This window comes from Sebastes umbrosus, chromosome 3 (genome assembly GCF_015220745.1).
Source record: "Sebastes umbrosus isolate fSebUmb1 chromosome 3, fSebUmb1.pri, whole genome shotgun sequence".
NCBI lineage: Eukaryota > Metazoa > Chordata > Actinopteri > Perciformes > Sebastidae > Sebastes > Sebastes umbrosus.
The window spans coordinates 34197723-34341901 of NC_051271.1; the positions used below are offsets into that span (position 1 = coordinate 34197723).

Genomic DNA, 144179 nt, shown 5'->3' on the forward strand with positions numbered 1-144179 from the left:
TTAAAACTGTTCCAAGAAAGTATCTTATAAGAAAATATGAGGAGCCAATGCCCATTAAATGAGCATACGTATGTGTGTATGCACTGTCCCCAGAGTGTCCATGGCCTGGCATTAGACGCTGATGTGCTGCAATAACTGCTGCTTTTCATACAGGAATGCTATTGTTACCCACACACATTACCACAGTGTTTACTCCCAGTGCACGGTGCCGCGACGGTCTGAAACCTCTGGCTGGGAGACGAGGGTTGGTGACCGCACTCGCCGTGAAGGCTACAGAGGAGAATCATATTGTTTTCTGCTGGATCAGCTGTTTCAGAAGAGTAAGAGGCAAAACAGACAGGATATGAGTTTGAAACCAGACTTCCACTGAAGGGACAAAGATATTTTCTTATTGTTACTGTTGGTTATTTTACAGTAAAAGAAACAGGCATAATTTTGAGGTGGTGGAAGGAAAAGAAAAGAGGTATGAATGAAGAAAAAAAACAAGTGTGAGAAAAGTAAGACGGAGAACGTGGGGGTGGACTGTTAATGATAATAAAAAGGCACAGAAAAATAATCTCCCCTGTAAACAATACACACACACCGTTATACGCACACCCACATGTGCGTGTCATGATCACAAAGGATGCTGGGTAATTATGCTAATGACGCCATAATGAGATGCATGTGCCCTCTCTCATTAAGGAACGACATCTTCTTTCCTTTCAAAATATGTTAATTTCTTAAGTACCATGCACACGCTACTGAGACGTACAAGGAGACACACACACACAGAGACACACACAATTATGACTGACACACATTTTAACCCTGTATATACAGTATACAAAAAAGCACACACACACACACAAAAGCACACACACACACACACACAGATATAAACACGAGGCACTATTTGCATATGAGACTGATATACTGATGGACCCGTGCAAACGATGGGGACTACACGACTGCCATAAACAATACTGTGACATCGGATTTTATGGAAAACAAACACACTCACGCACACCTGCACATGTGCCAACACATTCTGACTCCCAACTCATTAAATACCGCCGCCTGTTAGTTCCACTCGGCATCGGAGGCCGATGCACAGGGTACCCCTCTCGCATTACTTTTGGACGGACCAGGGACAGCGTGTCAATATACGCTCGTTACATGTATAGTGTCCTTTCAAAATAAACTTCCATTTTCACAGGAAGTTAGGTTTAGGCAACACAACCACTTAGGCAAGGTTAGGAAACGGTCGTGGTTGACGTTAACTTCACTGACTCATGGGACTGACAATACCAACAAGTCACGTGACTAACAATGTACGTGACAAAATAAGTCAACGTTACTTTTAGTTTCACACGGCACACGAACGCCGGCCTTCTGGTTGAAAGTCTTGTGTTTGTTTGACCCATCCACCACCACCCCTCCTGCCCGCCCTGAACGGACTCTCACGCTATTAATACTTCGTCGCAAGCTCCGAATGTCGAATAACGCCGTGGGTGGGTTTACAGTTCGGAGTTAGTTGAAAGCCCGGCTCGTCACATACAGTTGCTAAAGGGTGCCTCCGTGTGTCGGTTTCCGATGCCTAGCGGCGACAAGTTGGGAGTGAGACCGGGTTGCATTTTCATATATGCTGAACACAACATGTCCTCCTCCAACGGTTCATATGATGTCTTACGAAAAGTTATTCTTCATGCATTCTCCTACGCAAGTCCAGCAACATGAGAATCTGTCCGCCTGCAGTTGGGCCTGCAGTTAGGTCGGCAGTTAGGCAACAAAACTACTTGGTTAGGTTTAGGAAAAGATTGTGGTTTGGGCTAAAATAAGTACGTTTACTAAGTAAAGTAACTATGTTTGTTACGTAACATATGTAGGTGGCGTTAGTTCAGTACATAAGTTACGAAACAAAAGTAAGTTAAAATGAGTCAACGTTGACTTTTGGTTTCACATGGACACAAACAGTGGTCTCCTGGGTGAAAGTCCTGTGTCAGTTTGACCCGTCCATCCATCCCGACCTCCTCCCTATGCAGACGTTGTCGCTCTACTACGTCACCTGACTTCCTTAGCAGCAGCCCTGCACGTCCTGGCTCACGATCACGTGAGTTATGTACGAATTACAGTGTATAACTTATCGTAGGTAGAAGTACGAACAGTGGATGAGAACGGCCTGCTGTACAAGACTGATCGAACACACACAATCGGTAGACCTCAAAACTTAAAAGATGAAAGATGAATTGATAACTGTTTGATCAAACCAAGTCTGTTTTGAAACAATCATTCATGTCAGTATCAAAACAAGAAGAATTTAAGACACAGACACAGACACACTTAACACACTGACACATAACAATGTGACAGCCAGACTTCTAAATTTAGATCATAATATGTGTTCATGACTTCATGGGCGCGTTTATGACTTCATGACACCACCAAGACATTCCGTGTCCACACAGGTCAGCTGGAGAAGCACCACCACTAACTGATGTCAATAACTCCACCACACACACACCCACACACACATGCACACACACAGATACACACACACTGACTCATAGCCCTTAATGATTGTTATTTGGCACTTTCTCGCCATGTCATGGTGACGCAAGGCAAGAAGAACAATTAAATACGACTGTTTTGTCTATGCAAAAACAGAAAAACAAGGTGGCCCCGACTCTGCACCTCTGATGCTAAAATCAATCATTTGTCAAGATTTCTTTTTGCCCAAAACTTTTGATTTGAAAGACAAATCTTCACAGTGTTGTAGCTCACATTTTTAAGCACAAAACCAAACTAATTGGCATTCACAGGCTACTGCAAAATGTTTAGGAAGGTCATCACAAAGAGGAGATCTTTTAGCCATTGACATGAACGGTAGCGACGGTAGCATGCAGCAAAGGGAGGACATTGCCAATCCCTTCTGCCTGGTAAAATTTTTTTAAAAAAAAAGCAGTTATAATCAATAGATTTATAATAACAATGGATCAAAGGACTATGTTTAACTGTTGTTAATGATTGTCTGCAGTTCCCTTCAGCTCTACGGAGCGTCTTTCAGTTCATTGTTCTGATTCATTCTCACAGCTCTCATCAGCGGTGGAATGTAATTAAGTACTTTTACTCAAGCACTGTATTTAAGTACCATTTTGAGGCATTTGTAATTTACTTGAGTATTTCCATTTAATGCTACGTTATACTTCTACTGTTCTACATTTCAGAGTGAAATATTGCACTTTTTACTACAGCACATTTCTTTGACAGATGTAGTTACTAGTTACAAAAAACAAACATTTGATCAGTTTATAAAATATAATTTGGTGGTTGCTCTAGTTTGCCACCCCCAACCCCCCGCACCCCTTCCAAATTTTTTCAAATAGTTTCATTTAAATGACTGTTTGAATCCCAAAGAGATCACATTTTCCAACATTTCACTAAAAATCAAAGATTGGAGAAAAGTCCAAAATATGAATAGAAATTTGTGTAGCAGAACTTTTCTACCCAATAAATCATCTCACAACCCCTCAGATTTATTTTTTGACCCTGTGGAGTCTGACCCCAGGGGTGGGAGCCACTGAACTAAACTACTGATATAATATCAATATAATAATGTATAATTCACAAAACAATTGTTTTATACCTTTGATACTTTAAGTACATTTTGATTATAATAATTCTATATTTTTAGCTTTTAATTGTAATGGAGCACTTATACATCGTGGTATTGGTACTTTTACTTAAGTAAAAAATATGAGTACTTCTTCCACCACTGGCTCTCATCAGCATCATCTGCTGCAGTATGCAGCTGTTTTCAACAGAAAATCTGTAAAAACACACTGTACACTACCTGCAGCAGTCAGACAAAGTTTGCAACTAGCTAGTGAACAGAGTTGAACGTTAAGCAGATAAGGGGACAGATATTTCTGTGGTGGAGACCAAAAGCAGAGCTAAAAGTAGAGTGAATAATGGACTTGCATTCATCATACGCCTCCATGCTAATGTTTCTCTGTATTTGCTTGATGTAAAATAAGCAACTGTTCACTAACAAATTCACTTTATCAAATTAAAAGGTGATGATGTGTCAATGTTGTGTTCACAGCTAGGGCTGTCGCAATAACCGCAATATTGCAATACCACACTTTTAACGAATAAACTGCAGGGGATGGCAACCAACCGCCACAACCACTATGTTCATATTTTTTCTTTTTTGAATTCTTTGTAATGGGAGCGCCACTGCAGCAGTGTAACAAGGTATTCCACACTGGACACTGCACGTTTAGTGTTTTTTTCTGGTCGCCGTGAGTTGAAAAAGGTTTAACTTTTGATAAAACGCTGCGCTCATCAGTTTCACTTTTTACCCAGACGCCCAATCACTATGGAGTAGGGGCAGGACGAATACAACGATGACCAACCGTCACATCCTTCATGTAGGCTACAAGTGCTGGACAACATTGACAATGGAGGAGAAATTAATAGACCGGCTGGTCCATCCTCTTGCCCAACATGTATCAGCCTTCCCCTTCATCCAGAGCAACTGCTCTACCTTGTACTGACATTTTTACCTCTGTGGATATTCCGTATCATAGCAACCAACCAAACCAACCAAAGCGCCTCAGCTGAAAAAACGCTGCTCCCCATTGCCCTGCTGTGTTCTGCTTTTAACAATAAACAAGTATTAATTACTATCTTTGTTATTTAAAAAGCAACAATATAACTAATAATAGCTTAACAATAAAGCTTATTTATATAGCACTAAAATCAGGATAAATTAAGTAATTTTGCAAAATTGCAATATTACCTCATATCGCACTGTTGAGCCAATCTTTATCACCGCAGGGGAAATTCCTTCACTGTGACAGCCCTATTCACAGCTTATTTTCATTGCCCCCAAGTGGCCAAAAATGATCAATAATTGCATGTTTAAAGCCTCCGTGTGAATAATGTTGATATGATTATAGCATTCTGCAATATGGGTGTGTATGAGTGTGTCTCATTCAAATCCATGGGTGAGTCAGAAGTTTTGAAATCCAATACGTAGGGGCTTTAAATCATTGAGTGAGCCACTAAAAGACATTTCAACTGGCTTTGGATTTGTTTGTTTGCAGAAACGATGGAAATGTCACTCACTTAAGGATTCTTCTGGAGTGTGCATGTGTCTCTCTGTACAGTTATATGTGTGCATGTTCATCTGCTTGTGTGTTTATGTATATTTGTGTGTACGCATGTTGGTGTGTCTCTCTGTCTGAGCACTTTGCATGTTGCTAAAAAGTGAAGGTACTTTTACAGGTTTGTAGACAGAACTGTATTGGTTCAGTTACGCCAGGAGGTAATCTGTTATTTGGTTGAAGTCAGTATGCAGCTAATGGTGGTGGGTGGATTAAGCCTCGGGCCCCCTGACTCACAGGGGGCCCTTAATGCATCAGTTGTCTCTGTGTTATTCAAAACTTTGTACTTTCAAAATGCCACCTTTTCAAGTAATGAAATAGACAAACCTGGTTTTTTAGCTCATCAAACATGTCTTATTAAGTGTATCCTTGGCTTCTGAGGGAAGTCAATGAGCCAGTGTTATTAAAAAATAGGTTGGATCCAAAAGAGGACCCTGCACATCCTTCCATCAAAGTAAAAATATGAAAATAACCAAAAATCAGATTTAGGTTTAGAATGAGAAATACTGTGATTGATGCTGCAGTTGACAGAGAGATGGTGTTGGTTACTCTGTGTTTGATAGTGCTGTTGAGAAAACCTCATGTACTGTATTGTACACACTACACATCAAAATAAGTTTAATTGTCATGGGGCGTCAGCCTATGAAAACAGTCGTAGAATATCTTCTGTGGCTCTGAGGGAAACTTTCTAAAGTCCCCAATGGTGTCATCAGCTCAGACTTGGAGACTACAAGGCCTTTGATACAAACTGGGTATGTGGTAAAAAAAAAAAGAGACACTGTCAAGTTGCATTATGGGAAATGTAGGATCCATGTTTTTCGGAGCTTGACCCTCATGGACTAACGCTGCGTTCACAGCAATGGGCAACCTCCGGGTCTGAAAAGTGAAGCCAATGCTCAAGTGCTTTAAACTTGCATTCTTTCTAACAGCCAGCAGGGGGCGACCCCACATTAACAAATACTTATTATAGTATATGAAATAATAATAATGTGTGCAACAATAAAGTGTTAATAAATAGTTTACTAATGTAATCACAATGTAATGTTTTCGTCCCTCATCAGCTATGATACAATATATAATTTATAAACTAATTATTTCATATGACACAAACTAATGAAAAAATAACATAATAAATTACTAAGTCAACATGATTAATTATAATTTTGTTGTTTGTTAACAGTAAAATAACTATTAACTAAGTTCAATTAACTATCAATATACCATTTATAAATTATGGTTATTAATAATTGTTACCGTCTCAAAAATGATAACAACATCTGTCACTTGCAAACCCACTGTATTGACAAAGATGCACCATGGTCATATATTAATGTTATATGGATAAACAGTATATATTGTACACGCGGTTAACTGGAAGGCAAATGAATACAACCTGCTGCTGTAGCAGTCTGAAAGTTATATCTATTGTATACTTTCAATGTCTTTTCCCATGTCACAATAAAACTTGCCTAAAACATGCGGTGCTGCGTGGTTGATCCACAGTGTCAGTGTGTTTTTGTGGTAGACGGTGGATCAGGTGAGGCTGATGACTGCTACAATCCTCCTCCTCCTCCTCTACTGCTGATGAATCTACAGCTCTCTGCTCTGTCCTGTGGTTTCAGGCAGGCAGAGAGTCTAAAGAAATGGCAGTTCAGAGTGCAGGCAACTCTCCTCACTCAAGTATTCTTACAGGAGTGTGTGTGCAAGTGTGAGTGTGTGCTCCCCCCAAGAGTATGTGTGAGTGGGATGAGATTGAGGCAGGAAGAATAGAGTGAGGGAGAAGGGAGGGAGGGGGGACATGTAGGGGAAGATCGTAAACTAACACTGTAGGCTTTCATGGCTGCCTGCAAATCCTGGTGTGGACTCACTGGAACAGGACGGACAGAGGGATATATAGATGAATGAATGAATGAATGAAGGAGAGAGAGAGAGAGAAGGAGAGAGAGGATGAGACAAAACTGATCCTCATTCAAATGCCTTGTTGCCCGCAAGCTGCTGAATATTTTAGAGCAATTCAATTAGTCAATGGATAAAGCTACAAGCCGACACACACACACACACACACATACACGCACACACAGTGTGGATAGAGGATCTTTTTTTTTTTTTAGGTAAATCCACTTCCCAGTACGAACACTTAAATAACCCTCATTTAAAGCATTATGTATTAAAAGTTGTAAAATTAACTAATAGCTGAATCCAGAGTTTTTTTCCTCGTCATAATGAACGTGCATCAGACCCACGGGACTGCACCGCCCTGCACGCTCATATGACATATCCGGTTCTGCCAGCTTCCTGCTAGCTGTAATAATAGATATATTGGCTGTAATTCATCACTTTTATTATCTTATAATACACCTATGGGCTGTATGCTGTAAGACTGTACCGTGGTGGATGTTTTAACGTCTCTGTTCCCAAACAACCGGCTATCGGCCAGTAGCTAGTAGCGCTAATAGCATGACATGAACAGAATTTAATGTAGTTGTAGGCTCTTTACTAACACGCAGGGCATATGCACAGGATACAACCTCTTATACACATCCATGGTCTGTGGTATATTGGACATTCATTTTGGAGGTCCTTGACATGAAAAAAATTGAGATTGCTCTCAAAATCTGGATTTTTCTAACTTCCATTTATGTCCATTGCTCACTTTATGATCCTCTGGGAAGCGGCTGGGCAAAAAAGTTCAATAAATAAATAAGTAAGTAAATAGTTATAGTATACATATTTATAATATTTCATTGTTCAACAAAGGCCATTTTGGTAGAGACATTAAATATGACAGTAGAATAGAAATAATTTTTTTTTACTTTTGTACGGCACTTTGTAGGCGGATTTTTTACTGCCGTCCGGTAGTCGCTTTCAGTCCAAAGTGGCGGAAGCGACAGTAGCTCTGCTGCTGGGCGCTGATGTTGCAATGGAACGAACGACTGACTTTCACTTCTTAGCAATATACATTCTTTTTTCTTACACCATTGCACCTCTCTTTCCCTCTGTATGGTCTTTCTCACTTTACGATCAATAAGAAACAGAAGAGAAAGGAATGAAAACATCAACACACGGCAGTTTTTGGCATGGCTCGTAATCCCTCCCTATAAAAAGGGGAACGACTGTTTCAAATACGGCGGCAAATTAATGACTAGAGGAACAAAAACAATTTAGATTTCTTGTTCTGATAACAATGAACACAGACTGTAAATAAATATAATCAATATCCAAAGTATGAATCTATTTCTCTTGATCCATTTACAAGTGAAGTCTCAAAATCAACATTTGTATTTTCTTTGTAACCGTGTTTCTTGTATGTGCATCTCACCAGAAATAGCAGAACTTTAACTTAATTTTAAAACACAGAGCTGGGATGGTATATGCTAAAATCACACACAATTAAAACGTCTAAGCCAACATCTTCTTTACCTGCAGACTTTATTTAGACAGTGTGCTTTGGGATAAAATGCCAAGTTATGTGTTAGACTACAAATCTTGAAAATTGTGGTTTGGCTGCATGGTGGAGAGAGAACACCACTTCCGGCTGGTTATGGTGAGGTTGTGAAAAAACTATATATAGAATTTAAAATAAATAAATAAATAAACTTCAAAACAACACAAGGAAAGTCATCAGTCAGGAGCTTCTACCCCACAGATATAAAACAGCAGATGCGACATTACGTCACAACCAACGGCATAACCGTCCGCAATCTTACCTGGGTATTGTTTACAATTGCCACCTATGGGCAGCAACTGGATGTTCAGCACCGAACTGCTTTACCAAAAGGACCAAAGAGACCAGGGAGGCTGGCATCACGTTCCACATGTCAGTATAAAGTAGATGAGAGATAACTTTACCGTTAGCTACCGAGCAACCGACCAGCTGAGTTGTAAGTCAAAGTTAATGCTGATTGCTAGTTCAACAGCATTGATTCATTAACTAAACAGATGTAGTTTTAATGTTAGCTACGCTATCTTAACTCAAAGGTAACATTTAGTAACGTTAACGTTATAACAAAGTTATTAATATTACCCTAACATGTGACGGCTAAGCAGCTGATTCCATGCCAATCGAGTGTAAAGTAAACAACATGTTCGCTCATCCTAAATAGCATTTCAGAATATTTCAAGACAAATCCAACAAGTCTGCTACGTTGCAGTCTACACAAAAAGTGAAGCCCAGGCAAATCAACACCGCAGTAACTTTAACCACATACATGCCAGCAACTGGGAACACTAACCAACCACACAATCAGACAACATATTGTTATTCAAGGCCAGGGGGGGTCGCACTTAACGATGTTTCACCACATGTAACCCAAAATGATCTGTCTTGAATTCTCAGTCATCATACTGTATATTAACATCACTTGTTGTCAGCTTACCTCATGCCTTTATACGATTTTCCTTTCAGTAAAGCAAATAAAAAGTAATCCATGTCTTGATCAGGTAGGTTTAAGTAATCCATTTGGAAAAAGGAGATTTGTACTAAAATTCTCGCAATTTCTCTGCATTATCATCATAAAGTTAATGTCCATAACGTCACCTTGCGATGAAAATGAAAGACAACTGAGACGAGTCCATCAGGAGTTCTGCTACAGGCATTAACCCTTCCAAACAATACTTGCACTAAAACAACTCCTCATTTACAGTTAGCAAGGCTGAAGCAAACTCTTCTCTCAGCATCAAAAAAAACCCCACGGCTGTTGAGCGGACCAGAGGGTGGGTGCTACGCCTTGGCAACGGCGCCGTTGGTCAGGATGGCGTTATCAGCTGTAACCACTGTACGAGAGCAGTGCAGAGCGGCGGCCGTGAGATAGCCAATGGGGCACGCTCACATGCATGTGTGGCCGGCCCGACTATGTCAACAAAGCACAGAGAAGCTTGGATTACAACACACTCAGCGGGAGAGAGACTTCATTCTCTGCTCAGGTAGACATTACTCCTCTATATCTTTACATAGCTTATAGTTGTTGGATGCTATATTAATGCTCTGAATACCATTTAGATCAGTGGTTCCCAAACTATTTTCATTGAAGCCCCCCCTACTTGTATCTAAGAAAAGCTGAGCCCACTCCCCTCATATTTTTGGACATCATCACCCTAAAAAAATTACAAATCCTTGAACAAAATCCTCAATTTGAATAAAGTGATTCAGTGGATTTAATCTTTTTTTAAATTAAATCAACTTTATGACTCATCAGTTTTGTCAACATAAATAAAGTGATTGACAGATTTGCCAAGCAAATGCAGGTACATAATATGATTTTTTTTGTAACAACCTAATTAATTTACAGTAATAGTCTCAGACACTAAATAGATTTTTTGTTATTGTGGTTAAATAATTGTAATTTATGATACTGTTAGGTTGCCGCTAGACCGCCATGTTAATACAGGTGCTGCCTCCCTTTGTGTGTGTCAAGTGGAAGAGCAAATAGGTTTTTGAACGCTGTGGAAATGTTGTTTTTGAAAGGCTAAACGCCAACAAATATGGATTGGAACAGGATATTTCATTAGATTTTGCTAGTAAGTTACAACAAAATATACTGTATCTTTTTAAGTAGTTTTTTGTATACAGACTCTTGTATAAATTATCCAGTAAGTATGTTATTATGATTTTAGTCATACATGAGAAAACCTAAGTTTGACAACCTCAGAGCAGACAAATCCTGGCAAACCCCCTGTGATCTTTGGCGCCCCCCTAAGGTGGGTCTGGACCACATGTTAGGAAACACTGGTATAGAGCACCTTTAATGCAGTAAATTTTACATATTTTTGTAAAAACAAACAGAAACAAAAATAAAAAATTCAAATAAAAACAATTGAAAATATCCCAAATTATGGTTATTTTCAAACAACAAGCATGTGAGTTTGTGTATGATTGGAGCTTCAAACTATCAGTTTATGAGGTTAAACTGCAGGTTTTATTGCATCTAAAAATTGTGTAATTTTGTAAATTTTAATTCATGATCTCTGAATTTTAGAAAACTCGAGGAAACTGTTTTTTATTTTTCCACAGGGCTGAATTTAGCTTCCCAATCTGCAGAGATTCACTGTTGGACTCGTTCATAGACACGCTCACACACACAACGCTGAGAACACTGTAGGGAGACACAAACATGCTGATGTGCTCAGTACCAGTTTAGCCGGGAGATGGACAGATGGACGAGTGCTCTTTTTACAGCCTCTCCTCCTCCCTGTGTGTGCGTGTATGCACATATATGTGTGTGTGTGTGTGTGTGTGAGTGTGTGTATGCCCCATGCCTAGCATAACACTGGCAGAGTGTTGGTGCCAAAGTGGGCATCTGGTCTGTGGACTATCACAGGGGAGAGAACAGTAACACCAATATAAACCCTCCTCGCTCTCTAGTTGTGGATTCAGTTAACCCTGCTACAGATCATGTTCTGGTTCTTGGATGTTGCTGCTTAGCAATAATTTAAGTACACACAGACACAAAGAAAAGAAGAGAAAGAGCACACTGGTTGAAGATTTTGACAGCAAACAGTTGTGCATTCAATAGACCCTTTTACACCCGACATCATGATCACATCACGGTGTTAGCTGTAGGCAAAACTAAGGAAAGACTGGAGGCAAACATGAAGCAGCTCAGAGTAGTGGGCTAAAATATCGGTGAAGCGTTTCAGAGAGGGAGATAAAATGTTACTAATGGTTTAACCCTCTGCTAACCGCAGCCAATGGCTCATGGCGGTGGTTAGCATAGGGTGACCATATTTTCAAACCCCCAAACCGGGACACTTAAGTGTACCGCGCGTTCATGCACGCGCTAATATGCACGCACCGTAGGCGTTTTCATCAGGATGGCTAACTTGCCGCAACTGTGGCGCATTTGAGCATGGAGTGGGATCAGAAAGAAGGCATTATTATAGGGGGGTGCATTAGAGGCTGTGAGTGACAATCATGACTTATCACATTCACTACTTTCTCCACCTTTAATCACAGGACTATCCCCCTCATGATGCACTGACAGTTTGGGAGACCTGTAGAGAGTTTCCCTCAGAGGAAACATATTGCTGTCGGGGCCTACGTACATTATTTTTCAACTTGTTTCGTCTAAGGCTATTATAATTAAATTGTGGAGCTCAGACGACATCTTGTCCAGGATGGAGACATAGGGTGAAAGATGGAACGGACGGTCCTGAGGGAGTTATAGGTGGAGCGAAATGCCAGATGATGCGCAGAAAGAACTGTGTAGAATAATTAATCAAAATGACATGTTTGATGTGCATATAAGCACGGAGGGATCTGAGGTTCAAAACTACACTAAATGTAACCAGCAGATCTTCCGTGTCCGTCATGCGTACAAATTAATTAATGAGTGGAACATGATAAACGTATATGTAAGTATAATGTCATTATTTCAATTGTGGTGAAAAGCGGGACATTTGAGTGTTTTACATATACTGTATGTGTTGGGACTCGGGACACGTCAGCTTGATACCGGGACAGTCCCGGACAAACCGGGATGTCTGGTCAACGTAGGTTGGCAGAAGGCTAAACTATTAGCAACATTTTCTCTTCATCTCTGAAACACTTCGCTGATATTGTACGACTCTTTTTCACTGACTTCACTGAAGGATGGTTAGTAATCCATAGATTTATACACCCTCAATTTGTCTTTACAGCGCTGCCGCTGGCCAGTGCCCACTGGCCACGAGCCTGCTGGTCGGACGGCTGGCTACTTAGCTAGCTTGTTAATTCCACCATGCTTTCATGCAATACTGGTTACAGAAAATGAGCCCAGCAGCGCTCCCTCTGCCATAGTTAAAAAAACAAGCCAACAAAACTTGCTAGCCAGCGTTAACTGACGTGTTATTCTGCCTCCACTTAACGCTCTGCCCACAAAATATGTCATCATGTTTATATACAATATACAAATACAGAGACACACACACACACACACACACACACACACACACACACACACACACACACAAACACAGGAAGGGGCCAGAATAAAGGTCACACACACTCCGTCTCTCACAGTAGCTTCATTTTCTGTCCTAATCAAGTTGGGGTGTGTATTTCAGTGGACTGCTTCCAGGTTGCGTAGGGGTCAAACTGTCTCTGGGGCCCCGAGTATCGCAGGTGTTACAACCTAACGCTGGCCACTAACCATTACACACACATACACACACACGCACTAATAAATACAAACCTATCTCTTTCACCCAAAACTTCTAAAGGGTGAAACATCATCCCCCAGCAGCCTGTAAGCTTTGAACCTTTGTTCTCCTCTCGCCTTTGAGCGTTATCAAGTGTTTTGGGTGGAACCGCTGCTTTAGTGTCACCGGCCAAGTTTAGTTGGCGGTGTCGTTCCTTATGCTGTGTGAGTGATAAAGCTGATCTGTGATCAGCAGCGGGGCTCACAGAGAGCCGATCAGGCTGCAGTTTGAAGGTAAGGTTTGGATTATCAGCGAACTGTTGCGTGTTAACGGCCATCCCTTCTCCGTGAAATTGTTCCCATAAATGTCAGTTCTTTCCCGGCTTTATGAGGCGGCTGAATCCTCTGCAAACACACATGCTGTGTGAACACACACACACACACACACACACACACAACAGAATAAAGCGAGTACAAGACACTGAATTATGATCATGAACAGAAAAGGGTATAGATACACCAAAGCACCTACAGATGTGAGCATGGGCAGAACTCCACACATACATAATACAAACATAACATAACACACACACACACACACACACACACACGCACGCACACACACGCACGCACGCACGCACACACACACAAACAGAGAAAAATGCAGATGCAAACACATTGTCTTTCAGCCAACAAAACCACATGCTGCTGTAATTCATGCTATCTGCACAGAGTATGTAAGTAGTTATTTTCAGCTGGCTAGACTTAAATACCTGACCTGACTTGCCTGCTAGAGTGTCCCTCTCTTGTTTGTATTATTATGTTACATTACATAGTATTTCCAGTCCATCACACTATTATCAGCACAAAATCTTTAAGCTGCAGTTGTCTTCTCTAGCATCGCCATTCATCACTATTATTCAGTAAATGGCCTTTTGACAAAATGGTAACAAAGTAGAAAAAAAAAACTTGTTTTAATGTTTAAATGAAGTCGGTAACTTTGAGCAAATTTTTTGATAAACAAGGCTTTATAGCTGGACTGTTAATGGTCAATCAGTGGTCATATCTATAATGTTAAATCCAGCAGTACATGTCCACCAGGTCCAGCGAGGACACTATAGGGCAAAGAACGTATATTGCCAAGTAGTGAAAGTCAATTGGTTGTTCCATTGCAACATCAGCGCCCAGCAGCAAATCTTGACGCCAGTAAAACGCCCGCCTACAAAGTGTCATACAAAAGTTCTATTCTATTGTCATATTCTACCTAAATGACCTGTGTTGAACAATAAAATACTATACATATAATGAACGTTTTCAGTCTAAAACGGTGGCAGCGTCTGTTGTCAAAATCACCAGAGTGTTATCTCTTTCCTTCTGTACTCTTTAACTAGGGGACGCGCTGCTCCACTCAACTGGCCGTTCAAGCGGTGACGTATCCTATTGTTGAATGCACCTGATTGGTCCCTGGTTTTCTGCTTGCCGTTTCAAACAGGAAACAACATGGCGGCCTGCTCGTAAACTTTTTATTATTCTGTTTTAACAATCCACCAAAATCTACTTCTTAAAACACTGTAAGCGAGAAATAATCTATGCCACTGCTGAATCTGATTTCATTTTAGAACTAGATCGCCTAGTTTGACAGCTTGGTTCAAGTTTTGTGAGCCAGACGCGACGCGCTGGACGGGCTCATTTGCATAATGCCTTTTTCTCGCCTCAAATGTTTTCAGAAACATCTTGTAGTGTACTGTTTAACTGTAAGATAAGAAAGTTTACTCTGGCTGGTGGGCGATGCTTGGTTTTGAGCCACAAACATATGAGGAGAGAAATAGGCATTACAGTAACAGAATCTTGATTCATATTTGATCAGCGCTGCCTAGTTTGACCATTTGATCTGAGTTCGCGAGTTTCACGAGCAGTGATTGACAGCTGCTCAGAGACTGCTTGGCTCCAGCTCGTCTCTGATTGGTTATTTTCCTTTGGGCGCGGTGAAAACTTTCAAATGCTATTAGGAGCGTCCCAGATATACATATATATATATATATATACTGTATATAGATACAGTATATATATATATACACAGTCGGCCTTTATCTCAGCATTTCACTCATGTCTGTGAAGAAATCTACATGAAATTGTTATTTTAAAAGTTTGTATTATTATTTAAAATATAAACTTAAAAAGTAGAAAAATACGCAAACAATCAAAGAGCTAATAGAAGAATGGCCATGCATCAAGGAGAAGAAAATGAAAAAATAATAAAAAAAATACATAATACAGACAGAGATTTGAATTAGAAGTTCCTAAAATGGAAAACTCATCTCGTGCCATCTTATGCAAAATTCACAGGAAATAATCGGATCAAAATTCCTCCAAATTGTGTGTTTTACACAAACTTCCTGCAGTTATTGCGTTCACTATTTGGGTTAATTGTACAGTATATAAGTTGTTCTGTACAGTTATTGTTATGCATTTAATATAATATGAAATATCCATAAAATACTATGTCACTTAGTCAGGGGTTGTCAGTTTACTAAATGACAGAAAAGGAGTCCTTTAAGGAAAAGGGTTGGGAACCACTGTATTATGGTACACCTATAGGATTTTTTAAAATTTCTTGCCTACAGTTGTTGCATAGTAGTGAAGATATCTATCCTAAATACCTCTAAAATTTATCACAGGCTGAATACATGTTTAACCTGCTAAAATATGTTTCATATCAGTGGTTTAACTCGAATATAAAGCAGCTCTAGACCATGAAAGCCTCAAGTCTTCTTCTTTGCTCTATGTGTGTGTAAACTGCACCGTCACTGCAGGCTGCTCTCAGATGGAGCATGATGGGGTCTGTTACTTGTCACTGATCTGCAGTGTTCAACATTAACCACCAGAGTGCAGGCTGCTCCCACAGATCTAATGAAACTGGTTTCCTCTCCAGTCATTTTAGGTCAACGCTGCACTGAAGCATTCATTATCTAATTAGGTGAAAATACACCAATAATCGTTGCAAATAACTGATTTATACGGTCATGTGTGTTACAGCGATGCAGATTTGTGATGTTCTGGTTTTTGAGCAAAATTGAAGAAAAACAGCAGATAAAACTAAACGTTACATCATCTGTCTGTATTTACATGAACCTCATTAAACAGCACACACTCTTAATTTTCAGGTTAATGTGTGACCCAGTGTCGTCTTTATGGCTCCCTTTCACGTGAGCAGACTGGGACTTAAACTTTGACCCCTGATAGTGGCCCTGCTGGGGGACGGTCCGTCTCTATGTTTTGGTCCAGTGGTCGCCATAGCGACCCATTCTCGTGACAACAACTCTGTAACCTGATCCACCAGTGAGGTAGGGCAGGTAAACGTGACGATGTGAATGATTCCAGGGGCAGGTGTGTGTGGAGGCGGGGCCAAAAGGCAAGAGAGAAGAGACGAGAGCAAAGTTTAAACGGAGAGACGCTAATGAATGAGTCTGTGAGTTCAAAACAAAGAGGAAACCATGCCGGAGGAAGGAAAGGAGACACGGGCCAATCGGGGCCTAGGAGGACGAGGATGATGGGATGTTCACTAACATCTCTCTGGCAGACGACACAGGTGAAGCCTCAAGGGACTATTCAGCTTTTATTTTTGTTGTTGTTTTCAAAGTTAACCCTTTCCTGCCCTTCTTTTTTCTATATGCGCAAAACAAACAGCAGTACAGTTCCTGACTATCTGCAGCTGAGGAACCAGTCAAAGTATTATACAGACTTTTTTTCTTAACATGTTAGATGAGATCTTTCTTTCTATATATTTTTTTTAATTGTTTAAAGGAACAGTGTGTAACAATTCTGGAGATCTATTGGCAGCAATGCAATATAATATTCATAACTATGTTTTCATTAGTGTATAATCACCTGAAACCAAAAATCGTTGTGTTTTCGTTAGCTTAGAATGAGTCCTTAATATCTACATAGGGAGCGGGTCATCTTCACGGAGTCCGCCATGTTGCTCCGCCATGTTTCTACAGTCGTCCAGAACGGACAAACCAAACTCTGGCTCTAGAGAGGGCGTTCCGCGTTTTTACGTTACCTGAAGGCCACAGTTGTTCTCACGCTTGATAAACGGTGGTAATGTGAGCCGCAGAGTGCAATACTGTGGTACCGCCAGCCGCCGTCTGACTTCCATTGCTCCTAATGCATTGTCATTATGGTAAAGATGGCCTCTGAGCGAGGCGAACGGCGTTACCATGGTTTTGCACTCAGCGGCTCACATTACCTCAGTCTTGGAAAGGGAGGAGTGAGCAGAGGGGTACTCAATTAGTTGCAATCTGTAACCACACCATTAGATGCCGCCAAATCCTACAAACTGTCCCTTTAAATGTGCAATTCTATGTTATATGTGTTTTTCTATGGAGAAACTGCAAATTGACAGCCTTAGTCTTCAAAGATATATTGTAAATATGGAACATGCTTCAGGTGTAAAGTGACTATTTGTCTACACTGTCAAACTATCTAAACCTCAAACTTATCATTTCATTATATATTCATTTGTCTGTTGTGAGTGACGGTACACATGACAGACAGTTAAGGCAGTTGTTATAAGCATGTGACTGAACAAATGAGGCCAGCTTGTAAAACCAGAGGGGTGATGTTGGTGTGTTGTGCTGTGACAGCACTGAGGTGTGGCTCCTGCACAGCTGCAGGCCTTTCTTTTTGGTATTCACTGCATATCTAATAGGCAGAGTCATTTTCCTTCAACTCAATTAGATTACGAGGACAAAAACCATTTGACTAAATGTTAAGACGTTATGATTTACCATGGGGATAATCCCTTCCAATCAAGAGCCTGGGATCTGGTAGAACCACTGGAGACAATACTGGGCGCTGCTGGGGGGAAACAAAAAATAGAAAATTAGTTTTGCAAATCTTTTACAGGGCACACGACATTTCATGTTTGAGTTCTGTTCTTCATTCAAGAATCTAAATGAACCCTTCTTACACATTGGACATTCACCCCACTAATTAGGCCATCACTGGGCTTTGCTTAAAGGGTTCAAATTAACAGCTGTTGAAATGTAAAAATTTCTCTGAGACTAGCCATCAAAATCCCTAGTACATCTAAAGCCAAACATTTGCCATGCAGCTGCTGATTTGCATGTCATTTTATATTAATAATATTTAGTTTAAGCCTGAAATAACAGTTTTTTGCGACTTGGGGGCAGCAGGAACAAGCTGTGAACACAACATTAGATTTTCATAATTTTATCATCAGACATATGTAACTGTAACAGTTACAAGGCACACATCCAAAAGACGAGAGCCAAGGGTCTCCACAAGAAACAGCCTTCTACGACAACTAACAAACTCAAAGTGGGGGACTCACCCAAGTACATTGCGTACATCGGCACTAGCCTTGTGCTTCTCCCCCGCTGAATATGCCTGCCCAGCATGGAGCAGATCATGCCATGCATGTAGATAGAGCCTATCCTCAACGAGACCTGCAAGATAGTGACTGGGTGCATCAAAACAACCCCCCTACACTGCCTTTATGCCCTCTCTGGCATCGTTCCCCCTGACATCCACAGAGCAGTCGTCACAAAAAAAAAACAGAGCGCACAAAGCAAGCAAATGACAACCGGCACTCACTCCATGAGGACTCTGCTGCCCAGAAACGGCTCAGCTCCAGGAGCAGTTTCCTGGACACCACCGAAGTACTGGAGACCACCCCAACTGATGCCAGGATTACTGAATGGCAGAGCCAGTGGAACAGCCTTGGCAGCCACACAACCCAATGGATGGAGAGAGGCATCACCCCAGATGGATGCCTCGCTACCGGCCACGATCAACCTTGGGCTGTCGGGAAAACACTGAACCGTCTGCGGGTCGGCGAAGGACGCTGCAAGGTGTCCATGAAGAAATGGAAAATAACAGCTTCCGATGCATGTGTGTGGCAAATCCCAAACCATGGAACACATCATGAGATGTAGCCAAGCTCCACAATGGACCAAAGATGACCTGGCCGAACCAAATACAGCTGCGCTCGCCTGCGCCAACCACTGGAAAGACATGATATAGAAGATGGCTGGACACAAGGAAGAAGAATCAGACATATAATCAGATTTTAAGTTGCTTATTTACACATCCAGCAGGTACAGAGCCACATTATCATTCATTCAGAATTATGTTTCTGACCACCTGATGAATGTAAGTCCACTGTTGCTGTTTTCTGCTCTGTTTTGGTCTCTTTCAACTCCTGAGGGAAATATTTGGCTCTTTAGCTGTTAAATGTTCCACTATGTTCACCACTAACTGTGTCTGTCTGCCATGTGGTGCTGAGAAGGTAGTGTACGATGGGGTTTTAGAGCTTTTCCACCAAAAACAGCTGCCTGTTGTGGCTGAAAACTAAGCTATGAGAGTGGTGACAGTTAACGAAAACAGTGCAGTTTTGGGTGACTCCTTTCACAGTCATTCTTGTGAATTATTGCTGCTTTAGAGCAAGACTATGTAACTTTTAAAAGAGATAATACAGACAATATTCCTCTTAACAAATGAACCAAAATGAATGTTTTGTTTATCTCTGTGGAAGATATCTGACATTTGATTCTCACTTCTGACAAGGCTTGTGAGCCAATAGTGTAACGACGTTGGTATCACGTGGTGTCTCTGTGTCATCAGTTAGTGTGGATTAAACGGATAAATGGCTGAGATTGATGGCAAGTGAAGTAAATGCAATAGAACTGGGGAGGGAGAATGTGAGATCTAGTGGCTAAATGTTATCATTTGTACCTGTATTAATTCCTCTCTTCTTGTGATACTGTTACATTAGCCTACATTTTTAGTATTAATCATTATTATCTCGTAATGTGTTAACTTCCACCGGGGCCGCTGTTCAACAAAGGTTTGGCTACATAGTATCACTTTAAATAACCAATTGCCCGGGTGCTCTGCACTCCCTAAAGTCTTGACTCGCAAGCTTGGATTGCTTATGTGTTCACTCATAGCTTTGTTATTGATGAATTGCGATAGTAACTCTTTAACGTAAATTTGTTTTAACGCCACTAATTTCTTTAACGGATTAACGCAACTTGCGATTTTTAGGTTGTAGTTGGGTCAGTTTTAAAGCTAGAGTTGTCAGGGTTTTAGTTTAAAGGGTGGACCCAAACGCAGAGACACCAGCTGGTGGTAAAAACTAAACAGGAATAAAAAAAACTGAGAAAACAGACCGAAGAACAAAAACAAAGTAAAAAGGAAAAAACATCAAAACTCAACTAAGTACTAACCGAAAGACACAAGGAACACCAGGAACACAGGCAGTATTGCAAGATTAACACTGGAGACAAGGCAAACAAGGCAGGAGCTACAACGAAACACAAAGACTAAGTACACCAGGGAATCAGGGTGATTGGACACAGGTGGAACAAATCAGGGCGGGGCAGACAATCACAAAAAAAGCTGGGAAACAAACAAAGGCAGGAAGTAAAACCAGACAAGACACAGGAGGAGTGAATTTCAAAATAAAACAGGAAACACTAGAATGAATGAATATAAACGAAAACTCAAATCCAAGAAACCAAAATCACAAATAACAGAACTAATAACCCACTAAAAGGATAAACACAAGACAGTCTTAACTTTTAACAAAAAGAAAAAAAGTCCAATGTCCTCTGGCACAGTGCCAGACCATGACAAGAGTGAAGATACTGGCAACATATGATATGAGAAAACCATAGGAATCCATTGGTACCAACCATGTTATACTAGCCTATTGCGAAGGAGGCTAAGTAACGCTCCAAACTTGCGCTAAATTTTGGTGAGGAGAAACTGTCATGGCCCTTTTCAAAGGGGTCCCTTGACCTCTGACCTCAAGATATGTGAATGAAAATGGGTTCTATGGGTACCCACGAGTCGCCCCTTTACAGATGCCCTAATTTTTTTAATGTAAGTGGTTAGGGGTAGACTATGGCAGTTTTCTCACCTTCAGCCAGTGATATCTCACAGGGTTTGGGAAACATACACACACAGCAGGAAAACAATAGAGAGAGTGATAAAAAGATGGAGAGGGAGTAGACTGGTCCTACTGTATAAAGGCTTGGCTGCAGCAGCAGTGTCCCCAGGGTTTAGTTTGACTAACAAGCAGCAGCATTATGGACTCCTCAGAGCGACCAGAGACTGCAAGAATACTACACCCAGACATGTATTCATGTTCACACCAGCAGGCAGCCACTCCATGCATGCATACAGACAGACAGACAGACAGACAGAAAGACAGAGAGACCGACGGACAGAGAGAGCGCTAGATGCACAAAAACAAACACACACAAAGGTCTGGGGATGGCATTGCTGGTTAGGTTTTCATTGCCAACTGCTGCTATGACTGTCTGCGTATGTGATATGCTACCAGGGGGAATGACTGAAGGCCTGAGCATCTGTCAGGACTGCACCAAGTGTGTGTGTGTGTGTGTGTGTGTGTGTGTGTGTGTGTGTGTGTGTTGTGTGTGTGTGTGTGTGTGTGCAGTAGTTGCTCCCCCTGTCGGTTATTGTGGTCACGCACACACAGAGTGATGTCGCTATCATCATCACTATCATCCGCCTCATCATCACCACAGAACCTCTAGTGTGTTTACAGGGTCACTCCGCTAAACGGAGAAGACATTTCTTGCTGTAGGTGAGTTTAAACACCGTCATGAGCTCGTTGGTTTGTGTAACAGCAAAATTTGAGCAAGTTATCTTAATCACAGGCAGCCTTTCCTTTTCCATTTGAAGCTAAAGCCAGTTAGCAACAGTTAGCTTGTAACGGTGACAGTTTAGCAGTTCTCCGGCTGATGTCAGTTGGCACTTTATGAAATGGAAATGATCAGGGAGTCGTTTCTAAATATGAGACCAACTAGATATCGTCTTGGTTGCTTCTGGTGAGACACTTACCTCGCATTTGGTGTTTAAGTAGTTGCTCCGTTGGCCTAGCTAGCCACACTGCTAGCGGTCCGCTAGTTAGCTTGCTTAGCTAATATGGACTTTGCTTTTGCCATATATTTCTTTTTACCGAAAGGCTGCAGACAGCCTCCACATTGACCAACCCACTATGTCATGCTAACACTTAGCTAGACGTGACAACATAATTGCATATTTAGTAACGAATGGCCAGCTGCCCACACGTTTTCTGAATATTTAAGGAGTTGGCTCAATCCCTGTTTACGGACATCGCACAGCTGTGTGCAGCCAAGCTAATGAAGGAGCAGTAGTCCACCATCGAGATGGAAGATGTCCCATCTATTTACGTGAAGACAATGATGAGCAAGGACGGGCCACCCCCCTCTAACCCTGACCCCCTACCCCAACCCCAACCCCTTGTCTCTACTCTCCACCCTCCTCTAACCCTGACCCCCTACCCCAACCCCCTAACCCTATCCCCAACCCCTCGTCTCCACTTTCCGCCCCCTTCTAATCCTGACTCCTGACCCTCGACCCCTAACCCCAACCCCTTGTCTCTACTCTCCACCCCCCTCTAACCCTGACCCTCTACCCCAACCCCCTAACCCTAACCCCAACCCCTCGTCTCCACTTTCCGCCCCCTTCTAACTCTGACTCCTGACCCCCGACCCCTAACCCCAACCCCTTGTCTCTACTCTCCACCCCCCTCTAACCCTGACCCCCTACCCCAACCCCCTAACCCTAACCCCAACCCCTTGTCTCTACTCTCCACCCCCTCCTAACCCTAACCCCAAACCCTTGTCTCTACTCTTTGCTCCCCTCTAACCCTGACCCCCGACCCCAACCCCCTAACCCTAACCCCAACCCCTCGTCTCTACTTTCCACCCCCTTCTAACCCTGACTCCGGACCCCCGACCCCTAACCCCAACCCCTTGTCTCTACTCTCCACCCCCTCCTAACCCTAACCCCAAACCCTTGTCTCTACTCTTTGCTCCCCTCTAACCCTGACCCCCGACCCCAACCCCCTATCCCCAACCCCTTGTCTCTACTCTTTGCTCCCCTCTAACCCTGACCCCCGACCCCAAGCCCTAACCCCAACCCCTTGTCTCTACTCTTTGCTCCCCTCTAACCCTGACCCCCGACCCCAACCCCCTAATCCCAACCCCTTGTCTCTACTCTTTGCTCCCCTCTAACCCTGACCCCCGACCCCAACCCCCTAATCCCAACCCCTTGTCTCTACTCTCCACCCCCCTCTAACCCTGACCCCCGACCCCAACCCCCTAACCCTAACCCCAACCCCTCGTCTCTACTTTCCACCCCCTTCTAACTCTGACTCCGGACCCCCGACCCCTAACCCCAACCCCTTGTCTCTACTCTCCACCCCCTCCTAACCCTAACCCCAAACCCTTGTCTCTACTCGTTGCTCCCCTCTAACCCTGACCCCAATCCCCTAACCCTAACCCCAACCCCTGGTCTCTGCTCTTCTCCCCTTCCTATCCCTGAATCCTAACCGTCAAACCCTAATCTTAACCCTAACACCACTCAAGGACAATATTCCCCCCCGCTGCTACCTTGGACTCCCCGGGAGAAAAGAATAACACAACAATAAAAAGTCTTAATAAACAATTTACCGTGCCTTTCATTCTCCATCCACTTCACAATGGCTCTTACAATGTTGTTATGTACTGTTGTAATATTCTCTATCCCATTTTTTTTAAATAATTTATTTTATATATATTTAATTTGTACTATTTATTTAATCTATATTTTCTTATTATTTATGTATCCTGTAATCCTTTATATGTTTATATTTATCTTTATATTTATTTACTACCTCTTGATATTCAGTTTGTGTATGTATGTATTCATATATACTGTATATGTCTTCTGCATGCGATACTCTCAAGCACTTTTGTATAAGCATGATCTTACCTGGTATTTTGAATATTCAAGGCTTACTGCTGACATTTATGCATGCAAGATTTTGAACTATTCTATATTTTGTATATATTGCACGCCTCTTAAATTATTCTAGTCCTTCCTACATCTTATCCCTTCCCATCAATATTATTATATTCAGATTTTTTAACTATTAACTTTTATTGCAAATTGCATTTTATACATTTTCTTCTAATTTTATACTGTTATTTCTTAAATATCTTTTATTAGTCCGTTTTATCCTTGGGGGCCTGTGCCTCTGTGTGCACACACGAGGGAGAACACATGACCACCAAATTTTATGCATGACACCAACATTTTCTAGCACTTTTTAACTTAGCACTTATGCATGTCCTCTTAAATTCACATTGTCCTTATTTTTTATCTTGTATATAAAATATATCATGCACGAATTTGATTTTGCAATTTATAGATGTCTTGTGATGTCACGGTGGTGCTCCCTCCCGGGTGTGCCTTAACATAGGCCCCCTCTTGTTTTTAATAGGATCTTTTTTATCAGGACCTGTGCAACACCCTGCCATAAAATAAACAGCACCTACCCAGGTAGCAGGTCCTCTTTGCTTGGGGACCACATCCTGGTCCTCCTTCACCGCCTCATGGTCGACTGAGCTGGGATCCGAACCCGGACTTCCCGGGGCAGGGAGCTGTCCTTTCCTTCTCACCCATCATTCTACACAGCGATACAAACACAACATACAGAAACATCCCTCTATCTACACACCCATATCTGCAATGACAGAGTCAGTTTAAGAATAATTTTCAACAAACAATGAATAACCACAATACATTAAATAAATTCAGGGTCATTTCAGCTTTTAGAAAGAATAAAAACCTTAGAGACATGCTGGTTAAACAGATCAGAAGTAATGAGAGGGACAGACACTGGGCTTTTACAGCCCTTAAATTCCTGTTTAACCCACATAGGGGAGCTGGAGCTTCAATAATGGATAAATTCATAAACTCTGGCCTAGAGGCTCAACCCCCACTTCCACAACGGAATCCCAGACGTGAGGTCACGGTTGAGATTTATCCCCTTCCTCCTACAGATACAACCATACCCATACTAGAGGACACCAATAACCTGGAAGTTTCCTCGCTGCCCCGACTACCATCACTCACACCACACACAACGCTGTTCTGAGCAATGTAGCCTTACCTTGCAGTAACAGCATGTCACCTTTTCCTCCCCCAGATAATACACCTCTCCACCAGCAGAGTGAGCCAGAGCTGCCGCCCGAAGGAACCTGCATTACAGAAATCATTACTGAGGTTAATAGAGAGACGACAATGATCGATATGGTGGCTGAAAGCGACATGCTTAACATATCCACAGTATCTGAGAGGTCCACTTCTATTTTTAATAATGATTCGGCGGGGAGCTCCAACCTCACCTGGGCGCCCGGAACCCCTGACACACACAATATAAGTTTTAGGAAAATAGAAGACTGGATCATAGCAGTATATAAAAAGACCCTTTTCATAGAAGACTCAAACTTATCCCGGATCCCAACCTTCACCAACCCAGACTTACAGATAGACAGTTATCCCGGCGCCACATTTCACCACACCAATGCTATTCTTAAAAAAACTCACCCCACAACCCAACACGGAACAGGTCATCATTTCAGCAGGTCTTAAGAATTGTTTGCAGGAACAAGCATCCACTACCACCTGGAAACAACTACAACAAGTGCTCAAAACCACCCAGATCATTTTCCCACAAGCCATTATCTATATCCCTCTAATCAGTTTTTCCAACAGGTTGGCACAGAACAAACAGGACCTCTTCACTAAACTCAATAATACAATAATCGATAAATGCAATTACTTACCTGAAATAAATCCGCTCCTCTTCAAGGTTTCAGATACAGACCCGGTACACTAGACAACAGAAACAGCAGCAGTCATCTTCAAATACTGGCAGCAACAATTAAACTAATCACTGGGGACCACTGTATCAATACAACTCCCCATTCCTCTAACATAACGAACTTTTGCTCCATCTTTTCTCTCTCCAATACACAGCAAGCTCTTCTGGAAAAAGGACTCACTTTCATTCCGAATCTCCGAACCCTCCCACCCGGCCGGAACTCAGAAGGGACCTCCACACTTTCCACAGGAGACTTAAAGGTCCCATATTGTAAAAAGATAGATTGTCATGTCTGTTATAGTATAAAGCAGGTTTAAATGCCATATGAATACTGTGAAAGTATTGAAACGTTCAATATACGGAGAAATACGCACAGCCCGTATTCAGAAATTGTGCGTTTGAAACAAGCCGTCAAGATTTCTGTCCATTTGTGATGTCACAAATATACAATATTTAGATCATTACACGGTTTTAAACGCAAACATTCTAAATGTGTCCCAGTTTATTTCCTGGTTGCAGTGTATGTGAATGACATCAGCTGACAGGAAGTAAACATGGACCCAAACTGTTGCCTAGCAACGTAATTCTGTTGCAATTCCATTGAAATGCCCTAAAACAGAGCGTTTTCGATAAATACAGGCATATTTAGGCAGACAGTATGAGGAAAATAAAGTTTTTTGTTTTTTTTACATTACAGCATGTAAACATGTTCTAGTAGTAACACAAAATACAAGTATGAACCTGAACATATGCATAATATGTCCCCTTTAAACTCCGGGTCTGTTTCCGCGATAGGGAGCAGAGAGAGCCTGTACCCTTCACTGGACCGTCCATTTGGGAACCACACTCCAACAACATTTCCCCAGAAATAACACAATTGATTAATCACAATTTACAAGCACTTTCCCACTGGCGCCCATTCCCTCACAGAAAACACAACATTACTCCAGAACAAAATACTATTCTTAAATCATTACGCAACAATAAGAACATAATCATCAAACCAGCTTATAAAGGCGGACAGATAGTCCTACAGGAGAGAAATAATTACATTTTGGAAGCAAACAGACAATTAAACAACACGACATATTACATATTACTCCCACATTCATTAGTTAGAAACCCAAACATTAATCAGGAACATAGTTAAAAAATGATACAATCAAAAATACATTACAGCCATACAAGAAGAAAGAAAAAGAAAAAGAAAAATATATTATTTTTTTTAACCCAAACATAACCCTAACCCTACCCATGCGCTGCTTCACAAGACTAGTTACCATCCGAAGCATACGTTTAAAGGCATAGTCAAGTCGCAAATCATTTGCTTCCATAGACTCTCATCACGTGAAGCAGACATACATAGTTCCATTTCCACTCTATTCCACAGTTTGAAACAGAGGGGATATTCCCAGCGATTCCTCAGATCCATCAAACGAAGTACGCTGGCATCTCTCGCCGCTGGCTCTGTGGTCCCTTCTCCTTTTGAGGCTGTCGGGCAGCGACCCCTTGTGGGGAATAATGGTACAGACCCAGCTGATCTGGTCCCTTTACTGCATTTGCAGAGTCAGTTTAAGAATAATTTCCAACAAACAATGACTAACAACAAATTAAATCAATTTTGGGTCATTTCAGATTTTAGAAAGAATAAAAACCTCAGAGACATGCTGGTTAAAGCCAACTTTAACAGACAGATCAGTAGTAACATGAACGAGCATCGCTCAACACATTGAGGCGACACACGTCAGCTAAAACCACAATATCACTCTATATTTCAGCTGCTTGGCAGTAATGTTAGCTGACCAGACGAAGGTCTCTCCATGAATCACTGCTGATCCTAGTGTTGGCTTTTCCTGCCTCAGCCTCCCGACCACGGTTGGAGGGAACAGGACTGGGGAGACACCGGAGTTTTGGTTGGATATGATAACATTTCACGCTGCGGAGCCCCGTCACTTCACAAGACACGGGAAACCTCTGTTGATCTGCAGGAGCTGCAGCATTTATTTCTGCACAAACGTCCACTGTACATTCACTAGATATTCTCAGAGCTAAACTAACTCTTCTGCAGTGTGTAGTGTGCGCGCATGCATGTGTAAAGCTGGAGTGAAAGACCGAGCGAGAACGAGCGCGGTGTGAGTGAAGGCAAGCAGGAGGGCAGAGTAGCAGAGGAGCAGAGTACAGCAGAGACTCCGGCCCTGGAGACCAAAGCTACGGTCTGCCCCGCGTCCTCCGACCGCGGCCAACACTGTTTAACAGACGGGCTTCACTAGATATAACTTGGCGGTTTTGGTGCTTCCGTGTAGTTTGTGATGGAGTCTGAGTCTGAGCAGTGTAGCCACACGCGAGCACGCATGGGACACCGACCCACAATGATTTACACGTGTAAGAAGTTACAAACAGTCTCTTTAAAGAGGTAAGGTAGAGGTAGAGTTGGTAAGGTCCTTCCTGATGTTCTCGGGGAGTGTTGTCTGAGCTAGCCAGATCTGCCTGCGGGCCATCATGGCTAACGACATAGCGGAACCGATGTCACGACTAAGCTGAGAGTGTGTGGACAGGGCCGCATCTATTAGGTTTCTGGTGTCCTGATCATCCGCACTAGTGGTCCTCCTGAGAGATGCTAGCAAGATGGCGAGTGCATTTCCTGCCGCGCCGCATGGGCGGCTGCATTATAGGTCCTACAAACCAAGCGCTCTGTCTTATCGCACTCCTTACGAGGACAGTGTGGATTAGCGGTCACTATATCTGGGGACTCAGAGGGGTACTGTGCCTTGGCTAGCCTCCTGCAGCCCAAATTAAACTGGACAATCCACGTCATCCAGTAAATGAGCTTTACCCAAACAAGAGGGACACTCACGGTGACCGTCGCGCACGTCCATGGCTGCCCCATAGAAACGACACATCTGGGGAGCCGTGATATTACCAGACAGCCATCAGTGGAAACTCAACTGCACTAAAGGTAACTCAAATTAACCCCTCCTGCTGCGAACAGTGGTCAATGGGGATATATGCACTCACTGGCTCCAAGATATAAACAAAATACTGCTTATGCAAACTAAAATCACCCCTTTCCTGTACGCGGACGTGCAACGGTGAACAAATAACCAATCCCACCTACAGCGCACACAGGTTTAAGGGAAAACAGCAATTTATGCCCACAAAAATGAAAACGCCCTTTAAAACACAAGGGGAAAACAAGGAAAATCCTTGACTAAATACAAAGTGCCACAGGTCCGACTTTCAACCCTGGGTTACTGTGGTGAGGACGCCTGCTCTTTATTTCAGTTTATCTACATCACCACTCCTGTACGCGCAGGTATGAGGTGGAAAAAAAGAAAACTTAACTTGCAAAACAGCTGAACGAAGTAATTATGTAACTGCTCTCTATAACATTCCAAGAGGAAAATAATACTGCCACAGGCTACTCACCCAAACGCCAACAGGCTATGGGACTAATCAACAGCAGGTGATATCACTCATCTTACCTGCAACAAACAAAAAGTTAAATTACAGGTAACACAATGGCAACGGTGATAAATCTAAAGCACCCCGCCGACAAAAACGACAAAATACAGAAATCCCAGGAAAACCACACCAATCCTCAGGGACACAAGGCGCCAGCACAATAAAGTGACGGATTATTGGCTTCCCGGCATACCTACCGGTCTCAGATGAGGCGAGAAAGGCAAAGAGGAAGAGGCATGGTTTCCGGATGTTTTATAGCCTACGGGTCAGCCTCTTAAGTCAGACACATGACTTTGTTGATATTATGGTCTCGCAGATAGGAAGAAGGACTGCTTCATTCAAGGTGAAGACCGTGGTGACGGTCAGAGTGAGGTCGAAATAGATCTTCATTATCGGAGCTTCTCCAGTAACTATAACAATTCTGATAGTGGAATGAACCATAAAGTACTTAATTGTTGGTAAGCCTTGAACTCACAAGCTAACATGCTTTTCAATGAAAAACAAATCTTGGTGCAGTCAGACCATGTTTGATCAAAGTGTATGTTTTATCATTTTACTGTCAGTAACCTCTGTCACAGTCCTATCAGACTGATCTAAAATGCCGTTGATGTATTATTTATGTATTCAGTCATTTACACATTCACTTCAACCCTTTATTTCAGACTTCATTAATTAATATATTTCAGCATGTATTCATATATTCCATTTATTAGTGACTTGATCCTCCATGGTATCACAGACCAATACTACATATTCATAATATAATATACACAATATACATTACAATCATTAATAGTGTTCTGTTTTAATTGTTAGCATATGTGATTTTCAGGTTATTGACCACTTACAAACTGGAAATGACACAAGTCTCTGATGGACATCAATCCAGCTGTGAATCTCTAACCACCCTCCACACTTTGTTTCAAATGTCAGTTGTGAATTGAATTGCAATCCTTATTAAAACCATTACATTCATACAGATTACTATCAAAAAGCATACAGGGTTAACAGATCACACATGCAGAGGGTTGGACAGAGACACTGCAGGATCATCCACAGGTCTTGCTGTCAACAGTTCTTACAAGGAAAACTATCCTCAGCCCACAGTGAGGTCTGACACATAATTCGTTTTTTTTTTCCAATGCTGTGAGCAACTAAAGCAAACTTCTGAACACTGATAAATTGGGATGGCAGCTGTTGACAGCAGATTAGATATGCTAATTCTGAAAGTTTGTTTTAACCGATAACCGACCCTTGTTAACCGATTATTAACCGTTAACCGACAAGATTAGTGCGTTTCATGCAACGGTGCACCAGCTGCAGTGTATGATTACAACAGACAACTGAGTCCACAGTTCACCCGACTGGGAGAGTTAGCAGCCGCTTTCCGAGTAACTCTCCACCGCACGTTTAGTTTAGTTAATATTAATTTCTCATTTTGCTAACAAATGTTAACATGAGCCGTCAGATTGACAATAGCGAGCTAGCTAGCTAGCAAACTTTAACATGATTAATGGTAAAAAACAGATTTTTACAAAGAACAAACAAGATAAAATGACTCAACTCACTTTGTAACAGTGTCATTCACCATGTCGTTGATAAAGTCATCAATTTGGAAATTTCTTAAAAAGCTCACACTGTTTCATTTGAAAGCTCTTTGGGCTGCATTTCTTTTTACAAATAAAGTTTATTTATTTGTTTTTCAGGTCCGTTAATACCAGTCAGAGTAAAGAAGAGGTTAACGGATAAGTCTGGTGATATATTCTATATTTTTACTCTATGTCAAAAAATCCCATGAAAGGACCAAAACCAACAATGAACGTATCCCACTAACAATTATTGTATGTTTATCCACATCCTGATATATTTTTCTCTGTGCCATAGAGCTCCACTGTTGTCCAAAAACTATTACAAACACCTAAAAAAGCCACTGTTGCACTGGGTGACATGTTTCTTCATTACCATGAACACACACACACACTGTAGTTTATGTTGTTAGTTGTCGTTGGTTGTCATTTGTTGGTTCTGTTGATGAGCAGCTCAGTTCTCCTTCTTTGTTACACACAATCAAACTGTCTTCATCTATTGCAACACAGCGGTGTTTCTTCAAGGACTGTGATCGAGTGAACAGTCTCTTACAGTGTGAACACCAGTATGGTTTCTCTCCAGTGTGGACACGCAAATGTCGGCTGTAACTATACGAACTATTGAAAGATTTCCCGCATTGGTCACAGCTGTACGGTTGCTCTCCAGTGTGGATACGAAGGTGACGCATGTAGTTACTTAGTCGACCAAAACCTTTCCCACATTCTTTACACTGGTACGGTTTTTCTCCAGTGTGGGTACGCACGTGTTGTTTGTACGTTTTTGAAATAGAGAAGCTTTTATCACATAGTTCACAGCGGAAGGGTTTTTCTCCGGTGTGGATGCGCAGATGAGATTTGTAATTACCTAACTGAGAGAAACTCCTCCCACACTGGCTACAGCAGTATGGTTTCTCTCCTGAGTGGACACGCAGGTGTATCTTGTAACTACTTAAGTCACTGAAACTCTTTTCACATTGGCCACACTCATATGGTTTCTCTCCAGTATGGTTCCGGAGATGAAGACTGAAATGCCCTGACTGAGTGAAACTCTTTTCACAAAAGTCACACTGGTACGGTTTCTCTCCACTATGGCTAAGCTGGTGTCGCTTGTATGAACTTAAAAAACTAAAACTTTTCGGACACTGATCACAGCAGTACGGCTTTTCTTTAGTGTGGACACGCATGTGTATCTTGTAAATACTTAAGTAACTGAAAGTCTTTTCACATTGATCACACTGGTATGGTCCAACGTGGTCACGCAGGTGTTTTTTGTATGAACTCTTGTTGCTGAAATGCCTCCCACACTGGTCACAGCAGTAGGGTGTTTCTTCAGCGTGGGTGTGCAGGTGTAGCTTGTATGTAGTTTGTTGGCTAAAACTGCTACCACATTGTTCACAGTGGTACAATTTCTCTGCAGTATGAGTGAGTTCATGTCTTCTTAGACTGCAAATCCGACTGAAAGATTTCCCACACTTCTGACACTGATGAGGTCTGCTGCTGTCCTTGTCTGTCTGTTTCAACTGAAATAAACAGAGAGGTAAAGGTCAGAGTGGAGGACTTGATAAAATACTGCTAGCCATAATATGTACTATGGAACTTCAAATGAACAATATATTGTAAATTTTCAGATAAATACCTTATTTGGATCATTTAAAGATGACATGAAGAGTGCTTTGGTATTTGTAGTGCTTTTCATTCCACCCAAATACTACTTTCTGTCTAATGACTTACAGTTTTAAAGGTTCATTCCACCCAAAAACTACTTTCTGTCTAACGAGTTAATTAATTTCAACTTCCATCTTTGACAGTATTACAGTTTAGCTTCTTGTTTTTCTAGCAATGTATTTCAGCTCAAGCAGTTCAGCTTTCAACTCTGCCAGTTTTACAATTCAGTTCCGCATTTTCAGCAGGAAATGCATTTTCTAGTTTGATTTCGTTGCCTGACCGTATTTACTACACGAAGCTGAGTAAATGGAATAGCAGCAGACAGAAGTGGGCAGAGCAAGAGAGAGCAGCAGAGGAGTGACAAAGTCATAATCCATAAAGGGCACTAATTTTTTTTTCCAGCACCACGTAGTGCATGGCTCAAATGCCCCATATAGTACAAAAGTAGCCTGATTTTTAGGCCTTAGTGCTGGCAATAGCCATGGCAAGAGGTATTATATTTTCAGCTTCTCCGTTCGCCTGACCATCCATCTTTATGCATGTCTGTCCTATTCTTGTGAACGCGATATCTCGGGAACGCCTTGAGGGATTTTTTATTTTTTTATTTTAGCACAAATGACCACTTGGACTCGATGATGAACTGATTATATTTTGGTGGCCAAAGGTCCAGGTCACTCTTGTGAACATAATATTTTAGAAATGCCTTGAAAGAATTTCTTCAGATTTGGCACAATAGTCCACTTAGACTCAAAAAATGGACTCGAACGGATTTGATTTTGGAGGTCAAAGGTCAACGTTACTGTGACCTCACAAAGCACATTTTTGGCCATAACTCAAGAAAACATACAAGTTTCAATTTTATTTGTCATATGCACTTAAAAGTACAGTGTACAGTGAAATGCATTTTACCCTGGTTTTGGTGGGCAAGGTCACCATGACCTTGAGAAATCATTACAAAGTAATGTTGAATATTTTTTTATACCATACCCCTGCCCTATATAGTTCAAACAGAACGTGGTTTTTAAGTGGCAAGTTTCTTACTTCTCACATTCGGCAAAGTTGTTGTATTAGCCAAGAAGGTAAAGAAGTCACAAATGGATCCTAACTTCAAACATGCTGAAATTGGCCTTTAATCACTGCTTTTAACCAAAAGTCCTATTGCTTTCTTTTTCTCTGATTTCCAGATATCCAACATGGCGATGCATCGAAGGAGAACGTGTCTGGAAGGTCTGCCCGTACTTGTTCGTGACAGTTCAGAGAACCTTTTCTGGTGAGTACAGTATCGTGCTTTTCATTAGTGCACATTAAATGTCATGCACATGCTGCTAATTGTCTTCTATGCCTATAATCTTGGATGAGAAATTTGCTTTAAAATGTAGCCAGAATGTCAAGATAAACACTAGACCCGCTACCAAACTATTAGTGGGCTAGCTGAAAGGGAGGACACTTGCGTTCTTCCCAATATTTATTATGTGATTGCTGAGTAATCAAACCAATGTTTTCTTCACAGTTTAATTTATTATCATGTTTTCTGTTCACGAGTACTCGATCTGAATTTCGTTCTATTTCTGGCTTCAACAGGACCCTGATCCAGATGATGGACAGACCGTAGGTGTCAAGATGGGTATCTTCACTGTTCTCGTAGATGATGATGCACTTACCCCGTTTCCGATAGTCAACAGTATTGCTGTTGTGTTGGAAGAGGCCATTGTCCTCACAGATCTACCAGACCTCCCCACTGCATTTGCCTACCTTTTTGGCCTGCTCTATGCCTTGAACATTGAGTTTCCAAAAGAACATAGGTACACTTTTGAAACTTTTCAGCACATCTTCATGGAACATTCCAGTAGTTGTTCACAGCGCTTTATGAGCTTGAAAACCGAGCGCTCACGCTCAGCTATTCCTTTTACATTGTTTTTATTTTTTCCTATGCTAGCTGGCCAACTCGGCCTGTGTTACATGTCAAGGACTCAGTATTTTACCTTGGCAACTGGTTTGATCTACCCTAGGCTTATGGAACATAAGCTGTATGTGTCTTAAAAGAAAGTTTATAAAAAACATGATGTGTCAATGTTAGAGCTGGGACGATTCACCTACCTCCCGATTCGATACCATGACGATACTTGGGTGCCGATTCAATATGTATTGCAATTCTACATGTATTGTGACTTGATGTTGCAATTTGATATTGCGATTTTTGTTAACTTTTTTTAACACTAGACCATAGGAAAAAGTTGAATCATACACTTCTAGGGACTTTTACTTTGAAAAATATCTAAATGAATACAGTAAGAATGTTTGATTTTCAGCATGTATGTAGTCAGAGATGTCTAAAGTCAAATATATCAGTCATTGTCAGGAATTATTTATTAAATTTTTTCCAGTAACACAAAAATCAAAGAATATTGGGTTTTGGCCACCCCAATTCGTTTGCTTGTGAAGAGTCCTACACCACTGAAACAGTTGGAAATGTTTAGTTTTGTTGACAGTTGCTCAACACTGAAAGAATGGCATAGTATAAATATAACATGGAAACAACTAAAGGTGGTGAGAATGAAAATGGTGAAATGACACTCGTGTTGGTCCAGCAGCATTGCAGGAATGTGCACAAGTAAACAAATGTGTGAACAACCAACAAGGTGTGTTTTAGTCTGTGGTGTCTGTGATCTGTGACTAAATACTGCAAAATGTTAATTTCTATTTGATCTCACCTCTTCTGAAGAACTCATTTCACCGGCTTATTGGTGAAAGTTAATGTCCTCCAAATGCTTTTCTTCGCGTCAGCACCCGTTTCACCTCTGAAATCATCAAATAAAGAGATTGGTCAGAGCAGCAACATCCACTAACACAATAAAACAGCAGCAATACTGTGGCTAGTAGGCAGGGCTCTCAACTAATGTTTTTCACCATCCTCCTGGAACCGTCCCGAAATGAATGTGGACCGTCCCGAATCTGTGTTTTTCTAAATTATTATTAATTAAAATAATTCACAGTGACCTTTAACATAAATAAAACATTAGAAGTGATTTGTTTATAAGTATATAATTTATTCAAAACATTTTTTTTTATTTAAAAAAGTAATTTTATTGGTTTGTTATTTATAATTTGCGTGTTTGTTTTGATTTTGATGTTAACAATGCAGCCAAGTCAAAATAAAAAAAAAAGCCAATAAGAGTGATGTATTAATGTAATCCAATGCGAAGGATATACCGACGAAGAAAATAAGCCCTCAATGGAATACAGTTCACTCGGGTAACTCAGGCAAAGACTGCAACACTGGAGGACACTTTTAAGGGACACTCAAGAAATTCCCTCAAGACAGTGACGAGGCAAAAACGATTACAGAGGGTTTGTTATTTTATACTTTAGTTTAAAAAAAATAATAAAACAAAAACATAAAGGAACAGCTCGGATGCAGTCATTTTTTCTTACTGCAACGCAGAGCTATTCAATTGTCAAACATATACATTGGATTGATTTTAATAACTTTAACCCTCTTAGACCCCTAATAGACCCAAAAAAACACAAATGAATTAATTAGTTGATAAATTAATTAAAATAAATGTTGAAAGTGTATAAGGATTTAGATCATTATGATAGAAGTATATGATGACCATTCTCTATTATGTATATTTAGTGCAGAATTTAACCATTTTTTACATTTGGAGAATTGATAAAAATGATCAATTATCCCTCTAAAATACCACATTAAGACACCAAGACCTTGAGGAACACCATAGAAAAAGCAATGCTGTGATTTGGAATCAAAAACATTTGGAGATAAATAGATGGTGAGCACTTCCGTTGTGTAAACTGCTCAGAAACCCCCTTATTGTCAGTCTAGCTAGGAAAGCCATCCATCCTCTGAATGCTCTCCGTCTCTAGTTTGTGGCTGTAAAGTTTCATGAGGCTGTGTAAGTTGGTGTTTCTCCAGGTCTTGGTGTCTGAATATGGTATTGTGGAGGGATTATTGACCATTTTTATCAATTCTACAGTAGCAAAAAAATGTAGCACCAAATCTGTGTAACAAATGGTATCAACCAAGAAATTGCTGCAACAACTTATGAGACATAATAGATCATGGGGATGACCATCATATACTGTGATAATAATGTTCTAAACCCTTAAACACTTTCACTATTTATTTTAACTAATGGAGTCATTCAATAGTTACTTTTTATTTCTTATTAATGACCAGAGCAACTTGACACACAGTGCTGAGCTGCATCTCAGATTAATCTTCAGGTTCCCAGCTTTCAGATGATGTACACCACTTCTAAGTGACATCTACTGTTGACCTGCTATCTCCCCCTAAAGACCCCCTGTACCTCCTGTCCCCCACCCTATCAAAGAAGAGGGTGGCAGGGTAAGGGGTTAAAATGATGATGGTGTGATGTATCCAAACAAAGATGTGTTCTTCAGCCTGTATAACATGATGTGTAGACCAGGACATCTCAGTGACTACAGTAACGTTAGGCCCTAGTCTGAACCTTTGTCCCCAGTATTCAACACGACAGAAATAAACTAAGATCAATACAACACACAACCTTTGATTCAGTAAATGGAGATGTGACTTCTGTGTGTCTCATCTGGTAACGTTAACAGAGCTTCAGCCCCGTTTCACTGCACTAACGTAACGTCACGTTACTCTTCAGCACGAGACACCACGTTCACCTCTGTCCGTCATGTCAACAACAGTTTAAGATAACACAACGCTCACAAGCTGAACCCGACATGAAGCAACAAACTACAACCACCAGCAGCGGCCTAGCACAACACAGACAAGCTAACACAAGCTAACACAGGCTAGCAGCGAGGAGCCGGGAGAAAGCCGCTACATTAGACTACCCAGACTAACCGTCAGTAACCACTCACAACCCAGACAGACCAAGAACAACAGAGTGAGACACACAAACCTGCTGCTCTCCCAGTGTCTCTTCTGCTAACACAAGAAGGCCTGTTGAGAAGAGGCTGGCTCGCTGCTGCTGCTGCTTCTTCTTCTGCTGCTGCTGCATCTTCTGTGGTGTTTATTGGCGGTTGGCAAACCAGCTTATAGGTGCATTACCGCCACCTACTGGACTACTGGAGGGGGAGCAGTGGATTGGCCCGGAAAAACAAATAAAATAAATAAATAATAATAATAACAACAACAATAATAATAATAATAATAATAATAATAATAATAATAATAATAATAAAATATAAAATAATAATTATTAATAATACTAACAATAATAATAATACTAATAATAATTAAATTCTCTACATTATTCCTGTTACCCTTAAGTAATTAATTAGAAGATTGTGGACTTTCTTAGATGTCTTTCCTAGCAGATTCCCCAATGTAATATTTCCAACATCTATTCCTGATAGCAATTCCCTTCTTTCTTTGTCATATTTGTTGCACTCTATAAGAACATGCTTGACAGTTTCCGGTTTATTACAGTGTGGGCATAGTCCAGATGGGTGCTTAACTATTCTATGGATTGTTTGGTTTAATCCTGTATGTCCTATTTTCAGACGGGTAATGACCATCTCTTCCCTTGGGCTCCCTCATTTCCTTCCACCCCTATGGAAGGAGGGTCACTTCTTCTTCTTCTTCTTCTTCTTCTACTGCTGCTGCTGCTTCTGCTGCTTCTTCTTCTTCTTTGGTGTTTATTGGCGGATGGCAAACCAGCTTAGAGATGCATTACCGTCACCAACTTGACTGGAGTGTGGAACAAGAGATTGTGCAGAAACAAAAAAAAATAATGAGGAAAACTCTAGATTCGTTTAACTAAATCGGTTTCTCTTAAAAACTGAATAATTTCATAGTATATGTTAGCTGCTGTATTCCCCAAGAGACCTGACAATGAAAAGTCCTGATGTTTTGCCTTCCTTAGTGACTGTAAAAGGTGATTCCTCTGGATAATGTAATTCCTGCAGTGTATCAGTACATGTTCAACAGTTTTTGGTTGGTTACAGTGTGTGCATTTTCCAGTTGGGTGCTTGCCTATTCTATATAATGTGTGGTTAAGACCTTGTGGCAGCCGCCCATTCTCTGGTGCTTGCTGTTGTTTACCTTTTCCCTGGTGTTTTTTTGGTTGAATTGCTGAGTGATATGAGGGTTATTCAGTTCACCTGTTGCGCAGGGTGTGGGGACTGGCTCTTAAATGATAATTGAGAGCAGCTTGGTGTATTCCCCTCTTGGCCAATCAGGGTGTGACGACGCCCTTTCTGTAGGGCTTAAAAGAGGAGGGAAACTGCACACCCAGTGTCATTCTGCTCTCTCCTTCACTAAATGCAACATGTGTTATCAGCCAAACCAGAAACTCTGGTCTGTTTTAGGCCCTTTTGAGATTCTGTGCTCTTTGTGTTTTGCTTATTGAGAGTGTTGACTATCCTAGTTGGGGTAAAAAAATAAACTTTCCATCAATTAGGTTACCTGCACTAGGACGTTTAGGTGCTATTTGTGCACGAATCTGGCTTGCCTCATGAGAGTCTAACGCCTGCAGGCTGTATTTTGTTATTCTATTCATTTGTTGATTTTCAATGAAAACCTTTATACCCATTTCTTTTAGTGTATTTTTTGGGGGGAAACTTTAAAGGAGGGTAAAAGGAAAAATAAAAACAATATTTCAGTTTCCTTAATTGTTTTTATTGAAGACGCATTTGTTCATTATTATTATTAAGGAGGCATTTTATTTTATATTATTATGTGGATGGGAACTGGTTTTCAGTGTTCTGCCTGATCAATTAAAGTCTAGGGGAATCGGTATTCTTAATTCTGAGTGTTTGTTTGGCCAATTGATTCATGATCAGTGTTTATGCATTATCTTGTAACTCCTCCAACTTTGCCAGATTTCCTATCTCTTCTAACAACAGAATATCCCTTTACAACAAAATCCAACTGTGGTTTCAACTATGTCTCTTGTATACAGATTACATTAGGTTTCTCTCGTAAATTATCAATATACTTCTTAAACTCTTGGCCGTTTGAAATTACGCTTCTTGCATTCCACTGAAGTAGAATTAACACCATTAAGAGGATCCAGCCCATGTTTGAGAGGATTGTGTATCTTTATTAAGAATGTCTCTAACTGTTTCCCATAGTAACCCATTCACTTCAAGGTACTTCACAGCTGATCTGACAATTATTTTGATCCTTTCATTGCGGCTTTTCAACTTTGCCGAACAGTTGATTATCTCCACCATAAAGAGCAAAAAAACATTCTTTCTCACTAGCAGAGTTTCCCCCTTCAACTTATCACATCCTTCACATTTTCCAACATCTTTGTTCACAGTGTTATTTTGCCTTGTCACCTTTATGCCTCCTGAAACCTTCTTTGCTGCCTCTGAATAGCTGATTCCCTGAGAAACCTTGACTCGCTGCACCTCTGCCGCTCTTTTACTGACCTCACATCCACCGTATGCTGAGCTATGTTCAGCAATTGTAGCATTTCAGCTTTGCTCCTTTTGCACATTTGCCATACTCATGGTCTCCAACACACCTTCCACACCTTTGGTTTCCTTTACACACAGCCGCTACATGTCCAAATCTCTGACATTTGAAACATCTGAGAGATGGGGGAATATACAGCCTGACATCATAACACGTATATCCAATGTAGATCTTTTCCAGGAGTTTTTCCTCCACAGAAGTGATCAGAATTGAGAGACTGTCACATTTAATCCCATTTCTGTTTGCTTTCATACGTTTGACCTCACTTACTTTGGCATTAGTTACGTTTGCTTCAACATCGTCAGTCGGTACATTTACTGGGATCCCTGTGACGACTCCCCTGACTAGTTTTTTGTCACCAGCTAGGGAACATTGCACTTTCCTGCCATTTATTTTGTCCATCTGATTGCTCTCCCTTGTTGTCCACATACTATAATCAGCAGTGATCCATTTCTCAACACTCTAGCACTCTTTATCTCTCCGATTTCCTTACATATTGATCTAGTAAGCTGTATTGGATTCCATTCACCAAAAGAAGCCCTGTCTTGCGCAAGTTTAACGATTACCTTGTAATCTCTCCTCATCTCTGTTACAGCTACTCTGTCAACATTGTCACTATCATCCGATTTATTATTTAGATTCTTTTTACATTTCTTTTTCCGAGCAATATCCCATTTTCCATAACTCCCGCCACCTAATTCCATCTTGCCTAACTCGCTTCCTGATCCGTGACTTCCCTCTGCCATCTCCTGCCCAGTCACAGCCCAGTGTTGCCAACCAACCACTCCACATCACCAACGTCCACTGACACATTTTTGGTGACTGTTGGACTCCGCCAGGGTTGTCCCTTGTCACCAATTCTGTTTGTGATATTCAAGGACAGTATCTCAAGGCGCGGGGTAGAGCAGAGTGTCTGGTTTGGAGACCTCAGTATTGCATCTCTGCTTTTTGCAGATGATGTGGTTCTGTTGGCTTCATCTGACCGTGACCTTCAGCAGGGCGGTTTGCAGCTGAATGTGAAGTGGTCAGGATGAGAATCAGTTTCTCCAAGTCTGTGGCTATGGTTCTCTGCCAGAAAATGGTGGATAGGGTTGGTTACTACCCCAAGCAAAGAAGTTAAATGATCTCAGGGTCTTATTCACAAGTGAGGGTAAAATGGAGATTGAGATGGACAGTCGGATTGGTGTGGTGTCAGCAATGATGCAGGTGTTGTATCGAATTGTTGTGGTGAACAAGGAGCTGTGCCGGAAAGGCAAATGAGCTTTGGATAGTGACCGAGAGAACAAGACCGTGGATACAAGCGCCCTAAATGAATTTCCTCTGTAAGGTGGCTGGGTTCAGCCTAAGAGATAGGGTGAGGAGCTCAGACATCCGGACGGAGCGCGGAGTAGAGCTGCTGCTCCTTCGTGTCGAAAACAGTCAGTTTGGCCATCTGATCAGAATGCCTACTGGGCGCCTTCTTTTGGAGGTTTTCCAGGCACGTCCAACTGGTGAGAGACCCCGGGGTAGATCCAGAACGCCTAAACATAACCAAACTTTAACCATAGCATTGTCATATCATAAAAATGATTTATTTTCTACTATGATTTGTAACAGTTTAGAAGGCAGACAAATGATGTTGTCCTGCTGGGGCATCAGATTAGAAAACACTTGTGTGTGTTGTTCCAGAGGACATGGACAAACAAGGTGTTTAGTTGTAGACGGGTGTGACAGGTGGGGTCTGCTGCTGAATGTGAATAGGAGTAAGAAGATATTTTTATTTTCTCTAAGGAACAGTACAAAATAGGATTTACAGTATTCCACAAGCAGCCATTAGTATAGTGGTGGAACAGTATAAGTACTTCGGTACAGTTTGACAATAACACAGATGAAATAGTTACAAAGCACCAGCAATGACTTCCTGGGGAATATGAACTTAGTTAGGGTGAGTCGTGTTTAGCATTCTACAACTGCTTCATAGAGAGTGTTATTACTCTTTCACGATATGTTGGTACCAATTACTAACTATCCAATAATTAGAGTTTACACAATGTTGTAGGTATATGTTCCAAGATCACGGGTCTCCCTCTAAGGTCTCTGGTTACCAAACAGAAGCAAAGAGCCCTTCAGATGGCCAGTACAATTCTCCATGATCCAGCACACATATTGCGTCTGGCCTTCAAGTAGCTCACCTCTGACCAATGTGCTGCCCCAGGAACAGAATAGGAGTCAGTACTTCATACATATAAATATACTTTATATGATATACATAAACAACCCCTTTGTTTAGTGAACTCTAGTATTTTAATTATTTCTTATATTGTTTTATTCTATGTTTTTTACAGAATCATTTTGGATTAAAAAAAAAATGTATTCTATAGTGTCAGTAGGAATATTGCTGGGAGCTCGCAGTTTATGCCGGAAGAGCCAGGCTTCGGCTCGCGGGATGATTAACATTCCCTTCCATTCCCTATGTGAACCCGCCGTTAAATAGAATAAATAAAAGCTTTTATCGTTGAGACAAACAATTCACCACCACAGCAGCTCCAAGACTCACAGTCACACAAACAAATAACAGAAAAGAACCAACTAATTTAAAAAAAAAAAAATTGCATTCAGGATGCAAAATGGGCCAGTAGTTTTGTTTCAGCTGTAACCCAGAATCCAACAATACACACATTTTCTGTTGCTGAGCTTGGATCTGAAGACATGAAATTAAATGTACAGATAGATTAAAGTGCAGCACAAAGCAGCCACATCACACAGTGTTGCATCATTTGAAGTGATGCAACAAAATTACCCAACTGCCCCCCAAAAAAGTGATCACAAGTCATGGTTCCACTGTGGGTAAAACAAAGAAATGTTGAGCAGGGCAATCACAAACTGTAAAGTCTCTATGAGAGCGAGGCTGTGGTTTGTCTGCTAGTGTAATATTATACTAAACAAGTGATAACAAGCTGTTACAATAATGACTTCACTCCATGTTCCTGCTGAGAACAGATTTGAGCTGAAATTCAGCTCAGCCTGTGCATATATCAGCAAATGATCTCTACTTCTTTAATATCCTCTTCATTGTTCGCCTCATGCTGCGGCTGTATCTTGTCTTCACCTTCTGTCTTCTTCCTCTCATGTGCCTCCCTGTCCTCCTTCTCCTCTTTCTTCTTCCTCGCCTCTTCATCTTCTTCCTTTGCACCTCCCTCTATTTCTCCTTCCCTCTCCTCCTCCATCGTCGTCATCCTCCTGTCTTGCAGGGCGCAGGGCAGACAGTTTGCCAGGAAGAGGACAGCAGAGAGACAGACCAGAGAGAGGACAGCGCCCAAACCCACCTCCAGCTCTCGAGCTCCCTGCCCTTCCTCCTCCTCTTTCCTCCTCTCACCTTCTTTCTCCTGGCTCGGGGAGAAATACAAAGCGCCCTCCTCCTGGCTTGGCATCAGCACAGCTCTTTCCAGATTGTTCCGACTGACCATCCCTCCGTTCCCGACCTCGTTCCAGTTTCTATCAGTTCTCCTCCCATCGATTTTGTCGTAGTAGTCACTGCTGACATTCTCACTTTCGTCCTCGTCAAAGTTCGACGCATAGATGTCGCTGTCTGACTCAACCAGCGTGTCTGAAATGTCAAGCTCAAACTTCTTGCCTTCCTCATCCTTATCCCCTATTGGCTGCAGGAAGCCCAGGTCTAGGTTGACTCTTATCCAACCAGATCCTTTCGCCAGCCTCCTTGCCCCGCCTCCTCCTCCGGTGTCCGTCCAGTCCCTGTTGCCTTCACTGATGGAGTTGGAGGTGATAGGCTGGACGGCACAGGTTGAAACCAGAAGTTCTGCACGCAGTAAAGGCCCGCCTCCGTCGCCCTGGGCAAAGATGCGTTGGCTGGGGCTGGGCGTCACCACAACCACCGTCTCAGCCAATGAGGAGAGACGCAGGAAGAAGGGAAGGTCGCTGAAGGAGGAGAGGAGGGAGGCGGTGTCGTCACTGAACTGGAGCCAGACGCTGATGGAAGCCTCCTGGAGAGACATGACAGGATATGAATGGAAAGAAAATATTAGATCTCACAAGTGATTGTCTTCTTAACTTCTTTAAATACATAAATAACAGTTAGCCAGGTGTTTTCAACTATCAACCAACTGAACAATTCTTAAATTGTGGCCTACATTTAGAGAACAAGGGCTTTATTAATAATTTTCCTTATTTTTATGAGCATATTTGATCATATTTTCTGATCTATTCTGGGTTTAATTTAGCTGTTAATACAAACCCAACAGTAAATGCATTTATCTGCTGTCTTGATAAATAATATTGTAATATGTCCATTTCCACAAAACTATTAACTGCGCAACATGTCATAATCAACACTCTGCCATAGCGGCTCTGAGATCTCAGACTCGTATTAGATCAGGAAGTGTGCTGCCGGTTTCTGCAGAGACCTTTTTAAGAGTGAATGGTCACAAAATCCAGATGTGCACAGCAGTTTCCTCAACGGTCTCCCTCAGGTGACCTCACAACTGGAGGCAGACTTAACGCTGCAGGAGTTGTACACAGCCTTAATGAGTTTACAGAGCGGCAGAGCTTCGGGGCTGGACGGACTTCTATAAGTCCTTTTGGTCTGAGTTAGGAGAAGACCTGCTCGAGGTGCTGACCGACAGTCTTCAGAGAGGAAGACTACCTCTGAGCTGCAGGAGGGCCGTCATCACTCTGCTGCCTAAGAAGGGAGACCTACAAGACCTAAAAAACTGGAAGCCGGTTTCTCTTTATTTGTATTTTTAGTGCCTTCACAATGAACAGTTTGTGTCATGAATTGCCTTTCTCTCACCTGGTGATGGTTGTACAGGATGTTGTAGGCTGTTACTGTTGTCGTGACAATGGACGGGTGGGTGGGGCTAGCGGTGACTGACATGCCGAGGCCGCTGACCACCTGCACCGACAGGTCCCCGGGGGTAACGGGGTCAGAGGTCACAGTGATGTCACATCTGCCCAGCACACCATCCCACTGCTCAGAGACGACCTGAGAGAAAGAGACAGATGATGATAATAATGATGATGATGATGATGATGATGATGATGGTCAGGAAGTGAAGATGTCCAACTGAATTGATGCACAACTATCACCAACATAGAGTGATGTCTGTCCTGGTTGTAAACCAATCAGGTTGTTCTGGGTGCCAAGGGAAGCCACTCGAGGGTCCTCTACTCTCAGCCAGTTACGGACCAGCTCTGTAACATCCACGAACCAATCAGATGAACCCAGGAGGTGCGTGATTCTGCCATTAGAATCCTGAGCTCTGAACTGAGTCAGAACCTGGACTGAGGAGCGCTGATACACCGGTACACACCTGAAGAGACAGGACACACAATCCATCAGAGAATATATCAAAAGTTATGCATAGTAAACTTGGATCTCTGTGGAGTTTCTGGCCTCTAGTAGTAACACTATGGAGCCGTTTTTCGATGCGTGGGTCCCAACTTTGTTACTTGTGCTCGCACACAAGGGTGGACTTGGCATGCGCACATAAATGTGGGTGACAAGTGTAGAGATGGGTGATACCAGTTTTATATGATAGGGATATTTTAATGCACACCGTTTCTTAGTTGGGTTTGTGTTTTTAAAAAAAAATAGTGGTCATGTTTTTGAAAGTCCAAAAAAAAAAGATAATTTCACTCAAAGACAAATCAAATGACACATACCGGCCATTAATACCATAAAAAAAAAAAAAAAAAAAAAAATATGAGCTAAATTAACTAAAAGTGTTTGTACCACTAAGTTTAAAAAAAAAAAAAAATATTCAGAGAGAAATACTGATTAAATAATAAAGCTCCTTATATGTATTGTTTTAAAATGTTTGAAGAGTTTGCTTGTGTTGCTATGTAACACTTTATTTTCACAAATAGTGCATCTTGCTCTACTTTTATCTACAGGTGTCAAGTAGCACCATATGACACCATGTTCCTTTCGGTCGTTCTCTCACGTTTGATCTGGAAGTGTGGGACTGTGCGCTGCTGTGCGCCAGGTTCTGATGTCACATGGTTTCCACAGTCATGTGACACGTGCCATCTAAATATATCAGGGTTGTTTTGGCACTAACATTATACAAAAGTAGTGAAAACGGTTTATCCCTACTTTGATGATACGAGGATTCATTCAACACTCACCACAGGACCTCAAAGACATTTTGGTAAGACATCACAAATTTTGCACTCAGTTCCAGCTTTAGCTCCAACTGTAGTCTACAAGTCTCTGCATCACGGCTGCTCCTTCATATCCAGTTGTGATGGCCTTTCATTTAGACCGTCTTTGGTGAAAAGTTACAAAATCAAGTGATTGTTCTGTGGCATATTTTTTTAAGAGTTCTTGACATTGACTGGTAGGGTTTCACAGCCTGTCCATTTAATTACATACTTAGAGGAAACACTGGGGCTAAAGAGAAGTGTCAGAAACACATACGTAGACAAAAGCCTAGAAAGAGGCTAAAAAAACACATTGGTCTCCTGTACCCTTCCTTTGTGAAGTGGTTCCAGCCATCAATAGCATTGAGTACGGGGTCTGCCAAGGACACTCGCAGGGGCACTGAAGGAGCCCACACCTCCACACACACAGAGCCACGGAGCGCACCTAGAAGAAACTCCACGACTGCACAGGTGTTACCCAACCCTGATTCACTGCCATCCACAAAGACCGTTGAGCAATCGCTGGACACCTGTGGTTGTGATGGACACAGACAGAAGACCTATGACACTGGCGATTAAAGGACACTAGTACAAGATTTACTTTTCGTGTGTTCTAATTGAATGTCAAAATATAACAATATTGCTTATTTAAAGCTACAGTAATCAATATGTTTCCATCATCTATTGGTTAGATAACCAGGCTTGGGGAGTAACGCGATACATGGAGTGGTGTTATGTAATTAGGATACAAAAAAAAAGGTAACTGTATTCTGTAACAGTTACAGAATAAAAAGATGTAATCAGATTACCAATACATTAGGTCAAAATGAGGATAACTAGCAGAATTACAATTTTAAAATACATTTTAAAATAAAGGATGTACAATGCAAGGTATGCCTAATGTGTATTATATTATTATTACTGCTATTATTATTATAACTAGTCAAATTTCTATTATTATTACTGCTATTATTATTAGTAGTAGTCATATTTCTATTATTACTACTAATACTATTACTGCTATTATTATTATTAGTAATCATATTTCTATTATTATTACTGCTACTATTAGTAGTAGTAGTCATATTTTTATTATTATAACTGCTACTATTACTGCTATTATTATTATTAGTAGTCATATTTCTATTGATATTACTGCTACTAATACTGCTATTATTATTAGTAGTAATATTTATATTATTATTACTGCTACTATTACTGCTATTATTATTATTAGTAGTCATATTTCTATTATTATTACTGGTCCTATTAGTATTAGTAGTCATATTTTTATTATTATTACAGCTACTATTACTTCTATTATTAGTAGTAGTAGTCATATTTCTATTATTATTACTGCTACTATTACTGCTATTATTATTAGTAGTAGACATATTTCTATTATTATTACTGCTACTATTATTATTAGTAGTAATATTTCTATTATTATTACTGCTACTATTACAGCTATTATTAGTAGTAGTAGTCATATTTCTATTATTATTACTGCAACTATTAGTAGTAGTAGTCATATTTCTATTATTATTATTACTGCTACTATTACTGCTATTATTATTGTTAGTAGTCATATTTCTATTATTATTACTGCTACTATTAGTAGTAGTAGACATATTTCTATGATTACTACTGCTATTGCTGCTTTTACTATTATCATTTCTATTATATCCACTGCTGCTATTATTATTATTAGTTATATTTCTATTATTAATACTGCTCTTATTACTCTATCTCTCTCTCTCTCCTGGTTCTGCCCAAGGGGCGTTTTAAAGGGGACTTTTTTCTTGCCACTTTCACACCCACTGCATACTCATGGGGGATATCTTGTTGGGTCTCTAAATTATAGGGTAATTATGCTGTGCTCTAAGCAGATTATAACGCATCATATGTTTATAATGCATTATAGAAATGGACATTGACATAGAAAGTGTTACCAAATTCCAATCTTCACGATCCACTTAGTCACTTTGATGATCTTTTTTCTATTTCAAAGATCATTCTTGAACAGAAACAGGTTAACCCCCACCACCCATCCCAATGTGTGATTGAAGCCTGTGGAAAAAAAACTAGTAATTGGACTATGAGTTAAGATTTGTCTTAGCTAGTCTTGCATAGCCAGACCTATCTCCACAGCACTGTGTCAGCGCTAAAGAAAGGTCTAGCTCCACACATTATCATTCTGGTAAATGATGAAAAAACGCTCTGGCCTGTTTGTATTTCTTTAAAAAAATCAAAATTGTCTTGGGCGGTGCTAACCCCAGGATGCAGTGACGCAGATAGCGGAAGGCGAGGAGAATATCACCTGAAATACGTGGTCATTGTCAGGATTATACCCACAGTCTACATCCAGTGACATCAGACAAGGTTTTGGCTAAAACTGTCCCAGACAAAGATAATGTAATTCTTCTGAACCTGGGCAACATAATTAACAAGAATCCCTGTTTTGGGTAATATCAGACTGATCTTAGAGAGAGAGATTTGTTTGTGTTTTACTGTGAGGCACCTTGACAGTGTTCTCGTTGGTAGAGTGGCACTTGACTGCAGAGGTGACGTCTGACACCGTCCCATCACGGTTTATGGCCAGCACAATGACTGGAAGTGACACCGGCTGGTTGGTCAGTATGGCTGTGTTGATGATCGTGTTAGTCTGAGGATAGAGGATCAGAAAGAAAAAATGTTTAAACAGATCATGTTTAAAGAGATCAGATTGGATGGATCTTTAAAAATTTGAAAGATTCTAAAAAAGATTATCACTGGATTGCGTTTCAATGAATGAATGAAGTACCTCTGTGATGGGAGCGATGCTAAAGATGGGTCGATCAGCAAATGAGAAGATGCTCACTGCTGCTCCATGTGGCGATAGGTGGTTATTACGCCCGGAGTACTCCACCCACCAGTTAGCAGACACCGTCATGGCAACACCAAAGCTCTGCCTCAGGCCGTCGACTGACAGACACACAACCTGCTGGAGTAAAGTGGGACTGCAGGGCGACAGAGATCACAGACTTAAGCAGCCAGTCATTACCATGTGTATTAAAGTATTGACCTTAATACATCATTATGTAATTTCTATCATTTCTAAACCAGAACTGTTAAAGTCATGCTGAAGAAAAGCCTTATCTCTGAAAACTAACTCTGTCTAGTCCAGTGATCAGTAGCCAACAATACTATTGTCACCCGGGGTGGAATAGCCAATGTGGCTATTTACACCCGGGTGTATATAGCATGGCAGAGACAAGCACCCAGGTGTCCGTAACAAACAATGCACACATTAAATAAGGTATGTGTATTATGTACTGTATGTATATTTTTCCTAACCCTAACCAGGTAGTTTTGTTGCCTAAACCTAACCAAACTGCAACTAAATACCCTGGCCTCCCGGGTGAAAGTCCTCCCTGTCACCTGTCGCTCGAGCAAATTAATCATGTGAGAGCCTTTCGTTACGCCTACCAAGATTTGACCAATCATAATAATCATTCACCCCCCTAGAAATGAACGTCAAGTCCTTTAAATGGAATGTTGCAAATATGTGGTTTACAGCTTAGAACCCTCAAAAATCAATACAAGACATCCACCGAAGAGGAGAAGCAAGCTAACTCAGTGGCCAGCAGATTAGACTGTGATTGTACTGGGCAGCTTCCAGGTGTGAAGGTTCTCTTTTTCAGGAACGCCCTGATCACGGCAGTGAATCTCCCCTGAATAAATAAAGGTAAACCCCCCTCCCCCAAAAAAAACACAGCAGACCAATCACTGATTGAAGTGGACATGATGTCAGATTGTGCGTTTCTAAACTGATAGAGGAGATATCCGCACACTTTGATGTATGCAGTGTTTCACTTAATCTGAGCTTTCAGTCTAATAGACCTTCATCAGAGCATGCAATGATTATGGGTTTCTGAAAGTTGCAGAATCTGATGGCTGCAGGCCTCCATAGTTTAAGTTGAAATGAACGCTTCAAAACACTTGTTGAAGGCTTACTCGTCCTTATGGTTCACCTCAACTGCTGTGCTAAACACCAAGTGCTTCAACAAATAAGTCAGTAAGTGTTGGAAACTGGTCTTTGTTTAAGCCTTTGGCTGTCTGAGTGCTAAAAATCATTTTGCTGGCTACTGGTGTGTAAGAGCTACGGCTCACTACGGCTGACGGTGTTGTTCTCAGTTATCACGAGATTAGCTAAAGGAACTCGATCCATTTGCCTGTCTGCTTTTTGACTGTAATGGTTCATGGACACACTGAACTGAGGTGGAATCGACCTACTTGTGTGTGTGCTTGAGTGTGCTGTGTTTGTGGCAGAGGATGGACACCACGTCGTGTTTGGAGCCTTGGTTTCTCTCCAGGGTCACTGCCCACAGGTCAGAGGTCAGAGTTCTCTGGGCCACCATCGACACCAAGCCCTTCTTTACCTTCAGCCTGAAGACACACACACACAGATTTTCAGTGTAAAACTACAAGAGTGTGTTGACAGTCAGTGATCCAGACTGTAATACAATACAGCATTTTAAGAAAGTGAAAGTAGGGTTGTTCTGATATCATTTTGTGTTTACCTTATAATAACAAACTCAGCACTGAAGTTGGCTCTCAGATTCACAGAGACTCTGATTGGCTGTCCTATCAGGACCGGGCCCATGTGATAGCGAATCATGACATGGGGGTCCAAGCTAAGCTCCTCCTCTTGCTGCCCATTCAAACAGGTTTCTTCTTCTTTGGTCCTGCTCTGCTCCCTCTCTTCATTCTCCTCCTCCTCCTTCAGTGTCACTGCTTTGATATGGACAAGCTGCCTCTGGGACTGAGCTGCTTTGTCCTCCACACATCTGGATGGATGGTCAATTGGTGCGAGGAGATCGACAGATGTTGGAGAATGACAGACAGAAATTAGTTCTCGTGCAGCAATGAAAAAACATAAAACTCAAGGAGTCTTTCTACATGTTCCTATTCATTCACATACCCTGGTGGTGTCAGGTTTAGGTCAGCCACTGTGTCGGAGGAGGAGTAGTAAAGCTGTATTTGGTTTCTCCTGGGAACCCGTTGGTGTCTGAAGGCCCATGGAACTTCCTCCTGGGTGTCCCCATCAACACCTAGATGGTATCTGAAAGAAGGCATCAACTAATCTGTCATACAGGCAACTGATAAAAAGATCATCATCATCATCTACAACTCATAATGGAATACAAGGATCCATGAAAACTGCTTCAAACATCTGTCCATGCACACTTTTCTTGTTATAACCGAACCTCTTCTTCCAGCATAAACATAATGTGCTTCAACAACATTTTCATATCCTTATATCAAACCTCTCTTTTTTTTCCTGTGAGGTTTGACCATATGAGTGTTCCATGATGGATTCAGCAAACCCTCTTAACTGCACATAACTTGCTGTAAATTGCTTGTTTCAGCCTGATTAACCTGTACATTAGTAGGTGCACGTTTATGAGATTTGATCATTAGCATAATCGATTCCCCTACATATCTATATATAAGGCTGTTTTTTCTGCTTCATTTGTGGGGAAATTTCATTCACAAGATGTTATCCAAGAATGAAAAGAAGAATTTCACACTGCAGAGCTTCAAATCAGCAGATGAAAACATAACACATTCAACAGTGTCAGTAGTCTGTTATAGCTGCGTCATTGCAGACCCATACCATGACGGAAATAAAGAAGGAATGATTTGACATTAAGTTAGATGCCTTGCTAAAGCAAAGCAGTCATTGACTTAAATGGGTGGCGGTCAATCGAATGTGACAATCAAGGATGAATATAATGAAGTAATGTTACAAGAATGTGTAAGAATGGAGCTCTGCTTGGAGTATTCTTGCATGGTTTGAGTGAACTATTGAAGGATGAACTTGCTGTAGTATACGTGATGAAAGCAACTCCCTCGACTCTCTCATTTCCTTGTCCATTGAAATAGACAACCGCCTGTGGGAGAGACACCAGGACAGAAATTTCAAGCCCAAATCTGCTTAATTCTTGTGTCTCACCCCCAACTCTTGTGAGAACAGCCTATAGACGAATCCGGTGACTGCTTTGTGTGGTCCGCCACCTAGCGCTGCCGCCATTACTGCGGTGACAAGTCATAGTGATCGCACTGTCGGCTAACAGCGTTAACTGGTGACTTTAGGCCATAAGTGTCCGTGGTTGTTCGTAGTAACTTACAAACGCAAGCTACTCTTTGTTCGTAGTAACTTACAAACGCAAGCTACTCTTTGTCTAAACAAAGCAATGCGAGGACATTACTCAAGAAGCGGGATGCAGCTTTCCAGTCAGGTGACAAACAGGCCTGCAGTGAAGCATGGGGGAAACTCAAGAGAGGCATCAGGGATGTAAAGCGCAAACACAAACAGCTCATTCAGGATCAATTTAACAACAACAACAACAACAACCCCAGCAGCATGTGGAACGGTATCAAAGCACTGACTGACTACAAAACCACCAATCTGCTGCCAAGTGATGCCAACTGCCACACTGCCTGATGTCCTGAACCAGTTCTTTGCCCGCTTTGACATTCAGAGAGGGGGTTCTGTGTCTGCTCGATCCGTTTACCCACCTGTGGAGAGGCTACACTGGTTCTACAGCATTACCAGGTGAGGACCACCCTGAGGAAGGTTAATGCAAGCAAGGTGGCAGGCCCAGACGGTGTGCGCGGTCGGGTACTGAAAGCATGTGCCGATCAGCTGACAGAAGTGTTAATATTCAAATATTCAACCTCTCATTACAACAAGCTGCTGTTCCAGCATGCCTTAAATCCTCCACTATCATCCCTGTGCCCAAACAAATCATATGTGAGAAGTGTCTGAATGACTATCGCCCAGTGGCACTAACACCCATAGCCATGACGTGCTTTGAGAATCAAAGGAGATGGTCATTGACTTTAGGAGAACAAAGGAGAAAGTCCATCTCCCCCTCCACATACATGGAGAAGCAGTGGAAAGTGTGGAGAACCTAAAGTTCCTTGGATTCAATATGTTAAAACAGCTGACATGGACCTGCAACACCTCATACCAGGTTAAAAAGGCCCAACAAAGCCTCTTCTTTCTCAGGAAGCTCTATCACCAAACTTACAAAAAAAACCTTTATTATTCCGCCTGCTCCTTCCACATTTTTCAACGTACAAACTACATTCAAATATCAAAACGTTCAGCTCAATTAGAATATTACAGCTACTACTTTTCTCATTCATAACTTTAATATTTTCAGGAATATTAAACAAAAACTTACAGAGTACAAAAGGCAGTTGGTCCGGCAGGAAAAATACAAAAAGCCAATCCATAAAGTAAAGTTGCGAGGAATAAACTAGAATCCTTCAACACTGGAAAAGAAACTTCTCACAACAGAGGGCGACAGCAGACTGACACAGAGACAGGGGGAAACACAGACTAAATACACTGAGGAGATGAGGATAATTAGGTGAAGGTGAGGATAATTAGGTGCAGGTGTAACCCATGGGGGCGGGCTCCAAAGGTCACAAAGGCGGGAAAATTCACAGGTAGGAAATAATACTAGACATGACACACACAGGGAGTATAACAAATTAAAACAGGAAAAACTAAATGACTGAATATCACAGAAAACCCCAAAACCTAGAAACCAAAATGCTCAAAAATGCTACAAAATCAGAGGCCACTAAAAAGATAAACACAAGATAGTCTAAAGTCTTAACAAAAAGTCCAAGAATCCTGGGAACATTCCTAAAATGATTTGTTAATTTCTCAGTTCAGTTGTGCTCTCAACGTACGAGTGAACGGGCAGTCAGGGACTAAATGAGTGAATGATTAAAGTCATTCGACAATGTACATATAATACAACAGTTTTGATAAAAATGTAAATAGTTCTGTTTTTCTGTGTAATAGAGACTTTATGAAGAGATTTTTTTTTTTCTTTCAGTTGATGCCTTGAGCTACAAATGTGAAAAACAGTAAAAAAGTTCTACATTCTGAGTACACTAGTTAGTGAGCTGAACTGAAAGTTCAGTCGTGTTTCAGTTTAGTGAGTGGGACAATGTGTAGTGCAGTCGCACATCCCGTCAAGCACTGAACGATTCAGTGAGCGAATCTTTTGAATGAACTGGTTCTAGAGATTCAGCACACTGAAAAGAACTGCTTTGCCAATCACTATCCAGAACCTTTCCACCTCCTCTGGGTGCTATCAAGAACCCCTTAATGGTTTCATCTAGAGCCCTTAAGGGCCTTTCAGACAGGGCATGGTTTGCTCTGCGCAGGTCGCTGGGTTCAATGCACATTGCGAGCTGCACGCTGCAGCGAGCACCCACACGCCCACGCTTTGCTCAACACAGCAAAACACCATCGAGGCACAGCACAAGTCATTGAAAATAATGAGTTTCAGAGTGCAGTATTGTTGTTGTCACGTTCTGTCTGAAAGGGCCTTAAAGGGCCAAGGCTGACGTGGTGCAGCGCAACCCACAACAATCATGGCTCACAATCACAGTTTTTGGAAGGGTGTGGGCTGGGTTGTGGACGTTCCCTTTTAGCACCCATGGTTTCAACAAGAGAGCTGATGAACTGTTTCTTCCAAAAAGGGTTCTTTGGATGAAAAGGGTTCTTAATGGAACCCCTTAGTCTTACAAAGAACCCTTGAAAAACCTGGTTCTTCATAAAGGTTCTTCAGAAGCAAATGGTTCTTGGTTGAACCTCAGCACTTCAGGAAGACCCCGTTTGTAAATAGACAAAGAGTATAGAAGCAAAGAGACATTTTTTTTAAAAAAACAGCCACTGCAGCCATTTTGGACTGAAAACGCTGATGTCGCAATGGAACAAACAATTGACTTTCACGTCTTGGCCACATACGTTCTTTGGTACCAGGCTGTAAACATGTTTATTTCTCTTGCAAAGTTGGATATTTGAACATGGGGGTCTATGGGGTTAGACTCGCTTTTGGAGCCTGCCATCTAGCATTGTTCACAATGATAATTCATAATTCCCTCTTCAAATCACAATTATCTGATTACAACCAATACAAATAAAACAATTATTGCTTGTTGTTTAGGCTACCTGAAAGGTCCGATTTTTTGAGTGGCAGTGCAATTTGCAAACCCCTCCTCTTTCACTCAGTTTACAGCCAGTGTTCCGCTTTAACAAGTGACCGTGTGAACTAGTATCTCTCAACCGAATGCGTCGTGGTTGCTCTTAGTGAAGGCAGCTGTTGAAAACACAAACAGAAAGCCTTGAATTCTACTTTACTAATTTGAAATAAATACTAATCTTTGTTAATCTAGACTACTACAAGCACACAGATGCACTTGGCTGAAAGTCACCAGGTAACATGGTCACTCATTAAACCGAAACACCGGTGCATTGCACAGAGGAAAGCCTATTTTCAGCAAGCTGCTTTTAATGTAGGTTAAGATTTTTTAAAAATCAAGGCGAAACAAAGCAGTTTGTTTAAAAGTTTGTCACAAAAAGACGTTGTGAGGAGCAGGAGAAAGAGAATACAGCTCAAGTTCAGCCATCATTCTCAACCTAATCCTGCTCCAGTTTCTCCTCAACAAGTGCCAAGTAATAACAACACATATGTGGACCCCCCGTCACCCTGCTGTTACCGAACAAGCTGCACTGTTGAAAGACTCCTTTCAACTGTCGGATAAAAACCGGCATCAGTTCATCATACAGACTGAACTCTTAGTTCCTGCTCTCCTTTGAAAGAGACTATAATGAAATGATTTCAGTGTTATACACCGAGCCCCGCCGTCTGCTGCTGTAATCAGCAAAAGTAAGCTAATTTACAGTTTTGGACTGTGGGGGCCTATTTTGGTTAACATATGTGATTCAGAACGTATTAAATAGGGTAACCATGTAAACATGTTCTAGAAACCCAAAATACAAGTATGAACTTGAAAATGAGCATAATATATCTTCTTTAAGACTTCACCTGAGTGAAGGAGAAGTGGTATGCTGGCGGTTGACAAAGTTGCCGTGAGGATGTCCCCTCCTTTGCCGTTCTCGCCTCTGCAGCCGGTGACGAGGGTGGATGTTACTGTGCCACTTTTCCAAATCCTGATTTGATTGGTTGATATGTTGATCCTCAAACCAGTCACTGGGCAGTGTCAGAGTTACCACGCATAGTCCTAGAGGAGGCTGGAAAACCAGGACGGACATATGGATGGACAGATACATGTTAGAAAAGGGAAATGGTGTAATGAATGAGTGAGAAGGACAGAGAGAAAGCTAAAAACAGAATCTGGTCCTCACCTGTGTGATACAGGAGGCCTTGTGCTCCTCAGTCTCCTTGAAGGCGTGCAGGGTGATGCAGATCCCTCGGGTGCTGGTGTCGCCCCGTGTGTGGAACAGCGCCCTCACCCTGAACCTCGCATGCCTGCCCTCATCCCTCTCTCTCTCCACATACTCTGAGAGGAGGGAGGCGGACAGAAGGGGGGAGAGAGGGAGGAGGTGCTCTGATATGAGCTGTGGAAACAGAAAGAGATAAGTAGCTATAGTTAGCTGGAGCAGTTTATGTAGTATCACTGTCTACTCACCAGATCTCTGTCCTCTCCTTTTTCTCTTACCTGTGTAACTGAGTAAGGGCCAAATGAAGCCTGGAGACCTGGTCTGGGGGCCTGGTCGGGCGGGGGCACCATGAACAGACTCTGGGAGAAGGAGAAGGGGCTGGAGTTGGAGAAAAGAGGGCCCAGCTCAGCCTGAGACAGAGGGAGGAACTGCCAGGGTGGAGGGACAACTGACATGTGGACTGGCAGGGAGAGAGGGAGAGGAGGCTGCAGGAGAGATGGAGGGACTGCGGGAATAAAAAGGAAAGGATATAGGGAGGAAGTGAGAAGCAAAAGTGTTAGAGATTGATCCATGTTAGGAAGTCAAGAAGACACTAAGGTATCTGAAAAAGCCCCTCTACTCAGAATGTCCTCTGCCTCTTGATCCTTCACTGTGCAGAATGACTTACTGTCTGTGCAGTTTGTTTTCACATTCATCTGTTTAAGGGGGAGAAAGTTTCTCTTTAAATCTCAGTTTAACACCTGCAGGGTGTGTATGACATCACAAGTAGTTTGGAGCCAATCATGGTCCAGTATTCAACTGACACAGTAGGATGTGGAAACTTGAAGTGTGCGCGTCACACACACTGAGAGTGTATAGGAGACATCTCGTGTCCAGCAGTTTAAATTTTAGAAATGAACAATACAGTATTTATGTATTCATATATTCTGTTTAAATGAGAAGACGAGAAACGGAGAAGATGTGCTTTTATGAATTTTTAATCTGGTTGAACTTTTTCGTGATTAAAAACAATATCCGACAGTAATTATTATATGGAGCAGAATATTTTTAAATGTCTTGAAACAACAACGAATCGAAACAGCACTGTCTGGATGTGGGAGGGAGGTGGACATCTGGTGGACAACAACAACAACAACAACAACAACAACAACAACAACAAGGAACGAACAGCACTGAAGTTGGAATGAGCCTGAAAGATTTGCATAAACAGATACATGAGAAGTTGACCTGCAAAAGTCCACTCTGTACTGTGACTCTCTAAAGTACTAAAGACAAACAAAAAATCTGAGACTCACCTTCTATGAAAATCCAATAGAGCAGCAGAATACTAACTCTTCTTCTTCCCGAGCTGACACCCGCCATCACCGCACACCTGATGCAACACAGTACCATGTGACCACCACAAGTCAATATCAAAGTATTCTGCATCAAATATTCTCATCCAGTAACAACATTCAGTAAGAGGTGCAGGAAATTTGAATTATTCAACCATACTCCCCTAACCTTGGAGGACTTTAGGACGTAGGGTTAAGTTTCCATGACAACAATCCTTAATGTTAAACAGGCACTTCTAGTTATTGTATCTTAACCATAGTAATACAGTTTGCCATTTGCAAATAATGAAGGAATATCCCGTTAACAGTGGCATCACTGAATGTTGATGAAAATGTCGTCCCTTCGCTGGCTTCTTCTGGATCTTTCAACCGAATCACAGGTCTTCTTCAGCAGATCTGCTGTCAGGATGGGAAGTCTTAAAAGTCCTGGGAATAATGAAAGTTTGAACATCTACAGTTGAAACAAACAGTTGAGCAAATTTCAGTTGCTGAAGACCATGTGATATGGTCAAAAGCTCCAGAACGATGAAGTAAATGGTCCGTGAGTGAAGATTATTCATCAACTCATGTTTGTCATGTCAAAGATGAACTGAATAATTTGCAGAAATGTTCAATATGAATGTCTTGCATATATGTATATATATATATATATATATAACTAGCCAATAGGGTTGGGCGATTGGATGAATATATTGGCTATAAGCGATTGGCTGGAGTACGGTGATGTTTGTCATTTTATACAGCATGTTAACAATTCAATGATGGATGATGACCATATACTATAACTATAGTTAGCTCGCTAACAGCTATGGTTGGATCTAGTCAGGGTGTCCTGGACGCCTGTCATGTGGACCAAACAAAACAACTGGGAAAGTATTTTTTTTTAACATGTGGGTACAAACAACAACATCTCTCATCATTTTCACACGGAGGCCATTTTCTTTTTGAAAAACAAGAGCTCCTTGGTCTGTTGATTGATTGGCCCTACATATAGAAGATCCAAGGTGTTTTTCTCTCTATCTCAGAGCTAAAAACAAAGCTTTGCTTTTGGCCCCAGAAACGCTCGGGTCAGTTACACAACACCTGCAGGGGAAGAGCAACCAATCAGAGCCTCCACATGCAACACCACAGACACAGGGACATGAAACAATATGTTACAAGTCAGTGTCTCCTGTGAACACACACACACACACGCACACACACACGCGCACGCACACGCACACGCACGCACACACACACACTCATGCACCTCAGCTGGGTGGAACGAGGTTACTGTATGTTCTGCACCAGATCAAGAGCACCCAGCAGAACATACAGCTAAATATATCAAACATGTTCCCAGAGACTATGAACAGGTCAGATGATACTAAACTGTTCTACACAACACACACAATTGAAGTCTCACTCCCTTACACACACACACACACACGCATGCATGCACGTACGCACGCACACACATACACACACCTTTTACCCACCTGTCTGTTTCAGCAGTTACATCTTTTCCTCGAGGCCGGTTTGAAGCAGGTTGCTGCCTCCGTCCCTGCTCAGAGCCGCATCACTGCTTCAAAAATACTTCACAACAAAAGAGAACTAACTATAAAAAATAAAATATTTTCGAATAAACAGTTATATGTTTTTTTTTGTGTCTCTCTCGCTCTTCTTTGCTGGTCTGCTGTTGCTATAAACAACCCCCCCACCCCTCTCTCTCTTTCTCTCTCTCTCTCTCTCTCTCTCTCTGCCCTCCCTCCCTGTGCCAGATTCACACAATACAGATTTATTCGTTTAAAACGGTAAATAATCCTCTCTCTCTCTCTCTCTGTCTGTGCTATGTCCTTTTCCCCTCCCCTTCTGTACGTATCTCATTTTTCTCATAATTTTTTTTCTTTTGCTTCTTGCCCTCTCCCTATGTGTGTGTGTGTGTGTGTGTGTGTGTGTGTGTGTGTGTGTGTGTGTGAGTGTGTGCATTGCAGTGACTGGATAAGACCAACTAATCGTACACATACACTAAAGCTGTATGTGGTTTGTGCTGTAGTTAAACGTATATGGTTACAACAACAATGCACATGTATAATAAGACTACTGTAGCTGGTAGTTGATTCAAATGTTATGATCTCTGTTTAGGAGCAAGGGCCAAAGTTACATGACATTGTTAGAACGTGTCAAGACGTCATAAAGAAGAGGTCGGGTAAGATGGAGGTATATGTAGGTCAAACAGGCCGAAACGTCGTTAGTAAATATTCCAGCAGTATGCGACACAGTGTACTGGACTTTTCTCCTTTTTGATACAAATTGTGCTTTCCTCCGACCGACACACCAGTTCCAGATTCAGATGCACAGATATTTTTTTCAGTTTTTTGAGGACAATTAGCTTTGTAAAGGAAAAATGAATATCCAAATAGAGTGGACTAGACCTTAAACTTCTGAAAAATCCAAATCACTCCAACAGGACAACCACCACCAATCATTTGATGATCAGATGAGGCTCCAGCCCAGCTTCTACCAGATTCTATCAGCGGATATACAGTAGTCCTCTGTTTCACTTCATATCCAATGCCAAAAAAGAGAAGACAAACGGTAAATAATCAAATTGCAGGTCTTTCTTCCTGAGGACATACCGCTGTCCCAGGATAATGACCTAAAAAGACAATCATAGAACGTGAGGTAGGATGTATATTTGATTGTGGGACATGTAAGTGGTAGTATCCTCTTTCTTCTATGTCTCATGTCCACCTCAATTTTTCTTCTATCCTCCCTCTAGCCCATCTCACATATCCCCCCATACTGTATACAGTATACTGTATATATATATACAGTATATACATGTGTGTGTGTGTGACAGCTGTGTGTGTGTGTGTGTGGGTGTGTATGTGTGTGTAGTGAGAGTGGTAATAGAACAGCAGAAGGGGCTTAGAGGACAATGGATCCGACACAGAGAAGAGCTTAACAGAGGAAAGAGAGAAAAAAAACAGCATCAAAATGTCATTAAACAGACCTCCACCTATTTACATTGCACTCCATACTAATACTATACTTAATACAAGCCTCATTCGTCCAGCAGTGGTCTATCTTTGTATGACATTACCTTAGATTGCATTAAAGCAGCAGTAGGCAGAATATTTTTGGCATCATTAGGCAAAAATTCCATAATAACCTTTCAGCATATTGTAATTCAAGTGTTCCTTGAGAAAACTAGACTTCTCATGGCTCTGTTTTCAGGCTTTAGAAAATCTAGCCCGTGACGGGAGACTTTGACAAATCACAGATAATTTCCGAGAGGAGCCTCTCCTCTCCCCTCCCTTCACTCTAGACAGGACAGGTGAGGAACCCCATCCACAGTCATCTCATAGCCTTAAAAACATCATTACATAGCTAGATCTGTTAGACACATGGAGGGTCAAACATCCACAATCCAGACAGTACACACGGGTGAGGGTCAGCAATAACAGAGTGAGTGCAGCCAGATTAGACAGGATCTACTCACCTCCAGATTAGTTAACAGTAGTATAACTCCAGTTGGATTCACTGACATCAACTTTGTTAGCACAGACCTAATCACTTCGCCGCGTGAAAGGGTTAAGTCCTACTGGCTTTTTAACAACAAGCTCCTGCAGGACAGTATTTTTTTGCCAGAGCTTTGAGTGTTTTTGGCAACAGTGGAAAACCAAAAAAGCTGATTTTGGCTCTTTGAAGCTGTGGTGAAGCCGGCAGTAAGGATATTGAGGAGGGGTTATTTAGGGACTAAGATCCAAATATGGGTGATCTGCTGCAGGAGAAGAGGCTGGAGTTGAGCTCCTTCCTGCAGGAGAGAGTCAAGGGGGCTCTTGTCAGGTCTCGCTTCCTCCAGCTAGAAGATATGGTTGCCCCGAACTCTTTCTTCTTCAACCTGGAGAGATCGGTGGCGCAGAGGAAACAGATGACCTGCCTTAGGCTCCCAGGAGGCAGAGTGACCACCAGTCCGGGTGAGATGAGGAGCCATGCGATGGACTTCTACGCTGACCTCTTTGGGGCAGAACCATGCAACATGGAGCGTCGCGTGGAGCTCCTGGAAGGTCTTCCTCAGCTCAGCCCGGAGGAGAAAGCTGCTCTAGACTGTGAGCTGACTCTGGAGGAGTTGACTGTTGCTGTCAACCAGATGGCATCAGGAGGGGCACCAGGGGTTGATGGTCTCTCCACCAACTTCTACAAGTGCTTCTGGACTACCCTTGGGCCTGATCTACATTGTGTTTTGTTAGAGTGTTTCAGAACTGTTTTTCTTCCTGTCTCCTGTCAACAGGCAGTGCTCTCCCTGCTGCCCAAGAAAGGAGACATGGCTCTACTTAAGAGCTGGAGGCCAGTTGCCCTCCTCTGTACAGATTATAAGGTGCTTTCCAGAGCCTTATCAAACAGACTCAAGGACATCCTGGAACTGATTGTACACTAAGACCAAACACATTGTGTCCCTGACAGAACAATCATGGACAACATTTTCCTCATGCGAGATGTTCTTGATGGGTGTAGATCAGACAATTTGGGATTGTCTCTTTGGACCAGGAGAAGGCTTTTGACAGGGTGGATCACTCTTATTTGTTTTCTTAGGGCTTTTGGTATTGGTGATGGTTTTCTGGCTTGGGTTGGTTTACTGTACAGTGGTACACAATGTATGGTGAAGATGGGGGCAGGACTGAGTCGGCCGATTCCTGTACAGCGAGGGATAAGGCAGGGTTGTTCGATTTCAGGACAACTATACAGTTTAGCCATCGAGCCCTTGCTGTGTAGATTGCGAGGGCAGCTCAGTGGTCACTCACCTCTGGGTCCTCTAACCTTGAGCTTCCTCCTATTGTTTCTGCTTATGCAGATGATGTTTGTGTTTTTGTCTCCAGCCAGGAGGATGTTCAATGTTTGCAGGATACCCTGTCCCTGTATGAAAGGGCCTTATCTGCACGGGTGAACTGGGCAAAGAGTGAGGCCTTGTTGGTGGGGCGGTGGAGGGATTAGGTGGTACCCAGTCTGCCTGGAGGACTTGAGTAGGGGAAAGAGGGGCTGAAGGTGCTGGGGGTGTTTTTGGGCACAGATGGTTTACAAAAGAAGAACTGGGAGGGAGTTAAAGAGAAAGTGGGCGCGAGGTTGTCTAAATGGAAATGGTTGCTACCCCAGCTGTCATATAGGGGAAGAGTTCTGGTTACCAATAACTTGGTCGCTTCGACCATTTGGCACAAACTTGTTGCTCTGATGCCACCAAGAGGCCTGATATTTTTACACTTATCCACGGGTGGGGTCGGACGGTGGCCGCTCAGTCTGCCCGGAGGATTCAACTCGGCGGGTGAATGACGGCCGCTCGCCCGGTGTGGAAGGATCCCCGTCAGACCTCTCCTAGTGCATTTCCTCCGTGCAGTGCGCACCCCTCGCCTGAACCCTTATTATTATTACTCGTCCACCCTTATTATTTGTATCTGCAACTAGCAGCCACGTCGCTTGGCTGTTCTGTCAAAGCAAAGGCTGCACAGGTACAGTACAGGCCACACGTTCTCACTCCCAACTCGTCAACTACGGCAGCTTGGTTAGTGGCAGTACGCTTCAAACTATGACCCCCTAGGTACCTCTCTAGTGTCAGGCACAGTGTGTCAGTTTCTGTTCATTACATGCATACACTGTCTTTTCAAAAAAACGTCTGTGTTCACAGGAAACTATTTGGTTGGGTTTTGGATTGAAATAAATATGTTTGTTATGTAGTTAAGTACGTTATGTAACGTCACGTAACTAAAATAAGAAAACATCCATCAACCCACCATAACTACGGACACATAGCGCGTCATAGTCTGAAGCATAGGGCCACCTGACTAAACTGCCATATTTGACAAGTTGGGAGTGAGAAGGGTCTGGTACAGGACTGGTGATTTCTGAAACTGGTGTTGCATTGCTTCGATGTTTGTGTTTGGATTCACTGTGCCAGATGGCTCATAGCTTGTCATGCATTTCATTTATGATGGTTTTGGTTTCTATCTTTTGTGTTGTTGTGGTGTTTTTGTGATCACCTGCCAATCAAATGTTGACCAGTACTGCACACCTTTTGATGATATGAGAATATGAAATGGATGATAATATTCATCATTCAAACATCCTTGTTTTTCAGCATCACTATGATGTGTTAGCACTACTGAATCCCTGAAATTGCAGAAGTATAATTTATCATTGTTTTAAAATGTCCATTAATCTCCAAATAATCTATATCCTGCCCAAACGGCTCCTTCTTCAGTCTGTTTTTCCTTGATCTCTCCTCAATAACTTGACATGTCTTCATCAGTCTATATATGTCACACAATCTATTTTTCTCTCTCTCTCTCTCACTCTTCTCTTCTCCCCCTCTCCCTCCATTTCTGTCCTCCCACATCAATCCCCTGCTGGATAATCTGCTGCTGTAATCTGCAGTCATCTGTCATTGTTTCTGGATGGGACATTTGCAATGAGGCCAGATTATCATCTCATACCGTGACCTGACCAGGGGAGGACGAGGCAAAATACACCCACTCATACACAGATGGACACATGCACGCACGCACACACACACACCGAACACACACACACACACACACACACACACACACACGCGCACACACACACACACACACACACACACACACACACACACAGTGTTACAATAGAAATATGCCTGTTTTGGAGAGATTGCTGAAACAGGCAGTGGCCAAGTGAAACCAGGCAGGTGCAGGCCACTGCAGTGGAGAAGTATGAATGAAAGTTTTCTTGGAAACCGGGAAGTAGTCTGTAGTAGTCTGTCTGCCGTTATGGGCGACAACAGACTCTGTACAAGTCCTGTTTCTCTGCTGATAGGTAATCCATTTCCATTTGAGATTCATCCCCTTAACATCCATGACTTTGAGCTGCATGTGGGCTTGCTCAGGCATGTCAAAAGTAACAGAAACTGCCAAGTAGATGAGGACTGATCTGCTCATGTCTAAATGTTGAAAAAAAAGCACTATATCCCTTTACTTATTTTTTCTAAATGAATCCAAATAAAGTACATTGAGTTGGTCAGCCTTTTTGACCCCGAATTACAAGTAACTTATTTAAAATGATTGTTATTAACAGGTTGATAAAAACTGAATTAAGTACACCGTGACAGCCGTGACACTGTGGGGCAACTCTCCATTGAAAACATGTTATTAATGTTCTCTTTTACTGTCCAACTCATCTTACAACTACACCTGCTCTTAACTTATGTATCATTACAGTTGATGAAAATCAATAATTCTGTACTGTCACCACTGTTGGGAAATACATTGTAAAAATATGTCCAACCTATAGCTCCACCATCAGTCATTTTGAAGGAATGAATGAATAAAATTGGTTGATCCATAACTTCATGCTGAGCGGTGGGGAAATAAATTATTGAAGGAGCTGTACAAGTTTGACTCATTACAGCAGAAATAGTCAGTTGTAACAGATCCAAATCATCACAGTTATAACGCACCATTTTCTCTGTTGCTGTCGGTTTGCTAAGACTTCTGTGGAGAGAGCATGTGCTCTCTTTTTCCATCCCGCACAAGGCCCATCAAAAATAATTACAATGCAGAAACGGTATCTTTTAAGAAGCTCATAGTAATCAATGAACATCTCTCCTCCCACGGAAAGTACAAGCAAGTCCCTGCCTGAACACCATCTCCTGTAGCTCCTGACAGGAATCTGCTGAAGCTCTCCTAAATATCACAAGAGATGAGAGTCATTCATAAGAAAGATAATAAAACGCTTTTACTCCTAGGCCTAAAAGTTGGACCAACGTTGCACCCCAGACTTCTTAACCAGTTGTGAGTGATTTCCTGTTCTGAGACGCTTGATAAATATGGGCCCCGGTTTGGTACTAACGAAATTATCTGGCACTTTATCTGCTAAACGCTCCACTATTTTATTATCATCAGCTAGTTTCAGACTGTGTCTTTCTGCTCTTTGCTGCTGAGCAGGTAGTATAGCCTGCAGTGGGTTTATCAGAGCTTTTTTTTCTGAAAACAGCTGCCTTCTGCTGGAAACAGGGTTGATGAGAGCCATGAGTCACAATAGTGTCACTCAATGAGATCTAGAATGGTATTACGTTAGTATAAAGTTCCTTTAAACAGAGTCTACAGTACATGTAGGCAGTATACTGTCTACATGTGGCCAAACAAACCAGCCAGACTGTTCAGTGTGAGTCTCTCTTCTTTTACAAGTTTTGTTGAAATCCAATCAGTGATAGCTGTGTGACGATGAACATATGAACAAACATTCAACCTAAACCCTGACTTCACCAGGAGAAAAAAACAGAATAACAGAGGCAGACAAAAGAGAAGACAAATGAAAAGAATGAGGAGGGATTGAAAGAAACATGAGAAAACAACAAGGAAGAGAAAAAGAAAGGGAGCCCGGGAGAGATGGGGGAAGATATACAGGTTACGACAGAAATAACACAAACAGGAAGTTGGTGTCAACGGCAGAGGAAACCACATCTCTGCACTTAGTAACCCCCCTTCGTCTCTCACTGCCTCCTCCTCCTCCTCTCTCTCTTTCACATTTTCCATTCACCTACTTCCAAGACAACAAATGAGGTCAAACACAACTTAGATCATTTTACTGAAGATAAAAAAGTTCACAATATTAATCACAAATCACGAGTCAATAAAAGAAACAAATCAAATCGTATAATGTCAGTGAATGAGATGTTATTGAATCAATATTCTCAGAGGGTTTTTTATAAAAAATGTTTTCTCTAATTAAAGGAATATACCAACATTTTGGAAACTTTCTCAGTTTTATCGCTGTTTGTGCAGTACAGAGTTCGGTCCAGAATGTGCTTAGTCTAGTTTAACAGAAAGACTGGAAGAAGGGGGAAACTGCTAGCCTAGATAAGAGTGAAAAATACACCGTCTAACAGGCACAAAGCTGTCTGATGTTGTAGCTTGTTAGCAAACAAGCTAGTCACCAATATATCTACAGTATCCATCAAAACAGGCAGCACCATTCAGGACTTTTTGAGATGCAGTCACTGCATTGGACGAAGGATCCCCGCTATCACTGACCGTCAATGATGGCTAATAAGTGGTTTTCCAAAATAGTGTATGGTTCCATTAAAATATCCCATCTTCATATAACTTTAGTCAGGTTGATAGAACTCGTTCTGGTGTCATTTATAAAAAGGGCTGCTGTAAGGTTAGATACGATACGATACTATACATTGATGGTTGTAAATACTGACTATTTGTTAAAAGCTGAAGTTTTAGCACGTGATGCAGCAAATCAAGCAGGTATATCAACAGGTGAATGATCAACTTTACATGATCTGGAATAATTGGTAAGCATTTCCTCGACAAACAGAGGTGATATTACTGTCAAAGATACAATCCATAAATAGTCACATGTGAAAACATATGTTTAGCCCACATATAAAGGATGATGATGATGATGATGATGATGATGCAGGAAGAAGACAGAAGGCGTGTCAGAAGTTGTAATCACTGTTCCTGTTGGATGAAGGCTCTCTGCTGTCACTGACTGCCAGTCGCTCCAGAGCTGCTTGGACAACACACAGGGAAAGCAGCCATATGTAAACCAATGGAATGACTGCTGGAGGAGCAGTGAGCTATAACTGTATGACTGTATGGTTGGTTTAACTTTCTAAGTGTGTGTATGTGTTACCAGGGTAGGACAGTCTCTTCTCTCCATCATTGTTTTTAACTGTAGTAGTTTTTCCTCGATGGTAAGACACTGTAACAGAGACAGAAACAGATGAGAGACAAACTTAAATGGATAAATTTGGTGTTATTCAATATTGTTCTTATTGTCAACCAATCTCATGTGCAGACCCAAACCAACAATGTGTTAATCCTTCTCTCAATACATTCTGACTTGCTTTGGCTCCGGCCAGAAAACATGCACGCCTTCAGTGCTTTGTTGTAACTTTTTTGACATTCAAAAGTGGATAAAAGCAGATGAATTCGCATTCATATAAGACCTATAGCTGAAGGATATGCACCTAGTAGTGCAGCAGTCAGGTGCACTGTGCCCATGGTGTGAAGTGTCACTGCCGCCCCGTTAGCTGCCAACTACTACAATTAGCAACACCATCACAGGGGAGGGGAGGTGTTGGTGCTGCAACTAGTACCGACAGCTTGGGAGTCATTTGCGCTGCAGTTACAGTAACTATAGCGTTATGCTGCAGCAGCAGCATTCAGAGATCTCATTACCTCCGCCAAGGCCGAAGGCCTAGGAAGGAGGTTGTGTTTTCACCGGCGTTGGTTTGTTGGTTTGTTTGTTGGTTTGTTGGTTTGTTGGTTTGTTTGTTGGTTGGTTTGTTTGTTGGTTTGTTTGTTGATTGGTTTGTTTGTACATTTGTTGGTTTGTTTGTTGGTTGATTTGTTTGTTGGTTTGTTGGTTTGTTGGTTTGTTGGTTTGTTGGTTGGTTTGTACGTTTGTTGGTTTGTTTGTTGGTTGGTTTGTTTGTACATTTGTTGGTTTGTTTGTTGGTTGGTTTGTTTGTTGGTTTGTTGGTTTGTTGGTTTGTTGGTTTGTTGGTTGGTTTGTACATTTGTTGGTTTGTTTGTTGGTTGGTTTGTTTGTTGGTTTGTTGGTTTGTTTGTTGGTTTGTTGGTTTGTCCTCTTGGAGGATAACTCCAAAGGTCCGTGATGGATTTGGATGACATTTTTTGGAGGGGTGAGGTGTGGCACAATGAACAATCCATTAGATTTTGGTGGCGATCCGGATCATGATCTGGCTTCGGGATTTTTTTTAATAACTCCATTTCAGCCTGTACATGAAACCTGCCTTGGCGGAGGTCTGCGCTCTCCGAGTGCACTTTTAGTTTAATTTATGCAGCTGTCTGCACCGGCTCCGTGCAGGCTCACATCTCATTACCTACGCTTAGCACTTAACATTGCATACCTTGACTTAGGAGGTGGCGGTCAGACATTTATATATGTCTATGATGGCGGTACGCAATAAGAAGTAAGGGTACTCATGTGGACAAAAATCGGAAGTACCGGTACTCAGACTGGCTCATTTCAGGTACTGAGAGGGATGGTTCAGATTTTTTTAAGTTGGGTTGTATGAGGTACTTATCCATAGTCAGTGTATTACCCACAGTAGACGGACTTTGGAGAAACAGTTTACGCTATATTTAGAATATTTTCACAGCTTTACCCTGCCGTCAGACAGCTCTTTCTGATGGGGAACTGAAGCTGTTATATATTCTCTCTTGCGTCAAATACCGAGGCATTGTCTCGGCCGTCAGCGTTTGATATCATCACACAAGGCACCCTTTTGTGGCGGTATGTGACGCACCAGGCTTTCCATTGACTACAATGTAAACCCATCCACGGCAACAGTAAACACTTAGGGAAAGTGCTGCAGTGACGTAGTTTAAAGCTCGAAAGAGACACAGAGGGCGGGCGGGCAGGAGAGGAGGTGGATGGGTCCAACAAACACAAGGCTTTCATCCAGGAGACCGCTGTTTGTGACCTGTGTTCACAACGTCAAGTCACATTTTCACTGTAAAAACATAGATATTTTATACCTAACCATGTAGTTATTTCCTAAACCTAACTATAGTGGCTTTGTTGCCTGAATCTAAGCGTGTTTTTTTTTAATTCAACACATAAACCATGTGTTTACTGCGACCGAAAAGTGACACTGAGGGGTCTGACAAAACGTCAGTATGTGACGAGTTGGAATGAGAACGTGTTGGCTTTCTTCAAAGCCACCAGACTCCTTTGAAAAAAACTGTAATTTTACCTTGCATAACACGGGAGTTGCTGGTCTACCGCTGCCTCGATCAGTTAGGTTGTTTGTGTTATTGTGTGACTTTTGTGAATCCTATCTAACCCTTTAAAACACCAAAGGAGTCTCTTCAGAGCTTTGAGGAGAGCATAGATCAATATGACGACTTCAGTTCCCCGTCTGAAAGGGCTGTCTGATGGCGAGGTAAAGTGGTTAAAATCTAAATACACTTAAACTGATGATTTTTTAAATTTTTTTAGGTGTCTAAAATCCTTTTTGCTGCTGCCCCCGTCCACAGTAGGATGGGTGAAACAAACACAAGACTTTCAACCAGGAGACCGCTGTTCGTGTGAAACTAAAAGCAACGTTGACTAATTTGTCACGTCAGTTTTTAGTCACGTGACTCGTCGGTATCATCAGCTTCATGTGTCACGTGAGTCGGTGAAGTTAACGCCAACCGCGACTGTTTCCTAACCCTACCTAAGTGGTTGTTTTGCCTAAACTTAATTTCTTTTGAAAACGGAAAGGACACTATGCATGTAACAAGCGTGTATTGACACGCCGTCCCTGGTCCATCCTAAAGTAAGGCTAGAGGGGAACCCCGTTCGATGGTCTCTGATGCCGATGCCGAGGAACGCTGGTGGTGGTATTTGATGAGTTGGGAGTGAGAATGTGTTGTCCACAGCAGTACAGTGTGTGAGTGTGTGTGTGTGTGTGTGTGTGACTCACCACTGTGACTCTGTGTAGGTCCGACCCAGCGATTCTGCCTCCTGTCTGAGACTGAAAACCAATAACACAGCAATCAAACCACAGAACATGCATGTAAATAGTGATAATTCGTAGAGCTATCAGTTGTAAAGTTGTAGTCATCATTAGCAATGAACTTCCTGTTTTTGTGAAACATGGTGAGGCCTTGTGTGTTTTGTACTGCAGAGACATGAATATGATGTGTTGCATGTTGCTAAAGACTAATAGATTTGACTCGAACTGGGGATGTTTTTGCAGCTAGATGCTACTAAGTGCAAAATATTTTTCATATATGCATGAAACTGATCCTTAAAGTCCCAGAAAACGTATTTTCTAAATCAGCTTCTTACTATCAGCGATGGGTTTCTACATGAACACAACCTTTTCTGTCAAAGTTACAACAGTTTGGATTTTTTTGCATGAGAGATTCCAGATTTTCAGTTTTTTCTCTATACTGTTGTCACTGGTTTGAGGTTGGCAGGACTCCATTTAGAAAAATGTGACGTCACATTCCTCCATGCACCAATCAGTATTTAGCAGCATTTAGGATAGCAGTTAGGTCATTGTCAATCAAATCTGATCAAACCACATCAATACAGTCTGTACTATTGTGTTCTGTTCTATTGACTCTATTGAGTCTATTGACTGACTGTATTGTGTCAGTCTGACCGAATCCTTTGGCTTTAAAACAACAGCCCTTCTTGGACATAATCTTTAATCTGACCAGTCCTAATCTGAAAATATCAGAGTTTTCAGGTCAGTAAGTACTGATTGCATACAAACATGTTTGTATGCAATCAGTACTTACTATATGCACATGTGTCTTTTGTGTGTGTGTGTGTGTGTGTGTGTGTGTATGTGTGTGTGTGTGTGTGTGTACTCACATCTCTTCTGTAGGGCTTTGACGGTGGGTTTGGTGAAGCGGAACAGTAACAGGAACAGCAACACACAGCACAGCAAAGCTGTCACCACTTTGTAGCCCTGCAGCTGCCCCTGTAGGCCATCATCTGGGACGACCTCAACTAGACACACACAAGAACACACAGACACAAGTACATGGGTGTAAACACTTTTGGTTTCACACGTTGCAGGAAAAGTAGAGCTAGACATCAGGGCTAAAGCTGCGTGCTAACTCTGTCACGAACAGGAAACGTTATCGTATTGCGGTAACGTGCAGACAAGCCGGCCGTTGCTCTCATCTCCGTGGTCAAATGGGCCAATGCTACAACTGTAGAGAACCCATATACTGACATTTATGTTAAATGCATTCAAACGTCCCTGAGGGAGATGACCATGGATTTATAAAGAGAACGGAGCTGACGGTTAGAGCTAGCGACGGATTTAGAGAAGTCAGCGGAAGTATACACGTGTAGGGTACTCTATATACAAAGTACATATATGGAAAAATGATGAATTGGATTATATTCACCTGAAATATAAAGCATGTTACCTGTGTCTCTTATTAATTAAAAAGAAAGTGCCACTAATTTGTGAGGGAAATGTCTTTATTATTTTATTTTTGGGTTGCTGGAAAAAAAATTAATAATGCCTGACAATTACCCAGATCTGGCATAAGCTGCCACCACTCCATGCACCTTAACTGCAATCTGTATATATGTATATATCTATTTATATACACACCATACAGTATGTCCATATTTGTATATACTGTCTTAATCAGCACTTTACTCATTTGCACTCTGGTTAGATGCAAAACTGCATTTCGTTGTACTTGTACTATGTGCAATGACAATACAGTTGAATCCAATCTAATCTAATATTGCAGTGTTCCTAAAAGTGACAAGTGTAACATGCTGAAAGTTGTATTGAATGTCTGGCCATATTCCATATTCTTAGTCCTCTACTTATTTTATTATATATTTTTGGATCAGATAGTTTCTGATTTATATCAGATTTCTCTTATTCTTCATGACAATATGGATGCATTTGAGATGTTTGGTTTCTGTTCTGTTCTCAAACTGGTGTCGCTACTAAAATGTCCAAACAATATCAGACCTAATCTTACAGTGTTAAAGTTTATACAACAGTGGTATTGCACGCTCCTGCAGTTATGCACTGCATCATGTTAGCCTCTTAAAGGCGGCAGAGTATAAAATGTCAACCCACACAAGGACATGAAATGAGTTCACTACAGACACACATTCACAGACAGTAGACCAACCTGTGCAGAGGATCCTCAGTGTCTTACACCCATTCCTCTCCTTTGCTCCTGTCTCTGTGATGTCATAACCATTCAGCTTGTTTTTGCTTTCGACCCAACGCGGTGCGTCTTTACAACCTTTCTTGTTTTCACACACATTTCTTAAAACACTCTGGATGTTTGTTTCACTGCCGTAACAGACAGGCGAGGAGGAGTTGTAGGGATGATTGAGGATCAGGTTAACGTCCCCCACACATTTACTCCATTTGATTATGAGGAGGCCCAGGTCAGGTGCAGAGATGCTGGGGCTGGAGGTGGAGCAGGCAGTGGTTGCTGGAGTAGTTGGAGTGGTCTGATTGGTGAAGGTAGTCTCTGTGATGTCTGGCCCAGAACTTGTTTGGACTGATCTTGATTCTGGGAGACAAGGACAGTTAGTATGGAGAGCATACTGCTACACTAAGAGGAGCATCGCTCTGTTCTGGCCCACTATAATGTAAAACCAAACTGAATTAGATTCCTGACCCCCTGATGTTCAAATCTGGGTTCATTTGTTGACACCAACACAACTGTAATATTGTAAACTGAAGCTGCTGATAATCAGGAACTTCACATTTGACCTCTTATCAGAATTTGTATGGTTTAAGTTTGATTCATTCATGGGAATTTCTCTCACCAGTGTTCTGTCACTGTTTTGCTAGTAATCACGTTCATTTGCTCGTCCTTCAGTATTACAATGTAATGTCTCACAGCAAGTAAACGTTTTAGCCTCTCGGGCAACATACAAGCTAGACTAGATTGTTGGTGGAGGCTGTATGCATCCTGAAAGTAAAAAAAGTAAGATGGAAATGAAAACATGTATTCAGTTCATAGAGTCATTGTTGACATTGGGTCTGTCCATAGGCCCCACAAGTACCAAATTATGTTCTCTGTCTTTTAATTTGTCCAGTTTGCTTACAACATTATTTAGACCAAAGCAGTTTGTACAAATTACCTTCATATAAATAAACTAGAAGTGCACTCGGAGAGCGCAGACCTCCGCCAGGGAAGGTTTCATGTACGTCGGTTTTGTTTAATTCACAGTATTAAGCACACATTTACTACGACCAAAAGGTGACGGCGAGGGTACCTGACAAAGCGTGAGTATGTGACGAGTTGGGATGAGAACGTGTTGGCTGTGCCGACCTGTTATAATTAGTTGTTTGACTCCAGTTGCTGCTTGTCTAGTGTGTATTTTATAATTTGAGATATGATAGTTATGTACCAATGATGAGGAGAAAGCCTATAATATTCTTCAAATATTGTGGTCTCTGCTTGGAGTCTTACAATCTTTCTGGTTCCTGTTAGGAGATAAATTAACTTTGGTTAATAATTGTCTTCATGACTGAATTTACTACACATGTATGGGAAAGCAATAAATGTATCCTACTAACTAACTAAGTATTGTGTGTGTGTGTATCACAGCCTGATATCTCTTCTTGCTGTGAGCCATAGAGCCCCATCAGTGAGCCTCACTGTTGTTCCTTCATCACCATGAACACACACACTGTAGTTTATTCTGACTGTATCCCACACACACACACACACACACACACACCGTCCTGCTGCCACTAACACTTACTACAGCACCACATGTGGATTACTCCGTTGCTGAAAATAGTTCCCAACAACGTCAATATTTCCTCCTGTTGTTTGTTGAAATGAACAGCAGTTTTCGGAAATGACGGAGCCTTTTAAAAACGTAACTATATATTTGTGAGGTGTTTTCAAAGATTTTGGTCTTCAACCAACTTTTCAAACCCAAGGCTTGGGGATCACAATTTAAATTGTGTGATAGTCTGGTTTAAACCCTGATCACAGCTATATAATCCTCAAATCCTGTAGCCTCTGCACTGCACACCATGAGGAGGCCTCTTTAAAACAAATACTTACAGTATCACAGCAGGTTACATCTCATCAATGTTCAATGCATAAGAAATCATTTTGTAAAAGTTTGACCCATCAAATGTCTCAAATGTGTGTAATACTGTGTGTGTGTGTCTTTGTATGTGTGTGTCAGCTGATGCCACTGAGAGCTGTATTATGCAAGCAACAAAACAGCTATTGGTGGCACAGCCCATTCTCATTCAGGGTGTTAAATGCCGACAGGAAACTCACCGGGCGTTCCATTAACTAAGATGTAAACTCATCCAGAGGTGGATGGTCCAACAAACACAGGGTTTTCATCCAGGAGACTGCTGTTTGTGTCCCGTGTGTCACATCACAATCAGCTGCTCGTTCATGTCCCGTGTTCACAACGTTCAGCGTAATTTTTACTGTACTAACGTAGTAGTTTAAGCCCAACCATGTAGTTCTTTCCTAAACCTAAACTATAGTGGTTTTGATGCAGAAAATAAAGTGACGCCAGGGGGTTTAAAGGAGTTAAAAGCCATGTAAAGTCTGCTATGTAATCAATACGATTTTTAAATAGAAGAGGCTAAGAGGGTGATGTGGGCAGCGGTCTTAGTCTTAGTAACCTGGCTGAAGAGTTCAGTACATTTCTCACATGTTAAAGCAGATGAACCAGTTGTTACGATAGTTCAGATGTTCACATGGCTGAGCAGCTCCTCGGTGTGGCCGGCTTACTGACTGCAGAACAGCTCACATCTTTCACATCACTTCTCAAAACTTCTTAAAATCTTTTTAAAAAAAGCTTTTTATTAATGTAAGCACATCATTTTATTTCCAATTTGTCTCATCTTTTTAATGTTATTGCCTCCTGTTTTTTTATATTACTTTTGGATGTTATGTTGTTATTTCCATTTTAACTTGTATTGTAATTGTCAGATTTTATTTTACTGCAGTCCTGATTGTTTTTTTTATTCCTGATTCAACCATGTAAAGAACTAAGAACTGTATCTTTGTTTTGAAAGTTTATTAATATTAATATTATATTATTATTAATAAGGGGCGCTCGGGCCCTAAAAATTGAGCCCCTCGTTCCGGTTTCACCTACATGTATAAAATGGTAGGCATATGTTACATGTGGAGCCGCACAAAAAAGCCTCTTGGAGGTTTGCCCAGAACTCGACAGGAAGTCAGCCATTTTTAATTTAATGTGCGATTTTCGCCCATTTTTAGCGTTTTATAGGCCGTGTACTTTAACAAACTCCTCCTACAGATTTAATCAGATCGACTTAAATTTGGTCAGGACCATCTTTGGACCTTAAGGATGAAAAGTTATTCAATGGAGTTTTCATTGGACAACCTGACTGTAGCGTGGCGGTCATTTTGCGTCATTCGCCGTGAAACAGGAAGTTGTTGTAACTCAACTGTACATAGTTTGATCTGCCCCAAATTTCTCAGGTATGATGGTGGTCCAGTCCTGAGGATATGAGTCACACTCATATATATGTATATAAACTGTATATGTGTTTATATGTGTATGTATATGTGTGTGTGTGTGTGTGTGTGTGTGTGTGTGTGTGTGTGTGTGTGTGTATACATATCATGGTTCAACTATAATATGTTTTGTTGATCCCATCATTTTTTTTTATTCAACTGACACGCTATAATGTTACATTTTCATTTTTCACTTTTTTCACTTAATACAACTATTTAGAATAATTTCAAATTTATATCATGATATAAAAATGACTCAAAAGCCAGTTCACATATGTTCTCATTTACCCATCGTGGTATGAAGCCATGCATGTAGATATTTAGTTTTCACTGGGAATTGCTTTCTATCAAAACTGGTTCTAAATAGAAACTGTGAGAAAAGTTACTTTTCCAAATGTCACTTTTTGATGCTCTGAACACCACAAACCTGTTTCTATTCAGCGCCGCTGTGTTGGGGGGGAGGTTAGCAACGCAAGTTTCAGCGGCATGGATTTCAAAGCTTCAAAGCTTCTGCAAACAGAACTGAAACTATCTGCATGGCTAGATACCACCACGAGTAAATGTGAAAGTGTGTGTGTGTGTTTTAATTTGGGTGGATCAGTGGTGAGTTTTTAAACTTCTATTAAAAGTAGTTTTCCATTCGTGTTCTGAGAGAGCTGTTTTTTTCTCTTTCTTCTCCTCCTGGGCCGTCAGGCAGCTCTTATTATACTCTTTATATACTTTACAGTACGTGTGGTCAGCAGTAGTTGAGGCTACACTTCAACAAACTCACTTTATTTGGTTTGACAGGTAACTGATAACTGTAACATTGATAACACAATGTACTTTTTGTATATAAATAAAACAATTACATTCTGAGAACTTAGAATATGTGTACATGATATGAAATGCTCCATGAAACAGAAATGGATTCTGTAATCTAGTGAGATTGGCTAGTATCAAGTGAAAAACATTGTGGTCAACAAAATGTCCTCTTTAAGAAGTTGAGCCACTATGAAGTACCGTACTATCTGCTCTTCAAACAAGTCAAAAAGACTATGGCTGTATTCAAAACCGTTTACTACATACTACTAATGAACGCAGTATGCAGTATGAAACCATTGAATTAATTTATTTAGCGGTATGCTAGGCCAGGCTTTAGCCTTTAAACCAGCTCTTAAAGCACTGGACAAAAAAACAAACTCATACCACAATTACAATATTATCAAACAATACAACTTTGATTTTTTTGTTTATGATCAATGTTTGCTTACTTTATAAGATATTGCAGGTTTAGCTCCCCCACCCCTTAAACAATGTATTCTAACAGCTCATGGTGAAATAGACAACCAGGATCATCAATGAGGGGAGACGGGAAATATAAAACATTGATCCACAGCATTTACTCAAACTGCTTTTTCAGTTACAGCAGTGGTTCCCAAACCTTTTCTGCAGGGCCCTATATATATATATATATATATATATGTATATATATATATATATATATATATATACCAACACTGTTCAACTGAAGTCGAGTTTATATTTGGACATTTGATACATTTAATTACAACGGCATCACGACGGCATCACCCGAATGTGTCGATTAGCGGAGCGAAACAGAAGCAGACTGGACGGAGAGTCCGTGCCCCCACAGCGTTCAGACAGCCTCCCACTGCAGATTCACACCGTGCCAAAGTAAAATCTAATGCCGTAAGAGTGTATATCGCTGCATATACGACCACACTCGATCGTAAACAATACAGAATTAAAGCATATGGTCAAAGTGCGTGAGCCTTCACGTGTGAATGTTAGTCTGTTGTGCCTGCCCTGTATAAACTAGCATAAGCAGCAGTTGATGATTTACCAACAGCCTTCAGATGGAACATTACATTTACATGACAGACATTTGTGATTTTAAATTTTAAATTAATTTTTTCTTATTGACAATATGTCAGTATTTGAGTGTTATAGTAAGAATTATGATCAATGAGCCACGGTTGAATGAGTGGGAGATAAAGACGTATATATAGTATAGTTCTGGTTGATCTTATGCTTCAATTTATGTTGATGGCCTTAGTCTATAATTACATCATATATATATATATATATATATATATATATATATATATTGGAAAATCTGATTACTTTCGATGAATTTAAAACATTAATGAAAGACCTAGAAGCAGAGTCAATCGGGAGCTGTCTGTGTTTCTGAATATTTTCACTTTAACGTTGGCTTCAAACATTTGATTTTAATGTGTTTTGTATGATATTATTCTATGTATTTATTTTGCATTTGTTTTATGTTGTGGCGTCTGAAACTTTAATGTATGTTTAAATGCTGCTGTCTTGGCCCGGTCTCTCTTGCAAAAGAGATTCTTAATCTCAATGAGTACTACCTGGTTAAATAAAGGTAATATATATATATATTTATATATACACATTTATATGAAAATAACAAAGCTGCATTTTTTGTTTGTACTAATTACTGTAGAAGACCTATTCTTTCAATTAAGATTTGTCAATGAAGAAGTGTTTATGTTCCTTATGTAAGCCATACTTTTGTTAAGGCAAACATTTGTTAACTTATTTTTGCCAAATAAATGAAAAGCACGTTGAAATCAGAACATGACCTCCTTTCTGTAACATAAATGTACCAAACTGAACCGAAAACCGTGACCCCAAAACCGTGATTTGAACCGAACCGTGAACTTTGTGAACCATTCCACCCCTACTATATATATTTTTATATATATACAATTTTTTTAGTGAAATGACAATGACATGATCCCTCAGCAGCTTCCCATCCATGTACACTGGCTGTATTCGAAACCGCATACTATACTAGTAGTACGTACTGATTTGGCCAAAATGTAGTATGTAATATGTAGTATGCGAACAAAAGCAAAATCTACAGTATGACAAAAATACCCGGATGTCGTACTGATTTGGAAATAATCTCCAGTCTGCATCTGACCAGTCTACCTCGGCTACTGTATCCCACAATGCAAAGTGCCGGACCGCTACAGGCTACGGTTACAACAATAGCAGTCAAAAACGGCATGTTTTTTACCTTTTTTTAGGCCATTTCAACACTAAATTCAATTCTGAAAGTTTTTGAGGCGAAAAATCAACTGTGTAGATTATTAATATCGGCAGTTTTACGAAGTTAGATGGTGAATCGAACATTTGTCCACAAACTGCCGTAGCTAGCGCCTGCCGCGGTCACTGCCAGCAAGCCGGGTAGTCACGCTCAGAGACCGCTATGAGCTGGCTGGAGCTCTATAAAGACCGGTCTGTAGACGAGAGGCTGTTATTTCCTTGTTGACGGATAGTTTGTTTAAATATCACAACGCAGATGTCCATTATAAATTAACAGGAACCTGTGTTTATCTGCCTTTTTGAAGTTGAAAAGCTCCACAATTGCCCGCGGGCGTAGCTCGCTGGAGAGCCGGCCACAGAGCAACAGAGAGGAGAGGGAGGAGGAGAGAGAAAGAGCCTCCTCTGACGGGTTAGAGAGATAACTGCTGAGACAACATGACCCTTTTTAACATTTCTCTTATATCTGGAGGGAGATCAGTCCTCTGTTTAGTTTCTGTAACTGAAAAAGCAGTTTGAGTAAATGTAAATGTTGTGGATTAATATTTTATATTTCCCGTCTCCCCTCGTTGATGATCCTGTTTGTCTCACTTCATTATGAGCTGTTAGAATAAATAGTTTAAACCTGCAGTATCTTATAAAGTAAACAAGCAGAACATAAACAACAAAATCAAAGTTTTATTGTTCGATAATATTGCAGTAGTGATACTGCAGTATGCAGTATGTACTGTATACTGCATACTGCGTTCCTCAGTAGTATGCAGTATGCGGTTTCGAATACAGCCACTGACATTGTTTCTGAAGCTAGAGCCACCATCGAGGACTTTTAGGACTCGAAAACAGACAAAGTGTTCGATTTATGATATTCTCTTATTTTTCATCAGCCTTGAGGTGGATTTCAATGCAGACACATTCACTGTATCTAATTATAAATTACAATTTGTATGGCCCTGTTCTGTTCAAGTGTCCTTTTAGTGTAATGCAGTATCAATGATGATTCAGTTCTCCCAAGTGTTGAACCATCCATGTTCTATGATAACGCTGTCACAGTGAGTCAATAACGCCTTAAGTGTCCCACTCGTAGCAGCTGTTACGGTTCCACAACTGCTGTTCCAAGAGGCCCTTACCGAGAGTTCAAACGGAAACACAGCATTTAACAGACAGAACTGCATTGGTGGGAGCATGTTGTTTTAGGAAACGGTGAGATAATGAAATGTGATCCATGAGGGCCAGATCGAGTCAAGTTCCAACCCCCGATGCTGAGAAGTGAGCGTGGAAGTGCACTAGACTCCCATGTTAAAATGAGCAACTTTACAGCAGAAATAAACACGTTTACAGCCTAGTACAAAAACGGTTTAGTTCTCTGTAGCTAATTTTCATGACAACTGTATTTTTATATAAATCACCTGTTTAAATTATATTAAGGCTTAAAGTCGGCATAAGTCCGTATTTTTCGTCAGAAATTGTTGCGGCACGTTTAAAAATAAATACGACATCATGTAAAGTTCCTATTGTTATTCATAAAGAAAAAATCCTGCAGGTATTTTCATATAAATATTTGGGAGTAATGATTGATCATCTGTTATCTTGGAAAGACCACATTGAATTTGTCTGTAAAAAGACAAAACAAAGAATTGACTTTCTTCGCCTCCTCAGGTCTTTTGGGGCGAGTAAACCAATTCTTCTTTTGTTTTTTACTGCTGTGATTATGAGTGTTCTACAGTATTGTTATACTACATGGTACAAGAGTTTGTCCACTACTTTAAAGTCAAAACTGCTCCACCAAATGAAAATCTGCTCAAAGATTGTAGGTCAACTCCTTGAGAAACTCTATGAATCAGCCTATCATAATAACATATTAAGGCTGGCTAACACCATCGCCTCTGACCCCAACCATGTCTTGAAAAGTGAATATGAATTGTTACCATCAAATCGGAGATACAGGGTTCCGCGATTTAATAAGGTTAGACGCAACCACTCTTTTGTACACCAGTCAATCCTAAAACTAAATATGGAGCCTAATCCCAGATCAAATGTACGTTGAAGGGCCCTGAATATCGTCTTCTGTGATTGTAATGTTTAAATGTTTGTATCCTTGTTTCTTGTCTTTGTCCTTTCTGTGATGTTGCAAATGGAGCTGCTGTAATGCAAAACAAATTTCAGACCTGTCTGACAATAAAGTATTATCGTATCGTGTTGTGTAAATCATGTCTACACACTGACTCCAAGACTTTTGTCCGTCATTGAAGTTTTCACAACAGGTTTGGTTTTCTGCGTTTTTTCCACATCCGTCAAAAAGCAAAAGAGGGTTGTTTGAACACTCAGAGGCCACCGTTTGTACAAACGTCATCATCCAAAATGGAATGATTAACTGATTTACTTCATCTCCCAGCACAAAGCACTTTACGATAAAGAAATAAAAGAATACAGAGATGATGAATTTAAAGATAGATTATGGCAGGTGATGGCAGAACAGCTTGGAATCGGGGGATGGTGGCAAACAAAGTATGTAGGAAAGATTAGACACTAGTGAGCTCTAGTCAGCTAAACGAGAGTTTATTGCTAATGTCGTTCATGCATTAGCCCTATTTGGGACTACTGCCATCCATTGCACCTACGTAATTCATTCAGTTTTCTCTCGTACTGCAAATGCAAAAAACACTCCGGACTCAGTGTGCAAGGTCCCTCTGCATAACGTTTTTTATCGGATGACGGATTAAAATAACACCTACGAAAAATGCAGACTTGATGTGCAAAGACCTTTAGGCTGACAGGATGGCGACGGCTGGAGCCGCCCACTATGAGCTTCACAACGGCTCTTCAGAAACCTACGGGTGACGACATGGACACCACGTCCATATTTTATACATTTCATGGTTTACGTATGATAACAGATCATAGTATGATAACAGATCATGAGTTTGAAGTATCAGATGTCAAAACACTGCACAGAGGTTTATAAAACTGTGGACAGGATTTTAAATCTAATTGTCTGGTAGACAGTGGGGTTACGGCGTTTATGTCACAAGGTCATCTTGCTGCATATGCACAAATTAGTAATTCATCCTTTCAATATTTCTTCATTTGACTGGGTTGATAAACCTGTTTCACTGCAGACAATTTGACTTCACCTAGCACGCAAAGCACAGATCTAATTAACATAAATGGTGAGCTAGCAAGTCATGTCAGTGAGCCAACATACACTAGACCAGGCCGCTGGTACAAGAACACCTAAAGGGAATGCAGCAAAGAGTTACGTCATCAGTGACAAGTCCAAATGTGTGCTGTGGGAAAGGTCTTGTCTAACAAGTTTATGGCGAAGACGAGCAGCAGATTGAGGTTTCCCTGTTGAACCGGGCCGAGAGGCCTCAGACAGTCGAATTAAATTCAACACCAAAAGAGACAGAATGCCTGGACAACATGAGAACTAACAACAATAAACACACCTTGTAGGTCCAAATGATTTAGAAATACTACGGTGCTTTTATTAGCATATACTAGTGTACGCTAACATTTAAAGCAACAAGGCAGAACATGTTTTTCAGCTTGACCTATGATATAAGGTCACACGTTGAGTTGATCTATCGAACAACTCTAGTTAACACAGTGAACACCACACTTCCTAAATTGTTGCTAAACATATTTAGGGAACTGAACACTACAGTGTGTGAATCAAACTCATGTTATATTTTGATGTAATTATAACTCTTCAGGTGATTTTACGACCAAACAAGACATAGGTCAGTAGAACTGGGAGCCACAGATGACAACACATTTTACTACATAGTAAACTCTAAAGTCAACTCTAGCAGCAACAGTCCTCAGGCTAGCGTTAGACTAGCGTTAGACTAGCGTTAGACTAGTGTTAGGCTAGCGTTAGGCTAGCGTTAGGCTAGCATTAGGCTATTGTTAGGCTAGTGTCGGCACTAACAACTGGCCATTCATCTGGAATTTAGCACAAGCTGGCAACTAGGCAATCCACATTAAAGCTGCTGTTGTGTTCAAGACATTTAGACTCTCTGGAGAAGATCTTGGTCAATAATGGAAAGTTCTCCATGTGAAGAAGGTTCCTGTCGTAGTGGTAGCCTACTGCCGGTAGTTTTAGGCTTTAATACTGTGCGACTTTTCCGTTCCGTGGGTTGAGGCTGACATTATACCAAACTAGTTTATTTAAGAGTTTTTTAAATTTGTCTATATTCTACGTCCCCAAAAAAGTGTGCACTTACCAGCGATGATAATGAGTAAAAGAGTTAAGATGGTCACAACAGTCCTGAGATCCATCACAGTAACAGTGAACGAATGAACGACAAGAAGAGGAAGAAGACAGACAGACAGACAGACAGGGAGTAGGAGGAGGAGGAGGAGGAGAACAGATGACACAAATCAGATCAAGATGCAAACAACAGAAAAACAGATGAGAAAGGAAATGGGTGAAGAGGTGTGTGTATCTCTCTCTCTCTCTCTCTCTCTCTCTCTCTCTCTCTCCATACAGTGAATCACTTCATCCCCGGCCTGCTGCTGCTGCTTGTGCAAAAGTGCAGATTTCCTCTCTTCAAAGCGAGCTTGCAGAAGCGAGGCAGAGAGGGGTGGGGAAAATCAGAAATGATGATAAGAAGGGAGGAAGGAGGCAGAGGTAGGAGGAAGAAGGTGAAGGGAAGACGTACGTGACTCTCAACTAAATTTACTTTTTTCAACATGCTCTAACTCTGCTGAGTGACACAAGAACATCGATGCTGAGGGATGAATTACAACATGCATGATGGACTCAAAAAACTGTGTTAATGATTTAGCAAATGAAATAATCTCACTGAATAATCAATGCAATCCTGCAAATTACACCATACCAAACTCCTAAATGTTCTTTTACGCACTTCCTGCATGCTAAGAAACATGCTCCCAGTCCTAATATTGTCCATCAATATTTTTTACACTGGTAAAGTAGTCCCAGAAAGTATTTTTGCTTGCAATAATTGGATTATAGTTTGGTTATATATTCCTCAATCTAAACTATGTGGTAAAGGTTGTGGTGAAATTCTTATAATATAAAGCAGGACTCAAAAGAGAATTTGTGCATTGTCACATTTGTTAAAAATGTTTGTTTTTCATTTTCTGTTATGGACTACAGATTTATGTTGTCTTAATTGAGATACGTTTACAGATTGGAAACATTGTAAAACAAATTATTATTATATATTTCTTCTTCTTCTTATTATTATTATTTCATGACTTATTTTTTCTGTAAAGAATAATGCAAATTTGTGGATATTTGATTTTGGGTATAAGAATAATGTATGCATGGTCGGATGCTGTGTTTTGTATATATGTATATATATATCTATATATATGTATATATATGTATATGTGGTATGCAGTGTGCCCATGTAGTGCAATATGCAATGTATATATATATATATACATTGTATTGCATGTTCATATTGTATATTATAAATTGTATATTATAAATAATAATATGGGCATATAAGAAAAGATAACAACTCGTCATTATGATTAAGTTGAATATGTAAGTAATGAATTGGTATTTTGATTAAGTTATATTATAAGTAATAAAATGGTATTCTGGTTTGATAACAAAGTTATATTTTGATAAGGATAATGATTTATGGAGAAAGAGTGGGATTAAATAAGTTTGTACTTCTTCCCACTCCTTTTTCGAATATGTAAATCAAGGCATCAAGTGTTTGATAATTTATTTTTCCTATTCTTTTGATTGTATGTCATTACTACGTCTTTCTGGCTGTCCACTTGTTGGTATGATCATTCTCTTTTTTTAATTTTTTATTAAATTTTTTTGTATTCTACATGTTCGAAATAAATTTTGAAATGAAAATGAAATGAAAAATTAACTCCTAAATGTTCTTTTACGCAATTCCTACATGCTCCCAGTCCTAATATTGTCTCAATATTATTTTCAGGGTAAAGTAGTCCCAGAAAGTATTTTTGCTTGCAATAATTGGATTATAGTTTGGTTATATATTCCTCAATTTAAACTATGTGGTAAAGGTTGCGGTGAAATTCTTATAATATAAAGAAGGACTCAAAAGAGCATTTGTGCATTGTCACATTTGTTAAAAATGTTTCTTTTTCAATTTTCTGTTATAGACTTCAGATTTATGTTATCTTAATTGAGATACGTTTACAGAATTGAAACATTGTTAAAACTATTATTCTTTATTTTTTCTTCTTCTTTTTCTTATTATTATTATTTCATGACTTATTTGTGGATACTCTCCCTGTGTTGTATTTTCTACAATTTGAATTGTATGTATCCATGATTGAGAATCAGTTAGGTCTTTTGTGGCCAGCTGTGGCTGTTTGTGTGTATGTTGTTGTCAGGTATGATTGATTGATGTGTTGCGTCACGGGTGAGTGTTGTTCAGAAAAACAAAAAATATACTTTCCCTGTATAGTGACTGTTCTATTGATTATTGACAATTAATAAAAATACCTTTGAAAGAGAAAGAAAAAGAAAACTATTATTATATTCTAATTTATCCTTAAGAATCTATGCAGACAAATTTTCTGAAAGTGCATCTACAATGTGTCATATAGCATAAGATGCTGTTTTACTTCAGTTTCATAACAAAAAGTGAACCAGTCCCACATATACATACTAAATCAGAGAAATTACAATACTTTTAGTGTACAACACTATAGTGACATCTCACAGAGCTGTAATGGGAAAAGCTGAAGGATATAACCTTATTTTTTTTTTAAATATGCTGTATATATACATATACAGCATATTTCCCCAAAAAATAAAGGATATATATATATATATATATATATATATTTCTGGTAACTTGTTATCTTACAGTGTGAATGCGTGAAGCATTGCATCATGGTGTGTTAGCGTAGTGCACTTCAATAAAATGGCTGAAGTGACTAAAGCACACGAGGTAGTAAATACGGTAACATTTTGCTCCTGCTTACAGCCTCAATCAATGAAAACATTTTATAATTATATAATTAATCAGTTATATAGATATATAACTGATTAATAATATAATTATTTAATTCTTTCATACATACCATATACAGTATATTTAATACAAAAAATAAATAATTATATTATTAATCAGTCATATATATATATATATGACTGATTAGTAATATAATTATTTAATTTTTTCATACATTCCATATACAGTTTATTTAATACAAAATTAGATAATGATATTATTAATCAGTCATATATATATATGTATATATATATATATGACTGATTAATGATATCATTATTTAATTTTTTCATACATACCATATACAGTATGTTTAATAAAATGATTGAGGCTGTAAGCAGGAGCAAAATGTTACAGTTATTCACTACCTCGTGTGCTTTAGTCATTTCAGCCATTTCATTGAAGTGCACTACGCTAACATACCATGATGCATTGCTTCACGCCTGTAAGATAAGAAGTTATCAGAATGTACTACTCAGTGTGTAAAACCCTGTTCATGTAGGAAGAACGAGTGAGTAAAAGAAGGAGTAATTTCTGTTCGGAATTTGAAACATGCAAAATCTTGTGGGTCTGTTTCAAGTGATTGACTCATCAACACTCGAATCTATCTCCGCCACTCTCGTTTTCTCTCATCCTCCGCCTCTGGTTGACGGAGTCGAAGAGACGACCAAAGTCCTGCAGACTTTCACCTCCCCCTCCTCTCGCTGCTCTGCACAGCTTTTCTCACGTAGAGGAGGCACATACAGTATCAGTCATGGTAATCACCCTGGGAAATGATGGTTTAAGACGTTAACAACAGCTCATACATATAGAAGTATGTTAACTGATAAATATTCTGTTCATCATTTATAGCTGATATTCATTTATTTATATACAATATCTAACAGCCCATGATGACCTCACATGAAAACATCAGAGACAACACTCTGAGATGCTCAATTTAGAGAGATCATCAAAAATGCCAAAAAAAACAGCCTGTTATGAAAGAAACACTTCTTTAACCTTATAGAGCAGAGGTTCTCAAACTGAGGGTCTGGACCTGAATAAGAGGCTGTGAGATGAATCTATGTGGTCACAAGACAAAGCAAACGATTCCACACAAAATAAAAGACATATAATGAAATAAAAAGGTCTGTCTTGTGAAAAACGGTAAACTTTGACTTATCCAAACTTCTAATGACTCCAACCAAACAATCTGAGAAGGAAAAATCACGCTTTGATTCTCTGACTGAGCTGTTGTCCTGTGATGTAGGAGTTTATCACTGCATTATTATATTCATGAAACATTCTCCACTATTCCAGTCTTGTATTTATCATCAGGTCTGCTGGAGATGTGCCTCTGATGTTAAATCTCACCTATAAAACCATTATTTTGTGTAGAATTGTTTACCAAACCAGCAAAAAGCTCCTTCCATGTAAGTGCTGTGGGTCATGTGTAAATCCTTTACTTTCAGTCTTATACGGCTTTTTTATTCGGTTGTTTCATTTCTTAAATGTTGCTGTTGTTTTTGTTTTATAAAAACAATCATAATAATAACAATAATAATAATGTGTTTAAAGTTATTAGCTGTTATTAGCTGATTAATCAGTTAGTTGATTGACAGAATATTAATCTACAATTATTTTTTGATAATTCTTAATTGATTTTTTTTCTGGTATTTTATGGACCAAATGATTAATCAGTTAATAAAGAAAACATTTGACAGATGAATTGACAATGAATATAGTTAGTTAGGAGAGGGGCGCTGTATCCTAGCTGGGTGCACCGAGGGGCACGGGCACAAGGGGATTTGTGGGTTTGGGGGCCCTTTAAAAATGTTCCTTAATTAAAACCATAGTAAAATGGTTAAAATCCCAAGAGAGATAAGATGATAAAAAAATAAAAACGCATAAAATAAGTGAGATGAAATAGAATAAAAACTTAAAAAAATAAAAATAAATAAAAAGGATAAAAGATGAAATAAAATAAATAAAATGAGAGTGTGAGAATAGCAAGACAGCGGGAGTACTCTATTTGAATAAAGACACTTCCGATCCACGTGGTCTCTCCCCTGATTGTAAAGATAAAAGAGAAGTGTATTATAAAACTGCTCATCATAAAACCATAAAGTAAGTTCGTAATATTTTGATAGAATTTATCAATTAGTTAGTTGCCGTGCTAAAATAGTTCTATGTTATAAACGGTGAATGTTTGAGAGGTGATATGACTCCTATGATCTCGTTTGGGGAGGATTAAATGTGGAGCACTAAAGCTCATCAGTCAAACACATACCAATGAAATTCAGGTTATAATTTTGGTACAGTATGGAGGCAATCTGTAATCTTTGAAAACTACTGTAAACAGGGAGGACTTGCTGCAAAAGAAAGGAAATATTTTTTTTCAAACAAAAACAATGAAAGTTAATGAGAAGAAGATGCCACAGGTGAACAGAGATATATAAGTAATTGTTTTTTTCCCCCTGTACTTTTCTTGCATATCATTTTTCTGTTACAGAGTATGTTGAATGATTATTTATTATGACTATTTTTACATGTGGTTCCTGGTTTAAATGATTTAAATTGTGCAGAACTTGTTTGCTCTGACAAAACCACATCCTACCGATTGAAAGAGACGCCAAAAATAGAAGGAGGTCGACTGTTGGCTGCCGGGTGCTGAGACATGGTGGGCTTGTTACAGAGACTGCAGGTTGAGGAGAGGAGAGAAAAAGAGAGAGGCAGCCTGAGCCAGCTTTGGACCAGCCCTAACTATAAGCATTATCAAAGAGGAAAGTCTTCAGCCTACTCTTAAATGTGGAGAGGGTTGTGTGCCTCCCGGACTGAAACTGTGAGCTGGTTCCACAGGAGAGGAGCTTGATAGCTGAAGGCTCTGGCTCCCATTCGACTGTTGGAGACTCTAGGAACCTCAAGTAACCCTGCTGCATTCTGGGAGCGCAGTGCTCTAGTGGGATAATACGTACTATGAGCTCTTTAAGATGTGATGGGGCCTGACTGTTTAGCACTTTGTAGGTGATGAGGGAGATCTTAAATTCTATTCTTGATTTTACAGGGAGCCAGTGCAGAGAAGCTAATACAGGAGAAATATGATCTCTTTTTCTAGTTCTTGTCAGTACACGTGCTGCAGCATTCTGGATCAAACTCCAACCAGTTTAAAATAAGATATAAAGACATGAAACAAAACACGATTTTCTCATCGTACAGGGATGAAGTGTGGGTTTGACAATCACAATTTATTTATTACTGTTTATTTATTTATTGATTACTTAATATTTATTCTGTCTTAGTCTATCTTCCTATTTTTTTCTGTAAAGAACAATGCAAATTTGTGGATATTTGATTTTGGGTATAAGAATAATGTAGGCATGGTCGGATGCTGTGTATTGTAAATATGTATATATATGTGTATGTGGTATGCAGTGTGCGCATGTAGTGCAATATGCATGTGTATATATATAAATACTGTATATATAAATGTGTGTGTGTGTGCGTATGTATGTATTGCATGTTGCATTGCATGTGCATATTGTATATTATAAATTATATATTATAAATAATAATATGCGCGTATAAGAAAAGAAAAACTAGTCAATATGATTAAGTTAAATATGTAAGTAATGCATTGGTATTGTGATTAAAATATATTATAAGTAATGAATTGGTATTCTGGATTGATAAAAAAATTATATTTTGATAAGGATAATTATATCAGTAATTAATTTATATTTCTGTATGACAGAAATAAAAGGTAATAATTATAGGCAGACACATTTAAGAAAATTTTACTAAAGTATATCTATGGCTCAATAAGGAAGCTGGTTAATTATTAATGAATGACTTATGGAAAAGGGGTGCGATTAAATAAGTTTGTACTTCTTCTCACTCCTTTTCGAACATGTAAATCAAGGCATCAAGTGTTTTACAATTTATTTTTCTTATGCTTTTCATTGTATGTAAGTACTACTTCTTCCTGGCTGTCCACTTGTTGGTATGATCATTCTCTTTTTCTTTATTTTTTTTTGTATTCTACATGATCGAAATAAATTTTGAAAGGAAATGAAATGGAAATGAAATGAGAGTCTTTAGAGACTTATTGGAGCAGACTGATAATAAGGAGTTGCAGTCTTCTGGGTCAAATGACAAGGGTCATTTAATTGCTGTCTTGTAATTGCTTTTCCCCATGTTTTCCATGTATCTGTTTTTATGATTTTTTATTTTTTCCCACTCACAATGTTGTTTGGTTACGATTGCCCAGAAATCATTATAGATATTTAAATCAATATCCTCACCACAAACACTAACCATACACTTCCACACAATACACACAAACACACACTTATCTTTCTTGATATAATTACTGTATTGTTATTGTTGTTATTATATATATATCTTGTCCTAATTGTTTGTTAGCACTATTATGTAGTCATATTATTTATTTATATTAATCTTGTCTCTAGGTGGAGGCTTCAGATAAACCCAGTGGGTTTTTTGCCTCTTCCTGCACTGTATATTATTCATTTAATTTTTTTTGTTATGTTGTATAGTCTTAAATTGTGCAAAACAAATAAACAATCAACAATAAACAATAGTCTAGAAGTAACAAATGCATGGACTAATTTTTCTGCATAGTTTTGAGACAGGATGTGTCTGATTTTTACAATGTTACGTAGATGAAAAAAGGTCGTCCTTGAGGTTTGTTTATTGTGGGAGTTAAAGGACATATCCTGATCAAAGATAACTCAAAAACCTAGGACAATAAAAGGATACAGCAAATGAATCAACATCAAGTCAGAATCACGTAGAACAAATAAATAAGCTATAGGTAGAAAAGTCTGATAAAAGATGAAGTTCTTCATCTAAGAGAACGCCAGAGGTGTTTTGAGCTGTTTCTTAAAGTCACTTGCAGGATCTGATTGTCGGATATGCAGCGGTAGTGTGTTCCATAGTTCATAGTTTGCTCATCCATGTTAAGACACTGGTCAGACAGCTGGTTCGTAGTTTCAGGCAGTGAGAGTCATCTGGCGTAAAGGAGAAATAGAACTGGGTGTCGTTTACATAACTATGGAAATTGATTTTATGTTTTCGGATTATTTCAAGAAGTGGCAGCTTGTACAATGAGAATAGCAAAGGAGCAAGTATAGAGCCCTGTGGTACAACGTACATTTTATCATAATGATGCCTAACAAAGAACTGTCTACCTGTTAAATATGATTTCAACCAGTTTAGGACAGCCCCAGAGAGACCAACATTTTCAAGGTGACGTAAGGATAAGGACGTTGTGACCTATGGTATCGAACGCTGCACTGAGATCAGGCAGTGCAACAATGGAAACATTGTCAGCATCAACCCCTCAAGTCATTTCAGTGGTGGGTGAAGTCCCTGGAAGCCACACTTAAAAGTAAAAGAAGATATCTAACCAGAAAAGGACTTAAGTAGAAGTTAAAGCCTCCTACATGAGTAAAAGTCTTAGTGTCTTATATTTCCTATATCAAAAGTAATTTTCTGATATTAAATATACTGAAGTTTTGAAAGTAAAAGCACAAGTAAATGCCGTTAATAAAATAGCAAGCAAGTCTGAATTTTGAGATTTACGAAGTTTTAATGGAGGCTCGTAGTTTTTCCTTCCCTCGTAGTCACACGTAGCATGTAGCTATATATACAGTATATAGATCTTACATACAAACTGCCTTGACTTTTCAAGCAGAAATTGAAACTTAACTACGGCTTTGTTTGCACTCGTTTCCCATCTCGTGAATGATGTAACTTGCGAGCTATATAGGACCACTGATTCACCAAACCTGCTTACAAGAAGAACAAAGATGCCCAGGGGAAATGTATAAGACTATCCACTTTATTTAGGAAATGTAGTGGAGTAAAGGTGAAATATAAAAACTCAAGTCAACACATACAGATACTCCCAAAAAATGCTTAAGTACTGTAACAAAGTATTATTGCATTACACTGGAGGAGTTTCAATGCCATGTCTTTGTGGCCTAAAACCAGGTTAATAAGTCTCATAAATATTTTTCTCATAGATCAGGGGTCGACAACTTTTACTATCAAAAAAGCCCTTTTAGGCAAAAACAAAACTCTGTCTGGAGCCGCAAAACATTTGAGCATTGTGATGAAGGTAACACAGTTTATAGTCTAAGTATATAGTATATAAGTCTAATGCAGTGAGGGCAAAAGTGCAAATGTACTATGGAGTATTAGGGCCACATTGACGGAAAAAACATCTGAGACTTCCAGAATAAAGTCATAACTTTACGAGAAAAAAAGAAAATAGCACGTAAAATTACAACTTTATAATATTATGACTCTATTCTCATAATACTACGACCTTTTTCTTGTAAACTTATGACATTATTCTATGACATTATAACATTGATAAATAAAAATGAAAATGTAAACAAAAAAACAGTTATTCATTTCCATTTTTAAAAATCAACAGAGAGCCACTGGAGAGGAGCTAAAGAGCCGCATGTGGCTCCGGAGCCGCAGGTTGCTTAGAGACCCCTGCCGTAGATAAATTGGTTGATGTTTATAAGAGGTGGACCCAAACGCAGAGAGACCATGCAGGCAGACAGGTAAATTAACAAAAGGTGAGCTTTAATTCAAAGCTGGTGTCAAAAAATAAAGCTGACAGGAAAACCAAAAACAGAGGGAACAAGCTGAGATAAAACTAAGTACAAAGGAAAAACACCAAAAACTAAACTGGAAGACACGAGGAACACAGGCAGGAGGAACACGGGTAACAAGGCAGACGACCTGACACTGAATGAGGGAAGCACACAGACTAAATACACAAGGAGAGCAGGGTGATGAGACACAGGTGGGACAAATCAGGGCGGGGCAGACAATCACAAAGGCGGGAAACAAACAAAGGCAGGGAGTAAACAAGACAAAAGAGGAGTGATTTTCAAAATAAAACAGAAAACAAAACCCAGGACCACGACAGTTGATCTGTGTGAAAACTGCTTTTTCAATCACTTTACTTAAAAAAAGTCTGAAACATGTCAAGTCAGTGGGTCCAGCTTCTGTTTCTTCAGCAGCGGTCTGACTATTTAAGGGGGTTGAGAAAGGTGCCTGTGTGCAGTGATTGGTTCAGTATGCTGGTGGAGAGCAGTCTATGACTTATTATAAATAATTTGTATTAAAATAACTCAATGTATATTTTGTTCTATTAAATGAAGACTCAGACTGATTGAGAGATTTAGATCAACTTCTGTTTAATTAGTCACAACCCAGAAAAAAGAGAAAGAAGACAAAAAGGCTCTTTAACAATCTGCAGCCATCATTAACAACACATAATTCTTCGCCGTCAGAAGAACAGATAAATCCCCTCTGAATAATATTAATGCTAGACTATATTAGAACATCTCCTTTTGTGCTTCATTCTTTCTCCTCAGTACAAACCCACCAGAATCATTCATATGGAAAAGCTCGTCATGCTCAAGAGTATTTCAGTATGTTCATCTGAAGTGGAGTCACCTTGATGTGTAGAAACCCAGCCAAAACACTGGTCTGTGTGTGGTGAGTAAAAGGTAGAAGACTGAACTTAAACACAGGTGATATAGAAGTAAAGAGAATGATGTCAGCACCATACTGGAAGTACAGGAAGTACTGGAAGTACAGGACATCAACAGGCCTTTTACTCTTCATGCACATCATGTCCTTTGAGCAGATCAACACCTGACCGACCCTCACTGTGGGGCTCGACATGACAAACAGCTTCTCATACGAATATACAACGTGACTGACTGACTGACTGACTGACTGACGACAGGCCACATGAAACGTGTCCGACCCAGACTGTGTCAGCCTGTTAGCTTGTGCCATCGTGTGGCAGCAGCAGGTGGAGCATGCATTATCACATGCATGATCTGATATGATAACAGTCTGGTTATCTTTCTGACCTGCTGGTAGAGATCACGTTTGGTTGTAGTGAGGCCCCCCTTCATAAAGGCTTTATACATTGTAACTAATGGCTTATAGTAATAGGATATTAATAAGAACACAAGAAAAATCCCATTAACCTGTTTAGCTTTTTCTATTTGGTAATAACGCAGTAATAAATGTTGGTAATCCATTAACATGCACAGGTTTCTCACTTTCTACGAAGCCATCGGGTCTGAAATATGTAAATATCAATAAGTTCATTCATGTTTTTTTGGTCCAGACTGTCCGCTGTCCAAGGAGGACGTTTCCTGAGCTAAGAAGAGAAAGGAGTGTCCAGCTGTACAATGTAATATATCCTAAATTACAAAATGTTATGCATTTTCTAAACAAACTAATGACATAAGCTAGGTTAGCATGAATACTATACTAACTCTGAAGCACACACATTTCTCCATGTATGTATTCACAAAGGATTGGCAGTTAAGCTTTAAGGATTTTCTCACTAATACAGTGCCTGTTTGAACGGGCTGAATGCTCGGCCTGTGGTGTTGCTGCTTGAAGTTTTCTCAAGAACCGCTCTTCCAAAAACAACTTCACACTCGACACTGCGTTGCCGTGGGTCCTGAGCAACACACCTGCCATGTCATACAGTAGTTACGTCACACACCCATGTTGTGGCAACTTGCGGTCAGAAACACTGGTGAAATACACTCTTGGTTCATGGGGAAAAACACCTGGGGCAGACTTTACCATTAGGAAAGGTATATGGCAACCTGGGCCTGGGGCCACAACTAAAGGGCCCCAACAGCTATAGATTTATTATGATGTTTTCAAGTATTCAATCATGTTATTCTAACTCATTGAACCCAGAAAAAAATTAAAAAAGCCCCCAAAAGCACCTAAAAATATGCAACTCAACTGTACACGACTTACTGTGTACTTTTACTTCAGAGGAAAACATTGTATTACTACATTTACCTGACAGAGAAATGTTACGTTGCAGATTCAGATTAAAATATGATGCATTATTATTCAGTAAACTATCCAGCATCATATTAGAACTGAAAGCTTGTTAAGTCAATTTCAGTACATTGCGCTGATAATACCTCTCTTTCACTCTTAACTTGAAGTAAACATTTGAATGCAGGACTTTTACAGTGGGGTATTAGTTTTACTATTAATAGTTAATAGTTTTACTTCAAAAAAAGTTTTGAGTAGCCTACTTCTTCTACCACTGCCAAAACCAACATTCCCAGTTAGAGAGGGTGAAAAGTAAAGCGAGACAATGTGTGCCTAGGGCCCCCAAATCACTGAATCCGCTTAAGTTAAAAGTTAGTATGGCAAACGTATACAGCGTTGTTCCTTTAGGATATCCGTTCGTGCTTGTTGACTCCAGGGAAGTGAAAAAAGTTTGGTTGCAACCTTATCTAGCATCCATGTATAACATTACCAGGCTATATCCAGGATCCAGCAGTCAGTGAGCCACGTTCTGCTCGCTGCGGACAACATGCTGGACTTTCATGATATGTCCCCTTTAAAGATAAACTAATCTATGAGGCATTAATACATTATTTATTAACCATTATTAGAGCCATTAGTTACAGCTTATAATGCTTTATAAAGGATGGTACCTCTGACTTATATCCATGTCATCCTAGCGGTCTGTAAGTAGTATTATACACAAGCAAAACTACCATCATTCTTTTTAAACTTGTGTTGATTTGTTGTATTTCTCCTGGACTAGCAGAGCTACTTTAGCTGGTCAGAATGATATCCAAACACTTGACCATGTGTTATGTTAAACCAGCATATGAACGGTTTCTCTCACAGCAACCTGTATTTGAACAATCCATGACGCTCTCAGCTAAAATACATGTCTATTCTGAACCTATTGATTAACAGAAGAGTGATCCAAACACATCATTCAAAAAATAATTTTACATTTTGCTGTTCCAATCACGGCCGGTGGTTCTTTGGAGAAAAATCTCAAAAGTCATCAAAGAAATGATGCTTTTCAAATTTCAGCACAGAAAGACCTTCGTGGTTGGAGCAACTACACAGAGCATCTTCATCCAACCGTGAGACAAATTCTACATATTCTGGGGCTCTGAAATGACGGCCGGCGTTGGCCAATAACACGAGCCACGCTTCAGTTTCATACATAAGGTTCCACGCCTTCAGATCACCTTGTTGGTCACATGGTTGGATGAGGTTTTTTCCATGTCGTCATTCCAGACAAAAGAAAGAGGTTTACAGTTCCACCCCGACTCTTCTGAATGGTATTTGATCTTTGGGAGGTGCACTGCCCTCTACAAATACCACTACAGTTCCCATGAGTCTTTTGACTATATGCATATTGTCAAAACATCGTGGAGTTGTAGTTGTATATGCTAGAAATACATTTTTTTTGTTCTATATTATACAGCACATACACTATATGAAGAACACATTGTGAAACAGAAAGTGAGAGCAAACATTTTGAATTGAATATCGATGAGCACTCGATACCAGATAATTGATTTAGACTTTTTTTAAAACCCACCTGCTCTTGTTTTCATCATTTCTATCAGATATGATAAGTGACAGAAATGCTGCCGAGATCTGTGGATGTGGTAAAGATAAACCTGATGACTGAGTCCATTCAGACAACCAGTCAGACAGGTTTTAAACAGATGAAGTGGACACACAGTTATTATCATTTCATGGACTTCAGGTGATAACGAACAGGAAACTCAAACCAGGCTATAAATGATAATTAAAACACAACTACAGAATTGTCCTTTACTAATGCCGGTCTTCTGCTAGATGTCCAGTTGGCCTGCATGTGGAAGCCACGTTAACAGAAACAGAGGCTGTCATGACAGATTGATGAAACTCCAGCTGTGACAGTAGTGACAGATTCTTTCTGAGGCTCACACACCGATTAAACAGCTCTATTAAATAATCCCAACAGGTAAAAAGAAGCAAATGATTCTCTTCTGGATTCTCTGACATGCAGGTGTGTCATGAAATAAACACACTAGCTTCCAACATTTACATTTAATCAAACTAATTGGATGACAAATGAATGAATGACCTCTTCAATGACCTCTTCACCTCCCTTCAATGATTCCCTTGCTTTGTTTGGGGAGAGGGGGGGGGGTGTTAATAGCTGTACAGTTTTTTTGTCTGGGACCAATTTGGATAAAATTCAATCACTTCAAGATTAGTTAGTGTTAATACGTTAATGTTAAGACACACTTCCTGACATTGTTACAGCACCGCTGAATTCCTTGAGATTCTCCGACTACGCCGATGACGTTTTGAGCTGGGTGGACTCAACAATATCAGAAAGAGACTATTTAACTGCTGTTTGGATAGTGATAACATCAATAAAGTGCTCTGAAGTAGCTGAGAGATGTAAAAGATTGAATATGATTAACTTGATGAAATGTTACATTGCAAGGTAACAGTTTCATGTGATATCATAGTTTGGTTTAGGCCTGTCGCAATAATTACTATGTCGGCCGATCGTACGGTATGTGGACATGACCTCCATCATATCCACTGACCTCGATATGGCCCGTTGTGTTTACATGCGTGTTTGTTCACATAAGAATGTCACCTACACTGAGTTTTGATCAGCTTTTTAATTAATTATTAAAATTTATTTTAACCGTTTAACTGATAGCGTTAATCGGTTAACGGTTAAACGGTTAATTATTAACATCCCACATTATATATATATATATATATATATATATAAATAATTCCAATGTCTGAATATTTTTAAAAATTAAAAATGCATAGCTTTTTGAAACGGTGTACTTGCATTATCATGCTATTATATGATCAATAATCAAAAATAATATCAATAATATAATATATTAATATTATCATTTATCACAATTATTTCTGGGACAATATATATTCCAACAAAAGTTGTTATTGTGACAGGCCTAGTTTGGTTAATATTAAATTGAGAGAGTTGGTACAGTATGTACCTCTAAAAGACCTATGAATGATCTTTCATCATTTACCTCCGTTCTTATTTCAATGATATTATTTGAGTTGATTAAATTGACACAGAACTGATCACCAACCTTTATAATTCACTCCATTACACTATACACACCACATGATTCTCACGGATAGTGTGAACTTATAGAAATCTGGTAATCATCGTCAAGCGTCAGTTCATATTCAACGATCAGATGTGGAGGTGGAGGAGGAGGAGGAGGAGGAGGAGGAGAGTGATAGAGAGGAGGTCGGGACAGAAGAGGAAGAGATGAGGCTGTGTTTGGTGGGGAGGAAAGAAGGAAGTGAAACTATATGTTTGGTTTCAAACTGGTCTGTGAACGACACGCTCCAGCAGGTATCAGGGTGTTACTATACGGGACTACAGTGCTCTTAACTCCCCCGAAATATCCATCAAAACCATCTACAGTATATTTCATTGCTTACACTTACATTTGACTTGCTCTTAGCACAAAAGCACCACAATTACTCAGAAGAGATCTGCATGTGTTGGTAAACCTACCTGGCTCTATGTATTTGCTGGGAATGGTCCAATCCTCCCAGGACACTTAAACAAGACTGGAAAGAGCTTTAAGACTCTGAAACACATCAGTTCTGAGGTGGAGTGACTATTTATTGATATTTGTTGGACAGGTGGGCAATCTGTTCGACAACATATCCACTTAAGCTAGCACAGCAGCATGCTCTGTAACATTTTACAGACATATGGTAGTACTCCCTTCCTGTTTTGCCACCTGTTTGTATCTTCTGTGGAATAACCCTAACCGTAAACACATGAAACTACTAACTAAAGATCTGCTAACAACTGAAAATGACAGCTGTCTACATGTCCGGTTGCCATCTTTATTTGGGTGTAGGAATGGAGACATGCATCGGGGGAAAGCATTCAAATTTAAATTCACTATACACAGGAAGGAACGGTTTGTTAAAGAGCCATCCACTCATCATTATTTCTGGAACTGTGGATCAGATGACTATGTGTAATGTCCCTCAGCTCTACGAGCAACTGTTGACGTGATCGGCATGTCGTCTTTATGAGGTGATAATACTGTATATCAATGTTGTTACAGCGGAACATGCTTTCCAAAAGAACATTTACTTCCATTGATTTTTTTCTTATTTCTGTGACTTGAATGTAGGGCCAGAATGCATTGTGGGAAACAAATGAATGCTTAAAAAAGTGTGGTTTAAAATAGGCTTTGGGTCATTTCTAAAAGTGTTGCAGGGGCCGTGTAGTCTTGGCTGATATGAGGCTTACTGAAAGACGTTTACAGTACCTGTTAACATTCGTTCCCTCTCCTGCACAAAAAAACCCCGACCTCAGACAGCAGCTGAAGAGCTTGCTTAGCTGTACCAGTATAGAGAACACTGAAAAGAAGCATGGTTCACTACTGTTGTGTTAGGGGGTTAGCTCACCAGCTGCAGTAGTTCACCAACTAGCCCTATGAGTAGTCACTACGTCACCAAGCTTCAACATACTTTCTGGTGTGTCTGGGCCTTTACAGGGATGGAAAAGGAAGCACAGCAGCTGACACACAGCTGCAGCTAACTTCCTCTTTCAACGTTAAATTGAAAGGAAACAAAAAAGGTTCTTTGGTTGATGAAAATAAAAAAGTGACTGGAGTTACCAGTGGTTCCTCTGCCCACTGTCTACAATGAGATTCACATGCCACTCTTCTGTTTGTAGTAGGTAAGTGTCTGGAAGAGCTGATAGACCGAGCAGCTATACAGCTGAGGATATGGTTCTCTCAAAAGCCTGCATCTTTAAATGAACTCAGTATACAAGAGCTCGAACAGCCATCCACTTTAAAGCCAATTTAATTGCATTTTAGTAGCCCAAGGGGTCCTGAAACTAGCCCAGGACATAAACCTGTCGCCTTCTCAATGCAGACTGTGCTCATGAATAACAATGTGAAGCAGACACATACTGGACTCTGATGTGGTTTTTACAAATACATGTATTTGCCATAAGGGGGGAGTGCACTTGTGTGTTTATAAGGACTTTCTGATTGCCAAATAGCAACACACACAAGAAATGGAAGAGGATGGAGGGAGGGAGGGAGGGAGTGATGGAGAAAGGGAGGAGTGTGAGTGTATGACGGGCCAGATACAAGTGTTTTAACACTTAAACACAACGCAACAACCTGAGACTAGTGTGGGGGAGTCGGTGGCTCGTAGGGGTGACAGAGAGAGAGGGAAAAGGAAAGAGAGAAAAGACGGAGAGATCAACAGACTGATATTTAGAGAAAGAGAGAAATAGTGCAACAAAGATAAGTGAAGCGAGAGACCTCTCTCTCAGCATTTGGAGAAAGGAAGAGGTGAGGGTAGAAAAGGTAAAAAGACCAGAAGAGGAGAGGGACTAAGGGTAGAGGAGACTGGAGGAGAAAAGGGGTGAGATAGCAAAGAGGGGAAGAGTTGAGACAGAGGAGCAGTAGTGCTTTCATGAGTACGGCTGTGGAACTCCGTATCCTGGTCTGTAGATGGGTCTCCCTGTCGGCGACTGAGAGCTGGAATACGCAGGCCCGGCCGGGTAGCTGTAGCCGCCGTAGCTGTAGGATGCCGGGTAGGGCGCGGGGCCGCTCTGGGGCTGGCTCGGGGTGTACTGGCCGAATGCCGAGCCTGGGTGTGGGGTGGGGAAGGAGGGCTGGGTCGGGTAAGGGCAGGTGGCTGAACCCGGAGGCCCGAAAGCGGGCCTAGGGCCGGAGTAGCTCCCTGCCGGGGTGAAAGGTGAGCCGGAACCTGGGTACGGAGGGATGGCCGAGCCGGAGCCCGCCGCCGCTGCATGGGGAGCGTTGGGTGGGGAGACGGGGTACGGGCTATAGGGGAGGTTGGAGGAGCCCCCTGCGGACGAGGAGGCTGACTGTGAGGCGCTTTGGTAGCTGGAGGACTGAGGTGTGGAGTTTGGCTGCTGCTGATTTGTAGTCGTTGCCGTTGTTGTCTGTTGATTCCACGGTGATGGCGTGGCAGCGGGGTCTTGGCTGACGCCTGCTGATGATGTCATGGCGTTGGGGTTACCTTCGCTCGTCTGTCGAAGGATATCCTGGAGTTTCTCTATCCGGACCCGTCTTTTGTGAGCGAGGGAGCGCAGGGAGAGGAAGCGATCAAGGAAGGAGTCCAACGGCAGAGAGCCCTCCAGAAACTCATCAGCTAGAACCTGCAGACAGAGACATGGAACCACGTGACAGCGATGCTTCCTGCTGAGCTCATCATACTCCTACTAGGTACTAGATTAGAGACGGCTTCATACCACTTTTTAATGTCCCATACCGATACCGATACCTTAGGTATCTGCCGATACCGATACCAATCCGATAGCGTCTTTTTCCCTCTCTTAAACAACTAAGTTTAATAAATGAAATAACTTAAGCTACTTTGCAGATTCAGGTTATTAATACAAAATATAGTGAGCTAATAAATGCGGATGTATTATTATAGATTAAACTACCCAGCAGTATATACAGTCATTCAAATTACCCCCACATTTACCAGCTGCAACATTAAAGTGATGGAACATTAAAGTGATGGACACTTTAATGCATCAATAATTAGAATACAATAATATAATATACAGTATATTATTCTGCATAGTACTTGTACATAGTACTTTTTGGTACTTTAAGTATATGTTGTTCTTATAATATCCAATCCAGTGATTTTGGCCCGTATCGGATCGGCGCATCCCTATACTAAATTCCTTCTAAACCAGCTTCTCAAATGAACACCCTTGAGGACGCATTTGCCGTGATATCACCCATTGGTTTGTGGACTGCCGTTTTGAAGCCTCGAATTTGCCATTTTGGCCGTAGCCATCGTGGTTTTTGGCCGTCACCATGTTCATGTATGGTTCATGCACATGTCCATGTGCACAACCGCTGAATAAAAAAAATGTTGGCGACCAAAATGCCATTAACTTAGCATTAACCTTGATGAAGTGAAAACACTCTGTGAAAGGGTTAAAGTTGTAAGACGAAACACGGACAACTCCCAGACCGGAAAACGGCGTGGTAGCGACCTGTCAATCACAGGGTAGCCACGCCCTAAAGCACACCCTGCTTTATGTTCTATTTGACTCTAAATGGGACCATCATTTACAAAATGAACATCATGCTGTATTAAAGAAGACTTGAAACTAGTGATTGAGACCATAAACTCATGTTTACAATGTTTACTGAGGTAATACATCAAGTGAGAAGTAGGCTCATTTTCTCATAGACTTCTACACAACCAGAGGAGTCAACATAGGGAGCTCTGGTTGAACCAGACTCAACTGTGTAATGTGAATGCTGTATTTCTACTGTTTAAATCGCGATTATCTTGACAAAAGATGAAATAGTGGCCTTTGTGATAACTTTGGGCCTGTTTTTTACTCATCCTACACATCTCTGCATAAGCATACATCATTCCACATAGTGTCTTTGGGAGTGAGTGTGTGTGTGTGTGTGTGTGTGTGTGTGTGTGTGTGTGTGTGTGTGTGTGTGTGTGTGTGTGTGTGTGTATATAGGTTTAACAGTTAAGTTCTGACCTCTGACTCTGCCTCCGTTTTGCTGCCCTCTGTCTGTAGTCTGGAGAACAATGCCTCTGGAGACACCTGACCCGCCATCCCATCTGAGGACGAGGAGTGGGGGGGAGGGGGAGGGAGAGAGACACAGAGCACAGAGAGAGTGAGAGACAAATACATGACATACAGAAACACACAGAGAGAGAATATCGTATTGCAGTCAGCTTGTTTTCCTGACATCTCATTTCCCCCATTTATAAGAGCGGGGACAGATCAGACCCTAGTAACAGCAGCTGTTTAGGTCAATTATTCTGTAGCATTTTAAATATACTATATTGCTTCCTCTTAAAACACCGCACCACCGACCATGTATATACCCATCACACTTTCATTGACAAACATGAACACCAAACAAAGAATGGTAAGATATTCTCTAGTTTCAATATTTTCAAGAAAGCTTTCGACTCTATTCGGCACGAATATGTCTATTACAGACTTCTACGTTCTGGTATAGGGGGCAAAATGGTGAATGGTTAATGGACTTGCATTTATATCGCTCCTTTCTAGTCTTCCAACCACTCGAAGCTCTTTACATGTACACACACGCACGCACGCACGCACGCACGCACGCACGCACGCACACACGCACACACACACACAGTGATGTCAGAGGCTGCTGGGACAAGGATACTTTGACATGTGACTGGAGGAGCCGGGGATCAAACCGCTGACCCTCCGATTGGTGGGCGACCCGCTCTACCTGTGAGCCACAGCCGCCCCACCCCAAAGTGTAAGGTAGGTTAAATCAATGTTCTTAGAAAATAAGTGTGCTGTTAAAACTGGAGACAAACAAACTGAATTCTTCACCAAGAGAAGAGTTTATTTAATGTGTATAGACATGAACTTGCTGTTCAGAGGCCTGTAACTACGAAGCCAGTTCACCATACCCAGGGTATCTTCACCATACCCAGGGTATCTTTCCGTTATCTGGCTTTACTAACCCTAACAACCCAGATCACACTAAGCGGTCCTACGACGCTGGTTTATCAACTCGGTAAATCAACCCAGGGTTTCTCTATCTGGCTGTGAGCGCGTTCACATTAAAAGGTGGTTTGGGACCAATCACAAACATGGACAAGTCTGCTGTCAGCAGAGCAGCATATTTAACAAAGGAAGAGCAAACCGTAATATTAGACAAATACGAAGAAGTTAAACACATAATCAGACTAAAATTAACACAGTTGAAGCTGCCAAATGCAGGAAGGACAGCTGGCAAAAGACAAAAACTCCCAATGTGTGAATGAGTAAATTAACAGATTTATTTATTTAACGGAACACTCAAAAGTCAGATATAGTCGTCTAGATTGGGCAGTGATATATAAATAGATTTTAGAAGTGTACTGGATGAATGGATTACACTTTATTATGCCCTTTGGTAATGTAATGGCGTGTATGACTATTTCAGCCTTCTTTCAGCTGCGTCTCCGTCTCCAGCGGTGTGAAACGGACTTGAGAGCAAATCAAAAAAATAAATATAAAAATATAATTCAAAGCTGTAAACACCCACAGCATACAGCCAGCTGTCCTTCCTGCATCTGTCAGTTTAAACTGTGTTGTTTTTAATCTGGATTATGACTGTAACTTCTTCGTATTTGTGTAATATTATCAAACGATCCCTGCACCGAGCTCTGATTGGTCAGTAGGCGGTGCTCTTATACGAGTTGATCTCTTATCTGGAACATAACCTGCTCCGGAGCAGGTCAGGTGTTCAGCATCAGTTACCATGGTGATCTACCCCGGTGAGAAGCACACCACCATCGTAGGACTGAAAACCCTGAAGGGTTAAACTGGAAGTTACCTCGCTAACCCCAAATCCTGCTTCGTAGCACAGGGACCTTGTCCTGGCCTGGTTGAGTGACGACCTGGTTCTACTGTCTGCTACTGGACAAGGGCTACAACAACAGCTGGACATAGTAGAACAGTACCAGAACTGGGTCTTCTCTACTATGCACCACCATCGTAGTAAAGAAAACCGTTTAGGTGCACCCAAAACTTTTCACCGTGCCTTTTGGCACCGCAGTAATTTTAAGCGTTTTGTCAGTTCCCATAGGCCTACACTACGGATGTCACCATACCAGACATTTAGTAGTTGATACCAATACCAGTGAAATTCTACGATTCTCGATACCAAGGTAAAAAAACTAAGTAAAACAATAAATCTCATGTACTTCAACAGCCACTCCTTTATTACTGTTTGCATACTGTTTAACTATACAAATTCAAATCATGGGATTCAAATTAGGGATGCAAATTTTACTGTAGAAGCCACGATGCTGCGTTCACTGTCTCAAGTTCACCATCAGGAGAGTTACTGTAGCAGCCACGGTGCTGCGTTCACTGTCTCCAGTTCACCGTCAGGAGAGTTACTGTAGCAGCCACGGTGCTGCGTTCACTGTCTCCAGTTCACCGTCAGGAGAGTTACTGTAGCAGCCACGATGCTGTGTGTAGTGTCGAGGACACATGCAGCCACTTTCCCAGTAAAAGTCTCCACCACACCATTTAGTTTAGTTTAGCAGGTTGTCAGCTGTGCGTCAGCCCGGCGAACGTTAGCGAGTATCCGACAGACCGCATGTGTTTGTGCTACGTTAGCAGCTGTAGTGTTGCTGGTGGCTTCGTGCTCGCTGCAGTCACACACATACTGTCTGTCAGCACGGCGTTACGTTAGCTAGTGTCCGACAGACGGAGTGTGTATGTGGCGGCGGTGAGTGTGGGGTTGTCGGAGGCGTCCTAGCTGTGAACGTAGCTGCAGCAGTGTGTGTACAGGTTATTTGTCGGTGAATAAATGCTACTGCTCCTCCGCTCAAACGAGCTCAAGACCGGAGCCAACTTCCTGTATCTAGCAACGCTAGACTCTCTTACGGTGGGCTGCTAAGGTGGACCAGCAATTCTCCTTTAAGTGAAGAGCCGCTCCTCTGAGTTTTGCAAAGCTTTTTAATTTATTATTCATAATTATTTCAACTGTTTAACCGTTTAAAATTCTTAATGTCGGTTAACGGTTAAATTATTAACATCCCTAATTGAAATTCTGTTTTTCAATGCAATTATTCAAGTTAAGCCATTCAAATTAAAATATAAATGATTCAAATTCAGTTTTATCTAACATATTTCTGCCCATACAAAACCCCCCGCTGCGTCTTTATCGGGCTTGAGCCCCGCACGCCTGTGCATTAAACCGGCGGTGTGGGGGGACACAACGATGACAACACAAGCTGTCAAACTTTCCTCAAATCTGCAGTCATCATTTACTTGTATTCTACCTTACTTTGTTATTATTGTCTAATGAGAGATGAGGACAAATATCAGACTCCAAGGATTTCCCTTGTAATTTAAATGAAAACGGCAACAAAATGTGCAATAATTACATCAAATAAATTACAGGGATAGCTCATATGTAGGCCTATAAACAAATTAATAAATAAATATACTGTAGCCTACGCCAACATATAAAATAAAAAAAACTTTGTTGAGACTGTCTACCAATCTATCAATCTATCAATCTCCTCCCCAGCATTTCAGTGCCCGAGACAGCGCCGAACACACAAACACACACACTCACAAAACACATACATACACACACACACACACACACACACACTCACTCACTCACTCACTCACACACCCTCTACACAGAACAAACAGTATTAGTAGTAGTTAGTAGTTAGTATCAGTATACTATCAGTCTGAGATAACTCACAAGAATAAATGTTGATGCATAATGAATAATCTGTGATTATTAATCCTTATTTCATGCGCTATTTGGGATTTTTGGGGGAATGCATCATGTAGAAAAAATAAATTAATTTACTTGATTACCATGGCAACGGTTAAAGCTTGGAAGCATTTTGGTAAGCCTTATGTCTGTCCATTGGTTTGGAGACATTTTCCTCCAGTCAACATGGTGTTAAGTATTTCACAAACAATAATAAAATCAGTTGTCCTAATCACTGATCAATCAGTATAAAGAAGACTTTCTAGTCGTTCTTTCTGGCGGATTGTGTGAACACTGGTTGAAAGTCTCAGAACTCTCCATCCCTCACTCCATTTATTCATTGTCCCTTTGTTCCTCCCTCCGTCAAGATCAAGATTCACTTTATTGTCCCACAATGTAGGAAATCCTCCCTCCTACCTCTCAGGGAGCAGTGTTGTCTGTAGGTTTCTCTGATGGCCTCTAGCTGAGAATATCTCTCGACCAGCACCTCCTTCTCCGACTCCAGACGAGGCTTCATGTCCAGGTTTTGCTCAGCCAGGCTGCGATTTGATGCCAATGCCATCTCTCTCTCCAGCTGGATGTTCTGGATCTGAAGGGGAGAGAGAGAGGCATCAGACTATGGCAGCTTTACATTTTAGGCCATTTGTGGATACCACTAAATGCAGAGGGATTAATATTATATATTAGAATATATAGTCCGTGGGATGTGGGGCTGGGTCGGTATTACAGAGTATCACAAGCTACAAAGCTGACATCTGGTCAGATTGAGCATCTTGTCTACCCATTTCTTCTTTCTTACTCTTGATTTAACCCCTTAAAACTCTCGGCCCGCTGTCTTTCAGAGGTTGTGTAACAAATGGTATCAACCCCAAAATTGCTGCAACATCTTATGAGACATAATAGAGCATGGGAATAGTCATCATATACTGTACTTCTATCATTATGTTCTACACCAGTGGCCTGCGGGGGGCTTGAAAATATTTCTTTATTTACAACTGTTCTACGCTCTTATATACTTTCACAATTTATTTTAATTCAAATTCATTTATGAATATTTTTTTATTAATGACCAGAACAACTTGACACACAGTGCTGAGCTGCATCTCAAATTAATCTTCAGGTTCTCAGCTTTCAGATGATGTACACCACTTCTATGTGACATCTGCTGTTGACCTGCTATCTCCCCCTAAAGATACCCTGCCCCCCCTACAGTTGGACGTCTAGACACCGGGCTGCTTGTTTTAATGTAATAGTAATAGCGTCTAATAGTGTCAGTACTCAAGCATCATATTGCCAATAGCTAATTGACAAAAACCACTAAACCTGAAAGGGTCCAGAGTGTGGAGAGTTTTTAAGGGAGCAGTGTGGGAGGCCTTTATCATTTTGGAGTAAAGAGTTGTGGGAAGGAACCCAGGGAGAAAGGTGCTACACACTGGCATTAATGGGATCGACCCAGTACCAACACAGCTTCAGGTTTCCTCAGTGGTTACTGAAGAGAGAAAGCATTATTTACTCACTTCCCCCTGCCAGACTGTTCACTTACAGTTCGAGGTTTTAAACTAGAAACAAGTCATTTATTTCATGTAGTATGACAGTTTGGGTGGTTTAACCCACACACTGAGAAGGTTAATCAATCAAACACCCTGCAAGGTTTAAGGACTTCTAAATTCAATTAAATACATTTTTATATAGCGTCAAATCATAACAGAAGTTATCTGGAGACGCTTTATATAGAGAGCAGGTCTTAGACCGTACTCTATAGTTTAGAGACCCAACAAGAGATCCCACCAAGCGCGCTGTGGCCAGGAAAAACTCCCCTAATCCCCTAAAAACTCCTCCCAAATCCCTAACTTCTCACAACAACACCCAGTGATCTAGACTTCAGCCTCTCAGATAGATAAAAAAAAAACAAAAAAAACATGGAAGCCAAATGTTAAAGTGAAGCATCATCATCTTTTACCTCGTCAGACTCCAGAGCCATAGTCTCCACCCTCTCCGGGTTGTCCAGCAGCTCCTGGAGCTCTGATTGGCTCAGGTCCTGGAGCTTCTCCATTTGATTGGCCAGGATGGCTGTCTGTCACCAAGGGAACCAGGAAATAAGAGTTAAAAACAATGTTTGGAAACAGAAAGTGGAGAGTCAAGAGGCCCAACGTCTGGCTTTTAATGTTGTTAATGTTATTATTATCATCAGACACTGACTTATCAGGCCATTGTTAGCTAATCAAGACAAAAACAAACCACATCACTTGCAGCCACTCCCTTAATAAATAGCAACCGGTGGGATAACAAATGTGCTCATCTGTTGTCACTAGTAGTGATGGTGATGTTCACAATGCACTATGTGGTACTCAGCTGTCTACAGCAAGTCTCACTACAGACACACTACCGAGCTGAGAGACTGCAGGCCACAAAATAGGACAAGCTGTTCAAGACGAGCACTTGGAGACAGTGAAGCCAGAGACCGGGTGAAGAGGATCCGGTACTCACTCGACGCTAGCAGAGCAGATTCAGCCCGACACCGACTGGTGGTGACATCCAACACCACCTCTTGATCTCAGCTGACAGGTGACGGTGACACGTCCTCGGGATCCTCTCCGACCAGCCCTGAGACGGGATCCAGCTGATTCAACACTCCTTTTCGACGCGCTTTGACCGGCTATCTACCGAGCTGCTCGGCCGTGTCCGGTCGCAGCCGTCGGTTCCGTGTTGAGCAGCAGTCTGATGACAACAACAGCAGGTCTGATCGCAATGTCAGCAGCCAGCAGCCAGCGTCAACTTAGAGGGAAGCCCAGCAGGTTTAACGCTTCAACAGCCCACAACGACGCTGCTCGGTCCTCACGGGCACCGTCCAAACGTCTCCGTGTTCCGGTTAATGTTCACTGCGACACACAGACCTCTCCAGTCGACTGGATGTTTTACAAAAGGACAGAAATACTCGCTAAAAATAGGAAAGTTTCACTTCACACTGATAGAAACCGCCGCCATTTTAGGAAGCATCCACGTCCCCGGGTTACGGGGGGTGGAGAGGAAAGGGGGTGTTCAGACAACATGTGAATAATATAAAACAGCACTGTTAAATTATAACCACCTCTGGATTCATTATTGTAAACGTTTTAAATGCGTACTGTTTTGTCGACATGTTTTTGTGTAGCTGTTTTAGCTGAGCCCGCTCTCCCTCTGGTGTCCCCCTATGTCGCAGGGTAATGGTGTGGTCCGGTGCTCAGCTGATATAAGGGAAACCCCTATAGTGACGGTAATGTCCCATCTACTGCTGCCAGGCTGCTGTCTGTCTGTCACCTGCTCTGCTCTGCTGCTGGAGGAGGAGATGATCACCACGGCTTCCTCTACAAACCAGCACCGCTGAGGATCCTCTGTGTAGCTGGAGACAGACAGAAGGCTGAGATGTTGCTGATGTTTTACCAGTCTGTAGTAGCCAGTGTCCTCTTCTTTGCTGTGGCATGTTGGGGGGGGGGGGGGGGGGGGTAGTAACACCAACTCAAGGGATGCCAACAAACTGAACAGGCTGGTGAGGAAGGCTAGCTCTGTGGTTAGATCTGAACTGGACGATCTGGAGGTGGTGGCAGAGGGCAGGATGAGGAGGAAGCTGGACGCCATCCTGGAGAACCCCTCCCAGCCCCTCCATGATGAGCTAGTCAAGATGAGGAGCACCTTCAGCCACAGACTCATCCCCCCTCGGCACAACACAAAGCGCCTGGGTCAGTCCTTCATGCTGGTAGCCATCAGGCTCCACAACCAAGGCTGACCCCCATATGACAACTATTAGGACTTTAAGACCTTTAAACATGCACTATCTGCCTTTAAACATGCACTATCTGCCTTTAAACATGCACTATCTACCTTTAAACATGCACTATCTACCTTTAAACATGCACTATCTACCTTTAAACATGCACTATCTGCCTTTAAACATGCACTATCTACCTTTAAACATGCACTATCTACCTTTAAACATGCACTATCTGCCTTTAAACATGCACTATCTACCTTTAAACATGCACTATCTACCTTTAAACATGCACTATCTGCCTTTAAACATGCACTATCTGCCTTTAAACATGCACTATCTACCTTTAAACATGCACTATCTGCCTTTAAACATGCACTATCTGCCTTTAAACATGCACTATCTACCTTTAAACATGCACTATCTGCCTTTAAACATGCACTATCTGCCTTTAAACATGCACTATCTGCCTTTAAACATGCACTATCTGCCTTTAAACATGCACTATCTGCCCTTAAACATGCACTATCTGCCTTTAAACATGCACTATCTACCTTTAAACATGCACTATCTGCCTACATCTTGGACTCTAACCACTGGCGCACTTTACACTTACTTACACTATACATCCTATATACCACTTTATAGACTGCACACATGTACATATTACATTTATTTATTGCACATACTACATTTATTTATTGACGGACTGTACACACTATGTTCACCCATTCACTCTGTATCTCTTATATCTCTATTATTGTTTTTATAATTTTTGTATACCTTTACCTCTCCTGTGTTTCACTCTGTTTGCTGATGTTGCTGCTTTGACACCTGAATTTCCCTCCGGGGATTAATAAAGGTTCATCTTATCTTATCTTATCTTAGCTATAGTGTTCTTTTTTATGCCGTGCTCTGCTGGGGGGGGGGGGGGGGCAGCATCACTGTGGATGATAAAAACAGGATCAATAAGTTGATCAGAAAGCCTGGCTCAGTGATTGGTCTTGCACCAGACTCACTGGAGGTCACTGTAGAAAAGAGGACAAGAGCCAAACTTAAAACAGTTGTGCATTTTGAAGGCCATCCATTACATGGTGTTTTTAACGGACTCAGAAGCTCATTTAGTGAGTGACTAGTGATGCCTCAGTGTTCTAGTGAACCATTCAGGAGGTCTTTTGTTCCAGCAGCGGTCAGATTTTTGGCCTAGATCCATGGTACCTCTCAGCTGTTGATTATGTCTGAAAGGGCTTCTTATGATGTTATTTATTTATTGGTGCATTGTGAATACTGTGTTTTTGTAATATTCGTAAACACTGGGCAGATGCATTCATATAAAGCAGATCCCCATAATCTAGCAAAGGTAAAAATGTAGAAGTAACCAATCTCTTCCTAGCTTCAATAGAAAAACAGGCCTTGTTCTGATAATAAAATCCTAGTTTTAGTTTTAGCCTCTTCACAAGTGTTTCAACGTGAGGTTTAAAAGAGAGCTGGCTGTCAATTAAAATACCCAGATATATATACATTTGAACTTGTTAAATCTTCTCTTCTCTAATGCGTTGACTAGTATCAATGAATGCTGGATGTGTGGACATAGCTGCAGATGATTACCAGGGATGGATCAGAGGCGTGCACAAAGGTTCTTTCCCAGGTGTATTACAAGAGAGGACAGAAGGTAGAACAGATGCAGAAGACAGAGTTGACTGTTGTATTTCTATATTTCTAGCTGTATGTTTAATGAATGTGTATCGTTCTTCGGCATTACTGGACTTACTTTAGTTTACTTTTGTGCTCTTGGAATTACTCTATGTGTAAAAAGACAGTTTAACAAAGTTAACAAAGACAACAGTGACACATATTGTAATGCTACCTGTTGTTAGTGTTGTTTTAGGTCATTATGTTCAGAGTGACAAAGTGTTACTTTTGGCAGACAAATATTCTGTTCCAAGAGTTGATCCTGAGATGTGTATCAAGTGTTTGGGTGCATTAGTGCATTTTGGATGTGAGGACGGTTGTGCTGAGGTGTATGTCGTTAAAGTGTATTGTATGTACCGCGAGAATCCAACTGCCGTAAGGTAAGTGAGACAGCTGATTGGTTACAGATAACTCCCTGTTGATAAAAATGCATTAGTCGAGTCTCAAAAAACCAACACAGTTGCAGTGAAGCTCACACATGACAGCAGTTTGTAAATGCAGTTTATATATAAATGTAACAACATCCAAATATGTTTTTGATGAAAATTGCAAATACTTTTAAATGCATATATTTGTGGATTTCTATTAAATTTATTTAAAACAAGAAATATTTGTATGTGTGTTCCATTCCCTTTTTTTTTTTACAGGGAAAGAGACAACAACACGACAATCAAAGAAGGTGAAGGAGTCAAAGTTGAAGTGGAAAAGAAAAGGGTGATTTATTTTCTGCTTAACACGATACTTCAAATAATCCCCAAAGTGTGGGGGAGGATGGGACAAGGTGGTTGTGCCAAACAAACAGAAATTAAGAAAACAAAACTAGGCCAAACTAACTGCTATCTAATAAAACCAGAGCACAAAAAGAAGGCCTGACTAACTTGACCCTGAATACAACGGTGGCACCGACCAATAACCTCTTTTTTCTAGACAGAAAACATCCCTACGTGAGTGAAAGTTGGGAAGGGTACCCCAGCGTACCTATAGTCCTCCACCTCCCACCACACACCTTTTTCTAATGTCTTTAACAGGTTTTTCTAAAGCAATGCAGCAAATCTCAGGCAGGCAAAAACAAGAGCATGAACTCTGAAGACGGGCTCATTTTATAGGAAACCCCAGATGTTAATTGGCCAGCTCCATGTCTGAGGGAACCTATAGGCAGCATGACCAGAATGCACAGGTGGAAACCAATCACGTAGTTAGAACACAGAGGAGGGGGGGGGGGAGAGAAAGACCAAACAGGAAGAAGGGCAAACACAACAAGCCCTTTGGCCCTGCCTGGCAAGCATAATATATATTATATATTTTATATTTGTGAACCTTATTTTTTTTTATATGTGCATTTTTTTTTTTACTATTCTTGTGTGCTTCGAAAAATACTTTAAGTCATTTATATATTAATCCCAAAACACATTTGTGAATCCTTCAGTGAGCATTCATTAATATTGAGACTGATCTGACTCCATATATATATATATATATATATGATACCTGCAGTAAGCTGATGTGGGCTGATATATCGCCTACCAGTCTAGCTCTATAACACCAGTGTTTGATATGAATGAATTATCTCATGACATCACCTTTGTTTGAGGTGCGCTGTTTTATGATTTTATTGGACACCTGCCAGCCAATCAGGAAGATATTTATTATTTTCCATTTATTTTATTTGTAATTCAAATTTGTCATCACTTATTTACCGACTATTTAATTAATATAATCTTGTCACATCTGTGTCACAAGTGTTACTGTGTCCGTTGTTACACTCTGTGATGTCGAGACACAGAGCTCATCCGATCTGTATTATGAAAACTCACAGAGGTGTCACCAAATCCACTAATACAGAAACCCTTCAAAAATGTTGTCAGGGAAATTAAGTGCTTTTCAATTCTACTGTTGATATGGAGTATTTCAACATGTATAGCATGTGTGTTTCCTGTGTGTGTGTCTGTGTGTGTGTGTGTGTGTGTGTGTGTGTGTGTGTGTGTGTGTGTGTGTGTGTGTGTGCGTGTGTGTGCGTGTGTGTGTGTGTCAGTTTGTTTTCAGTGTTTTGAGGGCAGAGACAGAAAGGAGGCAGTGCAGGACCACGGCCCCGATGTCAAATAGCAGCAGCAGCAGTATCAAACTCCATCGGTAGGCCTGCAGGAAACAAGAAAACACATCACACATTCAAAGTGACGTAACTACATCTATCTACATCTACAATAAACTACATCTACAATAATCTACATCTACAATAAACTACATCTACAATAAACTACATCTACAATAATCTACATCTACAATAATCTACATCTACCAAAATCTACATCTACAATAAACTACATCTACAATAATCTACATCTACAATAATCTACATCTACAATAAACTACATCTACAATAATCTTCATCTACAATGGGCTCATCTGTCCATGCTTTTATCTCTTGTTATTTTTGTCCTTTTCTTTGTGATGAAGTGATAAAATCAACACACTGACCTCCAGGAGACTCTCTAAACACGGGTAATGTGTTCCTCTGTAGTGATAGTCAGTAGCAACAGAACCGGGCTCACACATCTTCGTCTGGTTTTCCAAGCTGAGGCTGTAGCAGTAGAGGCAGAAGGCCAGCAGCGCCCCCAGCAGGCCAACCGCATGACTGTACGCACAACCTTGAAGCTGTTGAGAGGGAGGGGGGGGCAGTCAACTTCCTTCACTGTGCACTTAGAAACACCCATACACTCATTATATTGTTGTAAATTATTGTAAAATGACAAAGTATTCGTGTTATTATTATTATTATTACAAGTAAAGTCATATTACAATGAGCCCACAAAGGTTGGGCTGTCAGTTTACTTATGCCTGAACTGACTATATTATATATTATTATCATAACCAGAGGGTGGAATGATGGTCCAGATGTTGCTTACATCAAAATCTGCCATGAATATTTAGATTAGACTGTTATGTGAACCTACCAGTAGTTTGCTGGTGTTCTTCTCGTTGGCAATAGTGAATGATCCTGCTGCCATAATCTGCAACACACACACACACACACACACAGTATTGGACTTTTAACTGGGAGAGTAAAGGACATGCAGCAGAGAACCTTGTATTTCACCATGTGATCTTTTTTTCCCAAATATATTATTTCATCCATTTTGACACTAAAATATTATATATATATATATACATATATATATATGTATATATATATATACATATATATATAATGTATAACAATAATAATAATAATGTATAATGTCCTTTTCAGACATGGACTGATTCCATTAGTGGTGTAAAGTATGAATTACTTTGCAGTTTCCAATAATTACAATTTCATTTGTTCAAGATCATTGGTATTGTGTGTTTGTGTGTCGCAGTGGTTCCCATTAACCTATTTTCCTTGAATTTTAGGTTAAGGCTCGGTAAAAATCTTTCCTCAGTTCAGTCTTGGGAGTAAATCCATTCTGTGAAAGTAAAGTCGGTCTGCTGCCTGTTCAAACTGTAATAACTCAACAAAAATGCATCTGCAACAACATCCGATGAGGTCTTTGAAATGGTCCTTTATTTTCAAATCTCGAGCCATCACGCAAAAGCAGGTATGTGTGTTGCCTCTGCAGTATGATTATGGACGTGTATATGTCTTCATTATTTCACTCGAGGATCCCACAGATTAGCCTATAATAATAACAATAATAAGCTTATGTACTTCAATTATTCTTCTGTGTACACACTTAGATGTTCAATTTTCCAGTAAAAGGAGGCTATATTCCTAGTACTCATCCAATAACTCGTTACCAGGAGGCAACATGCTGTCTATACGAGGAGACGGGCTGACAGTTGAATGTTGTTGTTTTCAGTCACCAGTGATGGGAGTTCTGAAACAGTGACACAGTGATTCAGTACTAGGGGGTGGAGGAAAAATCCATTATTGTAAGAATTGTGATACTTAACTTTTAAGATTCTGAACTTCCAAAAAACTATTTTTAACTACTTTTTTTTGGCTGTGTGCCTCACGTGCACTGAATGCAACACATGACAGGAGTCAACACAACGTTACTTTCATTAACTGAAAATGAAATATAACATTAGTGCCTAATGATTAGGCCAAGCTGAACGAGGAATAATTCAACAATAACCGTAATGATGGAGAGAACGCGGCCGCAGAGAGAGAAACACCGTGTCCTAACAGCAAGAGTTACGTTACGTCATGTCAACGTACCAATCAGCTATGAGCTCCAGATCAGACTGGAGACGATGGGAGAGTAGTTCTGGGTATCTTCCTACGTTTGTACTTTTTAAACAGAAAACACACGTTTAATATTGTAATAGGCCTATTTACTGGAACAGGAAGTAGGACACTTTCAGGTGATCTCCCTCCAGCCAGCTGCCTTCTTATTTAGGTTTCTGTAGTGAAATGAGGAGGTATCGTATCGTATAGATAACTCCTCATTTCAACGTCACCAATCAGCCGTTCCTGTTTTCAGAGATAATATGGTGTAAATATAGTACACAAAGCATTTTTACCTTTGTAAAATGTTAAACTATTTTGTATGTATGAAGCTGTAATGTATGCAAAAACATACAGACAACATACAGATTTACAGCATCTATTCATCAACATGAATCTTTTTTTCCTCTGTCTATCTACAGAACCCATTTATCATATATCATATCTACATTGTGCTATCTGATATGATAATATAGGCTACATTTACAAAAGGATTATAAACTTATGAAGACTGAAGTGTATATTACACTCACTCCACCATCCTAGTAAAGATGTGCTACATATATAGTGATATCGTATATATATATATATATAGTAGGACGTGTACAACTGTCACCAGAGGTTAAATTGGGATTTGTTAGTTGTTGGAAAAACAGTTATTTAATGTATTAAAGTTAAAAGTGGTGGAATGTAACATAAGTGCAATACTTCCCCCTTAGATGTAGTGGAGTATAAGTATAAAGTAGTATAAAATAGAAATACAAGTAAAAGTACTGCAGTATTGTTGCCTAGTACAGTACTCGAGCAAATGTACTTAGTTACATTCCACCACTTTTAACTTTAATACATTTAATAACTGTTTTTATACTCCACTACATCTGAGAGGGAAATATTGCACTTATAAGTATAAGTATAGCGTAAATGCGCCTGCACAAAAAAGAAAAGTATCGGTAATGTCTGGCATTGATCGGTCAGTTTGGCATGTGCAAATATGGATAAACATTTGCATAAGCATTTTAAATTGTATTTATTTTTTGTTGCTGTAAAGGTCCAAATTGCCATTTCTATGATCATTTCTTTTGAGGTTTATTCACATAACTTTACATAATGATACATGTTTAGTAAAGCTATAGACTGATTATACACTGTACACACACACACACAACACCATACCCACACCGCCGTGGCACGCCACCTTATGTCCCTTATTTGGTAGTGAGAAAGTTGGCAACCGTAGTTCGACTAAAGAATTAGAGTAAGAATCAGGAGGTACGTACTACAATTCCTAAGATGAGTGGCAGTATGAAGAATTTTGGCAGAGTGTGGTCAGCGTGAGCAAGTGGGACACACAGGATCACCTGGACCAGCCCCAACAGGATGGTCACCACCTGCACAGACACAGAGGTTTACATTCATTACACTCTACTGAGTAATAATTTATGGGAAGTTAGACTTCAAACTCAAACATAGTCGACTCCACTCAAACCAAGTGGTGTCCTGATCTCACCGCAGCAGCTTCAGGGTCAAACCAGGCAAAGAGACGCTGCAGCCTAGGTTCAACTGCTGCCAGCACAGCAGCAGAAGACATGTTACTGCAAAACAGGAAACAGGGGTCAGATACAATAATACATATATACACTATAACAATAATACAACTGATCTGATCTGTTCTAATCAAACCAAGCACACATCCCGCCCTGGATTACAGTCAGTATTAACACATAAACAATACATGTTAACTTTCAGTCTGCTGCCACCAGCAATGTGAACTCTGCTGGACTCCAGTGGTGGAATGTAACTAAGTACATTACTCAAGTACTGTACTTAAAGTTTCAGGTAAGCTACTTGTACATTACTTGAATTTGTATCTTTTCATGCCTCTTTTTACTTCAACTGCAGCACATTTCAGATGGAAATAGTGTACTTTTTACTCCACTATTTATCTGGTAGCTCTATTTACTTTACAAATTAAGATTTTTACATGCAAAACATATGAAGGGCTCATAAAAGATGATCTCTTTATGAATGAAGCTACTGGTTACTGCAGGGTAGCTACAGGGTGGACGTACTGCCAGTAATCCCCCTGGCTTTATTATTATTGTTATTATTAGTCATATTAGTAGTAGTAGTATCAATGATAGTAGGATTAGTATTAGTGTCAGTGTGCATTCATTTAGCTGTTTTTGTTGTTGTTGTTTTGCTTCTTTGTGTTTTCCCTCAGCTCAGAATAAAACCTCTGCATGTCCTTCTTCTTTATAACACTGTGACTCTGAACACAAACAGCTGTCAGTCTGTCAGAGCAGCTCCACTAAAACCTTTATTGCTCATAATGTGGAATCTCTTTGTAAAAATCGGTATGAATCTCAGACACCCTTGTGTTAAACAGTTTAAGAATATACAGTATGTTCCCTCTGATTTCCCCCACATTACAATAGGTAGGATAGACACAATGAAATGGTTCATTAAAATGAGTTGGACTGCAGGAGGAACATCTCTTCCAAGGAAAACAGGTTGTCATTAGAGAATAATGTTTGAAATCTGCAAACCGTAATGAGAGAGAAAGAGGAGCAGACTGTAGAAGAAAAGAGAAGACATGAATAGACCCAAACAACAATGAAGACAGACCACATGATCATGAGACACACTACTAGAGAAAGGAGAGGACAGTGGGGGGGGGGGAGACAATGAAGCAAAGTGTGTTGTATTCCTGTGTGTCCATGTCTGTTTGGACAGTGAGGAAGGATTGAGAAATAGTGAACAAAATGAGGTAGTGAAAGGGGGGAAAACGGAACAGAGAGAGAGTGTGTTACTTCATCAAAACCACATGTCACAATCCTCTTAGGAAAGACAGGAATGCTGTAGGATGAGAAGCAGATGTGGTGGGAGGAAGAGGAAGGGAGGGAGAGTAAGAAGAGAGTGGGTCTGAGATTAAGGGGAGGGGGAGGTTGATCAGGAACTGAATTGACAAGGCCCACCGGAAGTGAGGGAAACATTTAGTAAATTAGTAGTATAGAAACAAACTTGTTTATTTTTCTTCATGCACACATTTATCACTCGGTTCATTTGACGTATTTTCACTTCACAATATGGTTATCGTTGTGGCCGTTTTGGTAAGGGGGTTGGAGGGTTTATCACCATGTCCTTAACTAACATAAATAACACCATGTTTATCCTCTTAAGTGAGGTATAAACAGCATACATACGGGTTCAGACAGGGTACAGACAGGTGTAGACGGTGCATACGGGTAGAGACAGGATACATACAGGTGTAGACGGTGCATACGGGTACAGACAGGGTATATACAGGTATAGACAGAGGGCATACAGGTATAGACAGAGGGCATACAGGTATAGACAGAGGGCATACAGGTATAGACAGAGGGCATACAGGTATAGACAGAGGACATACAGGTATAGACAGAGGGCATACAGGTATAGACAGAGGGCATACAGGTATAGACAGAGGACATACAGGTATAGACAGGGTGCATAATGGTACAATAACAGTAGGGATGCAAAAACAAATTGTATTATTTTGTTTTTGCTGTTATTTATTCTTCTTTTGTGCCAGGGAAACAAAGACCTCTACATTAAATAAAAAAAATAATTGAGCTGTTTTAAGTCATTCAGCGTCTTTGAATGAACACAAATTCAATCTTACAAATTCATGAAACAACCTTGTGGAGGTGGGCATGGCTGGTATTCAGCTGTAGGAGAGGGAGGGGTGTCAAGGCCTATGCATATAAAGGAGTCTGGGTCACGCGTCATATCTCCGGGGGTATAACACATACGCATTAAAATCTCGCCTGCACTCGCCGAAATTGAGCCAATCGCAACGCACAACCGCAGCTTCTGTTACACTGTGCATGTGTTCTACCCCTTACCCCAAGACCCATGTCTGCCCGTGACCCAGCCTCCTTTTCATAGGCCTTGAGAGGTGTGGGGAAGGCTCATTAGAGCAGGGCCAGGTGAGTTGATGGACACAGCTGGTGATCATTGCCTAGTCAACTCTCCTTTAAATGCAGTAGTGTTCTGGACCTCGAGAAGACATGCACGGAGAGAGTGAAAAGAGTATTAAAGACTGTTAATTGTTCAGCAGGTTGTCCTGTTGTGTCTTGTGTGCTGAGGGAACCCACGGGTGTAGCAGTCTGGCTGCAAACCTTTAATATTACCGTCTTTCACATGGAAACCATTCTAAAATAACCACTTCAAAAAGGCCTTTTTAGCTGCTATACAACTACTTATTCAATTAGAAAGATGTTTCAGTACTTACATAGCTAGAAACAAAAATATTTTTTATGTAAAACATAATTTAAATGTAAATGTAAAAGTGATTAGAAACATAATCAGTGTCTCTCACACAGACTTTACTTGGGCAGGCTGCCCATATATTAACGGCTGGCCAAGTATATTTGGCAACCAAATTTAGCATTTTTCGTTTTAATTTTTTTATTTGTTTATTTGGATGAAGCCTCGCTGCCTCAGCTGTCCGGGCTGGACGGACCCACAGCGGAGTCGCGGGACAGATAATCAAACAGTAAATAAGATGACATTCGCCAATGGCAGTGGCCAATGTTTATCTGATTGGCCGATAGCAGTCAACAAAACTAATATTCAGCCGATAAATGGATGCATCCCTAACACACATTTGTGGACAAGGTGCATATGGGTACAGACAGAATACAGAGAGGGTGCATACAGGCTCTACAGGGTGTAAACATCTACAATCAGGACACATATGTTAAATTGTCCAACACATTTTTGTCACCTAAAATTGTGGCAATATATAAAATAGACATATTCCTGTATCAGTTTATCTGTTGTTGATGTAAACACACTGGAATTAAAGGTGAAATCTGGCACTAAAAACAAACAAAAAAATCTTGAAATATCACAACAAAAATGTTTTTTACGCTTGGCTGATGTGGAGAAGTCGGTTGATCGATAAAAGATAAATGTGACAAAGTGCAATGACATACATGAAGCAGGTGACTTAGACTTCACTCAAGCTTTTCCATTCATTTCCCTTTGCCGATTTTCTCAAAATTTGGTTAAAATTTGTGCCACATTTGGATATGAAACCTGACTAGTTTTCATATCCATTTTGCCAAATCAATAGAAAATGTATCGCTGTCTGACAGGTGATTTAGGACGACTTATTGTTGTTGTTTACCTTTCTAACATTTAAATAATAAAAGTAGTTATTGTCGGCCACCGGCTATCATCTGACGATGATTTAGCTTTTCATTGATTTAAAATGAGCTTGTAAACTGGCTACTTGTCTCCAGGCTCACATCTCAATTGCTAATCGGACTGTAAACAATGAGCAGTGCACGGAAAAGGAAGTCTTGGCTCGGATATTCAAGTTCAAGTTCAAGTTCAAGACATTTATTTGTCCCCGAGGGGCATTTGGTTTTGCCACAGTAGCAAACAACAACAACAACAACAGCAACATCTCATCACAATAAGACAATATACACATACTGTACATTCCCACATACTAAAGCACTGAAAAAAGGTGAAACCTTGAAGTACCAAAAATATTAAAAGAGTTACAATATTAAGATAATGACAAGAACAGAAGAACAGGCAAGGGTGGATGTGCTGATACTACCTGTGCTTTAAAGAGTTGAGCAGTGAAAGGGCCGAGGGTATGAAAGAGAATTTATATCGGTTAGTTTTGACTAATGGTTGTCTGATACGGGAACTAGAGGGCAGAAACTTAAATTCTGAATGCAGCGGGGTGGGTACTGTCTGAAATTATGGATTCTGCTTTCTTTATCAGCTGTTTGTTGTACAGTTCAGACAGACATTTCTGCTGAGTGCTGATGATTTTGCTGATGATTTTTTTTATCACCTTTGTTGATGAGTTTTTCTGTTTGAGGTTGAGGGATGCATACCGGCAAATAAAAGCAAAAGTGCAAACTGATTCGATAAAAGATTTATAAAACAGCGTCATCGGGGATTTGTCAACCTGGACCTTGGCTATAGCTTCCTCAAACAAAAGAGACGCTACTGGCTTTTCTTACACAGCATATCTGTGTTCCTCTCAAAGGTCAATTTATTGACAATTATTATGCCCAAATACTTGTAAAATTCAACAACCTCAGCATCTTGCCCATTTGTAGTAGTATTTGCAGGAGTTGAGAGATATCTACGCACATGGGAGAGGTTTGCCTTCAGAGCTTTCTGCCAGAAATCTCCTTAGGTTTAGGCAACAAACATAAATTGGTTAGGTTTAGGAAAAAAAATATGGTATGGGTTAAAAACAACGTAAAAAAAATAAATATAAATATTCTCGTGATACAACAGCAGATGAAATGCTACAACAGTAAGGTCAAATTGCTGACAGCCTATTCAATGGTTAGTTATAAAAAGGAAACATTACAGAGACATTGTAGCAGGACATCCCCCCAGATGCAGGAGGGATTCTCCTGAAAAACACATCCAGATTTCTACTATCTATGTGACCCCCAGAGGGGCTTGGTGGGTTACTTACCTCGACTAAATGTTTACAAGTGCCTGTCTGAGATGTCTCTGAGATGTCTCTAGATGATACCAACAGGGGTTGTATGTCACACCGAGTAAACACTTCTTCAGATGAACTTTTAACGGTCAAAACTTCCCGACAACAAAATGATTTCTGGAAAGCACCAAACTAGGAGACGAAGCGAAGCGAAGGAGGAGCTCCTCTGATTCTCATCAAGAGACGGAGAACAACGACTCTCTCTCTCTATATTCCTCTATTCTTGTATTTCTCTCTCTCTTTCTCTCTCTCTCTCTCTCTCTCGCTCTCTGTTATAAACAACATCCTTCCTCCAGCCGCCTGCTAGAGAAGAGAAGGCAGGGAGGGGTCCAAAGACTTAAACAGGAGGACAGATTTATTAACTTATCTCGGCAGATAAAGGTAGGAATGAGACATTTTGTGCCTTTTTAATAACGACACAAACAGCCTAATAAATGTATCTTGTTGCCGTCAGAGTGAGAGAGAGGCTTATTGGTGTTTCCACTGTGCCAAAGTCTATTAAAATGTGTAGAGTTCATATTGATGATTAAGGAGATGATCCGTCGATAGATTATGTTAGAGAGCACAGACGCACAATACTAGGTTTTTACCCAAACAGCTCTGGACTTCAACAACAGCCAGAGTCAAATGAGCGACAAGATTACGCAACACACTCTAACCAAGTTATGCGTAATGTGTGCGTAAGCGTCAAATCCTACCACTGTGTTTGATGGTAGTAGTAGTGATAGTGCTGCGTAAAGCTCTGTTTGGAGTCAGTCATTCGCAGTGACAGTCGGTTTAGTGTCTTTGTTTAACTATTAGACCTCCAACTCTGTCAGATTTGGTTGTTGTCCATTGGATCACATCACATCTGTAACATCTGTATGTGAACACCAGCGGTTGAACATTGGGGAAATCAGCCATGTTCTCTCTTATTCACATGTTGGCTGTCAGCCGGTATCAGCAATCTCTGTTGACTTATTTCTATTTATTTATTATTTCTTTAAGCAATGAGTTTATACTGTGTCAGTCATAATCAGTTGTGATTTTATTGCTATATTATTATACTTGGGTTATGCATCTTCTATAGTAGGCCTATAATACTCCTATAATATTCACACTGGAACATTATAGGGTTAAGGTGGTGTGTTTGTATATAGTGTTAAAGTGCTTTCCTGTGTTATTTTCTAGTATCACTCTATAATATATTATAGGATGGCTTTAGGCTGGAATCAACAGCAGCCAGCCTGACAGGCAGGCAGGTACACATGTAGAGCTGAGGTGTTTGAGCTCTTCATTCAGGTTTTAGGAGCAGAGTCCCAGTCAGGATGATCCTACATATTATATACACAGACACATTCTGAATATCTACAGTGAATAAAAGACACTAGGGGAATATGTGAAGGTTTTTGACCTAAAACTATGCTATTTTACATTTTGCTTCTTTATTTATTTATCTTTGTATTAATTCCCTTATTTATTTACTCTTGTTTAATTTCCCCTTTTATATATTTATGTATTTATTCGTATACATTTTAAAATGTATGTATTTATTTATTATTTTTGCTACATTTAATGGCATATTTGTTTATTTATCGAGTCATTTATCTATTGATTGATTGATTGATTTTTGATTTTGGCAGGTTCCATCCTCTATACACTGAAAACATACATTTAAAAAAAAGTCACAGTACGCAAAGAGGAAAATGTAGTGAGTTCCAGCTCACTTTGAGGAGAAAGCAACACTTTGCCAACAGAAATAGAAAAGGAGATCATTTTTCATCACAGAATGGTCTTTTGCTTTTAAGAGAGGCAGCCAAAAGACACAAATATCATGTTACAAACCTGTGAAAGTCTCCAGGCTGCCAGAGGATGGGACCATGCAGACCATAGTAATGATGACTAAATGGGCACAAACATCCAGAAGTACAAGGTTCTTAAATCTGAAATGAGTTTGTGTGAAGATGTTTCAGTTGGTATTTCGGCAGCTGATATTTGTCTTCATGTAGAAATAAATATTGATACATTTATTAATTTAGGTGATTTGCATTTTACACCAAAACTTTCAAGAAAAAAAACAATGTTCTATTTTTTCACAAAAGTTGTACATACTCTGTGAGCTTTTTATCTTATTTTAGTAACTACTTTATAGTTACAATCCGATCAGCAGTCAGCGGTAAGGTAAAATTCATGTCACAATGAAAAACAATGAACTCAGTTATTGTATACAGACTGTAGTAGCAACTGCCCTTAAAACATCTGTATTCATTGAATGATGAAGCAGTAAATTAAGACATAAAAAGGAAATACATATAAAAATGTGTATTGTATTTCACTTTATTTCTTTGTGTGATTTGTTTTACCAACTCTGTTGGTTTTGTGTGAATGATCTCTAAGGATTGTAACGTGGTTTGTGCTGTCCTGTGCAGGTGATGGCGGTGGAGGTTAACAGGGATCTGACGGTGCAGGTGCTGGAGGATGTGAACGTTGTCAAGCTGACTGACAGACAGCAGGCTCTGCGCGCTGCCATCCAGAGAGGAGAGCCCAAATGTCTGGGGGTGAGTCCTCCACGGTGTAGATCCATGAGCTCTCAGACATCACACACAGCTGTAGAACGATGAGTCCTCCACGGTGTAGATCCATGAGCACTCAGACATCACACACAGCTGTAGAACGATGAGTCCTCCACGGTGTAGATCCATGAGCTCTCAGACAGCACACACAGCTGTAGAACGATGAGTCCTCCACGGTGTAGATCCATGAGCACTCAGACAGCACACACAGCTGTGGAATGATGAGTGCATGTTTTGGGTTGAACTGAGGAAAGGACCCAAGATTTGCTCATGTTTAAGGAAAAGTTTGACATTTTGAAAGATACACTTGTTAGCTGTCCTGCAGACGGTCGAGCACATCGATATCACTGTTTCATGTCTGTGTATCTGCTGCAGACATACAGTAGTTATAGGATGGGTTTAGCCTAGCTTAGCACAAAGACTGTAAGCAGAGGGAAACTGCTAGCCCAGAACCTTGAAAAGGGAACCTTAAAGTTGTTTTCTTGTAAACAAACAGCACAAATGATGTTTACATTTCAGGGTTACTGTGTATGCATGAGCGCTGACATAAGCTAAGTCAAAAAAGCTTAAAAGGTATTGTCATCCAGTCTTCTTCCCTGTCTTTGTTGGCACATTGTAGCATATCTTGAGCTGCTTCTCATTTCCAAATTTTGTGCCTCCTCGTTTCTTCGCTCCTCCGGCTTGTGACCCGGAAATCGATGTCAGCACTCCATCTTGAAAAAACATCCCAATTCCTAAAATGCATCTCAAGGAGCGAGGAGGCATACCGGAGGAGCTATAAATAAGGTGTAATACACTGGTGTAAATAATCTCATACAGCGGCAGGACTCTGCTGTAACTGTTCATCAGTTGTAGTTATTTAAGATGATCAAACTTTTGTTGTGTAGCACCATGTAAGGCACTATTCTGACCACATTCCTTTTCGACATTTTGCCTTCATATTACATGTCTTTATTATCGAATGTAGGCTACACCCAGTTCACCTGCTATAACCCTGACATGCTGTTTAAAAGTGCAAAAAGCTGCTGATGGCAAATTATTATATCAATAGTCTCTTACATTCCAATTTGCTGCATTTCACGTGTGTTGTGTGTATAAGCTATATCACTCAATCATAAACAAGGATGTCTCATTTATTAAATGCCTGTTGCCTCGACTCCTCTGTCCTTGCGTCTCTTCCTCGCCTCATCCTCCGCTCGCATCTTCCGCGGGAGGGACTAAGACGCAAGGAGAGGAGTCGAGGAGGTACAAACTGGGATATAGGAAAGGCCTTTGGTGTGTTACAGCCACCTGTAGATCAGTGTAATAGTGTGAAACATGCTGTACAAGTGTGTACCACATCACACATGTACATGTACTGCATGTGCATGAGATAAACAACACAGAGACCCAAAGCAGAAGTCCATCAGCACTTCTAAGGTCAAAGAGTCCTCAGGGAAAACAGGTGACACCACCTACAGGAACCAATCAGAACATCAACTTCATAATGTTCATCCAAATAATTGATGTGCCACATCTGGTGAGATAGTGACGATGTGGTTTTGCCAAATATATAAATAATAAAAAAAAAATAGTTTGACTAAAAAAAACACACAGAGGAAGAAAAGAAGCCAGAGACATAAAGCTACAGAAATCACTAGTAGGTGGACCTTGAGTTAAGAAGAACAATGATACACCTTCTCTGTCTGAAGGTTCAGGTGTCATAGGCCAAAATATAAAGAGCATGCTGAACTGGATCTGGGTCCAAACCAAAAAGCTCACGTGATGGTTCTGGGCCTGTGACCAAGAAATTAAAGAGACATCCTGCTGACTGACAACAGAACCTCCTTGCCCGTGGTAAACATCAGCATGTATTGTTGATCATCCTGCAGGCATAGACTCACTGGAGGTGACTCCTTCACACTGGGAGCTGTTCACTGGGACCAGCAGCTGCAGCTGGATTATACCAACATTGTTCCTCACTCGCTGTCTCCACCGCTCCCTGCTGTGTTGTGCTAGTGTGTTTGATGTTTTGGCTTTAAAACAGTCATGCTAACTAGTTACCCATCTGGATCACTGGGGTCACAAAGTTGTTGTTGTGTGTGTGTGTGTGTGTGTGTGTGTGTGTGCCAGGTGAGTCAGGTGATGCTGGGGCTGATGGTCATATCCTACTCCATTCCTCTGCACTTCACTGAGGTCACTGAGGTGGTTCGCCTAGGAGTTCCTTTCTGGAGCGGCCTGACGGTGAGTCTGTGTGTATGTTTGCGTGTGTGTGTGTGTGTGTGTGTGTGTTCCTACTGATATCGTAATGTGCTGACTGTGTTCCTGTCTCCCGGGTGTGTGTGTGTGTGTGTGTGTGCTCTCAGTTCATCATAACAGGAGTGCTCGCTATCATCTTGGACAAACGCTGCACCATGAAGATTGTGAGTCTACAGGCAACACATACACATCCTACTACTACTACTACTACTACTACTACTGTCCCATAGCAGTAGGCAGCAGCCATCATACACTATGATCTAAGGGGCTGTTGGGAAAATAAAACACATCTTTTCTGTATTAAATAAGGCAGTTTGGTGATCTCTGGTGCATTTCAGTTACGTCACTAAATAATTTGTTTGTGTTTTGTAATAATTTCCATAAACGGAATTACATCAGGCTTCCAAATACCATGCAAGCATGTAACTATAAGCAGAGCTGATGAAATGAGTCCAGTCTTATTACTGGTCAGATACATGAGAGGCCTGCTAACACAGACTCAATGAACAACAACCAGCAAATACTCAACACATCCAAGAATCCTTTCAACTCACTGCTACAGTACTAGCACTACTGCAGCTGTACATATTACCAGTACTAGTACTACTGCAGATGCTCATATTACCAGTACTAGTACTACTGCAGCTGCTCATATTACCAGTACTAGTACTACTGCAGCTGCTCATATTACTAGTACTCTGCCCCTCTAGTGGTTCAAAAGCTGAAATGTAGTGTTTGTTTGGTCAGCTGCGGGTGTGTCTGGTGGCCTGCATGGTGTCCGCTGTGCTGTCAGTGGTGGCTTTGATCATCTACTCTGTGGACATGGACAAGAATCGTGTGGAGCCATGCGAAAAGAATACGTATGGACACTGCAGCGAGAAACACTACGCCACGGTAAGTACCAGCTTCATTTTCATGTCACCATGCTGCCATACAAACAATATACGTTAAAGCTTGAAACACTTCAAATGTCAAGATGAGATGAGCCTTTATTGAGGGGAAATTCAGGTGTAACAGCAGCACAGGGACCGAATAAGTGTAAATAAATAGAGAAGTAAAAGAAATAGAATAGAATAAGAGGTGTATAATACAGCACCCGTATGCGGCACAACTTTTAACTGTGAATAAGCTCATCACAATGACATATACAGTTTATGAGTTATATAACGTAATGCATTAACCTCTTAATCTCCGCTGTGTTTCAGGGCTGTAGCAGGTTCAGTTTTAGAGCTAGAGTGAAGTTACTGATATCATATGTCTATCTAACCCTAACCCTGAAACTATAAAACCTGATGAATCCATTGGTACCAATCATGGTCAACGTTATGCTAACATGTCGGGAAGGACGTTAAATAACACTTCAAAGTTAGGCTACATTTTAGCAAGGAAAAACTGTCACGACCATTTTCAAAGGGGTCCCTTGACCTCTGACCTTCAGATATGTGAATGAAAATGGGTTCTATGGGTACCCACGAGTCTCCGCTTTACAGACATGCCCACTTTATGATAATCACATGCAATATAAATGTGTTATTGTCTCCTATTCTAAAATTGTATGTTTGAATATTTCTGCATACTGGGGTCCCTAAACAGTCTTGAATTACATAAATTGGGTATCACTGTAAAGCTGAAACTCCTGCGGATCCAATGAGCCCAACTGCAGTCATGTGTGATGATGTTAGTCCCCATAGGAGACATTTCATTGGACTCTGGGATAATCACAGCTTCATGAAACTTTACAGCCACAAACTAGAGACCTAGAGCATTCAGAGGATGGGCTTCTCTAGGTAGATTGACAGTAAGGGGGTGTAAAAATCAAATCTGTGTAACAAATGGTATCAACCCAAAAATTGCTGCAACAACTTATGAGACATAATAGAGCATGGGGATGACCATCATTTACTTCGATCATAATGTTTTAAACCCTGATACGTTTAAAACTTTCAACGTTTGAATAGGCCCAGTGTTTATTACAGATGATTATAAACTCTTCAGGTTCCTAGCTTTCAGATGACTAGTGCAGTGCCTGCTCAGAACAGGCTTAATGCTCGGCCTGTGGTGTTGCTGCTTGAAGTTTTCTGGAGAACACTCACACAAACAACTTCACACTCGACACTGAGCTTCCTTGGGTCCTCAGCAATACACCTGCCATGACGGAGATGCTTCACACACCCAAGTCGCGGATACTCATGGTCAAAAACACTGGTAAACAGCCCCAGACCGGCCGTCGGGAGCATCGGGGCGTATTCCCAGTGGCCCTGCCAGCTGATTGGTCCAAAGTGCCAGGCCAGTGTTAAAATTGTGAAACGTAGAAACGGCGTCAGGATATCAGTTGTTGATTGGACGCTCCAGCTGATAGACACGCCCCTTATTGGATATCAGTAACTGATTGGATGCTGCTGCTGACCGGACTGATCTGATACACGTCAACATCACTGAGTTTTATACCGGAGTGAAAACAGATCAGCGCTGAGGAACTGGTGGGAAATGAAAAGGAAGGAATGAGAAGAGCTTCTACAGCCTAGAATAACAACAGTAACACTTCCTTTTATATTTATAAAAAGCTGTGCCATTTTGGTTCGTATTTTCCTGCCCTGTGTTGAAAGATAACCATGGGAAGGCTAATCATGGTTGTCTGTTTGGAAGAACTCTGGGTTTCAGTAAAAGAAGAAAATCAATTTGAAGTATTAAAAGCTGCCATTGGTCTGGTGTAGATGAACTAGGACAGTGTGAGCAACACTGTGTGTCGTGTGCCAGGATCGCTTTCTCTATAAATGAAATAACATGACAGACATTACATCTAACTGGGGATCACATAATAAAAAAAAAAATCAATAAATAAATTGTCCCTGCTCGGCCTCTCCATCCCTAATGAAGCTGTTGTGTTAAAGTTAATGTGAGTGCTGTGTGTCCTTTCCAACAGAAACTGTGCAGAGGAGTGAAGTTGGCCCTCCTCCTCTTCACCCTGGCCCAGGGAGCCGTCTCTGCCGTTCTCTGCTTCCTTCTCTTCAGGCAGAGGCGCAGCTTCGGACAGTACGCTGTAAGACTCCAACTCTTTCTCCTAATTAGCTAAGACTTGATTAATCTAGTCAAAGAGCATCAAAGTCAATTCCCAATAGTTTCAGTGCTCATGTACAGCCAGAGTTCAGGGCTGGTGGTGGGGGTGGGTGTAATGTGGTGTCTCATGATGGTGTAAACCAACGCTTAGAACCAAAGCGGCATACGTGCCACTTTGGGCGAATATGAGTATTATATATCAACATGTACAATCTCTATCGGTTCACAGCAACAACAGACAGTGAAGGTGATCTATTGACTGTATATTGACATCATATCAGCAACATTACTACAGTTTAAATGTCTATATCTGTAGAATATGTCACGGACATGAAAAAAGTAAAGATTTATTTTTAAATCAACACTTACTGCTTTCATTTCAAAATAAAAGCCCTCAAGCGTTTTTTTTTCTGTGGACAGAATTCCTTCATTTGTTAACACGAGGCTTTTATTCTGAAATATCTGTAGGACAGTGTTCTAGACCATGACTGGGAGAGCTCCATGAATGAATAACGTACGGGGTTTTCATTGTGGATTATTACTATTATTTACAAATTACCACACGTTTCTTAACCTTTCTCTGTCTAAAATAAATATAAATGATATTTATAATGAATGAAATGGCCATTATGAAAGGCAAACTCTATGTAGAAAGAAAGGGCTGACAGCAGCAGCAGAAACGCAGCTGATGTGGACGCCCCACGCGTGGGACACGTAGCGGTTCAGCGAGTCAGCCTTCAGGTGCTGCTCATGCGGGCGGTGTGTCCAGACCGTTGTTGTCCTCCATACCAGCATAGATATTACAGACCCCAACAGTTTGCACCACCCATTGAAAATGAATACAGTTTCCACCAATATTAGTCTTCTTGACTAATAATAGAAATCAGTCAGCCTCTGGAGATGTGTCCCAGTTCAGAGACCGCCTCAACCAAAGTCCACATTTCAAGACTGAATTCAGTAGCCTCCATCATGGCAGACATGGCTGTCCATGCTTACAGTGTCCCTCAATGTGTCTTAAAATACTGACAACTTTCTGAAATGAGAAATGGTGAGAAAGTGCTGACATTAATGCTGACTCTCTTTTTCTGTCTTTTACAGTATCTCACTGAAGCTGCTCCATCAACCCCCACAGCACTCGTACCCCCCGACATGAACTGATCAATCACTGGACCAGTAGTCTGTGAGGTCATGGATCACTTCTCTGGATCACCTGTTGTATGTGCATTGACTTTGTCTATCTGCTTTCTACGTGTTTTTATGAATGTCTGTCAAGAGCTGATTACTTGATTATTGGTACTCTTCAGCCAAATGATTCAAAGCCTCAACGAACAACAGAGCTGTTAATAATAGAAGTAATAACTCTTAACCATTGGTATAATTGCTCAAATATGACACACTGAGAGACAGAGCAAAGATGAAACATAGAAATTCTGACACATGAATAGACAAAGAGATTGTTTTTCTCTTTTGGGAAAACTATCACAAGACATTTAAGTGGCCATTAAATGTGAAAATGTATCCTGATAATGGTGGCAAACTCTCTGGGCGGTACAGGTACAGATACAGATGCAGCCATGTGTGCAGGAAGTGGTGGCTGCAGGCTCACAGTGCACCTGGAGCACAGACAGAGCAGGATCATATACACACAAAATAACTCACTGCATAAGTATTCTCCTCTGTTACGGCACACCTAAACTGTCAGCACATAAAATGTACATTAAAAGCTGCATCAAGATCACCTGTGTGTAATCAAAGGTGACAAGTGATTTCGATTAAATACAGCTGAATTTGACAACGTCCTCACAAACACTTTATCAACTCGCCAGCGTTTTTCACTGGTCACAACTGTCTGGAGACAAGAAGCTTCTATGGTCTGCTGAGATCAAATTAGACCTTTTTGACCATCATTCTATAGTGTAATCGAAATACCACCCCAGGAGTGAAGCCCATGCTAGTGGCAGTATCATGCTGAGAGGATGCTTCACTGCAACACACCTTGTGAGGGTCGATGAATGCAGCTAAATAAAGAAAAAAACCTGCTGTAGATGTAGTCAGCAGGACACCCGCCGCTTTGGAGAAGATATATTTAACATCAAGCCAGTGAGCTCAATACAGTGTATATTCTTAACAGCACCATTCATTCAAATACAATTTAAAAAAAAAAACAAGGTCCACTTACTAAATTGCTCAGTAGTTGAGCTCCATCAGCTGCATCTACTGATGAGGACTGTGTGATACGATTGAAAGCACCTAAAATAGCTAGTAAGTAGACTTTGAGTTGGGATTTTTCCAAGGTCAAGGATTACTTTTCATACACTGTTAATGTCATGGATTAACCCAAGGAGGGTGAAAAGAGGAGATGTCACGTATTATCAACTCGCCATATCTTTGGGGGTTCAACACATGCGCAGTAAAATCTGATCTGAGCCAATCGCAACGCACAACCGCAGCTCCAGTTACACCGCGCATGTGTTATACCCAGAGACCCGTGTCCCAGCCTCTCTCAATAGGCCTCAGATAAACCAATTCAGAGCCCAGACCTCCAAAATGTGTGCACATGAAAACTAATGTCCAGTCACAGTCCTCATGATGTCCACTCACAATGTCCACTCACTGTCCTCATGATGTCCACTCACTGTCCTCATGATGAGCCACACAGACACAGAGCCCTCTGACTTCCATTCCTGGTGTTGTCTATTGTCTGTTTTTCTCACTTTTTGGAACAGATGTGTGCGGCACAAAGTATTTTTTGTTTTTCTACACTGTTTGCACAATGTTATAAAATATGTCCCTTGATGTTGTACTAACACTTTGATATAGTTTTGTTTATTTTATACAAAATAAAATCTTATGTACATATATATGAATGAAACCTGTGGCCCAGTGAGATACATTTAGTCAAACATATTGTGTGTGTGAGTGTGTGTGACAGAGACAAAGTCTGGGCTTATAAAGACAGCTGCTGTGATTCACACGCAGCTGTGTTGTATTGATCCGATCAATGTTTCAGAGCACTATTGAACAAATGCAAACATCTGGATGTTCATCAAGATATGAAGTTCAATGTCCAGATGTGACTCTGTTATTTGTATAGCACAGTTACACAGTTGAGTTTGAAAACATCAATAGCTAGTGTATCTTTCAAGTAGTCGCCTGCAAAGAACTGATCAAAATACAGTCAAGTGAAGCGATACAGAATTCACAAACCATTTTGTTTACTTCATTTGTCATTGGTCCCTCACTATATTGACCGCAAATGGCAGATCCAGTAATGCAACAGAACGATACACATTTACTATACATACAGCCAGAAATATAGAAATACAACAGTCAACTCTGTCTTCTGCATTTGTTCTACCTTCTGTCCTCTCTTGTAATACACCTGGGAAAGAAACTTTGTGCACATCTCTGATCCACCCCTGGTGATCTTCTGCAGCTATAGTCCACACATCCAGCATTCATTGTGTCCAAGAGGGACAGCTGATCATGTGGCTGGTGGTCCTAAGCTTTCCACCTCCACAAGGACAAGAATTCCTCTATGGGGTAGAGGAATGGAGAGTAAGGTGGAAGGAAAAGAGACTCCATCCTGGGATGGGCTGTAAACCAGTCTGTGACTGGAAGAGATGGTGAAACACCACATCGTCTGCATACAATTACTAAATGTTGTGGATTCTGCCTCATTTGGCCCCTTTCCTCACCTGGCACAACTCTTTCATAGAGGCCAGCAGTGAATGAAATGAGGCGCTCACCGTTGGAGGTCCCCATCAGGAGCTTTTTATTTCTGTTAGGTTTTTAACATTGACATTGACAGTAGGTTGCAAACATGGAGTTTGAAGAGGCGCAGTTCCTGAATTTTGAAAGATGTGGTCATTGACTGCATTTTGTGTCAACGCAATGAAAAGTGTTTCACAGTTTAGTCCACATTGACTTCTGTTGTGCTGACTGCGCGAAGAGGTTTGAAAAAAGGAACTCAGTCAGCAAACATAAACAACTGTAATTCCTGTGATTGCGACATCACAAATTCCTGTAAGAACCGTGTTTAACAGACATTTTCCCAGACAACGCTGTAGATAAACTGATGACAAAGCAACTGCCCTGCTTACATTTGGTGTATTTGAAAATGATGGTCTGTCAGTCCAACACAAATACCTTTTAACTGAGTTTAACAGCATGGTTAAGGATGTGAGGATTTCTTACTTTGCCAACCTCATTGTCTTCCAGCGAACCCAACCCTAAAGTCCTGTTTGACACCATCATCAACACTGATGTGTCTTTCTTCTCAAATAAGGATTGCAGTACCTTTCTTTTTGTCTTTGAGAATATGGTTAGACATATCAGAGCTAGCATCGTCTTCTACTCCCTATAGTCTGAGACCTCATTGATCTGGTGGGCCGGCACGTTCACATTCCCAGGGCGTCAAACACTGACGCTCTGTCACGGCCGAGACCCTTTAGCGTCAGTATGAGACGCACCGGGCATTAACTACAATGTAAAGCCATCCGCAGCAATATCAAACGCTCAGGAAAAGTGCGGCGAGAATGTGGCGAAGTAGCTTTAAGAGCAAAGAGACACACACGGTGGGTGGGAGGGGAGGTGGATGGGTCCAACAAACACAGGGCTTTCATCCAGGAGATGCTGTTCGCCTGTTTCCTTTCCAATCAGCTGTTTGTCCCTTGTTCACAACATTCAGTGTCATTTTCACTGTAAAAACTTAGTAGTTTTAAGCCCAACCATGCTGTTTTTCCCTAAACCTATACTGTACATAGTGGTTTTAATGCCTGAACCTAAGTATGTGTTTACTGCGACTGTAAGGTGATGCTGTGGGGTCTGACAAAGCGTCAGTATGTGACGAGTTGGGATTAGAACGTGTTGATTGGTCCGAGGGGGGCGGGGGGGGGGGTCATTTTCAGTGGTAGTGTTTTGATATGACAAACAAGTGACTTTATGTCAAATTCTCGTGTGTTTTGTAGAGAACAGCATGTTGAAATGTAGATTGGGTGTTGTCAGGGGAAACGGGGTGAGGGACGCAATTGTGGACCAGGGGAATCTAAAAGTTAATCCAAATCCAAATGAAAACAGGCCTAAAAGGAAGGCTTCCTACACTGAATATATCTTGAAAAGACTGAAATTAAAACCCTGCTGCCGATCAGCTGATTAGAACATAAATGAAACAAAAGAACCAGCGAGGGCAGGCCACACAGACCTAACCCACTCTAGGAGACTATAAGAAGATGCTAAATGGCGAGTGAATCCCACAGATAGGTTCACGTGGTACAAATTCACACACCCCTACACAGACAGAGCAAAAGCAGGACAGCACTCTCACTACCTCTGACAAAGAGACAGTGAGTCAGTACCTGAGTACTGAAACCAGATAGATATAGGCTTCAACCACCTGATCCTCATTAGGGACAATTAGGCTCCACAGCTGCCTCTTCTCAGAGATAATGAACCCAACCAGCCTGCTGAGAGGCAAGTGACCCTCACAGGGTGCAAAGCAGAAAGTGTATTTAAGGTTTTGCTCCCCGAGTGTCAGTTTCAATAATTGTGCTGTATAAATCTAATTTTAGTGTGTTAAACTGTAGCCTAATGTGGACCTTTCCAAAAATACAATAAAACTAGAATGGCACTCGGAGACGCACCGCCCCCCCCTCCTCTCCGTGCAGCTTGCGCAAGCATCCACGTGTATTTTTGTTTATGTTGAGATCAGCTGTACGTAGCGGAGCATCGTAAAACACTTCATTCAAATTGGACAGAAACAAAGTAAAACTCACCTAAACCGTCGTCGTTACTCTTTCCAACAATTACCAAGTGTGCTTTGGTCGAACTCAACTGTAATTTCACCGAGTTTAATATGAAAAAACGTCAAAATGGCGTAAATGCGACCAATCTCACTGTCGGTCGTCGGACTTTCCCACCAGCACTTGAACACAGCACGATAGATGTGGCTGAAAGGACGTGTTGAAGAAGTGCTGCCAGCTCTTAATACATCCATTTGGACGTTAAAGCTGAAGTAGGCGAGATTGGAGCAAATATGATTAAAAAAAGTTATTTTCATAAAACGGTCGCTATATAGTGACAGTAGTACATGAAACAGGTAATCTGAAAAGAATCATGTTCCTGTGTGTCCACCGGTGTCCTCCGGTGCTCCTAACGGCATCTGCAAGATTTCACAGACCGGAGGAAATCAAGCAGTAAGAGCTGATCTGAGGTCTGCTGTCCAGCTGCCGTCTATGAGAGCCGGCTGTCAATCACTGGCGAACTCCGACCAAACGGTCAAACTAGGCAGCGCTGATCACTTATGAATCAATATTATGTTACGTTAATGCCAATTTCTCTCCTCAGATGTTTTCAGTAGTGATTTTACGTTCTGTGCCGAGGCTTCGGAGCGTGTGTCGAGTGATCCAGGAAGTTTTCCGCGATGCGTGTATCGAGGCTTGTACCGTTTTAGACCAATACGTCATTGATGACGTCTGAAGCCTCGCTGCCCGGCCATACCGCTGACTGGTTCAGGAAGTGGTTCAGATCTTCACTGGTTAAACTAATGCCACTTTCCAGAAGTGACACAGAACACTAATATTACCCCTCCTGCCATTATTATATTATATTACACTACAATACAATACAATTATTGACCAAAGGATTGGTTTACACACATAAGATGCATTACTCATACATGTATGTTATATACTCATAATATACTTACTAGAAAATAGACATTATATTATATATTATATAAATATAAATGGATTACATGGTAATATATATTTTTTCATTGTTTATAGTCAGTCCCAACAGCCTTTACTGGCGCAAAACACAGTATATCACAGATCACATGGTTAAGATCATATCAGCCTGTTTTACACTCTTTGGCCAACAGGTGGTTTCGTGCACATGAAGCATCAAGAAATGAACCCTTTTCCGAACCAGTTTGCTGGAAAGCTGCAATGCTTCATGAAGCTTCAGCTCGCCATCACTAGTTCTCAGAAACATCTCGTAGTGTACTGTTTAGCTGTAAAATGAGAACGTTTGTGACATAGCAGCCATGTTGAAATCTCTTGAAGGATCTACAAGATGTTTTAAAGCCTGAAAGCAGAGCCATGAGGACGAGCAGAAGTCTAGTTTTCTCTCAGAACACTTGAATTACAATATGCTGAAAGTTTATTATGGCATTTTTGCACAATGATGCTAAAAACATTCTGCCTACTGCCACTTTAACTCTGCCCTGCAGAACAAAGAGAGCCTTTCTCTCACATGGGAGAAGGAGGTGAAGCCGTCATGGAAACTTGTTGAGTCTCAGCCCTCAGCCCTGGTGGGTGGCTCCTCTTCATCGGTGGGTGGCTCCTCCTCCTGTGCAGCCTCCCCGCCGCTGTGTTTACCTGTAGATGGAATAAAGTTACTGCTTAGTGTCTTTTCCTCCCAGTACTGTAGTTATTGTTCATGTTCAGTATGTTCGCCCTCAGCGGGCTGTGTGTGCTCAGCGCCGTGCTGCTGTCCTCTGTCTCGGGGGAGAGAGTGTCGGAGAGTCGCTCCGGGATGCTCCAGGACCTCCGGACAGCCCTGTCGGAGCTGGCCGGGGAGGGGAGGTCGTACCTCGGCAGGATGGCCGGGGAGCAGACGCTGCTGTCGGTCCAGAAGGTGAGAGAGAGGCGGTGAGAGAGGGCAACAGTTGGCGGCTCACTTGAGAAGACTAATACGCCAAACATGGATTTGCATATCTTTAATGTTGGACTGGGGAACATGTTATATATCCTAACAACAGAGGGACACTGTGGGTTGGAGCTGTAACGTTATGATAGTTATGAGCTGCCTGACATGGTCACATACTGCATACAGTCTACATCAGGAGTTGTCTGATTTAACGCGTGTCAGGAAAAGTTACTTCCTGCTTCCTGGCTGGACTCACTAAAGGTAGACTCATGGTGCCTTCCACATCTCATTTAGTACATTAGTATAGTACTGCAGCTGCCCTTACAAAGCACATAGTGTTGCATGCAGTGTGCCTATTGGGACATATACTACTTTGCACCTTGAACTTTGACCCTCTGGCTATTATATCCGCTGCACAGAGGATTGTGGGTAAGAATAACCAGAAAGGCATTTGCATTCTGCAAAAATGCGACCAGATGTAGGACATCCTGGTAATTGTTTTGAATTTGTAATAGAAAAAATATTCAATAACTTCAATATTAGACAGTGTAGTTCCACCAAAAACACTTCACACATCAATGGTCTCTTCCTGATTATACTTATTAAACTAATTAAGACATTTTGATGTTACTACACTTTATAAAAGTGAAGTTATTGAATATTTTCCCATTAACAATTCACCACAATTATACAAAAGCATATTTTTCCAAACTAAGTGTTGTAGAACAACTATGAGGAGATCATTGATGTGTGAAGTTTTTTTAGTGGTACTACACTGTATAATATTGAAGTTATTGAATATTTTTCTCTTTTCGGCGTTGCATTTTGTAGACGATCCCTGACGGTCTAAATAATATGGTAGTATGGGTAATGTAGGTAAAGCAGGCCAATCCCGCTGTCCCTTCCTTATCTAACCATGAATCTCTACCTCCACCCCTCTCCCTCTCCCTCTCCCTCTCCCTCTCCTCCAGGCTTTCTCTCAGGTCTTGGGTGTTGTGGCAGGAAGTGTGAGTGTGGGTCTGAACGTGCTCTTACAGTATGTCTCACACTTCCTGCAGGCTGCTGGAATCCAAGGTAAATATATCACACACACACTCCAGGGTCTTTACTGTCCATCACAAAGACGCAGGCTCAGGCCTCATTAGTTCCTGTGATGCTGCAGGCTCAGATGATGACATCAGGACAGTCTGAAACTACTAAAAGGGATCACATGGGTCAGAAACGCCAGCAGTCAGATGATCAGACAGGGTAGAAACTAAACAGGTTTTTCAAACTTATGTTGAAGGAAAAACAAAAGTGAGCAGTAAAATGATCCCCAATCACAGTTTACAGACCGCTAGCGTAGCAAGAAAAAAACCCAACAGAACTGTTGGTGTGCATCAGAAAAACCTGGCTGTGCCACGTGATCCAAGGGTGGACTGAGATGGAGAGGCCCTTTATGCCAGTGGAACATTTTCTGTCAGTTTCATATATATATATATATATATATATATATATATATATATATAATTATTATTTAAATTAAATATGATATATATAATTATTATTTTAATTAAATATTATATATTATTATTATTATATATGTATAATATTAGTAAACTGTTCTCTTTGCTTTGACTTCCTGTTTTCCACAGGTGGTTTCCCCATCAGCAAAGTGACCCCAGAGGGGCTGATCTTTGTGGCCCAGTGGGTTCTCGTGGCTCTCATTGGCTACTGGCTGATCTCCTTCGTCTTCCGATTGGTCGCCTCCACTCTGAAGCGGGCTCTGTGGCTGCTGAAACTGGGCGTGGCTTTGGTCTGTTTCGGATTCATCCTGAGCGACCACAGCGTGGGCACGGACACCATGGTCATTCGATTGGCTGTCCTGGTGTGCGTGTGCGTGCTATTGGGCGTTGGGACTGGGAGGGGCTCTAATCCAGCTGATCAAACTGCTCACCTGGAGGAGCAGGTGAAGGTCCTGGAGAGACGGCTGAGAGAGATGGAGAGGTGGAGGAGGACGGAGGAGTGAAGGAGGGACTGAGAGAAGTCAAATGTTCGTTCCTTCCTGATGCCACACGTACGGATGATGGAGCGCTGCTGTCCTGTTCGGCCTTCTGGAACTGTCAAGGCAGAAACATTTCTACACTTTGGATGTTTTCTATAATGTGTTCAAAAAGTAATTCATAGCTCTGATTTGTTATGGACACAATATGGTTACTTCCTGGAAACAGTGATTTTTCTTAGTCTACATGTTTGTTTCTCCCTTTTAAAATGGTTATTTGTTTCAATGAATGTGCCAGTGTGAAGGGAAACGTTTTCACGTCCAACAGTCGAACCGTCTTTTTTACTACATTAAAGAAACATTTTGGAAATATTCGTCTTTTGCTTTTTTTTTGAGAGATCGATGAGAAGAAGGTGTTTTTGGGTAAAAATAACTTTTTTTAAAAAGCCTTTTAGAGGAATATAAAGCCAAAGACTGGTACTGTTACTGTTGAGAGTTTCTGAGATGAACAAGTGCAGCTATCAGTAATGTTCTGCTGTAACATTTCACAGGTATAAAGCTGCTAAATAAAGATTTGGACTTTGAGTCTGTGACCATTTTAGTCTGTCCTCGCTGGAATGATTATCCAGGCTATTTTTAGGAGTTGGATCACCGGAATGCTGGATGGCCGAACTGTCGCTGTGTTATCTCTGGTTTCTTTGCAAATAAACGCTCAAATTTAGGAGTCCTGTCTAGTCTGCAGTTCATTTTAAAAGGCTTAGTTTGTCTTCAACAACACATGGTCGGTGGTGCTGTGTTTTAGGAGGAAGCCAATTAGATTTTTACTCCAGATGGCGTGTTCCTCCAGGAAATCTAGTATTCTTTTATTTAGAATGCTACAGAATAATTGACCTAGACAGCTGCTGTTACTAGGGTCGGATCTGTCTGGAGAATAATAATAATAATAATAAGATAGATAACGCTGTTTCTTCTGAAGTCAGAAATAAGCTCCAACATTACTATGAAGTGTAAAACCCGAGGAAACAATCTTGTTTAAAACATTTGTTTGAAAACTAATCAAAACGTAACAAAATGTAATAAGTTACATTACATCCATGAAGTAATTAAAATAGTTAGATTACTTATTACATTTTTAACAGGGTAACTAGTAATCTGTTTTCCATTACATTTCAGAACCTTCCCAACACTGCTTCAGTGTGACCGACGGAGGAATCAGAACAGTAACCTCTGGACCTTCGTACCGTAGGATGGACCAGGGGAAGCAGGAAAGTGTCTTTTTCCAATGCACCCATTATTTTTGACATACATTTAAGTTTTACTGTGCTTGCAGCACTGAGTTTATTAACAGTATCATATAAAGCTGGCAGATTTTCTTTCCAACTGTCTCCTGTAAAAATGATTCGAATGGAGAATTTCTTGATCTTCAGCTGTGAGTTGAAAATGAAAGAAACTCCAGAATTGTATATCCATGCGTAGTTTCATTGACATACACATTTGCACATCCATATACAGTATGTATACTACCACTTTTAAGTATAAAATGAGGGGTATTAAACCACAACTATGGACTACATCTACACGTGAATATCATTGGTTACATTTACAAAAAACAACATTATGTGAACCACAGATCATCTCACCACTGAACATCAGATCCAGGACGCAGAGGTCAAAAACAAACTAGACAGACCTCATTCTGCTCAGAACGTGTTAGTCCCAGTTTAAACATGAGTCCCCCGTTGCCTTGACACCGTATGCAGGACATAAAGTGAAGCCAGCCGACCTGGATCATTGACATGTGGAGACGGAGGTTCCCTGTGTCTACTCACTGTAAAGAAAGGCATCTGTGACGCTATTTACAGTTCAATGAATGCGTGTTAGTGGTTTTAAAGAGAAGTAGGAAGGTTTCTGACCTCCATGCTGGATCTCAGGAGGGACACAGAACCACAGCTCAAAACCAGTTGGTGTGGTGGCACTTGGTCTGTATAATATATCATTATGTTTATGACAGAAGCGAGGGTAATAACTGACAAAACATTAAGGTTTGCTCCATGTGAATGCTGCTACTTCCTGCTTGACTGTGGTTTGGCAATAAATGGCTGATTAGATAATGATAGATAATGAGTGATACTCTAACACTAAGGAGGCATGAGGCCATCAAGGCAATCAAAGTGGTTCTTCTGGTAGCATTCTTACGGTTGAGTTGTTAGCATTTACACCAAACCCAGGTCAGTGGATTCAATTTCAATTCGACACACACAGTTATACCATCGACTGATACAAACTCGACTGTGTTGACCTATGAAGAGGCATAGAATCCCCAAAATGAGGTAGCTATTGTATTCTTTGTGTTGAGTATGCTTCTGGTAGTGCTATAACTGCAATTGCCACTTTCTGGTGAGACCAGGACCCTGAAGGTGTGACTGAATGTGATGCTAACTTTAGAGATGGCACAATTCTACACAAAGTAAATGGAAAAAGACATACATGGACCAGGACAGCGAGGCGTTAGCTGCTGCTACGTTTCATCTTACTCACATGTACGCAGTCAAAGGTCTATTCCAGAAAGCGGGTTTAACTAACTCTGAGCTGATGAACCATCATCAAACTAATTCATCGTTTACCAGACTGACGTTTCCTTAATGGATGAGGAAGTGGTGAATCTGACTGTGTATTAGGCTGTAGCCTACATTGAATTTTAAATAGAGACAACACACAGCGAAGCAGCGACTGAAGATGAAAAATATAAAATATATAGATCAAAGACATAGGGTCCCATTTAAATGATCTATAGCACATGATCTAAATGACATTTAGGCCGTGGTCCAACCCCATAATCTGGACACCAAGTAAGGCTCAAGGGCAAAGGGGTTGTTATTTAGTTACATCTAATTATCTAGTTACACTCAGTTACCACGGTAACTGACCCAGAGTTTAAGTTACCTCTCTTCTTGAACTGAAAACCCTGTTTCCCTCATCTCAGGGTTAACTAACTTTAACCCTAACTAGTTTTCACTAATCCTGCTTCTAGGATCCACCTCTGATCAGATCCATCGGCTGTCAGAACAGACTGCAAAAAAAAACCTTGTACAAAAAAAGAGACATTTCCTTAGTGTTTAGTCTGAACACACCTCAAGGCAACCCATTTATCATCTAAGACGTCTGTTAGCTGTTACTACTCAGTGGTTTACTGGTTCGTTTCCCTTTGTTGCTCCAAGATTCTGATTTTTGAGTAAATCTCAAGTCTTTTTTCATGATTGCTTGATTTTACTAGCTCAACAGAAACGGAAAAAAAGGAATCAAGAAAAAGAACAGGGCTGGAATCAGTTAAAATATAGATATGTGGTTGTTAACTGAAGCCAGCCCTGTTTTAAGATTTACTCGTCAGATGTTGATATTACATTTCTATTCCACATGCTAACACTTCAAGAAAACACTTCCTTTCTTTGTCTCCTCACCTCTGGAAATTTGATCCCAAAAAACTGACTGCTACTGCCAAAACTCAGCTGGCTGAGCTAGTAGATTTTAATCACTTTAGCCTTATAACACAGTCAGGGGATTAAATACTGATGGAGGCAAGGAGATAAAGAATAGAATCTACTGTCCAAATGTTGTCCGTTGTTTCCACCTGCGCCTGGTAGCATCACGGTGAGGATGGACTGGTAGGAAGCTGCTCCTGGAGTCAGCATCCCTACAGGAAGTTTGTGGTGTTTTTTGTCGATCTTGAACTCGTAGGCACCATCAGAGGAGGGGGCCACAGGAGCAACAGGAGAGGAGGCAAATTCAGCCTGGGGATGGAAAATTAAAGGCATGTTATTCACATGAACACATTTGACAATGCCTTTTTTCTTTCATTATTTGATTTATTTTTATATATTCAGTATATATGTACATCGATCAGCCATAACATTAGACAGCATGGGCCACCCTGACCGGTCTGCGATGCACTGTGTGTTCTGACACCTTTCTATCGGAACCAGCATTAACTTTTTCAGCAGTTTGAGCCACAGTAGCTCTTCTATTGGATCGAACAACACGGGCCAGCCCTCGCTCCCAACGTGTATGAATGAGCCTCGGGTCTGACCCTGTCGCCGGTTCACCGGTTTTCCTTCCTTGGACCACTTTTGGTAGGTCCTGACCACTGCAGACCGGGAACATCCCACAAGAGCTGCAGTTCTGGAGATGCTCTGACCCAGTCGTCTAGCCAGCACATCACAGCCTCACATCCTTACGCTGGCCCATTTTTTCTGCTTTCAACACAAAGTTCAAAATGTTCACTTGCTGTCTAATATATCCCCCCCACTGCCAGGTGCCATTGTAACGAGATAATCCATGTTATTCATTTCACCTGTCAGTGGTCTTAATGTTATGGCTGATCAGTTGTTTATCTAG

At 40.8% G+C, this 144179-nt stretch overlaps 7 protein-coding genes and 1 long non-coding RNA gene across 14 annotated transcripts in view; 3 read left to right on the forward strand and 5 right to left on the reverse strand.

Annotated features, from left to right (window-relative positions):
* Positions 1-12921, forward strand: part of LOC119484594 — a 13506-nt gene extending 585 nt beyond the window's left edge. The window contains exons 2-3 of the long non-coding RNA XR_005206046.1: positions 5334-5336; positions 12045-12921. This is a non-coding gene — a long non-coding RNA (uncharacterized LOC119484594). The remainder of the gene's footprint in view (positions 1-5333; positions 5337-12044) is intronic.
* A 17174-nt stretch (positions 12922-30095) lies between these two features.
* LOC119484577 (zinc finger protein 239-like) lies at positions 30096-37747 on the reverse strand. Its single transcript, XM_037763473.1, has 3 exons — positions 37624-37747; positions 35419-35505; positions 30096-32562 (listed from the first exon to the last, which is right to left on the reverse strand). Exons 2-3 carry the CDS (start codon positions 35434-35436, stop codon positions 31444-31446), a joined length of 1137 nt encoding a protein of 378 aa, XP_037619401.1. The 5' UTR covers positions 35437-35505; positions 37624-37747; the 3' UTR covers positions 30096-31443.
* Positions 37748-41885: 4138 nt separating this feature from the next.
* On the reverse strand, positions 41886-60071 carry tmem132a (transmembrane protein 132A). The gene is made up of 14 exons (XM_037763422.1): positions 59357-60071; positions 57840-57916; positions 56823-57049; positions 56509-56721; positions 56189-56394; positions 51250-51390; positions 50849-51115; positions 50562-50714; positions 49090-49285; positions 48808-48951; positions 46614-46816; positions 45235-45454; positions 44935-45126; positions 41886-44128 (listed from the first exon to the last, which is right to left on the reverse strand). Exons 2-14 carry the CDS (start codon positions 57904-57906, stop codon positions 43163-43165), a joined length of 3195 nt encoding a protein of 1064 aa, XP_037619350.1. The 5' UTR covers positions 57907-57916; positions 59357-60071; the 3' UTR covers positions 41886-43162.
* Positions 60072-66459: 6388 nt separating this feature from the next.
* Positions 66460-83401, reverse strand: LOC119484580. Of its 3 annotated transcripts, none has more exons than XM_037763478.1 (6): positions 83209-83401; positions 72545-72937; positions 71247-71378; positions 70345-70395; positions 67539-67607; positions 66460-67415 (listed from the first exon to the last, which is right to left on the reverse strand). In XM_037763478.1, the coding sequence occupies exons 1-6, from the start codon at positions 83261-83263 to the stop codon at positions 67342-67344; spliced, it is 774 nt and encodes a 257-aa protein (XP_037619406.1). In that variant the 5' UTR covers positions 83264-83401; the 3' UTR covers positions 66460-67341. The 3 variants fall into 3 exon arrangements, with proteins under 3 accessions (XP_037619406.1, XP_037619404.1, XP_037619405.1); XM_037763476.1 differs by having other exon boundaries at positions 71247-71384; positions 83209-83400; XM_037763477.1 differs by having other exon boundaries at positions 66460-67412; positions 71247-71384; positions 83209-83396.
* Positions 83402-93168: 9767 nt separating this feature from the next.
* On the reverse strand, positions 93169-109136 carry vps37c (VPS37C subunit of ESCRT-I). The gene is made up of 5 exons (XM_037763474.1): positions 108627-109136; positions 108100-108213; positions 106557-106728; positions 102395-102477; positions 93169-101026 (listed from the first exon to the last, which is right to left on the reverse strand). Exons 2-5 carry the CDS (start codon positions 108190-108192, stop codon positions 100313-100315), a joined length of 1062 nt encoding a protein of 353 aa, XP_037619402.1. The 5' UTR covers positions 108193-108213; positions 108627-109136; the 3' UTR covers positions 93169-100312.
* A 3134-nt stretch (positions 109137-112270) lies between these two features.
* On the reverse strand, positions 112271-122481 carry si:dkey-9i23.16 (uncharacterized protein LOC571915 homolog). 3 transcript variants are annotated; one of them, XM_037763492.1, is made up of 7 exons: positions 122283-122481; positions 121946-121986; positions 117291-117375; positions 117061-117171; positions 114528-114584; positions 114052-114228; positions 112271-113712 (listed from the first exon to the last, which is right to left on the reverse strand). In XM_037763492.1, exons 3-7 carry the CDS (start codon positions 117369-117371, stop codon positions 113605-113607), a joined length of 534 nt encoding a protein of 177 aa, XP_037619420.1. In that variant the 5' UTR covers positions 117372-117375; positions 121946-121986; positions 122283-122481; the 3' UTR covers positions 112271-113604. The 3 variants fall into 3 exon arrangements, with proteins under 3 accessions (XP_037619420.1, XP_037619419.1, XP_037619418.1); XM_037763491.1 differs by lacking the exon at positions 121946-121986 and having other exon boundaries at positions 112271-113548; positions 113581-113712; positions 122283-122480; XM_037763490.1 differs by lacking the exon at positions 121946-121986 and having other exon boundaries at positions 122283-122478.
* A 64-nt stretch (positions 122482-122545) lies between these two features.
* Positions 122546-133028, forward strand: tmem176 (transmembrane protein 176). The gene is made up of 7 exons (XM_037763488.1): positions 122546-122690; positions 124718-124846; positions 126974-127084; positions 127207-127263; positions 127847-127993; positions 130023-130139; positions 131255-133028. Exons 2-7 carry the CDS (start codon positions 124721-124723, stop codon positions 131312-131314), a joined length of 618 nt encoding a protein of 205 aa, XP_037619416.1. The 5' UTR covers positions 122546-122690; positions 124718-124720; the 3' UTR covers positions 131315-133028.
* Positions 133029-137264: 4236 nt separating this feature from the next.
* On the forward strand, positions 137265-140510 carry tmem109 (transmembrane protein 109). Of its 3 annotated transcripts, none has more exons than XM_037763483.1 (4): positions 137265-137489; positions 137580-137794; positions 138778-138880; positions 139441-140510. In XM_037763483.1, the coding sequence occupies exons 2-4, from the start codon at positions 137597-137599 to the stop codon at positions 139812-139814; spliced, it is 675 nt and encodes a 224-aa protein (XP_037619411.1). In that variant the 5' UTR covers positions 137265-137489; positions 137580-137596; the 3' UTR covers positions 139815-140510. The 3 variants fall into 3 exon arrangements, with proteins under 3 accessions (XP_037619411.1, XP_037619413.1, XP_037619412.1); XM_037763485.1 differs by having other exon boundaries at positions 137266-137508; positions 137620-137794; XM_037763484.1 differs by having other exon boundaries at positions 137267-137489; positions 137620-137794.
* The last annotated feature ends 3669 nt before the right edge of the window (positions 140511-144179 follow it).

What these genes read in the sequence shown, in the direction of transcription:
- tmem132a (XM_037763422.1), bottom strand. Translation starts at nt 57,906, where the DNA reads ATGGCGGGTGTCAGCTCGGGAAGAAGAAGAGTTAGTATTCTGCTGCTC. An exon ending in CTAAACCTGACACCACCAGG is followed by an intron (nt 51,116 to 51,249) that starts GTATGTGAATGA and finishes CCATCCATCCAG; the next exon opens with ATGTGTGGAGGACAAAGCAG. An exon ending in CCAACGAGAACACTGTCAAG is followed by an intron (nt 46,817 to 48,807) that starts GTGCCTCACAGT and finishes TCACAACCACAG; the next exon opens with GTGTCCAGCGATTGCTCAAC.
- tmem176 (XM_037763488.1), top strand. Translation starts at nt 124,721, where the DNA reads ATGGCGGTGGAGGTTAACAGGGATCTGACGGTGCAGGTGCTGGAGGAT. An exon ending in CTTTCTGGAGCGGCCTGACG is followed by an intron (nt 127,085 to 127,206) that starts GTGAGTCTGTGT and finishes GTGTGCTCTCAG; the next exon opens with TTCATCATAACAGGAGTGCT. An exon ending in GCAGCTTCGGACAGTACGCT is followed by an intron (nt 130,140 to 131,254) that starts GTAAGACTCCAA and finishes TGTCTTTTACAG; the next exon opens with TATCTCACTGAAGCTGCTCC.
- si:dkey-9i23.16 (XM_037763492.1), bottom strand. Translation starts at nt 117,371, where the DNA reads ATGTCTTCTGCTGCTGTGCTGGCAGCAGTTGAACCTAGGCTGCAGCGT. An exon ending in CACTCATCTTAGGAATTGTA is followed by an intron (nt 114,585 to 117,060) that starts GTACGTACCTCC and finishes TGTGTGTTGCAG; the next exon opens with ATTATGGCAGCAGGATCATT. An exon ending in GTTTAGAGAGTCTCCTGGAG is followed by an intron (nt 113,713 to 114,051) that starts GTCAGTGTGTTG and finishes TGTTTCCTGCAG; the next exon opens with GCCTACCGATGGAGTTTGAT.
- vps37c (XM_037763474.1), bottom strand. Translation starts at nt 108,192, where the DNA reads ATGGAGAAGCTCCAGGACCTGAGCCAATCAGAGCTCCAGGAGCTGCTG. An exon ending in ACAACACTGCTCCCTGAGAG is followed by an intron (nt 102,478 to 106,556) that starts GTAGGAGGGAGG and finishes CCTCGTCCTCAG; the next exon opens with ATGGGATGGCGGGTCAGGTG. An exon ending in AAACGGAGGCAGAGTCAGAG is followed by an intron (nt 101,027 to 102,394) that starts GTCAGAACTTAA and finishes CTCTGTCTGCAG; the next exon opens with GTTCTAGCTGATGAGTTTCT.
- tmem109 (XM_037763483.1), top strand. Translation starts at nt 137,597, where the DNA reads ATGTTCAGTATGTTCGCCCTCAGCGGGCTGTGTGTGCTCAGCGCCGTG. An exon ending in CGCTGCTGTCGGTCCAGAAG is followed by an intron (nt 137,795 to 138,777) that starts GTGAGAGAGAGG and finishes CCTCTCCTCCAG; the next exon opens with GCTTTCTCTCAGGTCTTGGG. An exon ending in GCAGGCTGCTGGAATCCAAG is followed by an intron (nt 138,881 to 139,440) that starts GTAAATATATCA and finishes TGTTTTCCACAG; the next exon opens with GTGGTTTCCCCATCAGCAAA.
- LOC119484580 (XM_037763476.1), bottom strand. Translation starts at nt 83,263, where the DNA reads ATGGATCTCAGGACTGTTGTGACCATCTTAACTCTTTTACTCATTATC. An exon ending in ACTGAGGATCCTCTGCACAG is followed by an intron (nt 71,385 to 72,544) that starts GTTGGTCTACTG and finishes GTGTGTGTCTAG; the next exon opens with TTGAGGTCGTCCCAGATGAT. An exon ending in ACCTACACAGAGTCACAGTG is followed by an intron (nt 67,608 to 70,344) that starts GTGAGTCACACA and finishes TCTCTGTTACAG; the next exon opens with TGTCTTACCATCGAGGAAAA.